Source organism: Pagrus pagrus (assembly GCF_965226575.1).
Source record: "Pagrus pagrus genome assembly, chromosome: 22".
In the NCBI taxonomy this organism is placed as follows: Eukaryota; Metazoa; Chordata; class Actinopteri; order Spariformes; family Sparidae; genus Pagrus; species Pagrus pagrus.
Window position 1 is genome coordinate 18566626 of NC_140204.1, and position 104875 is coordinate 18671500.

General features: G+C 41.4%; 12 protein-coding genes, 1 long non-coding RNA gene and 1 pseudogene across 14 annotated transcripts; all 14 read left to right on the forward strand.

The window, feature by feature from the left end:
• Positions 1-8811: 8811 nt before the first annotated feature.
• Positions 8812-16221, forward strand: LOC311251287 (annotated as a pseudogene). The gene is made up of 2 exons: positions 8812-9147; positions 15928-16221. The product of its transcript is annotated as an uncharacterized misc_RNA (transcript).
• LOC311251929 lies at positions 9575-10738 on the forward strand. Its single transcript, XR_014621469.1, has 3 exons — positions 9575-9656; positions 10042-10079; positions 10647-10738. It is a non-coding gene; the product is annotated as an uncharacterized lncRNA (long non-coding RNA).
• A 3038-nt stretch (positions 16222-19259) lies between the features above and the next one.
• On the forward strand, positions 19260-25960 carry LOC311251288 (uncharacterized protein; the record flags this gene model as incomplete). Its single annotated transcript, XM_084343663.1, has 3 exons — positions 19260-19875; positions 19979-20104; positions 25839-25960. The coding sequence occupies 3 exons, from the start codon at positions 19260-19262 to the stop codon at positions 25958-25960; spliced, it is 864 nt and encodes a 287-aa protein (XP_084199789.1).
• Positions 25961-27990: 2030 nt separating this feature from the next.
• LOC311251290 (uncharacterized protein) lies at positions 27991-30062 on the forward strand (the record flags this gene model as incomplete). Its single annotated transcript, XM_084343665.1, has 5 exons — positions 27991-28024; positions 28787-29500; positions 29593-29718; positions 29796-29839; positions 29943-30062. 5 exons carry the CDS (start codon positions 27991-27993, stop codon positions 30060-30062), a joined length of 1038 nt encoding a protein of 345 aa, XP_084199791.1.
• A 13240-nt stretch (positions 30063-43302) lies between these two features.
• On the forward strand, positions 43303-45061 carry LOC311251291 (uncharacterized protein; the record flags this gene model as incomplete). Its single annotated transcript, XM_084343666.1, has 5 exons — positions 43303-43357; positions 43491-44204; positions 44585-44713; positions 44800-44840; positions 44942-45061. 5 exons carry the CDS (start codon positions 43303-43305, stop codon positions 45059-45061), a joined length of 1059 nt encoding a protein of 352 aa, XP_084199792.1.
• Positions 45062-49940: 4879 nt separating this feature from the next.
• Positions 49941-55999, forward strand: LOC311251513 (polymeric immunoglobulin receptor-like; the record flags this gene model as incomplete). The annotated part of the gene is made up of 3 exons (XM_084343972.1): positions 49941-49999; positions 50117-50809; positions 55866-55999. The coding sequence occupies exons 1-3, from the start codon at positions 49945-49947 to the stop codon at positions 55997-55999; spliced, it is 882 nt and encodes a 293-aa protein (XP_084200098.1). The 5' UTR covers positions 49941-49944.
• LOC311251781 (uncharacterized protein) lies at positions 54853-55761 on the forward strand (the record flags this gene model as incomplete). The annotated part of the gene is made up of 2 exons (XM_084344424.1): positions 54853-54910; positions 55052-55761. 2 exons carry the CDS (start codon positions 54853-54855, stop codon positions 55759-55761), a joined length of 768 nt encoding a protein of 255 aa, XP_084200550.1.
• Positions 56000-61384: 5385 nt separating the features above from the next.
• LOC311251292 (uncharacterized protein) lies at positions 61385-62533 on the forward strand (the record flags this gene model as incomplete). Its single annotated transcript, XM_084343667.1, has 3 exons — positions 61385-61442; positions 61584-62276; positions 62400-62533. 3 exons carry the CDS (start codon positions 61385-61387, stop codon positions 62531-62533), a joined length of 885 nt encoding a protein of 294 aa, XP_084199793.1.
• Positions 62534-67345: 4812 nt separating this feature from the next.
• LOC311251293 (uncharacterized protein) lies at positions 67346-68245 on the forward strand (the record flags this gene model as incomplete). The annotated part of the gene is made up of 2 exons (XM_084343668.1): positions 67346-67403; positions 67545-68245. The coding sequence occupies 2 exons, from the start codon at positions 67346-67348 to the stop codon at positions 68243-68245; spliced, it is 759 nt and encodes a 252-aa protein (XP_084199794.1).
• Positions 68246-72433: 4188 nt separating this feature from the next.
• On the forward strand, positions 72434-75284 carry LOC311251294 (uncharacterized protein; the record flags this gene model as incomplete). The annotated part of the gene is made up of 4 exons (XM_084343669.1): positions 72434-72491; positions 72575-73225; positions 73349-73474; positions 75262-75284. 4 exons carry the CDS (start codon positions 72434-72436, stop codon positions 75282-75284), a joined length of 858 nt encoding a protein of 285 aa, XP_084199795.1.
• A 3210-nt stretch (positions 75285-78494) lies between these two features.
• LOC311251295 (uncharacterized protein) lies at positions 78495-79568 on the forward strand (the record flags this gene model as incomplete). The annotated part of the gene is made up of 3 exons (XM_084343670.1): positions 78495-78552; positions 78645-79337; positions 79444-79568. 3 exons carry the CDS (start codon positions 78495-78497, stop codon positions 79566-79568), a joined length of 876 nt encoding a protein of 291 aa, XP_084199796.1.
• Positions 79569-83040: 3472 nt separating this feature from the next.
• LOC311251296 (uncharacterized protein) lies at positions 83041-84175 on the forward strand (the record flags this gene model as incomplete). Its single annotated transcript, XM_084343671.1, has 3 exons — positions 83041-83098; positions 83240-83932; positions 84039-84175. The coding sequence occupies 3 exons, from the start codon at positions 83041-83043 to the stop codon at positions 84173-84175; spliced, it is 888 nt and encodes a 295-aa protein (XP_084199797.1).
• A 4895-nt stretch (positions 84176-89070) lies between these two features.
• On the forward strand, positions 89071-90546 carry LOC311251297 (uncharacterized protein; the record flags this gene model as incomplete). Its single annotated transcript, XM_084343672.1, has 4 exons — positions 89071-89128; positions 89270-89962; positions 90086-90211; positions 90455-90546. 4 exons carry the CDS (start codon positions 89071-89073, stop codon positions 90544-90546), a joined length of 969 nt encoding a protein of 322 aa, XP_084199798.1.
• Positions 90547-93440: 2894 nt separating this feature from the next.
• On the forward strand, positions 93441-94967 carry LOC311251298 (uncharacterized protein; the record flags this gene model as incomplete). Its single annotated transcript, XM_084343673.1, has 4 exons — positions 93441-93498; positions 93638-94330; positions 94453-94517; positions 94848-94967. 4 exons carry the CDS (start codon positions 93441-93443, stop codon positions 94965-94967), a joined length of 936 nt encoding a protein of 311 aa, XP_084199799.1.
• Positions 94968-104875: the final 9908 nt, after the last annotated feature.

Below are 104875 nucleotides of genomic sequence, written 5' to 3' on the forward strand. Positions count from 1 at the left end.
TGGTGACGCTTGTCCTTCTTTCACAACACATTCCAGCCACAACAGTTTGAAGTGTGAACTTGAACCAGTCAGACATTTCAGATGCTTTAAATTGTGTGCATTTAACACTAATAAAGATTACAAGGCTCCTTTATTTATACAGAAGATGATTCTGTAATTTCCTCATAATCATTGTCGCAAATTCTATCTGTCTTTTGTACAAACTAAACTAAACTAGATAAAACACATTAACTGTGTGTACAATTTTCTAAATAAGTCCCGATTACATGTTCTCTTAAAAAAAAACTAAACTAATAAACTAACTAAAAAAGAATCTTTCCAAATGGTGTTTTGATTGATTCTGTTGTTTTGAATTGTTTCTCAAAGACCAAAAATAACACTGCAGGGGGCACTGGTCATGTGATCATTGAGAGTCATTTCTGATTGGCCAATCAAAAACAATCTTGTCTATGAAAAGAACGAACAGACATTCCCTCCAGACATAGCCACGGAAATTTCAACAACATGACACCTTCGATGTTTGCTTTGTATGTGACATGTCTGCTCTTGGGGACGATGGGTAAGTTCTATCTTTTTAATCGCATTTTTTTAATAGAGTGGTTTTTGATATGTTCTGTTCTGTGTGTTACAGTATGGTATAAAATTAACTGTGCATTTGTTTGTTCTCCATTTTCTCCTCAGCTGATATGACTGCTCTAACACTACCATCACCTTTGCGTTTCATATCAGTTAGCATTGGTGAACCTGTGACTTTGGAATGTTCCTATGAAGGTGGCTTAGTAGTGATGTTTTACTGGTATAAACAAACCCCTGGACAGAAACCACAGCTGGTGTCTAAATTCTATAAGCATGAGACAAATGCCACTCTGTTTGGTGAATTTGAGAACGATCCACGCTTGAAACTGGACAGTGCCCCTGATAAAAATCACCTGAGGATCTCATATGTGCAAAGTTCAGATGCAGGTACTTATTACTGCATAGGTGGCTCTTCATTTGTGTATGACTTTATAGTGGGCATTGTTATCCACATAAAGAGCCCAGGTTTGAACGTCCCAGCTTGGGTCCATCAGTCAGCTCCTGAGATCATCCAGCCAGGAGGCTCTGTGACTCTGAACTGTACAGTACACACTGGGACCTGTGATGGAGAACACAGTGTTTACTGGTTCAAACACTCTCAAGAATCTCATCCAGGACTCATTTACACCCATGGAGGCAGGAATGATCAGTGTGAGAGGAAAGACAACACACAAACACACACCTGTGTCTACAACTTGCCAATGAAGAGCCTGAATCTTTCTCATGCTGGGACCTACTACTGTGCTGTTGCCTTATGTGGACACGTCGTGTTTGGAAACGGGACCAAGCTGGACTTTGAGGGTAAGCAACATGCCGCCAAAGCCTGTTTCATTTACGTACATATATTTGAATTTGATGAAAAATTCTGCCATGTCTCCCAATGTTCATCTGCAGATAAAGAAGACTCTCCTGTCTCGTTGTATATCTTGAGCGGCGCTTTGGCATTCACCAGCATCCTGGTTGTTTTACTGGCTTATACAACATACAAAATGTACAAGAGAAACAGCATGGGTAGGCTAAAATGTCATTCCATGAATTTGAAAATGCAGCGTTTCCTGCAATGTTGCAATAAAAGCTTTTAAATGACTTAATAACGGGGGCTTTTATTGTAAAGAAGTCATAGGAAATGTGGGGATCAGGACAAGCGTGTCATTGGTTTAAGACACACCTTCAAGCTGGAAGCCCAGTTGAAGTTATTTCAAAAATACATAGTTAGCTACTGTCAGACACACACCATGGAAATATATATGGTATATAGTACACAGTACAGATAACTCTAAAATCATTGTATGATGGTACAGCTGATAAAACAAAATAATACATTTTGTTGTATCAGCTGCAAACATCATCAGTACTGTAAATCTATATATTTCTAATCATAAAAGGGAGGATTAAGCCAGTCAAGACCAATATTTCCTACTTGGAGCTGAGAAATGACTGCAGTATCTTTATTAAATTGTAAGAGTTCTCATATTTACACTCATATATAACTTGCTGATGTTACGCAGTAGTTTCCTGGCTTTTCCTATGGTCCCTTGTGTGTTTGAGTAGAAGACAAACCCTAAAATCAGATTAACAGTCAAAATTATCCATTTAAATCAAAAGGAGTAGTCTTCTCATGAAAAGTATAGTGAATGTTAAAGAGGCCTTTTGTGTTTTTTTTCACAACCAGACCCTAAAGCAAGATCCTCGTCTGCCTCGGTTCCAAGTGCAGAGGTGAGTATCATCTGTTGCTGGTTTAGATTTTTACCTTTATTTCTGTTATTTTTTTAAATTATATTTAGCTTCAAAAACCACAACAGGAGAGTTAACACCTTTCTCACAGTCTCAGCAAAATAAATTTACATTTTTCAATTCACAAAGGAAGTGACTTTTGCAGTTTGTGATTTGCATTAGACTAAACAGATGACAGCACATGTCTATATCAGTCAGGAGACATGTACTAGGCATTTAACCCTTTTATATTCTATTCCCAGGGTTACCAAGACGTAGACAACCTCCATTATGCTGCCGTAAGGACGAACAAGGCCAACAGATCAGCGAGACAGAAAGACGACAGCTGTGTGTACTCCAGTGTGAGGCCGTAGAATTGGACTGTTTCATTTGTACTCAAGAAGTCATTTCACCTCCCGATACTGAATGTAAAGATGTACCTTGCAGTGCACCAATTAAACACATTCCCCCAGCTACAGCTAGGCCAGGTTTCTTTGATGTGATTGAGGTGCCATGTTTCCACTCCTACACACTGGTAGTCAACAACGCACAAACACACAACCACACATAACTGATGGCAGAGGTGACTGTGGACATAAAAATAAAGTTTGCAGCCGATGGTAAAAGCTTCCTGTTTCCCCTTCACACAACTCGTGTTATTTGGTTGTTGTTTGTGGGCTACAATTGGTCCGGCATTGCAAACCTTAAGCATATTTGATATGGACACGACACATTCGAACCGTGGTTGCATGCACAGCCTTCTCACAGCAGGGTGATGCAGAGACCCACCAACATCTGATGTTGCATGCAGCACAAGCTAATCTCTCCGATAGTGAGCGCCCACCCCAAGTGTATAAGCAACACATGTCCGTCTTCGTGGGTTGTTTACTGTAAATGCATGATTGCATACCTTAAACCAAGAGGTGTGAGGATCTTTTTTTAGCCTCAGTGTGGTCGTCGGCCAAAGGTTAGCGCTCACTATACTTTGGTCATGTATTTTTTGACGCCCCTTCGCTCTTTTTGTCTTCATGGTTTCAAACAGGAAGTCTGCAGTGTTTTCATGCATAGCAGCCACACAGCATAACTGTAATGCCCGGACTATTTTACCAAGAACTCATTTGACCAATCAAACTTATGTATTCATTTGCAAATATTCAGCAATGCTTTATACCAAATATTATGATCAAAGTATGGTCAAAGTAATGAAAGCTATAATAGAGCTGAGTCATCCCAAACTGCTAAAATAATAACTAGTTATTCTAGAACATTTGTGCATATGCACTCAATTATTTCAATGCTTTGTGAAAATCATATAAAGGGCAGTGTCAGAAACCCTCAGGACCAGCCATCCTTGGGGAGTAATGAGCTCACATTGTTGTTAGCCCAAACATCTCACGTCCACCCATAGTAGTGTAGTATGTCTGTCTGACAGACAGTTGTGCTAGTGCACAGGTTTTGCATTGAATGTTCTATCAAACAAGCAGTGGCCATGATATTTGTGTTTTTGTAAGGAGTGTGGCAATTTTATGCACAAATTACTGCAAAATTAGCCACATGTGGGTTTATCACCATGTTAGTGTTGTTACTTGAACATCATGATTAATGTCATTCCAGGGCTGTCAATGCAACTGACCAATCATTGTGATGTCATAGCTTTTTGTTTCATGTTGGTGTTGTTCCTGGAATATTCCAACAATCAATCAATCAATCAATCAGTCAATTAATCTTTATTTGTATAGCGCTTCTCATACATACATTTTCATCATAATTGAATAATATCATCATAATTCAAGTCCACATCTGGAGCATGCATTTATGGAGGAACTAGAAGAAGAATCGATCTGAGAGATCTGGGGTTTGTGACCTGGCGGGAACAGGGGTTGTACTTATTTGTTTTTGTTGTAGTTGTTGCCGTTCGTTTAGGTTTAGGCAACAAAATCCTTAGTTAGGTTTAGGCAACAAAAATCCTTGGCTAGCTTGAGGCAACAAAATACTTGGTTAGGTTTAGGCAACGAAAATAAATAGCTAGGTTTAAGCAAAAAAATACTTGGCTAGGCTTAGGCAACAAAAATAAATAGCTAGGTTTAAGCAACAAAATAACTTGGCTAGGCTTAGGCAACAAAAATAAATAGCTAGGCTTAGGCAACAAAAATAAATAGCTAGGCTTAGGCAACAAAAATCCTTGGCTAGCTTGAGGCAACAAAAATACTAAGGTTTAGGCAACAAAAGTCTTTGGTTAGATTTAAGCAACAAAAATACTTACAGTAGGTACTACTTCAAAGTGGCCATTTCACTCGCGGGGAGCGAGATTCACGCAACGCGTGAAATGTCAGTGACAACTGTAGCCACTAGGTGGAAGCATAGTACTGAATTGCAGCTCAAACGATTTTGGGACAATTCCACATTTGACCACAATGTAGCTGCAATGGAGAGTGGCGCTGTTTTAGGCTACAGGTAGAGTGAATGGAGAGGTAAACCGTATCAGATTGATTCAGACTGATTGTTTCACAGCGGTGGGACACCTCAGTTATCTGGGTGACCTTGGATAATCACTTGTGCTTTCTTTGTTTTACAGTAGAGCTAAAATATGGACATTAGTTGTTTTTTAAGGAACATTTGTTTACTGGTAAAATTGCCGACCTGAATTATTGTCCCAGTCCGCCCCCGTGAGCCTATATCACGGCCTGACTGGATGTTGCTTAAATATAAGAATAGCCTATAATAATATCTGATACCCTAAAGACATCTGAGGTTGTAATTTCGCTTGCTCGCTTGCTGCAGCCACGGCTAATAAGCGGAGGCAGAAACAATTACGCACAGCCTACAGAAGTTTCTACGTCCATATAAGCATTTAAAAAAATGATTCTTATCAGTTCCATAATTCAGAGATTGCACCCCACAGGTGCAATTAGGCTATGCATGTATCGTGTGTGTGTGGGGGCGGGGTGTGGGTGCGGGTGTGTGTGGATGTGTTGACGGCCGCGTAGTGCTTTCTACCGATCCAGCACGGATCCACCAGGGAGGGATTGTGGAGGGTGCCATCCATGGCATGGCGCAGGAGAATCGGTGTCACAGCTGCCACACTCCGTGACACTGATGCCTTGCTGAGGCCAGTGCCATCCCCCACCACCTCCAGGAAGCTCCCCACTGCGTAAAAACACAGCGCAGCCAGGAGCTGCACCTCCGGGCTGAGGGCAAAATTACAGCGGGTTGCTCTCTGGATGTGTGGAGACACCGAGTGATCAGCCGTTGGATCTCCGCACGGGGCAGCCGGTACTTTGCCTGGACAGCCCGGTCTGACAGCACGTCCAGTGGGGAGAAGTGCTGACGCACGTATGCATGTATGTAAACCGTCTAGCTTCGCGCACGGCGATGCTGTTGGTTCGCAGCGAGAATGTGCTGTATTGCAGCCATGGTTTCTCACACGCGCGGACTTTGGCAACGCATTTATATAGAGTAGCAGGTGAAGCCTCTCTGGATGAGGTTCAGCTGAGTTTAGTTACGTCTGTTCCCTTGATATCTGTGAAATGCCACAGGGTTGTTGTATTTTTATGTGTAGTACTATAAACTCATATGCAGATGTGGGTGAAAAACTTAAACGTGTAATTCAATAAAAAGTTGTTGTTTTTTTCTTCTTCTATTAACCTATGTTTCTTGCGCCAGTGGCCCGCAGCCATGAGCGCATTTCAACATTGAGCATTGTTTTATTATTTCGAAAAGTGGAGGATGTAAATTTCCCTGACGCGGCTTGATCACTGAGCATTTGGTCGCTAAGAAGGCTGTTAAGAGTGGGTCAGCTCGATCTTACATTTCCTTCTTAGTGAAAGATCTTCTTAAGCTAAGAGCGACTCTGGGAAACACATCCTTCTTTCACAGCGTTCTTAAGAGCGAACCTGGGAAACGCGGCTATTGGCAGGGCCAGACACAGCTTAATGAGCTTCTCCACCTCCGAATGCAGGATGGACACATCCTGGATGGTGCTTTCTTCTTGTCCCCTACACACATTCCTCAGTATGGGGGAATGCAAATGTTAAGGCATCTGGAACAAGTTCGCTTAACTGGAAAGACCACATCCATCCCCCACACTTTTGAAAAGCTTGCTACGCCAGCGCCCCCACCCCCACCCCCACCCCCGCGTGCTGAGGACAGCAAAGAGGTCTGCAACAAATATATTGATCACTTGGCCAAGGGATCTCCTCCTGCAGGGAGACTGCTTCAGGGACTCACTCCGCTTTAAATAACCTTCTGTATATCCGACTACTGTGAAGCTGCTGATTATGTATTTTAATAAAGCTAGAGAAAACTGTCTGACATGACGTGGCGTCGTTCTTCTTTCTATAAGCCCGTTGTAGAAAATATAAGGAATAGAAAGCACAAATATTTGTGTTAAATTCTGACACCACAACTGAAAGAAAGAAAGCAGCCGGTGAATCAGATCAATAGAACGTTTTTTATTTTTCTGGTTATCATCTATTGATATTCGGTACGCTACAGTTGTGGTGTCAGAATTTAATGTATTTTATGTACACAAGCAGGAAAGCTGGTGCCGCGGCCCGGCGGAGGATTAATGCTCATTTGCTCATTTATTTGCTCAAACTTGGAGCCATATGTGATCATAATGATGATGAGAAAAGAAAACACATTAACTAAAGGTACTGCCTATACTGAGATTCGAACTCATACTAGCAGAAGATTCTGCTTACTGAGGGAGCTGCTTTTCTCTTTATACATTTTTTCGTTGAGTAAAAATCCTCTCTGAATTATGGAACTGATAAGAATCATTTCTTAAATGCTTGTATGGATGTTAAACTTCTGTAGGCTGTGCGTAATTGTTTCTGCCTCCGCTTATTAGCCGTGGCTGCAGCGAGCGAGCAAGCGAAATCACAACCTCAGATGTCTTTAGGGTCTTTGACGTGTGCACAAAAAAAGACCACAGTTAAACATAAAAGCAAAACGAAAACAGATAAACATAAAATGTGAATATCACCGATAAATACAAAATACGAAGAATAAGACCTTAAAAGACATTTAAAAGGCTTCATAATGAGTTGTTGATGATGTTGATGGCGGATGAGATGAATGATTTTTTTCACTAAGTTTGTCCTTGCTAGAGGGACCCTGTAGCGACAGGCTGAAGGAAGGAGTTGGAGTGAGGTGTGGAGTGGGTGAGGTATTATTAGCTACATTCTTGTATTTAAGCAACAACGAACAGAAACATAAATCAGGCAACTCTGTCCATTCCCGTTCATGGTCACTGCTCCCTGCTGCTGCATGTTGTTGTCCTCCTGCTCACAGATGCCACCTGGTGGTTGTTTGGGCACATTGCCGCTTCTCATGAAAACACAATTGATCCTCCACTAAAAAGGTGCGTGATTCTCGCGTGATTCACGCGTGAACTCGGCCACAACGAAGTAGTACCTACTGTAGCTAGGCTAAGGCAACAAAAATACTTAGCCAGCTTTATGCAACAAAATCCTTAGTTAGGTTTAGGCAACAAAAATACTTGGCTAGGTTTAGACAACAGAAATCCTTGGTTAGGTTTCGGCAACTAAAATGCTTAGCTATGTTTAAGCAAATTAAATACTTGATGAGATTTACGCAACAGAAATATTTGGCTAGGTTTTGAACAACAAATATATTTGGTTAGGTTAAGGTAACAAAACCACTTAGCTAGGTTCAGGCAACAAAAGTACTTTGTTTAGTTTTAGGAAATCATGGTTTTAGTTAAAAAAAATACCTGATCATAACTTTAAACATGTGTTTGATAGGATAATTTCTTCCATGTTGGTATTTTTAGGGTTGGGGTAAGGGGTTAAGGGTGGCCTTTTCCCCCAAGTCGCAATGCTATGACATTAAAAACGTGAATGGTCAGTTTTAATGACGGTCCCTTAAACACTGTTAATTATGATGATCCAGAACCAACACCAACACAGCAATATCAAAACATGCAAAATGGTCCAGCAGTAACTGCAACATGGCATTGGTTATTTCTCTCAGTCTATAAACAAGTGTTGCAGCCACCTGTTGTACAACACAATGTCCCTTTGATAACTACAGTTAGCAATCACAAATGCTGCTCTGTAACACTGATGATTTATAAAAAGAGACCTGTTTGAACTCATTGGTCTCTGTCAATGCACTGCATTCAAAGCAGCACTGATCATGTGTTCATTGTTTCCAAATCAGCTGGTGTTCCTGTTAGCCAATCAAAAAGAGAGTCCTCTCTCTAAAAAGTGGAAAACGTACTGAGATGCGATTCATTCAACACAGAATTTGAACACGATGAACACCATGTGGTTTGCTTTGTATCTGACTTATCTGTTCATGGGAAGAATAGGTAAGTTTTCTGTGTAACTTGTATTTTTATTATGATTGCAGATTTCACAGATAGACATTATGATAATTGAATTAAATGTGCTCTTTCTGGATCTCTTTTCAGCTCCAGCTACTGTTCTGAAAACGTCTACATATGTGGGTCAAGACAGTGGTTTTGTGTCAGCTAATCTTGGTGACAGCGTGACCATGCGATGCTTCTATAAGGGTGATGCAGTGATGTTTTACTGGTATAAGCAAACTCTGGGGCAGAAGCCACATCTCCTCTCTACCTTCTATAAACATGACGAAAGTGGCATCTTTCAGAATGAATTCAAGAACAATTCTCGTTTCACCCTGGACGCAGGAAATGGCAATAATCACTTGTCAATCTCGGATTTGCGCGTTTCAGACTCAGCTACTTAATATTGCACAGGTTGCTACGCATATGACTTTGAATTTGTAGAGGGCATTACTGTCAGTGTGAAGGGTTCAGGTTTGAACATCCCAGCTTTGGTTTATCAGTCATCATCTGAGATCATCCAGCCAGGAGGCTCTGTGGACTGTACAGTACACACTGGAACCTGTGATGGAGAACACAGTGTTTACTGGTTCAAACACTCTCAAGAATCTCATCCAGGACTCATTTACACCCATGGAGGCAGGAATGATCAGTGTGAGAGGAAAGACAACACACAGACACACACCTGTGTCTACAACTTGCCAATGAAGAGCCTGAATCTTTCTCATGCTGGGACCTACTACTGTGCTGTTGCCTCATGTGGACACATACTGTTTGGGGAGGAGAAAAAGTTGGATTCAGAGCGTAAGTAACATGATAGAAGATGTTTCATGTGGATATTAGTTATGTTGAATTCCTCCTTAATATTCTACAGCTCTGTCATGTCTCCTATCATCTGCTTTTGCAGGAAAGGTGGTCTCTCCTGTCTCTGTGTATTCCCTGACCGGAGCTTTGACATTCAACACCATCCTGGTTGTTTTACTGGCATATGCAGCATATACACTGAACAAAAGAAACAGATGCGGATGTACAGGTAAGTCAACTTTCATTTTTTACCTTTCTTAGTGTATATTTATGTTCTTAATATTGGAGGCGCAGCCATTCGAAGTTGATACGAATAGAAAAGTCAACCAACTTCAGATTTTCTGATACCAATTTGTGATAACTGAGTCGTTCAACACGACTATTAACTTAAGGGGCCATATGATGGATATTCTGTTGAATAGTGCTGGTGTTACAGTATGAGGTGGTTTTAGTATGGATCTTTATGGATTGATCTTATCCTGATGCACTATTGCGGGGTAGTTCCATCATATCAGTAGTACGTAACACATAAAATCAAGATGTTAAAGTAATCAGTCTACTCACCGCAAGCATATTGAATTTTATAGGCTTTTATTTTTTTCTTTCTTAACCAGACTCAAGATCTTCACCTTCCTTGAGTCCAAATGCAGTGGTAAGTATTTTTGAAGTATTGCACCAATAAATCAATGTATATAACAGCATGATAACAACTTACAAAATACTATGAAAAAAAAAAAAAATTGCAGTATATAGTTCAGAATAACTGTATCAAATCGGATTAATTAGCACAGGTGTTGCACCTATGCAAATTAATCCGATTTGGTACAGTTACTCTGAACTATATACTGCACACAGTAGCTGTGGATGTTTTTTTAACACTACAGGAACTAACCAACCCATAACCTAATCGTTAACAGTTCACCCCAAAATGAAATTCCATCGGCATGATCTTTGGTCCAAGGTTTCCATCAGAATATCTTTGATACAAGTCACTGAAATATCATATGTGGGTATGTCAGTATGAGTTAAATGCTATAGGTTGTTCGTTCCCACATTATATCGTAAATGGCTAATTTGTGAAGCACAAAGGTAATCCTTGAGCTGTTATATCAATGTGATCAATTGTACAGGTGCTGCTGTCGGTGTGTACAATACATGTATGTGTCAGACAAGTGTAACTGTATGGTGATTAATTGTTAAAATTATATTTTATTAACAGAATTATCAAGATTCAGACAACCTCCATTACGCTGCTCTGAGGGAATTCAGGGCCAAGAGGTCACCAAAACAGAGGGACGACGCACAAAGTGAATGTGTGTACTCCGGTGTTAGGCAGTAGGAGCTGGAAATATTGCATTTGGACTTGTGTAAAAAGAATGTGTCTACTAATCTATGTAAAGCAATTTCTTATTAAAACATGAGCACTGCTGTCAGATTTCACCTCAGTATACTGAATGTAAAGTTTTGCCCTGCAATAAACTTGTAAAACATTGCTTTCACCGACCAAGCTTTCCTGATACAGTATGATGTGTGTTCTCACATGTGCCATTTTTCTACCCCCCACTATAACTGTTGTTGACAACGTACAAACACAACCACACACGAAGCATCTCTGTGGTGTCTGTGGGCTCAGGTACTTGAGAGAGCCTTCAGTGGAACATTATTATTGAAGCAAATTCAGTCTATTAGTGCTGCACTGCTGAAAGGATGTAATACATTACTTTATTTTACAAAGCAAAAACCTTCATCATTGAGAGTGTGTACAAAAAGGGCATCAGAGGCCTTCAAACGTGTTATGGATGTGACTCAGCAGGGCCGGTCTTCCCATAGCAGGGTGACAACAAGACCCGCCAACACGTACTGTAATATCTGAAAACAAGTTTTGAACATGGTGGGAACGAGCTGGTCAGATAATGAGTGTACACGTTAATGCCTTTCCAGGGTGTCTTTACATTGTCCTTGATCTTTTGAAACCTCTGTGTGTTTGGCTGTCAAAGATGAGCTCTCAGTGTACTTGGTCGTATACTTCTCTAGGACCCTTTGCTCTCTATTGTCTCTGTGGTTTCAAACAGGAAGCCTCTGCTGTGTTTTCATGCACGGCAGTCACAGTATGAGTCCAATCGTCAGACTATTTTAGTAGATTATATCTACAAATCAGTGTTCAAAAGCTAAAACAGGGTTTAATAAACATTAGTAATCTACATCTAACATCTATGTAACATTAACGTATACACAGTCAATAATTAGATTGTTTTTTGCATCATTCTGAATGCTGTGTGACTGTATTGTGGGTGGTGCTTCGAGTCTTAACTGCTCATCATATACTCCCACAGACATCTCAGGGTTTCAGCCTGACAGACCATACCAATCAAACGGTGGCCACTGTGTGTGTGCTCGTGAGAACAGCTGAAACAATACACATCCTCATGTAATGTCACAAGCAGCATTAGCTTTTGGCTGCAAGAACCACTGCTAAGATGATACTAGTTATAGCCATGCTAGTGGCATGGTTCAATGGGTGGTAATATTGTTAAGTCTCCTGATCAACCACCCTCATGCTTTCTCTAATATCTCAACAACTACAGCAGACAGCCATTGTCCCCAGAGGATGACTCATACCGACACTCCCCTGACTTCTCCTATGGCGCTACCATGAGTTTGGCAGTCTTGGATGCATGCTTCGTGTCTTGATAACTATTACATGGAGTTCCTCGATAGATTGGTACAACATTTGGTGCAGACATTCGTGGTCCCCAGAGGCAGAATCCTACTGACTTCGATGATCCCCTGACACTTTATCTAGTGCCACCATGAGGTGTCCATTTGTGGTTGTCTGTGAAATGTCCCAACATCTATTGGACAGCTATGGCTGTAAACTATTATTCCAGTTTTATAACGTTTGCTTAGGCTTCAACACAAACCTACACATATTTACTCTAAGACGGTTATGCTCAGGTGTGCTTATGGTGCAAGATACCATGTTTAACTAGGTTAGAGGTTGTGATGCTTCATCAATGAAATGGTGTGGGTTTATTAAACATATTTGACTGGGACGTGGAGAATATTATGATGGGTTATATTTGTTTCATGTAAGAATGGTAGTAAAGTTGTATAATTGTGTAAAATGGAAGGTACTTGAGGTTACTCAGTACTCTAATAACTTTGTTAGTTAAAGGATAACTACCGTTTTTTACAACCTGGACCTTATTTCTAGCATAAAATACAATGCTTTACTCACCCAGATAACTTTGGTGTCATTTGAAGTTGTTCGGACGAAATTAGATCCAGTGGAGCGCCGCGTATATCCATATAATGCGAGTGATCCGGGCACCGAAGCGCAGCCTCTATGAGCATTATCTGCCATGAAACTAGTTCATTTCACCAATATTTTGTTACGATATGCTAGTGCTATTCCCCTCTGAGTCCGGGCTCGTCTATTGTCAACATCCGGGGTCTGTAGGTTGATCTACTACCTCTGACCTGGAAGATGTCATCTCTGAGCTGTGTGTGCACCCGCGACAGCCAGCTTGTTTACCTGTAGCTGCTACTGCTAGTTTGACCCCGGATGTTGATAACAGACGAGCCCGGACTCAGAGGGGAATAGCACGAGCGTATCGTAACAAAATATGGTGAAATGAACTAGTTTCGTGGCAGATAATGCGTTATATAGAGGCTGTGTGTCGGTGCCCCGTCACTCGCATTATATGGATATAGCGGTGCTACACTGGATCTAATTTCGTCCTAACGACTTCAAATGACACCAAAGTTATCTGGGTGAGTAAATGATCGTATTTTATGCTAAAAATAAGGTCCAGGTTGTAAAAAACGAGTTATCCTTTAATCCTTTTGTACTCTGGTTCAAGTAGTTCTTTTGATGACTACTTTTACTTCTTCTCAAGTAACTGTTAATGAACAGTAACAGTACTTTTACTTGAGTACATTTTTCTGCTACTCTACCCACCTCTGCCAACAAGCATTCACCTTTAATATCACTCCTGTGGGTAATGTGGTGTGCAAAGCTTGAACACAGTTAGACTGACATCTTGTCTTGCCAAACGTGTTTGAAATGCAGACAACTTTGTTGAATAAAGAGAGAGAAATGGTTCCCTTTGTAGAACAGGTGATTTGTTGGGAGCAGAACAAGGAGCAGGGTGTATGTTACAGTGCATCAACATGTTGTGAAGTAAAGGTGGAGGAGAAGAGGGATGTGCGGACACTATACTAACCAAAGCCTGGTAACCAAAAACTTCCACTTGGCTCTACTAAGTATTCACTTCACTTAGTCCTCCATAACCTTTCCATTTTAGAGAGATAATCAAGCAAGTTATAGCATCAGAATATAACAAGTAGAAGAGCCAAAGTAGACAATGAAGGGGGCAACACGTGTTCACTGTTTCCAATATAGAACACTCAGTGTCACTTCTTGTTAGCCAATCAAACAGTCTCCTCTCTAAGAATAGAGAACGTATGGAGGATCTCTATATTCAACAAGATGTTTTGATGAAGATGACATCGCTGAAGTTTGCTTTATATCAGACTTGTCTTTGCTTGTGGAGAAAAGGCAAGTTTGGCCTTCTGTGGATCTATTTGTACTCTTAAGTGTAAAGTCATTCCTGTTACAATGTCGAAGATTGACAATAAACTTCTATCAATGCATTCATTTGGCTCTTTTCTTCCTCTCTTCTCTACTTTTCAGCTCAGACAACTGATCTTATATTGTCCTCATTTATGAATCAGGACAGTGGTTTTGTCCCACGAAATGTGTGAGACAACATGACATTACGATGCTTCTATGAAGCTGACATTGCAAAAATGTTTTTCTGATACAAGCAGACTCTGGGACAGAAACCAAGCCTAACAAGCCCATAGACACTCAGACAGTGAAGAGCGAGGGTGAGTGACCCAGACCGGGAGAGACTGAAGACGTTGGCGTGTATCCTTGCAGAAGCACAGCTCAGACACCACCGAAAACACATGACCAAAACTACTGTTTGAGAACGCAACCAACAAAGCCAACTAATCAGAGGTGGGGTGGGGCGGGTCTTGAGAGAACACTAGTGGGATCCATAATAACGCGTACTGTACAGTAAACTGGCTGTTTGGGGCAGATACTGTTAACATTGCACGAGTAAAGCAAATAAACACAAAGGTTCCTGTCGTCAAACTCGCTTCACTGTTGAAGTATAAACCATTAAACAACTCTAAACCATTAGACAAATGTTCAAAGATGAGGTAATGTTTTAAAGTTTTGTTTACCTTAAATTTAGTCCCGTTCACTGACTTCCCTATCCCAGAAGTAGCAGCCGCGACCTAATGAAACACATCGTTACCTTGAGTGAACTTGTGAAACATTTGGGATAATGTTAGTACACAGCTCAAAATATTGCATGACAAGGGTCGTGTCGTCATTTTAATGCAGAATTAGTAAATTAAAATTTCATATACACATATAACTTTTAACACGCATGATGTAATGTAATGTGTGTCACAGCCACAACTGTTTGAAGTGTAAACTTGAACCAGTCAGACATTCCAGATGCTTTACATTTTGTGCATTCAACACTAATAAATATTACAGGGCTTCTTTATCTACACAGAAGATGATTCAGTATTTTTCACATAATCATTGTAGCAAATTCTATCTGTCTTGTGTACAAACTTAACTAAAGTAGATGAAACACATTTTCTTTGTGAACAATTTTTTAAATAAGTCTGATTTAAAAATCTTTCCAAATGGTGTTTTGATTGATTCTGTTGTTTTGAATTGTTTCTCAAAGACCAAAAATAACACTGCAGGGGGCACTGGTCATGTGATCATTGAGAGTCATTTCTGATTGGCCAATCAAAAACAATCTTGTCTATGAAAAGAACGAACACACATTCCCTCCAGACATAGCCACGGCAATTTCAACAACATGACACCTGCGATGTTTGCTTTGTATGTGACATGTCTGCTTTTGTGGACGATGGGTAAGTTCTATATTTTTAACTGCATATTAACTGTGATGTTTTTTGATATGTTCTGTTCTGTGTGTTACAGTATGGTATAAAGTTAACTGTGTATTTGTTTGTTCTCCATTTCCTCCTCAGCTGATATGACTGCTCTAACACTATCATCATCTTTGCATTTCATATCAGTTAGCATTGGTGAACCTGTGACTTTGGAATGTTCCTATGAAGATATTCCAGTAGTGATGTTGTACTGGTATAAACAAACCCCTGGACAGAAACCACAGCTGGTGTCTAAATTATATAAGCATGAGAAAAATGCCACTCTGTTTGGTGAATTTGAGAACGATCCACGCTTGAAACTGGAAAGTGCCCCTGATAAAAATCACCTGAGGATCTCATATGTGCAAAGTTCAGATGCAGGTACTTATTACTGCATGGGTGGCTCTTCATTTGTGTATGACTTTATAGTGGGCATTGTTATCCACATAAAGAGCCCAGGTTTGAACGTCCCAGCTTGGGTCCATCAGTCAGCATCTGGGATCATCCAGCCAGGAGGCTCTGTGACTCTGAACTGTACAGTACACACTGGGACCTGTGATGGAGAACACAGTGTTTACTGGTTCAAACACTCTCAAGAATCTCATCCAGGACTCATTTACACCCATGGAGGCAGGAATGATCAGTGTGAGAGGAAAGACAACACACAAACACACACCTGTGTCTACAACTTGCCAATGAAGAGCCTGAATCTTTCTCATGCTGGGACCTACTACTGTGCTGTTGCCTCATGTGGACACATACTGTTTGGAGACGGGACCAAGCTGGACTTTGAGGGTGAGTAACTTTCATCAGGCTGTCATTTATTTTTACGAATATTACTTCCTATTTAACCTCAGATGAACACTACTGAAAGCTCTGTGATGTCTCCTGCTGTCTGGATCTACAGATGATGAAGACTCTCTTGACTTGGTGTATTTCTTGACTGGCACATCAGCATTCTCCACGGCTCTGTGTGTTTTAATGGCTTTCTTAGTGTGCATGACGAACAGGAGACACAGCTGCCTTTGTACAGGTAATTGATCATGTTTTCATCTATCTCATGTGTATTTTCTGAACATGATATTATGGTTACATTATCTTTTTGCTTCACAGAGTCTCGGGGAAGATTTTCATCTCCCTCAACGACAACTGATGAGGTATTTCCTATTGAGACAACTGAATATGTTACCGTTCAAATACACTAAATGTTTTGTGAATGTTATTCCTGATATTGTTTTTTTTCTCTCTTTTTCATCACCAGGGTTACCAAAATGAAGATGATGACTACGACAATGTTTCAAGGGAGAACAAAGTCAACAGACGGAGACGACAGAGAGACGACACCTGGAGTGAATGTGTGTACCTCAGCCTACATAACGCCACTTTTACGGGTACACAAGGTGAACAGATCAACAAGACAGGACGACACCCAAAGTGAATGTGTGTACTCCAGTACATTGTAAAGTATATTGCATTGATACTTTGTTTCTGTGTAACAAGATTGTGTCTACCATTCTATGCAAAGTAATTCCTTCTAAAACATGAGCACTGCTGTCAGATCTCAGCTCATGTTGTATGTAAAGTCTTGCCCTGCAATAAACTTGTAGAACTTTGCTTTCAGCAACCAAGATGTATTTGTACAGTATGACCTATGTGCTGCTATTCAACTCTCACTTAACTGTTGTTTACAACGTACAAACACAACCACACACAAGCCATCTGTGGTGTCTGTGGGCTCTGATACGTGAGGGAGTGTTCACAGTGGAAAATTACCATTAAAACAAAATCAGCGACCATGTTGGAGGACCTGCAGAGAAACTGTACGTGTTTCAGTGCTGCACTGCTGAAAAGATGCAACATGTCACTTTATAATACAAAGCAAAAACCTTCATCGTTGAGCGTGTTCATGATCATCTAAAAGCACAGGTCATGACAGGCCACACCCGCCTATTGATTACGTCCACTGACTGGTTGACGCTCAGTCGCAATGATGTCTCATTTCCTGGTCACACATGAGTTGATGTGATGATAGAGCACATTTTGAACTTGTTCAAAAAATGTTTCCTTGTTCCGGGTGTAATTTGTCTCTCAGTGTTTCTCTCTTCACTCGCTTGGAGCTAGAGGTGGGACTTTCTTCTTTCTATGTTAATGAGCTTGAGGGAGTGCACAAGAGAATGTGAGAAAGCCAAATTTTACAGAAAGAAAGTTGTTACTTCAACAGCAAATAAAGATCAAATATAACTCTCAGCAACAACACTATAACTAACATAAACACATCTAAAGTGCTTTCCACAGACTATACATTCTGAATTGTGAGAGCAAAGCTTTGACAACATCAAGCATGGTTGATGCTGATGTGACTCAGTAGGGCCGAGCTTCTCACAGCAGGGTGGTAACAAGACCCGCCCACACGTAATATCCGAATATCTGCATGGTGCTCATTGTACGCCACAGCCCAGAGGTGTTAGGTACTTTTTTGGCCTCTGTGTGCTCGGCAGTCAAAGGTGTCTCTCAATAGCTCTCAGCGTACGTGGCCATGTTTCTGCAGGACCCTTTGGTCTCTTTGTCTCTGTGGTTTCAAATAGGAAGTCTCTGCAGTGTTTTCGTGCACAGCAGTCACACAGTACAAGCCCAACACGCAGGCTATTTTAGTGGATTATATCAATAAATCAGAGTGTAAAGACTAAAACAGGGTTTAATAAAATAATGACTAGAACACATAAGAACAATGTGACATTAATGTATATAATCATGTCATTGTTTTTTGTTAGTGTAACTGTTTTGCTGAAACCCCTCAAGAACAGCCTTGCTGAGGGAGTGGCCATTAGCTGTTAGTCTGAACTGCTTATCATGTCCTTTCATGGAAGTCTTTGTTTCAGCCTGACTGATCAAACCAAACCAACCAAACAATGGCCACAGTATGTGTGCCATGAGCATCGCCAGCTACTTGCTGCAACAACAATAACCACTGCAAAGAGAATACTTATTTTGGCCATGCTAGCAGCATGGTTCTAGGGAGGGCAATGTCAGTTTTTTATCACTAATCCAGAACTTTGATCCAGACTCAAATATCTCAACAACTACTTGACAGGTTGTGTTGCAAAAACACTCATCTACCTCAGGCTGAAGTGTAATCATCCATGTTGGTATTTTTCCTTTTCCCACAGAGTCGCAATGCGATGACAATAACAACACGAATGGTCACTTTCAATGATGGTCCCTGAAACACAGTTAATAATGCTAATCCACAGCCAATACCAACACAGCAAAATGGTCCAGCAGTAAGTGCAACATGGAATTGGTTATTTCTCCCAGTTAATCTATAAAAATATGTTGCAGGCACCTGTTGTACAACACAATGTCCCTTTGATAACTACAGTTAGCAATCACAAATGCCACTCTTTAACCCTGATTTATAAAAAGAGACCTGTCTGAACTCATTGGTCTCTGTCAATGCACTGCATTCAAAGCAGCACTGATCATGTGTTCATTGTTTCCAAATCAGCTGATGTTCCTGTTAGCCAATCAAAAAGAGAGTCCTCTCTCTAAAAAGTGGAAAACGTACTGAGATGCGATTCATTCAACACAGAATTTGAACACGATGAACACCATGTGGTTTGCTTTGTATCTGACTTATCTGTTCTTGGGAAGAATAGGTAAGTTTTCTGTGTAACTTGTATTTTTATTATGATTGCAGATTTCACAGATAGACATTATGATAATTGAATTAAATGTGCTCTTTCTGGATCTCTTTTCAGCTCTGGCTACTGTTGTGAAAACGTCTACATATGTGGGTCAAGACAGTGGTTTTGTGTCAGCTAATCTTGGTGACAGCGTGACCATGCGATGCTTCTATAAGGGTGATGCAGTGATGTTTTACTGGTATAAGCAAACTCTGGGGCAGAAGCCACATCTCCTCTCTACCTTCTATAAACTTGACAAAAGTGGCATCTTTCAGAACGAATTCAAGAACAATTCTCGTTTCACCCTGGACACAGGAAAGTGGAAAAATCACTTGACAATCTCGGATTTGCGCATTTCAGACTCAGCTACTTACTACTGCACAGGTTGCTATGCATATGACTTTGAATTTGTAGAGGGCATTACTGTCAGTGTGAAGGGTTCAGGTTTGAACATCCCAGCTTTGGTTTATCAGTCATCATCTGAGATCATCCAGCCAGGAGGCTCTGTGGACTGTACAGTACACACTGGGACCTGTGATGGAGAACACAGTGTTTACTGGTTCAAACACTCTCAAGAATCTCATCCAGGACTCATTTACACCCATGGAGGCAGGAATGATCAGTGTGAGAGAAAAAACAACACACAGACACACACCTGTGTCTACAACTTGCCAATGAAGAGCCTGAATCTTTCTCATGCTGGGACCTACTACTGTGCTGTTGCCTCATGTGGACACATACTGTTTGGGGAGGAGAAAAAGTTGGATTCAGAGCGTAAGTAACATGATAGAAGATGTTTCGTGTGGATATTAGTTATGTTGAATTCCTCCTTAATATTCTACGGCTCTGTCATGTCTCCTATCATCTGCTTTTGCAGGAAAGGTGGTCTCTCCTGTCTTGGTGTATTCCCTGACCGGAGCTTTGACATTCAACACCGTCCTGGTTGTTATACTGGCATATGCAGCATATACACTGAACAACAGAAACAGATGCGGATGTACAGGTAAGCCAAATTTCATTTTTTACCTTTCTTAGTGTATATTTATGTTCTTAATCCTGAAGGCGCAGCCATTCGAAGTTGATATGAATAGAAAAATCAACCAACTTCAGATTTTCTGACACCAATTTGACAAAAACTGAGTTGTTAACTTAAGGGGCCATATGATGGATATTCTGTTGAATAGTGCTGGTGTTACAGTACGAGGTGGTTTTAGTATGGCTCTTTATGGATTGATCTAATCCTGACACGCTATTGCGGGGAAGTCATCATATCAGCAGAACGTAACACATAAAATCAAGACGTTAAAGTAATCAGTCTACTCACCACAAGCATATTGAATCTTATAGGCTTTTACTTTTTTTCTTTCTTATCCAGACTCAAGATCTTCAGCTTCCTTGAGTCCAAATGCAGCGGTAAGTATTTTTGAAGTATAGCACCAATAAATCAATGTATATAACAGCATGATAACGACCTATAGGGGATGAAAAAAAAGTAAAACCTGTGCAAATTAATCCATACAATGGTACAGTTACTCTGAACTATATACTGCACACAGTAGCTGTAGATGTTTTTTTAACACTGCAGGAACTAACCAACCCATAACCTAATTGTTAACAGTTCACCCCAAAATGAAATCCCATCGGCATGATCTTTGGTCAAAGGTTCCCATCAGAATATCTTTGATACAAGTCACTGAAATATCATATGTGGGTATGTCAGTATGAGCTAAATGTTATAGGTTGTTCGTTCCCACAGTATATAGTAAATGGCTAATTTGTAAAGCACAAAGGTAATCCTTGAGCTGTTATATCAATGTGATCAATTGTACAGGTGCTGCTGTCGGTGTGTACAACACATTTATGTGTCAGACAAGTGATGTGTATTTATACATTGACTAAATGTAAAAATTATATCCTATTAACAGAGTTATCAAGATTCAGACAACCTCCATTACGCTGCTCTGAGGGAATTCAGGGCCAAGAGGTCACCAAGACAGAGGGACGACGCACAAAGTGAATGTGTGTACTCCGGTGTTAGGCAGTAGGAGCTGGAAATATTGCATTTGGACTTGTGTAAAAAGAATGTGTCTACTAATCTATGTAAAGCAATTTCTTATTAAAACATGAGCACTGCTGTCAGATTTCACCTCAGTATACTGAATGTAAAGTTTTGCCCTGCAATAAACTTGTAAAACATTGCTTTCACCAACCAAGCTTTCCTGATACAGTATGATGTGTGTTCTCACATGCGCCATTTTTCTACCCCCCACTTTAACTGTTGTTGACAACGTACAAACACAACCACACACGACGCATCTCTGTGGTGTCTGTTGGCTCAGGTACTTGAGGGAGCCTTCAGTGGAACATTATTATTGAAGCAAATTCAGTCTATTAGTGCTGCACTGCTGAAAGGATGTAATACATACTTTATTTTACAAAGCAGAAACCTTCATCATTGAGTCTGTACAAAAAGGGCATCAGAGGCCTTCAAACGTCAAGCGTGATTGTTACGGCTGTGACTCAGCAGGGCCGGCCTTCTCATAGCAGGGTGACAACAAGACCCGCCAACACGTAATATCTGAAAACAAGTTTTAAACATGGTGGGAACGAGCTGGTCAGATAATGAGTGTACATGTTAATGCCTTTCCAGGGTGTCTTTACATTGTCCTTGATCTTTTGAAACCTCTGTGTGTTTGGCTGTCAAAGATGAGCTCTCAGTGTACTTGGTCGTATACTTCTCTAGGACCCTTTGCTCTCTATTGTCTCTGTGGTTTCAAACAGGAAGCCTCTGCTGTGTTTTCATGCACAGCAGTCACACAGTATGAGTCCAATCGTCAGACTATTTTAGTAGATTATATCTACAAATCAGTGTTCAAAAGCTAAAACAGGGTTTGTAACATTAATGTATACACAGTCAATAATTAGATTGTTTTTTGCATCATTTCGAATGTTGTGTGACTGTGTTGTGGGTGGTGCTTCGAGTCTTAAAGCTCTGGTCTACGATCTGAGAAAGGTTTGAAAAAAGCATCACCCCCCACACACCCCCCTCCCCTCTGTGCTCCTTAACCCCTCCCCTCCGAGCTCGTATCGCTCTCCCCTCGGAGTCCCGCGACACACCCCCTCCGGCTGCAAGCTTTTTTTTTCTCTTCAACGAACTTTATACCTCCCGCAACAAGCTTTTTTTTTTTTTTTTCTCTTCAACGAACTTTATACGTCCCGCAACAAGCACCAAGAGCAACAAGCCGGCAGAAACCAAATACAGCCCAGCTTTGAATGCGGAGTAACGATGTCGGATTCACAGATAAAGTTATTACAATGCACGTTGAAACTCACGTAAATCTTGTAAGTCATTACAATGTCCACAGCTAAGCTCCACAGCCAAGCTAGCGTAACGTCATTAGCATGCTACAGCTACGTTACCTTACAGCTACGTAATCAGTTACAACAGCTAAATTAGCCACTTCTAAAAGTTACTGAGGGCCAAGAGACTAACAGATGCTGCCGTCAGCTTTCATCACAACGATCGCTTCCACATTGTGGCTGAAAAACAAACCCGTTTGAGTCTCAGAGCAACTGTGTGTGTCCCAGCTGCTGTCTGAGTAGCACCAGACCGCAGCTAGGACACACACAGCTGCTCCGAGACTCACACAGACCGCGACACAAACGTGTCCGTAAACCGTAATCTCTTGTTTGTGACAGATAAGACACACAAATACACACATCGTAACGCGTTTATGATAATCCATCATATTGATTTAGCAAAGGCTTCGTTGAAAACAAACGGACAAGACCGGGAGGAGGGTTAGCAAAACAGCTGAGCAGTGACCGGGCGAGAGGTTGTTATGGAGAAATAAATCCGGACAAATAAGATAAAAATCCGGAAATAAATCCGAAACCCCTCCGCTTCGCTTTGGGATTTCATCCATCCCTTCATTCATCTTACTTGCTGCTTCATTTAGCTGCCACGAGCAAATAAATAGGCTGATTTGGTGTAATCATGTTAGCAATGTTAGCTTGTTGTTAGCTTACAATGCTAGCATAGAGGCTAACGTCTCCGTCGAACAAGTAAACAAGTGTTGACAACACTGCGGAGACAGACACCGTCTAATAACACAGAAACAAACTAACGGCAGCTTTCACAGTCATAAGCAGCATCGGCATGAAAGTTATCTGTGTCACAACAACCACAATAGAGATGAAGATTACCTGCTCAACAGAAACGCCGCTGTATCAGCACCGGGTCCATATCTTCACGGACCTTTCGCCACCGTTCAAACGATGACCCGATGTTTATTCGGTTTGAGCCCTCTTTGTTTCACATGTCCGGTTTGTGTCTTTTCAGTGACAGACTTTCTTTCTTTGACTCTTTGTGGTGGGGCAAGCAGAGGCAGCTGAACTGCTCAGGGCAAAACAAACCTCTTGTCCGCTTGTAGTTTCAAATGCGGAAGTGGGTCGGGACCAGACGTGAGCAGGAGCAGGAGAGTGAGCGAGGATTGGATCGGAAAATTGATTCAATAGGAGCCATCCGGGCCGGATGGTTCCTATTGGTCAATTTCTTTTCAGTTTTACAGACACGAGAGAGAATGGATTTTTTTGGTTCCTTTTACTCTTCACATTGTGTGGGTGGTACTATTGGGTCATAACCACCATCTAAATGATGTTAATAATAACAACAAATCTTTCAAATCGTAGACCATAGCTTTAACTGCTCATCATATACTCCCACAGACATCTCGGGGTTTCAGCCTGACAGACCATACCAATCAAAAGGTGGCCACTGTGTGTGTGCTCCAGAGAACAGCTGAAACAATACACATCCTCATGTAATGTCACAAGCAGCATTAGCTTTTGGCTGCAACAACCACTGCAAAGATGATACTATTTATAGCCGTGCTAGTGGCATGGTTCAAAGGGTGGTAATGTTGTTTGGTGTGCTGATGCACTACTTTGATCCAGACTCAAACATCTCAACATCTACTGGACAGGTTAAGATTGAATTTAAGATTCAACAGCCATGGTCCAGAGAGGATGATTCCTACTAACTCTCCCCTGACTTCTGCTATGGCGTTACCATTGGGTTGACATTTTTGGAAGCGTGCTCCATGTCTTAACAACTATAACATGGAATTCCTCCATGGATTGGCACACAATTTGGTGCAGACATTCGTGGTCCCCAGAGGCAGAAACCTACTGACTTCGATGATCCCCTGACACTTGACTCAGTAGGGCCGAGCTTCTCACAGCAGGGTGGTAACAAGACCCGCCTACATATATCCAAATATCCGCATTGTGCTCATTGCACGCCACAGCCCAGAGGTGTTAGGTACTTTTTTGGCCTCTGTGTGCTCGGCAGTCAAAGGTGTCTCTCAATAGCTCTCAGCGTACGTGGCCATGTTTCTGCAGGACCCTTTGGTCTCTTTGTCTCTGTGGTTTCAAATAGGAAGTCTCTGCAGTGTTTTTGTGCACAGCAGTCACACAGTACAAGAGTCTAAAGACTAAAACAGGCTTTAATAAAATAATGACTAGACATAAGAACAATGTGACATTAATGTATATAATTATGTCATTGTTTTTTGTTATTGTAACTGTTTTGCCAAGACCCCTCAAGAACAGCCTTGCTGAGGGAGTGGCCATTAGCTGTTAGTCTGAACTGCTTATCATGTCCTTTCATAGAAGTCTTTGTTTCAGCCTGATTGATCAAACCAAACCAGCCAAACAGTGGCCAAAGTTTGTGCACATGGAAGAAGCAGTTGAAACAATATACCTATGTCATGAGCATTGCCAGCTACTTGCTGCAACAACAATAACCACTGCAAACACTGGGTGTGGTGGTTCTCCCCCAACACATTTTTAAAAGAGTGGGTGTGTTTGCTTGTATTCTCGTTCCTTATATGACAGTGCTTTTTTCCTGATAAACTGGCATTAGATAATTAAGGGTACATTTGTAAGTTCATCCAGGTAACATATTTGAAGATAATAAAAAGATAAAATTACAGAAATGCATTTGATGACCTGTTTATAGGCTAATAACTTTGTAGCACGGGCCCCTGATACTATATATATATATATATATGTAGTTTTTTTTGGCTAAAAATACATACTGCAAGACCCACCTTACTCTTACCTCTGATTGATTGGCTTTGGTAATGTCTGATTTCAGCAGTGTATTCAGCCTCTCTCCTGGTCGTCCACTGCTCCTGTGGAGGTCACTCATCCTCTGGAGCCACTCTCAAGAGTGTCTCTGCTCTCGTTCGGAAGAGCGGTCAAGCAGGCTGCTGCCGGGCTGCCCTGCAGACACCTGAGATAATGCAGCTGCGACGGCCAGTCAGGGTTTACTGGAGCAACCACAGCTCACAGTCCACTGCATCAGCTACATCACTGTGTGTTTGTTCTATACAACTGCGAGAAAAACTCAAGCACGACCAATTAATACCAGATAGCCTCTGAACATAGTTAGGCAACAGCATGCTAGATAGTCAATTCTTGTCTCTTCCGAGTCTGATTAACCAGTATATTTAAATTGTGGCCCACAGAGCTCCCTCCCTTTCGCTGGTTGTACAGCGGACTAATAGGTCACCCAGGTGGCATGGACGCAGGAGGACAGCCAAGAATAGGCAATTGGCCATGGGTGTGGGTCCCACCGATCGCCCTCCCTCTTGTCAAGCGGACAACCAGGGCTACATAAGCATATGCATAACTGTCGTAGCTGCAGTGTCTCTGTGTGGTGGAGCGAACAGGCCAGGTGGCAGAGTACGGGCATGGCAGCCTGGTGGCGGCCCGCCTGTTGGCTCTTCCTAGTGAGCGAAGAGGCACTCTGAAGAGCAGCTCCGGAGCAGCAGAGGACCAGGCAAGAGGCTGAAGAGGTTGGTGTGTTTACCTGTAAAATTACAGCTTATAAACTGCTGAAACAGACATTGCCAGAGCTACTGCATGAGTTAACAGTTCGAGTCAAGCACAAAGAATACAACTGACAAAGCTAACCCATCAGAGGCAGAGAAGGGTGGGTGTCGAGAGAACATGAGTGGATTCCATAATAATGTGTGTGTGCACTATGTGTCAATCTATCTGGGTGCAAGGTAGCAGTAAAAACGTGGTATGGAGTTTCATTGATTTGGGGAATTTTTCCAATAAGAAAGTGGAATGGATTTGATAATAAAGCACAGACACAGTGCTCTGAAATAAGTACTACATGAATAAACTGTTGCATTGTAAACATGGTAATAGCGTGTGTGTGTGTGTGTGTGTGTGTGTGTGTGGGTGGGTGGGTGGGGGGCTCCAACAGAGCAGCTCCAACAATAGAAACTATGAGATGAAACAATGGCCTACAACAACACACCATCATCTTCTTCCTGTCAGCATTGTTTCCTCCTTTCTTTCAATGTGATGTCAATGCCAACGGTTTCGGTAACATATTTAGACCTGTCTGCTTTCACATCTGGAGGTAACTTAAAAACAGCGGGGATAGGTTTTTGGATTTCCATTTTTGTTCTTTTTGTTCATTTTTTTTTGCTTTCATCTGGGTGATGCCATCTAATATGTGCTAGTATGTTCCTCTTCTTCGGTTGCTTTTTCTAAAATGGCGCTCAGAAAACAACTTTTAGGTGCATTACAGCAACCTACTGGACTGGATCAGGGGTTCAAACGGCTAGGGTGACGGCTAGGAACAAATACATGTAGCCTGCCGCTACAACCCAAAGTAGACACTATACTAAACAAATCCGGTAACTTCCAAAACTAACAAACTACAGTGGAGCCTGACTTCTTCTCAGTTCACTCTGGCCAAACACTTTACCTTACCCTTACCCTTGATTTTGTTGCCTCTACTAATGTTTCAGTACCCTGTAGTTTATTAAGCCCTCATTATTCGTTTGAATTCAGAGAGATACTCCATATTTTTAAAGGTTCCATATTATACTGTTTTTCATCAATTCCACACAGCTGTCAGAGGTCCAACAACACTGTATTCGAAATGTATTGCCCCAAACCCATCAGTGGTCCTGAATATCAGTTGCTCTACTGAGCTCTGCTGAGAGCAGGCTGATTCTGATTCTTCAACTTTTATGCTAATGAGCTCCGTCCTAACACGCGCCCCTCTCAGGGAGAAGATGCCGTTCACGCTAGCAGTAGCATGTGCTACAGTAATGTTTACGGTGGATGTATCACTATGGCTCGCCGAGATGCTGTCGTTCAACCACACCAGTTTTGACCCAGAATCGAACCCAAAAGGAGAGGCTCCGAAAAATACAGACTCTGCGGCTGCAGCAGGACTCCCCAACACAACCACCTCGGCTCTCATCCCCCGCTGTCCTGCAACAGGTAACATCTAAAAACAGCTAGCGAAAGCTGTGTTTGTCTCCAACACAGTCTCCAAACTCTTGGACACTGTCCACATAGTCTCTGTCTCCAGTCTGCACATGTTTCCAGCCTTTTTACTGTGACAACCAAGCTCCCTCGTAATATTATTAACATTAAACTCGCTTCAAACGCCGTTGCATAGCGGACCGAAGCGGAGCTAACTAGTTAGCCAGTTTCAGGCTGACTTCACCATACTCATAGGCAGCTGTAAATACTATCAAAACGTGGCGACTCTTACCTGTGGCTCGGGGACCCAGTTGCTGGGTCCCGTATGGTTGAGACTGATCCTTTTAGGAGGGTCAGTGTCGAGGCAAAGCCGGCTTTGTACTGACCCTCGTTACTGAAGCAGTCCGATGTGAAGTGGTTAGCACACACAGACTCACAAGAACTGTAGCCGGCACGTTGTTGTTAAAAATGAAACGCAACCACTGTCTCTTCTGTAGCTGGGACAGAGTATAGGCACTTATGTTGATTTTTACAAACAAAAACAGAGCACTTCTTGTTGCGCTTCGACATGGTGCTTTTGATAGCGTAATGGCGGATCTCCGAGACGGTAGCGCTGTACCTGGTGGGTGGACACTGTGGGTGGGATTATCCAAATTGCCGGTCATCGACGTCGACGACCAGTCGAAATTTGACTCGCTCAACTGGAAATTGCATTTCTGATTTACCGTCAGAAATCTGTATCTCACTCAAAAAAGCACGGATGGTCTTTTTCAAAGTTTGTATGCGTGTGGCAGCACCATAGACCCAAAATAATACCCCAAATCCCAGAAAAAGTGAGTTTTTCATAATATGGGACCTTTAAAGTCACTCCCTTTAGGTCTTCAACACCAATCAGAGAGATGTCTGATGATACATCTCATGCCTTTTTGAACAGGTTTGATTCTGAAAGCCCTCTGTAAATACCTGTTAAGTGATTTTAAACATCAGGTTTATGGGTCATATTGTGGTTCTAGCACCTCTCTCCTAGTCTCTAGACTTAAGAACTAAAGTAGAAAATGAAGTAGAACATGTCTTCACTGTTTCCAAAATAGGTCATTCAGTGTCACGTCTTGTGAGCCAATCAAACACAGTCCTCTCTCTTTAAGAGGAGAGAACATATGGAGGATCTCTACATTCATCAGGAAATTTTGATCACGATGACATCTCTGAAGTTTGCTTTATATCTGACTTGTCTTTGCGTGTGGAGAACAGGTGAGTTTGGTATTTTGTGGATCTATTTGTATCCTTAATGATGTCAAGTCATTCTTGATACAATTTCTAATCTTCATGATTCATTTTGTCATTGCGTTCATTTTGCTCTTTTCTTTGTCTTTTTTCTGTTCAGCTCTGACAAATGATCCTAAATTGTCCTCGTCTCTGCATCCAAATCAAGAGGGTGGATTTTTATCACGAAATGTTGGAGACAGTGTGACTTTACGGTGTTTCTATAAGGCGGACATTGCAGCATACTTTTTCTGGTATAAGCAGACTCTGGGACAGAAACCACAGCTCATCTCTACCTTCTATAAACACCACAGAGAGGGCACTTTTATTGATGAATTAAAAAACAATTCACGCTTCACGTTGGAAAGTGGAAATGGTAAAAATCACTTGAAGATCTCAGATTTACACATATCAGACTCAGCTACGTATTACTGTGTAGGTTGCTATGCATTCCAGCTGGAATTTGGGAATGGCGTTACCGTCAGTGTGAAGGGTTCAGGTATGAACATCCCAGCTTGGGTCCATCAGTCGGCATCTGAGATCATCCAGCCAGGAGGCTCTGTGACTCTGAACTGTACAGTACACACTGGGACCTGTGATGGAGAACACAGTGTTTACTGGTTCAAACACTCTCAAGAATCTCATCCAGGACTCATTTACACCCATGGAGGCAGGAATGATCAGTGTGAGAGGAAAGACAACACACAAACACACACCTGTGTCTACAACTTGCCAATGAAGAGCCTGAATCTTTCTCATGCTGGGACCTACTACTGTGCTGTTGCCTCATGTGGACACATACTGTTTGGAGACGGGACCAAGCTGGACTTTGAGGGTGAGTAACTGTCTATCAGACTAACTTCATATTTAACCTCAGATGATCATGACTGAAAGCTCTGTAATGTCTCCTGCTGTCTGGATCTACAGATGATGAAGACTCTCTTGACTTGGTGTATTTCTTGACCGGCACGTCAGCATTCTCCACCACTCTGTGTGTTTTAATGGCTTTCTTAGTGTGCATGACAAACAAGAGACACAGCTGCCTTTGTACAGGTAAACGATCATGTTTTCATCTATAGTGTGTATTTTCTGAACATGACATTATGGTTACATTTTCTTTTTCCTTCCAGAGTCTCGAGGAAGATCTTCATCTCCCTCAACAACAACTGATGAGGTATTTCCTATTGAGACAACTGAACATGTTACCGTTCAAATACACTAACTGTTTTGTGGATGTTATTCCTGATATTGTTTTTTTCTCTCTTTTTCATCACCAGAGTTACCAAAATGAAGATAATGACTACGACAATGTTTCAAGGGAGAACAAAGTCAATAGACGGAGACGACAGAGAGACGACACCTGGAGTGAATGTGTGTACCTCAGTGTAAAGCAGTAGAGCTGTTTCATCTTTGTCTTTGTGCAGCAGAACATGACTTCATACTGACTCTTTTAAAAAGTATAATCTGGATTTTGTCTACATGATTTCACCTAAATATGATGACTGTAAAGTGTTGCTTTCTAATAAACCCAATAAATGAGCTTTTACAAAGACAATAGATGAAAAGTGCAATGACTTCAACTGTCTCTGTGCCACATGGCTGCAATAGACCTAAACATATGACATTTTTTTCACTCCGTGGTTTATCAGTTGCAAATGTTATCAGCAACAAAATTTACATCTTCAGATTTTCTGTCTTCATTTTGTGGTAAACTGAGCCACTGGACACAATTATTAGTTAACCGGTTTCCCATTGATATGCATGTATTTTTTAAGTGCTGTTATATCATTGTAATCAATGCATTGTGCAGGCGTTGCTGTAAGAATGATATTTTATTAGCAGGACTGCTTAGATTCAGCCTACATAACGCCACTTTTAGGGGACACAAGGTCAGTAGATCAACAAGACAGGACGACACCCAAAGTGAATGTGTGTACTCCAGTACATTGTAAAGTATATTGCATTTATACTTTGTTTCTGTGTAACAAGATTGTGTCTACCATTCTATGCAAAGTAATTCCTTCTAAAACATGAGCACTGCTGTCAGATCTCAGCTCATGTTGTATGTAAAGTTTTGCCCTGCAATAAACTTGTAGAACATTGCTTTCAATAACCAAGATTTCTTTGTACAGTATGACCTATGTGCTGCTATTCAACTCTCACTTAACTGTTGTTTACAACGTACAAACACAACCACACACAAGCCATCTGTGGTGTCTGTGGGCTCTGATACGTGAGGGAGTGTTCACAGTGGAAAATTACCATTAAAACAAAATCAGCGTCCATGTTGGAGGACCTGCAGAGAAACTGTACGTGTTTCAGTGCTGCACTGCTGAAAAGATGCAACATGTCACTTTATAATACAAAGCAAAAACCTTCATCGTTGACAGGTTCATGATCATCTAAAAGCACAGGTCATGACAGGCCACACCCGCCTATTGATTACTCCCACTGACTGGTTGACGCTCAGTCGCAATGATGTCTCATTTCCTGGTCACACATGAGTTGATGTGATGATAGAGCACATTTTGAACTTGTTCAAAAAATGTTTCCTGGTTCAGGGTGTAATTTGTCTCTCATAGTGTTTCTCTCTTCATTCGCTTGGAGCTAGAGGTGGAACCTTCTTTATATAAATGACCTTGAGGTAGTAAGAGAATGTGAGAAAGCCAATTTTTACAGAAAGTGAAAAAGTTGTTACTTCAACAGCAAAAAAAGAGCAAATATAACTCTCAGCAACAACACTATAACTAACATAAACACATCTCAAGTGCTTTCCACAGACTATACATTCTGAATTGTGAGAGCAAAGCTTTGACAACATCAAGCATGGTTGATGCTGATGTGACTCAGTAGGGCCGAGCTTCTCACAGCAGGGTGGTAACAAGACCCACCCACACGTAATATCCAAATATCTGCATGGTGCTCATTGTACGCCACAGCCCAGAGGTGTTAGGTACTTTTTTGGCCTATGTGTGCTCGGCAGTCAAAGGTGTCTCTCAATAGCTCTCAGCGTACTCGGTCATGTTTCTGCAGGACCCTTTGGTCTCTTTGTCTCTGTGGTTTCAAATAGGAAGTCTTTGCAGTGTTTTCATGCACAGCAGTCACACAGTACAAGCCCAACACGCAGGCTATTTTAGTGGATTATATCAATAAATCAGAGTGTAAAGACTAAAACAGGGTTTAATAAAATAATGACTAGAACACATAAGAACAATGTGACATTAATGTATATAATCATGTCATTGTTTTTTGTTAGTGTAACTGTTTTGCCGAAACCCCTCAAGAACAGCGTTGCTGAGGGAGTGGCCATTAGCTGTTAGTCTGAACTGCTTATCATGTCCTTTCATGGAAGTCTTTGTTTCAGCCTGACTGATCAAACCAAAACAAACAAACAGTGGCCACAGTATGTGCGCCTGGGAGAAGCAGTTGAAACAATATACCTACCCAGGTAATGTCATGAGCATCGCCAGCTACTTGCTGCAACAACAATAACCACTGCAAAGAGAATACTTATTTTGGCCATGCTAGCAGCATGGTTCTAGGGAGGGCAATGTCAGTTTTTTAATTGCTAATCCAGAACTTTGATCCAGACTCAAATATCTCAACAACTACTTGACAGGTTATTTTGCACAAACACTCATCTACCTCAGGCTGAAGTGTAATCATCCATGTTGGTATTTTTCTTTTTCCCTCCAAGTCGCAATGCGATGACAATAAAAACACGAATGGTCACTTTCAATGATGGTCCCTGAAACACAGTTAATAATGCTAATCCACAGCCAACACCAACAAAGCAAAATGGTCCAGCAGTAGGTGCAACATGGAATCGGTTAGTTCTCCGAGTTAGTCTATAAAAATATGTTGCAGGCACCTGTTGTACAACACAATGTCCCTTTGATAACTACAGTTAGCAATCACAAATGCCGCTCTTTAACCCTGATATATAAAAAGAGACCTGTCTGAACTCATTGGTCTCTGTCAATGCACTGCATTCAAAGCAGCACTGATCATGTGTTCATTGTTTCCAAATCAGCTGATGTTCCTGTTAGCCAATCAAAAAGAGAGTCCTCTCTCTAAAAAGTGGAAAACGTACTGAGATGCGATTCATTCAACACATAATTTGAACACGATGAACACCATGTGGTTTGCTTTGTATCTGACTTATCTGTTCTTGGGAAGAATAGGTAAGTTTTCTTGTGTAACTTGGATTTTTATTATGATTGCAGATTTAACAGATAGACATTATGGTAATTGAATTAAATGTGCTCTTTCTGGATCTCTTTTCAGCTCCGGCTACTGTTGTGAAAACGTCTACATATGTGGGTCAAGACAGTGGTTTTGTGTCAGCTAATCTTGGTGACAGCGTGACCATGCGATGCTTCTATAAAGGTGATGCAGTGATGTTTTACTGGTATAAGCAAACTCTGGGGCAGAAGCCACATCTCCTCTCTACCTTCTATAAACGTGACAAAAGTGGCATCTTTCAGAACGAATTCAAGAACAATTCTCGTTTCGCCCTGGACACAGGAAAGTGGAAAAATCACTTGACAATCTCGGATTTGCGCATTTCAGACTCAGCTACTTACTATTGCACAGGTTGCTACGCATATGACTTTGAATTTGTAGAGGGCATTACTGTCAGTGTGAAGGGTTCAGGTTTGAACATCCCAGCTTTGGTTTATCAGTCATCATCTGAGATCATCCAGCCAGGAGGCTCTGTGGACTGTACAGTACACACTGGGACCTGTGATGGAGAACACAGTGTTTACTGGTTCAAACACTCTCAAGAATCTCATCCAGGAGTCATTTACACCCATGGAGGCAGGAATGATCAGTGTGAGAGGAAAGACAACACACAGACACACACCTGTGTCTACAACTTGCCAATGAAGAGCCTGAATCTTTCTCATGCTGGGACCTACTACTGTGCTGTTGCCTCATGTGGACACATACTGTTTGGGGAGGAGAAAAAGTTGGATTCAGAGCGTAAGTAACATGATAGAAGATGTTTCATGTGGATATTAGTTATGTTGAATGCCTCCTTAATATTCTACAGCTCTGTCATGTCTCCTATCATCTGCTTTTGCAGGAAAGGTGGTCTCTCCTGTCTTGGTGTATTCCCTGACCGGAGCTTTGACATTCAACACCGTCCTGGTTGTTTTACTGGCATATGCAGCATATACACTGAACAAAAGAAACAGATGCGGATGTACAGGTAAGCCAACTTTCATTTTTTTACTTTTCATAGTGTATATTTATGTTCTTAATACTGGAGGTGCAGCCATTCGAAGGTGATACGAATAGAAAAGTCAACCAACTTCATTTTTTCTGAAACCAATTTGTGGAAAACTGAGTTGTTAACTTAAGGGGCCATATGATGGATATTCTGTTGAATAGTGCTGGTGTTACAGTACGAGGTGGTTTTAGTATGGCTCTTTATGGATTGATCTAATCCTGACACGCTATTGCAGTAGCACGTAACACATAAAATCGAGACGTTAAAGTAATCAGTCTACTCACTGCCAGCATATTGAATCTTATAGGCTTTTATTTTTTTCTTTCTTAACCAGACTCAAGATCTTCAGCTTCCTTGAGTCCAAATGCAGCGGTAAGTATTTTTGAAGTATAGCACCAATAAATCAATGTATATCACAGCATGATAACGACCTATAGGGGATGAGAAAAAGCAAAACCTGTGCAAATTAATCCTTACAATGGTACAGTTACTCTGAACTATATGCTGCACTCAGTAGCTGTGGATGTTTTTTTAACACTACAGGAACTAACCAACCCATAACCTAATCATTAACAGTTCAAACCAAAATGAAATTCCATCAGCATGATCTTTGGTCCAAGGTTCCCATCAGAACATCTTTGATACAAGTCACTTAAATATCATATGTGGGTATGTCAGTATGAGTTAAATGTTATAGGTTGTTCGTTCCCACAGTATATAGTAAATGGCTAATTTGTAAAGCACAAAGGTAATCCTTGAGCTGTTATATCAATGTGATCAATTGTACAGATGTTGCTGTCGGTGTGTACAATACATGTATGTGTCAGACAGGTGATGTGTATTTATACATTGACTAAATGAAAAAATGACATTTTATTAACAGAATTATCAAGATTCAGACAACCTCCATTACGCCGCTCTCAGGGAATTCAGGGCCAAGAGGTCACCAAGACAGAGGGACGACGCACAAAGTGAATGTGTGTACTCCGGTGTTAGGCAGTAGGAGCTGGAAATATTGCATTTGGTGTAAAAGAATGTGTCTACTAATCTATGTAAAGTAATTTCTTATTAAAACATGAGCACTGCTGTCAGATTTTACCTCAGTATACTGAATGTAAAGTTTTGCCCTGCAATAAACTTGTAAAACATTGCTTTCACCGACCAAGCTTTCCTGATACAGTATGATGTGTGTTCTCACATGTGCCATTTTTCTACCCCCCACTATAACTGTTGTTGACAACGTACTAACACAACCACACACGAAGCATCTCTGTGGTGTCTGTGGGCTCAGGTACTTGAGAGAGCCTTCAGTGGAACATTATTATTGAAGCAAATTCAGTCTATTAGTGCTGCACTGCTGAAAGGATGTAATACATTACTTTATTTTACAAAGCAAAACCCTTCATCATTGAGAGTGTGTACAAAAAGGGCATCAGAGGCCTTCAAACGTCAAACGTGATTGTTACGGCTGTGACTCAGCAGGGCCGGCCTTCTCTTAGCAGGGTGACTGACAACAAGACCCGCCAACACGTAATATCTGAAAACAAGTTTTAAACATGGTGGGAACGAGCTGGTCAGATAATGAGTGTACACGTTAATGCCTTTCCCGGGTGTCTTTACATTGTCCTTGATCTTTTGAAACCTCTGTGTGTTTGGCTGTCAAAGATGAGCTCTCAGTGTACTTGGTCGTATACTTCTCTAGGACCCTTTGCTCTCTATTGTCTCTGTGGTTTCAAACAGGAAGCCTCTGCAGTGTTTTCATGCACGGCAGTCACAGTATGAGTCCAATCGTCAGACTATTTTAGTAGATTATATCTACAAATCAGTGTTCAAAAGCTAAAACAGGGTTTAATAAACATTAGTAATCTACATCTAACATCTATGTAACATTAATGTATACACAGTCAATAATTAGATTGTTTTTTGCATCATTTCGAATGCTGTGTGACTGTATTGTGGGTGGTGCTTTGAGTCTGAACTGCTCTTCATATACTCCCACAGACATCTCAGGGTTTCAGCCTGACAGACCATACCAATCAAACTGTGGCCACTGTGTGTGTGCTCCAGAGAACAGCTGAAACAATACACATCCTCATGTAATGTCACAAGCAGCATTAGCTTTTAGCTGCAACAACCACTGCAAAGATGATACTATTTATAGCCATGCTAGTGGCACGGTTCAAGGGGTGGACATGTTGTTTGGTCTGCTGATGCACTACTTTGATCCAGACTCAAACATCTCAACATCTACTGGACAGGTTAAGATTGAATTTAAGATTGAACAGCCATGGTCCAGAGAGGATGATTCCTACTAACTCTCCCCTGACTTCTCCTATGGCGTTACCATTGGGTTGACATTTTTGGAAGCATGCTCCATGTGTCAACAACTATAACATGGAATTCCTCCATGGATTGGCACACAATTTGGTGCAGACATTCGTGGTCCCCAGAGGCAGAAACCTACTGACTTCGATGATCCCCTGACACTTTATCTAGTGCCACCATGAGGTGCCCATTTGTGGTTGTCAGAGAAATGTCTCAACAGCTATTGGACAGCTATGGCTGAAGACTCTTACTGTATTTATAATGTCAGCTTAGGCTTCAACACGTATTTACATGAGTAAAAGTACTGTTACTGTTACTGCTACTCTACCCACCTCTGCCAACAAGCATTCACCTTTAACATCACTCCTGTGGGTAATGTGGTGTGCAAAGCTTGAACACAGTTAGACTGACATCTTGCCTTGCCAAACGTGTTTGAACTTTGAAATGCAGACAACTTTGTTGAATAAAGAGAGAGAAATGGTCCCCCTTGCGGAACAGGTGATTTGTTGGGAGCAGAACAAGGAGCAGGGTGTATGTTACAGTGCATCAATATGCTGTGAAGTAAAGGTGGAGGAGACGAGGGATGTGCGGACACTATACTAACCAAAGCCTGGTAACCAGAAACTTCCACTTGGCTCTACTAAGGTTCTACTTCCCTATAGTTTACTTAGTCCTCCATAACCTTCCCATTTTAGAGAGATAATCAAGCAAGTTATAGCATCAGAATATAACAAGTAGAAGAGCCAAAGTAGACAATGAAGGGGGCAACACGTGTTCACTGTTTCCAAAATTGGACATTCAGTGTCACTTCTTGTTAGCCAATCAAACAGTCTCCTCTCTAAGAATAGAGAACGTATGGAAGATCTCTACATTCAACAAGATGTTTTGATGAAGATGACATCGCTGAAGTTTGCTTTATATCAGACTTGTCTTTGCTTGTGGAGAAAAGGCAAGGTTGGCCTTCTGTGGATCTATTTGTACTCTTAAGTGTAGAGTCATTCCTGTTACAATGTCGAAGCTTGACAATAAACTTCTATCATTGCATTCATTTGGCTCTTTTCTTCCTCTCTTCTCTACTTTTCAGCTCAGACAACTGATCTTATATTGTCCTCATTTATGAATCAGCACAGTGGTTTTGTCCCACGAAGTGTGTGAGACAACATGACATTACGATGCTTCTATGAAGCTGACATTGCAAAAATGTCTTTTTCTGACACAAGCAGACTCTGGGACAGAAACCAAGCCTAACAAGCCCATAGACACTCAGACAGTGAAGAGCGAGGATGAGTGACCCAGACTAAGGGAGACTGAAGACGTTGGCGTGTATCCTTGCAACCAAGAGGTCACCAAGACAGAGTGACGACACACAAAGTGAATGTGTGTACTCCGGTGTTAAAAGAATGTGTCTACTAATCTATGTAAAGCAATTTCTTATTAAAACATGAGCACTGCTGTCAGATTTCACCTCATGTTGTATGTAAAGTCTTGCCCTGCAATAAACTTGTAGAACTTTCCTTTCAGCAACCAATGTTTCTTTGTACAGTATGACCTATGCTGCTATTCAACTCTCACTTAACTGTTGTTTACAACGTACAAACACAACCACACACAAGCCATCTGTGGTGTCTGTGGGCTCTGACACGTGAGGGAGTGTTCACAGTGGAAAATTACCATTAAAACAAAATCAGCGACCATGTTGGAGGACCTGCAGAGAAACTGTACGTGTTTCAGTGCTGCACTGCTGAAAAGATGTAACACTTCACTTTATAATACAAAGCAAAAACCTTCATCGTTGAGCGTGTTCATGATCATCTAAAAGCACAGGTCATGACAGGCCACACCCGCCTATTGATTACTCCCACTGACTGGTTGACGCTCAGTCGCAATGATGTCTCATTTCCTGGTCACACATGAGTTGATGTGATGGTAGAGCACATTTTGAACTTGTTCAAAAAAAGTTTCCTGGTTCCGGGTGTAATTTGTCTCTCAGTGTTTCTCTCTTCACTCGCTTGGAGCTAGAGGTGGGACTTTCTTCTTTCTATGTTAATGAGCTTGAGGGAGTGCACAAGAGAATGTGAGAAAGCCAAACTTTACAGAAAGTGAGAAAGTTGTTACTTCAACAGCAAATAAAGATCAAATATAACTCTCAGCAACAACACTATAACTAACATAAACACATCTCAAGTGCTTTCCACACTATACATTCTGAATTGTGAGAGCAAAGCTTTGACAACATCAAGCATGGTTGATGCGGATGTGACTCAGTAGGGCCGAGCTTCTCACAGCAGGGTGGTAACAAGACCCGCCTACATATATCCAAATATCCGCATTGTGCTCATTGTACGCCACAGCCCAAAGGTGTTAGGTACTTTTTTGGCCTCTGTGTGCTCGGCAGTCAAAGATGTCTCTCAATAGCTCTCAGCGTACTCGGTCATGTTTCTGCAGGACCCTTTGGTCTCTTTGTCTCTGTGGTTTCAAATAGGAAGTCTCTGCAGTGTTTTCATGCACAGCAGTCACACAGTACAAGCCCAACACGCAGGCTATTTTAGTGGGTTATATGTTATGTTATTTCTTTTATTTGAACAGGGACAGTGCACAATAAAACATTAACCATGCGTATAACAAGGAGAGATGCATTGCACCGGGTTTTAGCAAGTTGCTATTTTCCACCCGTAGTCCCTGGGCAGGTAGATGGAACATCCAATAAATTAAAAACAGTTGCTAAATTTACAAAAAGATGAATACACACATTCCCATAACACTAAAATAAAAACAATTCAAAACAAATTACCCCCCTCCCGCCAACTTTTATAAACAAATATACCCCCCCATCAAATACACACACACACACACAAAGACACACACACACACACACACACGCTCACAAATGTCTACAATCAATCAATATGATTTATCAATAAATCAGAGCCTAAAGACTTAAACAGGCTTTAATAAAATAATGACTAGAACACATAAGAACAATGTGACATTAAAGCTATGGTCTACGATTTGAAAGATTTGTTATTATTATTAACATCATTTAGATGGTGGTTATGACCCAATAGTACCACCCACACAATGTGAAGAGTAAAAGGAACCAAAAAAATCCATTCTCTCTAGTGTCTGTAAAACTGAAAAGAAATTGACCAATAGGAACCATCCGGCCCGGATGGCTCCTATTGGATCAATTTTCCGATCCAATCCTCGCTCACTCTCCTGCTCCTGCTCACGTCTGGTCCCGACCCACTTGAAACTACAAGCGACAAGAGGTTTGTTTTGCCCTGAGCAGTTCAGCTGCCTCTGCTCGCCCCACCGACAAAGAGTCGAAGAAAGAAAGTCTGTCACTGAAAAGACACAAAGCGAGATGTGAAACAAAGAGGGCTCAAACCGATTAAACATCGGGTCATCGTTTGAACGGTGGCGAAAGGTCCGTGAAGATATGGACCCGGTGCTGATACAGCGGCGTTTCTGTTGAGCAGGTAACCTTTGTCTCTATTGTGGATGTTGTGACACAGATAAGTTTCATGCCGATGCTGCTGTTAGTTTGTTTCTGTGTTATTAGACGGTGTCTGTCTCTGCAGTGTTGTCAACACTTGTTTACTTGTTCGACGGAGACGTTAGCCTCTATGCTAGCATTGTAAGCTAACAACAAGCTAACATTGCTAACATGTTTACACCAAATCAGCCTATTTATTTGCTCGTGGCAGCTAAATGAAGCAGCAAGTAAGATGAATGAAGGGATGGATGAAATCCCACCGCGAAGCGGAGGGGTTTCGGATTTATTTCCGGATTTTTATCTTATTTGTCCGGATTTATTTCTCCATAACAACCTCTCGCCCGGTCACTACTCAGCTGTTTTGCTAACCCTCCTCCCGGTCTTGTCCGTTTGTTTTCAAGGAAGCCTTTGCTAAATCAATATGATGGATTATCATATAGGCGTTACGATGTGTGTATTTGTGTGTCTTATCTGTCATAAACAAGAGATTGCGGTTTACGGGCACGTTTGTGTCGCGGTCTGTGTGAGTCTCGGAGCAGCTGTGTGTGTCCTAGCTGCTGTCTGAGTAGCACCGAACAGCAGCTGGGACACACACAGCTACTCCGAGACTCACACAGGTTTGTTTTTCAGCCACAATGTGGAAGCGATCGTTGTGATGAAAGCTGGCGGCAGCATCTGTTAGTCTCTTGGCCCTCAATAACTTTTAGAAGTGGCTAACTTAGCTGTTGTAGCTGATTACGTAGCTGTAAGGTAACGTAGCTGTAGCATGCTAATGACGTTACGCTAGCTTGGCTGTGGAGCTTAGCTGTGGACATTGTAATGACTTACAAGATTTACGTGAGTTTCAACGTGCATTGTAATAACTTTGCCTGTGAATCCGACATCGTTACTCCGCATTCAAAGCTGGGCTGTATTTGGTTTCTGCCGGCTTGTTGCTCTTGGTGCTTGTTGCGGGACGTATAAAGTTCGTTGAAGAGAAAAAAAAAAAACAACCTTGTTGCGGGAGGTATAAAGTTCGTTGAAGAGAGAGAAGAAAAAAAAAACCTTGTTGCAGGAGGTATAAAGTTCGTTGAAGAGAAAAAAAAAAGCTTGTAGCGGAGGGGGTGTGTCGCGGGACTCCGAGGGGAGAGCGATACGAGCTCGGAGGGGAGGGGTTAAGGAGCACAGAGGGGAGGGGGGTGTGTGTGGGGGGGATGCTTTTTTCAAACCTTTCTCAGATCGTAGACCAGAGCTTTAATGTATATGTAACTGTTTTGCCGAAACCCCTCAAGAACAGCCTTGAAGTCTTTGTTTCAGCCTGACTGATCAAACCAAACCAGCCAAACAGTGGCCACAGTATGTGCACATGGAAGAAGCAGTTGAAACAATATACCTACTCAGGTAATGTCATGAGCATCGCCAGCTACTTGCTGCAACAACAATAACCACTGCAAATACTTGCTAGCAGCATGCTTCTAGGGAGGGCAATGTCAGTTGGTCTGCTAATCCAGAACTTTGATCCAGACTCAATCATCTCAACAACTACTTGACAGGTTATTTTGCACAAACACTCATCTACCTCAGGCTGAAGTGTAATTAGCCTGCTAACATGCTAATTTAAGATATGTTAGCATGTGGGTTGGCACCATTGTCCCCATGGGCGTAGGAAGCATTTAAAAATGTGGGTGGGCCAATCTAATGAGGGTGTTGGGGTTCTCCCCCCGCACATTTTTAAAAGAGTAGGTGTGTTTTCATGTATTCTGGTTCCTTATGACAGTGCTTTTTTCCGGATAAAATGGCATTAGATAATTAAGGGTACATTTGTTAGTTCATCCAGGTAACATATTTGAAGATAATAAAAAGATAAAATTACAGAAATGCATTTGATGACCTGTTTAAAGGCTAATAGCTTTGTAGCGCAGGCCCCTGATACTATATATATATATATGTAGTTTTTTATGGCTAATAATACATTCTGCAAGACCCACTTTACTCTTACCTCTGATTGGTTGGCTTTGGTAATGTCTGATTTCAGCAGTGTATTCAGCCTCTCTCCTGGTCGTCCACTGCTCCTGTGGAGGTAACTCATCCTCCGGAGCTCCGGAGCAGCAGAGGACCAGGCAAGAGACTGAAGAGGTTGGTGTGTTTACCTGTAAAATTACAGCTTATAAACTGCTGAAACAGACATTGCCAGAGCTATTGCATGAGTTAACAGTTTGAGTCAAGCACAAAGAATGCAACCGACAAAGCTAACCCATCAGAGGCAGAGAAGGGTGGGTGTTGTGAGAACATGAGTGAATTCCATAATAACGTGTGTGTGCGCTATGTGTCAATCTATCTGGGTGCAAGGTAGCAGTAAAAACGTGGTATGGAGTTTCATTGATTTCGGGAAATTTTCCAATAAGAAAGTGGAATGTATCTGATATTAAAGCACAGACACAATGCTCTGAAATAAGTACTAAGTGAATAAACTGTTGCATTGTAAACATGGTAAAAGTGTGTGTGTGTGTGTGTGTGTGTGTGTGTGTGGGTGGGGGGCTCCAACAGAGCAGCTCCAACAATAGAAACTATGAGATGAAACAATGGCCTACAACAGCACACTATCATCTTTTTCCTGTCAGCATTGTTTCCTCCTTTCTTCAAACTAAGTTTGAGCAAATTTCAATGTGATGTCAATGCCAACGGTTTCGGTAACATATTTAGACCTGTCTGCTTTCACATCTGGAGGCTACTTAAAAACAGCGGGGATAGGTTTTTGGATTTCCATTTTTGTTCTTTTTGTTTATTTTTTTTGCTTTCATCTGGGTGATGCCATCTAATGTGTGTTAGTATGTTCGTCTTCTTCGGTTGCTTTTTCTAAAATGGCGGTTAGAAAACAACTTTTAGGTGCATTACCGCCACCTACTGGACTGGATCAGTGGTTCGAACTCTAACCCGCTAACATATGCTCCCACCATAGTGTGAAAGTCAGACGTATTCTTCGTTCGTTGCACACCGAACCGTGACGTCGGTATGGTGACGGCTTGAAACAAATACTTTTAGCCTACCGCTACAACCCAAGTAGACACTATACTAAACGAATCCTGTTCATTTCCAAAACTAACAAAACTACAGTGGAGCCTGACTTCTTCTCAGTTCACTCTGGCCAAACACTTTACCTTACCCTTGGCTAAATGGTTTTGTTGCCTCTACTAATGTTTCAGTACCCTGTAGTTTATTAAGCCCTCATTAATCGTTTGATTTCAGAGAGATTTTCCATATTTTTAAAGTCACTCACTTTCGGTCTTCAACACCAATCAGAGAGATGTCTGATGATACATCTCATGCCTTTTTGAACAGGTTTGATTCTGAAAGCCCTCTGTAAATACCTGTTAAGTGATTTTAAACATCAGATTTATGGGTCATATTGTGGTTCTAGCACCTCTCTCCAAGTGTCTAGACTTAAGAACTAAAGTAGAAAATGAAGTAGAACATGTCTTCACTGTTTCCAAAATAGGTCATTCAGTGTCACTTCTTGTGAGCCAATCAAACACAGTCCTCTCTCTTTAAGAGGAGAGAACATATGGAGGATCTCTACATTCATCAGGAAATTTTGATCACGATGACATCTCTGAAGTTTGCTTTATATCTGACTTGTCTTTGCGTGTGGAGAACAGGTGAGTTTGGTATTTTGTGGATCTATTTGTATCCTTAATGATGTAAAGTCATTCTTGATACAATTTCTAATCTTCATGATTCATTTTGTCATTGAATTCATTTTGCTCTTTTCTTTATCTTTTTTCTGTTCAGCTCTGACAAATGATCCTAAATTGTCCTCGTCTCTGCATCCAAATCAAGAGGGTGGATTTTTATCACGAAATGTTGGAGACAGTGTGACTTTACGGTGTTTCTATAAGGCGGACATTGCAGCATACTTTTTCTGGTATAAGCAGACTCTGGGACAGAAACCACAGCTCATCTCTACCTTCTATAAACACCACAGAGAGGGCACTTTTATTGATGAATTAAAAAACAATTCACGCTTCACATTGGAAAGTGGAAATGGTAAAAATCACTTGAAGATCACAGATTTACACATATCAGACACAGCTACGTATTACTGTGTAGGTTGCTATGCATACCAGCTGGAATTTGGGGATGGCGTTACCGTCAGTGTGAAGGGTTCAGGTTTTAACATCCCAGCCTCGGTCCACCAGTCGGCATCTGAGAACATCAAGCCAGGAGGCTCTGTGACTCTGAACTGTACAGTACACACTGGGACCTGTGATGGAGAACACAGTGTTTACTGGTTCAAACACTCTCAAGAATCTCATCCAGGACTCATTTACACCCATGGAGGCAGGAATGATCAGTGTGAGAGGAAAAACAACACACAAACACACACCTGTGTCTACAACTTGCCAATGAAGAGCCTGAATCTTTCTCATGCTGGGACCTACTACTGTGCTGTTGCCTCATGTGGACACATACTGTTTGGAAATGGGACAAAGCTGGACTTTGAAGGTAAGTAGTGCAAAATTCTAGCAAAGAATTATGACTGCTTTGTCATCAAATTGTGAAAATTATGGCTTGACTAATAATGGATTTTTTAAGGCAATACCGATATATTTGGGGATTTAAAAAATATAATCATAATACATAAAGAAATAATCGTGATATGTATCCTTTTGATTTGTTTTTTGACCAAGATACATACACAGCAGGACATTTTACAATGTAAAAGTGCTCTCTCGAGGACAAACTCATTAATAGAGTCATTATTTCGAGATTACCTCAATCCTAGCAATAAAGAAGGAGCAGCTGACTTTTCCGCATGGCTGATTTAGCTTGGTTTAGCTCCACCAAAAGTTCTGTAATGTCTCCTGATGTTTGGCTGTCTGCAGATGAGAAGACATCTCCTGACTCCCTCGTGTACTACTTGAGTGGAGCTTTGGCATTCACCACCATCCTGGTTGTTTCACTGGCTTTCTCAGTGTTCAAGATAAAGAAGAGAAACAGCTGCCAGTGTACAGGTAACTGGTTCTGTTTTTATCTAGCTCCTCATATTCATTAAAAAAGGCTTTTAAATAAACCTATTTCTCTCTCTGTTTCACAACAGAATCTCAAAGAGTTTCGGCTTCTAACACACCAAATGGAGAGGTGAATATTATCTATTTACTGTAAAAGCCAGCTTACGTCTGACGTTTTTACCATCAGAGCCATTGGTTGTTTTGTGGACTTCAATATATTTCTTGTGACAGGGTAACCAAGATGCAGAAAACCTCCATTATGCTGCTTTAAGTGTCAAGCTGCCCAACAGATCAAGAAGACAGAGGAACAACACCAACAATGAATGTGTGTACTCCAGTGTGAAGCTCTAGAACTTGATATTTTTCAGCTGTATTTTTGTGCACAGTCTAATTTTGTCAACATCTCTGAAAGGTGCAATATGTAAGCATTGTCCACATGTCGAATTCGTACTCCAGGTACGTACAAACAGGGGGCAGCATACCACCAGAGTAACTGCTAACTGTAGCTGCGGTTAGTTAGTTAGCTTGTTTGCTCTATAAGCCGTGCAACTAGCGCTCCTATTAGCTGACTCTGGGGGAAGTGTTTTTACTATTGGCCTATCACCTCTTGAGGTACAAAGTTGCTTGGTGGTAGCTGGTTGGCATGCTTACCTAAAGAGATATCTTTGCAATACAATACATTGATCATCTTGACATATGGTCAGAACTGTTAATTCACCACATTCTGTTCATAATTTGAGTTATTTTTTTGAATGTTTTAGGCTAAAATTCTTACATATCGTACCTTTAAAGTGAAGTCGTTTTTTTTTTGCATAAAAACAGCTTGGTCAATATGTACATACACATACAGTATAGTGAATGTAAAGTGAATGTAAATTGTTTTCAACCAAATGCACGATAGAGAATATGCATTGTATGTCATTGATAATCATTTTAATACATAATGTTAGTTTTTTAAAATTGTGTGTGCTAGTGTGTGTGTCTGTGTGTGTGTGCTATATATAAATATAAAAAAATGTACAGTAGCATTGTCATGTCAGAAAGGGCAGGGAAGGTTGTGGCATTAACACTGTAGTTAAACGGTGGCTACAGTGGGTTTGAAGTCATTAAAGACATCACCATTCTCCTCTACCGGCAATAACCCACTTACCACAATTGGATCAGATCACAACCGGGGTAACCACTGGACTGAAGAAAGCACTGCAGACATCTAGATTTCACCTAAAGAAGCACCAAACCTCCACATTAGGTTGGTTTTCCAGTGAACACACTTTGAAATGTTGGCAGGTGCGAAGCCTGTGAGGGATCATGCATGGCATGCACTAGCTTCTCGATGACAAAGTCAAATGAAATGGCTGAGGACTCTGTGTCTATCAGAGGGGGCACATGGCTGTCCTCACTCTCTTCAAGCTAACAAAGCTAGCAGTGGCAGGGACTTAAGTGCACGGGGAATTGAGCATTCAACAGGAGGAGTGAAAAACCCTTAAAAATCTTGATCTGTTTTCAACACGTCCTCATTCCTAACGACTGAAAAGGTTGATTGCCAATGACTCCCGAAATAACATATACGACTGTGACCCAACTACCAGTGAATAGGTCACAGTGTGGTTAGGTTCAGGTACCAAAACAACCTGGTGAGGTTTAGGAAAAGATCATGTTTTGGTTAAATAAGTTATGAACGTGATGTAAGTTTACGTAAGTCAGTGTTGACTTTGGTTACAAACAGTAAAGTCTTGGTATGTTTGACTTATTAGTCCATGTCATCCTCATCCCTATGCAGACTTTGTCACTCTACACTTCATCACCTGACTTCCTCCTTTGCTCTCATCACAATTACTATGGGAACTAGAGATTGCCACCTAACAATACACTAAACTTCCACAGGCAATCCATTGTTAATGTAAAACAGTGTTTTTAAATAGAAAACAACCAGTTAGCTTACACAATGTATTTCTTGACTGTCGGTGGCAGGTTGCAGTGACTGAGCAGCACCAAAGATATCCTCTTGCTGTGTTTGTCTTTGTGGTGTCTTTGAGCACTAACAGTGCAAATGACCCAGTTGACTCTTGGAGGAGGTATGGCTGACTAGCTTGCTGGCTAATATGACAAAACATGTAACTAAGACAGTTTAGAGGCTGTTGGAAGACATTGCATCATTCATGAAGATTAGCTGTTTCTCCGCATACAGCATTTATGCTAAGCTAGTCTATAGTGTTTCAGGTTTTTACATACAGAGATTGAAACAGACTTTAATCGCCCCATCTAGATAACTACGAATAAGGCAGCAAACACGAACATTTCCAAAAAAAAAGTCTGAGAAATGTTTTACTCATCACTTTGACTGAGAAAACATAGGAGATGCAGGTGCAGCTACATTTTGCTGCAGAATAGGCCAACTGATCAGGTCTGTGTGCAGTATGTTGTTGGAATAATAGTGTCAAACAGGGCAGAGTTTGCTTCCTAAGCTGAAGGAAGGCAGATAGCATATTGAATTTAGTTGCCATGTTTAACGATATTTTTTCCTGCAGTGAACACAAAGATGAAGCAGTCATTTCAATGAGACCCGTTGATCTTTAAGACACTTTACTGTGTCTCTTCTTCACTGCAGCAGCCTCTGTGGTTTTGAGCAGGATGCGGAGGTGTTCTTACCGGGCAGTCAGACTGCAAACAACCCTGTGTTAGTACACAGGCACTGTGTTTGTGTGTGGGTGTTGTTTAAGGTATAGCTAAAACAGTGAAACAATCCAGGAAGTCCAGTTGGAGTAACAGATTCATGCTTTTGACGGGGCAATATGTAAGATATGGTCAGAATTTAAGTTTAAAGTATTAAACAGGAAACAACATTGTTATGTCAAAGACATCTTTGTACTGTGTTGCAGAGATGTCTAAGCAGATATTTTACACCGTTCCAGAAAAATACAACCATACACAATCTCAATTCAAGTTTCTGTCTTTCACCAGACTCATACTATCTGAACTGCCTTGTTAACTCGTTGTTCAACACACTTCATCAAACTCACCATAAACAAAATAAAACTAGCCAAAAGTCTTGGTTTGTCGTTTCACAATCACCTCTTGTTTGATCAAAATAAATCCTTCAATCACTAAGATGTGGAAATACTCCAGCTCCATGCACCATTTTCAATCACCCAATGTCAGACTGTCTTTGGACTTCTGTCTCTTTATGCCTCTACTGTCGTGTTTAATTGTCCGTGGAAACACAGTCCTGGTCAGAGCAGCTGTAAATCACCTCCGTGTCCAAATCCACCACCCTGTCTTCAAACTGATGGTATCAGAGGCTGTGTTCAGTCCCAGTCTGGTGTCTGGTGGCTGGCTGAGCTGAGCCCCATTGACCACAGTGACTCCTCCAGTCATCAGCGGTTGAGGTGCGGGCAGACTTCCATCAGCTAATAAGGCAACTTAGCTACACAGCCACCTGAGCTTCTTGCTGATGGCAACTAGTCACAACAGCCAAGGATAGCTACAGCAAAGCATAAGTCTAGCATAGTAAGCAGGAGGCCATTATGCTGCCCTGTATAGTCTTCGAGCTACCTTCGAATTCTGGCCATTTCTTACAAATGATATCTTTAAAGACTAATAAATTGTTTTTATATAAGCTAAACTTGGGTTATGGAGCAACAGGGTAAGAACAAGATAAGGCCTCTCCACAGAGTCGTTGCAGTTTTAAAGGAGTACTTAATGTATGTTGGAGACATGAGCAAAGCAGGAAGTAAGGCAGCATTGTTTAAGTTACAAGTCCACATGGGGAGGATGTCGGGGTGGATGGACGGCTCACTAAACTTTGAACTTCAACACAGGAAACCACTGTTCGCTTCACCCATTTCCAACTGAGAGTCATGTTTTTTTTAGAGCGTGTCCTCAATTGTTTCCGAGCCTTAACCACATGGTTATACACTGCCCGGCCAAAACAAAAAGTCATACACAATAATATTTTGTTGGGTCGCCTGTTGATACACAGCACACCAACCTTGTTATATTTATCTTTTATTAAAAAAACAAAACATTTCATGCCCTAAATGTTTTTCAGTTTTTCTCCATGATACCGACCTTGGTATTCAGTATTAATATTTTTCAAGGTATTGTATCAAAGTTAGAAACTCCAGCATCATGACAACACTAATACCTTTACATGTACACCACTTTACCTCTGGTTGGTAGAGAACTAACAGGGTGTGGGCCCTGACACTTATCAGGTCTTAGAGGGCTGTGAAGAGCAGGATGAACATTAGCATACTTTAAGATAGCTGTAGGATAGCTTTCATGTCATACAGCAGCAGTTTTGCATTGCAAAATGTTTCATTTTGGCACTGCAACAGCTATAAATCTTCAATCTATCATCTATCTTTCCATCATTCTCCACACTGAGACTTTTGAATCTAAACCCCCCCATGCTTTTGCTTAGTATCTCTGTCAGCAGCTACTGTGGTTTGCAGCAGGATGTAGAGGTTTTGCACTGTCACATGAATACTCCTTACGCCAAAGACCATGAAAACATCCAAAGAAAGAAAAGTTCTTAAGAAGTCACATTTAAGCCTCACAGAAAAGCCTGAGAACTACATACAACAACAAAAACAAAGGATAGAAAATGCTGGTTGCATCAGGCATTTTGGAACATAACAGCATCAGATTACAAAGTGCTCAAACAAGCAGATACAAGCTGACGTGTAAAAATAAAAAGACCATCATTAAAGTTAATAGCAAAAAATGCATTCCAAGCTCTTGGCTCCAAAACCTTACATTTCCACGAACTCTACCATTAGTGGTATCTAGCTATAAGGGCTGTACCTGAATCAGGATGTTCAGAGTCGGCACTTCAGTGAGATCCATTGACTCGGTTTCCATTTTTATGAATACTCAACAATGTTGTTACTGAGGCTTACAGGTAGATAAATTATTGTACCTGCATGTTGCTGTATCTGTTGGACATAGTGATGGTCAGTCCAATTAGACTGTGCTATACTAATTGATATAGCGTTTATTCCTTTATTTTCCCCTAATTTTACATAAGAAACCACTATGTGAGCCATTATTTTCTTATGTCTCCCCCCATGTGAATCTTCTTAAGTACTAAACTTGACGAGAGGTGGCAGTGAACATCTTCATGTTTCCAAAGTGGGCCATAGTGTCACATGGGCTGGCCAATCAAACGCAGTCTTGTCTCCTAAGAGTGGAAAAAGTATTGAGACTCTCTCATTCAACACAAGGATTCGAACATGATGACATCTCCGCTTGTCTTCTTTCTGACATGTTTGTTTTGGGGGAAAGTGGGTGAGTTGTGTTTTTATGGCTCCAGTATTTTTGTATGTCACTCACACTAATGTGTCTATGCTGAATTCAATCAGAGAAAGTAAATGTGCATTTCTTTTGTCTCTCATTTCATTTCAGCTCAGACAACAGCTCTAAATTTGTCCCCAACTATTCATCAAGACGGAGGTTTTGTATCAGTTGAAACTGGGGACAGCTTGACTTTGCCATGTTTCTATGGAGATACTTTTCCTGCAAGGCTTTACTGGTATAAACAAACTCTGGGACAGAAACTACAGCTCATCTCTTCATTCTACAAGTTTGAAAAAAATGGCACTTTTCATGGTGAATTCAAGAATAATCCACGCTTCACACTGGATACAAGAGATGGTAAAAATCATTTGAAGATCTCAGATCTGCGTATTTCAGACTCAGCTGCTTACAACTGCATGAGGGGCTATTTATCCGCCGTAGAAATATTAGAGAGCACAGCTGTCAGTGTGACGGGTTCAGCTTGGGTCCATCAGTCAGCTCCTGAGATCATCCAGCCAGGAGGCTCTGTGACTCTGAACTGTACAGTACACACTGGGACCTGTGATGGAGAACACAGTGTTTACTGGTTCAAACACTCTCAAGAATCTCATCCAGGACTCATTTACACCCATGGAGGCAGGAATGATCAGTGTGAGAGGAAAGACAACACACAAACACACACCTGTGTCTACAACTTGCCAATGAAGAGCCTGAATCTTTCTCGTGCTGGGACCTACTACTGTGCTGTTGCCTCATGTGGACACATACTGTTTGGAGACGGGACCAAGCTGGACTTCCAAGGTAAGAAACTTTCTAGAAAAGATTGTCCAATTAGTTATATAGTCATTCTTATTACCCCATAAAACTTAACATGGAAACAGAAAACATGCCAAGGCTCTGTGTCTGATGTCTGTCTCTCTGCAAACAGTGGACTCTCCTGTCTTGGTGTATTTGTTGAGTGGAGCTTTGACACTCACCACCATCCTGGTAGTTTTACTGGCTCTCTCAGTGTTCAAGATGAAGAAGAGAAACAGTTATCAGTCTACAGGTAACTTGTACTGTTTGTGTCTGACAGTTTGTTTCCACTAAATATAACTTTTGAATGAAACAGTTTTATTTGTGTTTCACAGAGTCTCCAGCAAGATTATCAGCTCCCTCCACAACAAATGCAGAGGTGAAATTTATTTTAACGATCCATTAATTACCACCAAAATACCTTTTAACTGCACAACAGAATTCAGAATTTGATCCTAATCGACTTCCACATATTTCATCACCAGGGTCACGGAGACGCAGACAACCTCCATTATGCTGCTTTAAGTGTCAAGCTGCCCAACAGATCAAGAAGACAGAGGAACAACACCAACAATGAATGTGTGTACTCCAGTGTGAAGCTGTAGAACTGGACCTGTTTCAGCAAATACTCCTTTGTTTGTTTGTGTTGGCGCACAGGACATCTCCTGGTGAGGACAATTTGACCTGCAGTACCTACGCCTCACTGTCCTGTTATTACTGCTTCAATCATACATTTCAGTTCAACTTTTACTTCCCGCAAATTCATGTAATATGGAAAAAGAAAATGTGCAGTCTAATTGGTCAACTCACAATACATTGCTTTCTGGTAGAACATGCCACAGCCGTCAGGACACCTACTCATGTTACAATATCTGCTTGTTCTGGCTGACATTTCTATGTTGCTTGATGAAAAACAACATTGTATTGCACTGTAGATCTGTCCAGTACTTTTGAACCTGTTGATCATAATGCTTATTAAATATTCTGCTTTCTATTGGTCTTGATTAATCTCTTTTCCACCTGGATCAGATCATATTTTAAGTAAATTTCAGATGGTGTCAAACCAAGTTCCCAGATGGTTAGTGTGAAGGAATTTTCCTTCTTAGCTGATGACCTTCTGTTCTGTGTCTCTGATAAGACTGAAGTGAAAGGGGAATTGCCGTTTTTTACAACCTGGACCTTATTTCTAGCATAAAATACGATCAATTACTAACCCAGATAACTTTGGTGTCATTTGGAGTCGTTCGGACGAAATTAGATTGAGTGGAGCGCCGCGTATATCCATATAATGCGAGTGATTGGGGCACCGAAGCGCAGCCTTAATATAACGCATTATCTGCCGCGAAACTAGTTCATTTCACCAATATTTTGTTATGATACGCTAGTGCTATTCCTCTCTGAGTCCGGGTTTGCCTGTTCTCAACATCCGGGGTCTGTAGGTTGCTTCCACTTGAGTATTCAGGTCCATTTTCTGCGCAACTAGCCAGAGCTTGAGTAAGTCCAGGTTGCGGAGAGGAAGCCTGTGGAAGCTGAACTTCGTCCAAATGGTCATTTTGTTTGGACAATTTGGAAATACGCAGTAACAAAACATAGCAGTGCCAAATTGCAGCTAAACGAGCCGACCACCGCAGAGTGGCTGTGCTATGGCTGCGCGTGGCACTCAGAGATGACATCATCCAGGTCAGAGGTTAGTAGGTCAACCTACAGACAGGCAACCCCGGACTCAGAGGGGAATAGCACTAGCGTTTCATAACAAAATATTTGTGAAATGAACTAGTTTCAGGGCAGATTATGCGTTATATAGAAGCTGCGCTTCGGTGCCCCAATCACTCGCATTATATGGATATACGCGGCGCTCCACTGGATCTAATTTCGTCCAAACGACTCCAGACGACTCCAAATGACACCAAAGTTATCTGGGTGAGTAAATGACCGTATTTTATGCTAGAAATAAGGTCCAGGTTGTAAAAAACGGCAATTCCCCTTTAACAAGCCCTGTTTCTGACTGTTATGCAGCAACTGTCTCTCACTAAAGAAGTCCAATCTCAGGTTAGACTGATTGTTCTGTCTCAGTACAGAATGCATGTGTGTCAACCCAAAAAGATATATAGTACAGCATACAGTTTGACCCAGGTCACTCTTCAGTAAACACTGACATCCAGCAATATGTTAAATAGACTACTGTTCAGAATGGTAGTGGTTGACACTGTACTGATCGCTATTATTCTCTTTGGTCAAGCCTGTCAATAAAAGCTGCCTCTTAAGACATCGGGTCTCCTGGCATCTTCTTCATAACCACAAGTCCACCAGCTCTACAGAATTTCCATCAGTTAGTAAAGGATCCAGTCAGGACCAACATAAGAGCCCCTGCTGCTACTGTAAATAAATGAAACCTGAAAATTGCACAGTACATCTTTTTGCTGGCATCATGTATGAGCAAGACGTATTTTAGCCACCTAAAAGAAGGTTCACCTAAAAAAATAGATATCTGTTTAAGTGCAGGCTATGTTTTGAACATTTTTGGTGCTTTACATTGTTGTCAGACAGCCGTGTTATACAGTCCGCAGCAGGCACAGCTACACTTGAGTGTGTAGGAATACATCCGTTGTACAGTTGAGGAAATGTAGAGCCAAAGGACAGGGTTGTCTGAATGCGATGTAAAGTACCAAAAATGTTCAAAATATAGCATACACTGAAATGGATATATATATTTTAGATGTGCCTTCTTTTAGGTGGCTAAAATACGTCTTGCTGTTCGTGCCGTTTAGCAGCACAATGCTCTGCTTCTCCACACAGAGGGAGAGCAGACTCTCATCTACTGCAGGTAACACACTGTATAGGGAGAGGTACCTCATACAACCCCTTATCAAACACCCGAACTATCACTTTAAGTAATGAGGCATTTAATGTGATAGCCATTTGATCTATAAAACATGTTCTGAAGGAAAAAAAAAGAAAAATTCAAGCTGGGTTCAAGAAACAGAGCTAGTTTCACTTTCAAATCTGAAAAAAAAAAAAAACAGTATACAGTCCATTACTTGAGTGGACAGCCGAGGTACATTGACTGCTGCCCAAGTATATTTTGTGGATCATCTTAGCATTTTTAACATTTATCTGTTTTTATCCGTCCAGGAGAATGACACCATCCATGATCGATTAACTTACAGACAATCTGCCCCTGCTCTACCCCTCCCTTCTACAGCATTCACACATGCTCTGCAGAGAAACAGACAGAGATGTTCTCTGATATCACATCCTTCCTATAAAAGTACTGTTTGTGATGCGGCCCCTATTTAAAGTAGGTCTGCTTATGCTGTTGTTTAGTGCAAGCTTGAGTGAACCTGGTTCTCGCATTGTCATTCTGTACCACGTTGGTTTCAATAGTTTTGATAGGCTATATCATTAATGACAAGCTTCCTCAACATGGGCTCACCTGCTGTTGTGAAAATGTAACTGTGTGTGTGCATTAAGGAGGACAACTAAAGCAACACTATGTAGGCAAAGTCTGAGAGTGATTCTGAAAAAGATCTGAAAAAGGTTGATATCTGAAAGGAGTGACTTATTTGGATTGTATTGTGGTATTATACTTTTAATATATATACATATATGTTACAAAACATCTGTTAAATGCAGCACAGAATGCAGTGTTGGTTACAACTTGAAATAATGTTTCTTTTTAATCATGAGATGGTATCAACTCTGGATGATCTGCTCAAAGTCACGTCCTTCATTACTGTTTGACATAATGGCATCTGGTCCATTGCTGAACGTGGAGCAGGACTCTTATTGTGTATTGGTGCGAGTGTTTATATTTGATACAGGTCAAATATGTTTTCAGTGATTTTAAATCCAATTTCAGTGTGAAGTTTTCCATTTATCTGTGATGTGCGACTCTAACCAACGTGACACTTGTGACAGTGAACATGTGACCATGTTTCCTACATAGCTCATACATAGTCATTTCAGGCTGGCCAATCAAACACAGTCTTCTCTCTAAAGGGTGGAGAAGATGTCGAGATTTTTTCATTCAACACAAGGATTGGAACAGGATGACATCTCTGAGGCTTGTCTTCTTCCATCTGACATGTTTGTTCTTGGGGATAACGGGTGAGTTGAGTTTGTTGATTCAAGTATTCATTTTTTAATGTATGGTTACTCCTCATACTAATGTGTCTGATGTAATGATTATTCTGAACTCTTTCACAAAGAAGTAACTGTGTGTTTGTTTTGTCTCTCATTTCATTTCAGCTCAGACAACTGCTCTGAAGTCGTCCTCGTCTGTTCATCCAGACGGAGGTTTTTTATCACTAAAAACTGGGGACAGCTTCACTTTGCCATGTTTCTATGGAGCTGATGTTGTTGCTAGGTTTTACTGGTACAAACAACCTCTGGGACAGAAACCACAGCTCATCTCTTCATTCTACAGGATTGAAAAAAATGGCACTTTTCATGGTGAATTCAAGAACAATCCACGCTTCACACTGGATACAAGAGATGGTAAAAATCACTTGAAGATCTCAGATCTGCGTCTTTCAGACTCAGCTGCTTACAACTGCATGAGTAGTTTTGCAAGCATTTTAGAAATTTCAGAGAGTATTACTGTCAGTGTAACAGGTTCAGCTTGGGTCCATCAGTCAGCTCCTGAGATCATCCAGCCAGGAGGCTCTGTGACTCTGAACTGTACAGTACACACTGGGACCTGTGATGGAGAACACAGTGTTTACTGGTTCAAACACTCTCAAGAATCTCATCCAGGACTCATTTACACCCATGGAGGCAGGAATGATCAGTGTGAGAGGAAAGACAACACACGAACACACACCTGTGTCTACAACTTGCCAATGAAGAGCCTGAATCTTTCTCATGCTGGGACCTACTACTGTGCTGTTGCCTCATGTGGACACATACTGTTTGGAGACGGGACCAAGCTGGACTTTGAGGGTGAGTTTTCTTTCTAGAAAAGATTGTCCCATTGTTAAAGAGTCATTCTTATTTCCCCATGAAACTTAACATGGAAACAGAAAACATGCTAAGGCTCTGTGTCTGATGTCTGTCTCTGCAGACAGAGTGGACTCTCCTGTCTTGGTGTATTTGTTGAGTGGAGCTTTGACATTCACCACCATCCTGGTAGTTTTACTGGCTCTCTCAGTGTTCAAGATGAAGAAGAGGAACAGTTATCAGTCTACAGGTAACTGATACTGTTTGTGTCTGACAGCTTGTTTCCACTAAATATAACTTTTAAATGAAACAGTTTTATTTGTGTTTCACAGAGTCTCCAGCAAGATTATCAGCTCCCTCCACAACAAATGCAGAGGTGAAATTTATCTTAACGATCCATTAAATTACAATCAAATACCTTTTAATTGTACAACAGAATTTAGAATTTGATTGATATCCTAATCCACTTCCCCATATTTTATCACCAGGATCACGGAGACGCAGACAACCTCCATTATGCTGCTTTAAGTGTCAAGCTGCCCAACAGATCAAGAAAACAGAGGAACAACACCAACAATGAATGTGTGTACTCCAGTGTGAAGCTCTAGAACTGGACCTGTTTCAGCAAATACTCCTTTGTTTGCTTGTGTTGGCGCAACAGTAGCATGGGAAAGTCTCCTGGTGTGGTCAATTTGACCTGCAGTACCTACGCCTCACTGTCCTGTTATTACTGCTTCACTTGTACATTTCAGTTCAACTTTTACTTCCCCCAAATCATGTAATATGGAAAAAGAAAATGTGCAGTCTAATTGGTCAACTCACAATAAATTGCTTTCTGTTAGAACATGTTTTCCTTCAACCACAGCCGTCAGGACACCTACTCATGTTACAATATCTGCTTGTTCTGGCTGACATTTCTATGTTGCTTGATGAAAAAACAACATTGTATTGCACTGTAGATCTGTCCAGTACTTTTGAACCTGTTGATCATAATGTTTATTAAATATTCTGCTTTCTATTGGTCTTGATTAATCTCCTTTCCACCCGGTTCAGATCATATTTTAAGTAAATTTCAGATGGTGTCAAACCAAGTTCCCAGATGGTTAGTGTGAAGACATTTTCCTTCTTAGCTGATGACCCTCTGTTCTGTGTCTCTTATTAGACTGAAGTTAACAAGCCCCGTTTTCTGACTGTTATACAGCAACTGTCTCTCACTAAAGAAGTCCAATCTCAGGTTAGACTGATTGTTCTGTCTCAGTACATAATGCATGTGTGTCAACCCAAAAAGATATATAGTACAGCATACAGTTTGACCCAGTTCACTCTTAAGTAAACACTGACATCCAGCTATAAGTTAAATAGACTACTGTTCAGAATGCTAGTGGTTGACACTGTACTGATCGCTATTATTCTCCTTGGTCAAGCCTGTCAATAAAAGCTTCCTCTTAAGACATCGGGTCTCCTGGCATCTTCTTCATAACCACAAGTCCACCAGCTCTACAGAACTTCCATCAGTTAGTAAAGGATCCAGTGAGGACCAACATAAAAGCCCCTGCTGCTACTGTAAATAAATGAAACCTGAAAATTGCACTGTCCATCTTTTTGCTGGCATCATGTATGAGCAAGACGCATTTTAGCCACCTAAAAGAAGGTACTCCTAAAAAAAATAGATATCTGTTTAAGTGCACGCTATGTTTTGAACATTTTTGTTGCTGTACATTGTTGTCAGACAGCCATGTTATACAGTCCGCAGCAGGCACAGCTACACTTGAGCGTAGGAATACAGATGTTGTACAGTTGAGGAAATGTAGAGCCAAAGGAACGGGTTGTCTGAAAGCAATGTAAAGCACCAATAATGTTCAAAATGTAACATACACTAAATGGATATATATATTTTAGATGTGCCTTCTTTTAGGTGGCTAAAATATGTCTTGCTGTCGGTGCTGTTTAGCAGCACAATGCTCTGCTTCTCCACACAGAGGGAAGCAGACGGTCATCTCCTGCAGGTAACACACTGTATAGGGAGAGGTACCTCATACCTGTACATCCCCACATCAGAAGACACAAACTATCACCTTAAGTAATGAGGCATTTAATGTGATAGCCATTTGATGTACAAAAAGTCTTCTAAAAGTAAAAAAAAAAAAAAAAAAATTCAAGCTGGGTTCAAGAAACAGCTAGTTTCACTTTCAAATCAGAAAAAAACAAAAAACAAAAACAGTATACTTTACTTTACTTGAGTGGACAGCCGAGGTATATTGCCTGCCGCCCAAGTAGGGAGAGTGGGGTAAGTAGTGCCAATTTTTACTTAAAGTGCCTTTAAAGAAAGGGGATGGCTCCAACTAAAATATGTGCATATAGTTCAGGATGTTGTGCATCCCTGGTAGTGCTGGGCGGTTTCATGGTATATGACGGTATTTTTTTTTTTTCATGCATGATCAGGTTTTCACAGCATTTTCTACTGATTGAGAGAGGAATTACTGCAGTAGATTGACTTAGGATGGTCTTTTTTACTGTCATGATAAGTGAATATTGTAGAATAATTCCACACTAGTAGTAATACATGTTTGCATGGCCCCAGAAAATGATGCTGTTTACAAAGAAGAGCCACTCATGATTCTAATGAAGTGAGGAATCAGAGTGCAAAGACAATTGCAGTCAAAATACAGAACTGTCACTATGCAAATTTCACAAATATCTTTTATAAAACCAATACAAAAAGTAGTGCAACTTGCAATAATTATACTTTTGCTTCAAGTTCAAGCCCATGTACATTACACAGTATTCAAGTAAATCTAAAAAGGAAATATAAAATGTGACTTTTTTTTTTCAACTTTATTTATAAAAAGGGGTTTACAATTCAGATATGACTTATTGAAATATACGCATGTTATAATGAACGAACATATAACAACCGTGACTTAGTGAAGAGGCCGTGACGTGATGGTACACATCATGATGATGACGACGTGTATGTTTTTCTCTTAATTACATAATCGGCATCAGTAAACGGGACACTGTCTGACTCTTTCACTCGCGGGGAGGGAGGCTGTTTATGGTGGAAAGTTCACTGAAGTCTCGGTTGGGAGGGCTGACCATCTCTGTGATTTTTTTCAGCGCGACAAAAAGTTGGTGAGTTAGTTTTTTGCCGGGGACAGACGCTGTTTCTCGGGCAGAAATAGTCGGTCGGACAGACACTTCTCCGCGAATAACTGCGGTATTTTTTTCCTCATATAAGTTGCCAAAGACACGACCAGTTACTATGTTACCATTAGACCGACACACCCTCGCTTCGTGCCGCCAGCTTATCCATTCACACTGGTTCGGTTCGCCAATACTGCGCCTCTGATACTACCGGACGTGGCACCGTTTTTTTTACCAGCTCCTCCTTCTGCGCCGTCTCTGTGCTTGCAGCCATTTTCACTCTGAGGCAGGTGCGATGACGTCACTGACGGTAGGACGGTACTGCGCAAATCTCTACCGTGGGCCAAATTTTCTACCGTCTACCTCAAATACCGCGTATACCGCGCAGCCCTAATCCCTGGGAACAATCACATTGGATCTTAAATAAACTGTTTGAGAAATATAGCTTTAGAAAAAAAAAGTGGTTTCGTGGCACAACTTGCCCCCGGTGTGGGGTAAGTTGTGCCATTGATAATTGAAGTAGAACAGATCATTTTAATCTCACAAACGATAATGCTATATAAAAGCAAGACAAATTCAATACAAAATGACTTAATTAACGTTTATTTAAAGTTTAACAACATCAAAGGCCACTTTTCTATAACAAGGCCGATACCATCACATGAACACCTAATTGACTCTTACTCTTCACAGATCCAGCCTACTAGGGCTACAACTTAACATCCCACTTGTCAATGCTGCAGGGAAATATGAACTTCCAAGTTTTGTGGTGTGGGTGGTTTACTTGAAGATAGTTTACCCTGTCTAACCCTGTCTGTCTTCTGCTTGTATTTGCGTGGCATGATGGATTTTGGTCTAAAATTAAGAATGTCACATAGTTTTAGTGATCAAATAAACAATAACAATAACAAACACAATAACAATAACAGTAACAAATAACAATAAACAATTTCCCCTTGGGGATTAATGAAGTATTCTAATTCTGATTCAAATGTAAGAATACAATTTACAATAACAATAAAAATACAATAAAGTAACATATAGTAAAATATCATATAAAATGCATCCCCCAGCTGTTTTGAGCTAGCATTATGTTGACTGTATAGACTCATGGTGTAGCTTACTAAAGCACTAAAACATGTGTCAACTGTTTTCAAAGTTGTCTATAATTGTTCAAACACAGCAATCAAAAAACCTTGATCATAGAAATTTTACTTTGGAGGGCAAAAAATTGTTTTTTGAACTTAAATGTGCTTACCTCTCAAGCCGTGTGTCTCCCTTCTTTGCAGGATGAGCGAAATGGACTCCTCTTCAAAAATATGTGGTCACATGATCAACTTCTTCTGTGGTTTTCTAGATAACTGGGGTGGCACTACTTTCCCCTTGGCACAAATTACCCCACTCTCCCCTATATTTGGTAAAACCTTGTTAGCATTTTTAACCTTTATTTGTTTTTATCCGTCCAGGAGAATGACACCATCCATGATCGATTAACTTACGGACAATCTCCCCCTGCTCTACCCCTTCCCTCTACAGCAACCCCTATTTAAAGTACGTCTGCTTACTGTATGCTGTTGTTTCATACAAACTTGAGTGCACTTGGTTCATTGTGTACCATGTTGGTTTCAATACTTTTTATATCATGAATGACAAGCTTCCTCAACATGCGTCACCTGCTGTTGTGAAAATGTAACTGTGTGTGTGCATTAAGGAGGACAACTAAAGCAACACTATGTAGGCAAAGTCTGAGAGTGATTCTGAAAAAGACTGATTTTTGAATGTCATTCTCAAGTTATCAAATGTCGATCTGATTGATCTCGATGAGACTTTAAATGAGGCTTAGTTTACTTCTTACAGAAAATGTGCTAATGTTAGCATGCTAACACACTCAACCAAGGTGGTGAGCATTTTCTTTACAGGATACCTGCTAAACACCATGCTCACAATGACAATGCTAGCATGCTGATGTTAGCTTGATGTTCACTGAATGTTCATTGTGGTTTTCAGCAGGCTGTAAAGGTGTTAGCATTCTCACAGATCCACCTAAAGACCCTTAAACATTCAAATACTGCAGAGTTCTTACCAGCACCTTATTTTATGGCTTAGAGTACAGTGAGAATAGCTCACAGTCAAACAGTTACAAGAGAGAGAAAACTTTTAAAAGTCAAAATGTTCTTGTGTATTGATATTGATATTGGTGATATTGTTTTTGTGCGACTGACTTTTGCCAGTCTATTAGTCCTATTCTCTATTGGTGCAAGTGTTTATATTTGATACAGGTCATATATTTTTTCAGTGATTTTAAATCCAATTTCAGGGTGAAGTTTTCCATTTATCTGTGACGTGCGACTCTAACCAACGTGACACTTGTGGCAGTGAACATGTTTCCTACATAGCTCATACATAGTCATTTCAGGCTGGCCAATCAAACACAGTCTTCTCTCTAAAGGGCGGAGAAGGTGCTGAGATTCAGTCATTCAACACAAGGATTGGAACAGGATGACATCTCTGAGGCTTGTCTTCTTCCATCTGACATGTTTGTTCTTTGGGATAACGGGTGAGTTGAGTTTGTTGATTCAAGTATTCATTTTGGAATGTATGGTTACTCCTCATACTAATGTGTCTGATGTAATGATTATTCTGAACTCTTTCACAAAGAAGTAACTGTGTGTTTGTTTTGTCTCTCATTTCATTTCAGCTCAGACAACTGCTCTGAAGTCGTCCTCGTCTGTTCATCCAGACGGAGGTTTTTTATCACTAAAAACTGGGGACAGCTTCACTTTGCCATGTTTCTGTAAAGCTGATGTTGCTGCAAGGCTTTACTGGTACAAACAACCTCTGGGACAGAAACCACAGCTCATCTCTTCATTCTACAAGTTTGATAAAAATGGCACTTTTCATGGTGAATTCAAGAACAATCCACGCTTCACACTGGATACAAGAGATGGTAAAAATCACTTGAAGATCTCAGATCTGCGTATTTCAGACTCAGCTGCTTACAACTGCATAAGTTGTTTTTCAAACACGTTAGAAATTTCAGAGAGTATTACTGTCAGTGTGACGGGTTCAGCTTGGGTCCATCAGTCAGCTCCTGAGATCATCCAGCCAGGAGGCTCTGTGACTCTGAACTGTACAGTACACACTGGGACCTGTGATGGAGAACACAGTGTTTACTGGTTCAAACACTCTCAGGAATCTCATCCAGGACTCATTTACACCCATGGAGGCAGGAATGATCAGTGTGAGAGGAAAGACAACACACAAACACACACCTGTGTCTACAACTTGCCAATGAAGAGCCTGAATCTTTCTCATGCTGGGACCTACTACTGTGCTGTTGCCTCATGTGGACACATACTGTTTGGAGACGGGATCAAGCTGGACTTCCAAGGTAAGAAACTTTCTAGAAAAGATTGTCCCATTTGTTAAATAGTCATTCTTATTTCCCCATAAAACTCAACATGGAAACAGAAAACATGCCAAGGCTCTGTGTCTGATGTCTGTCTCTCTGCAGACAAAGTGGACTCTCCTGTCTTGGTGTATTTGTTGAGTGGAGCTTTGACATTCACCACCATCCTGGTAGTTTTACTGGCTCTCTCAGTGTTCAAGATGAAGAAGAGAAGCAGTTATCAGTCTACAGGTAACTGATAATATCTGTATCTGACAGCTTTTATTTCACATATATAACTTTTGAATGAAACAGCTTTATTTGTGTTTCACAGAGTCTCCAGCAAGATTATCAGCTCCCTCCACAACAAATGCAGAGGTGAAATTTATCCTAACGATCCATTAATTACCATCAAAATACCTTTTAATTGTACAACAGAATTTAGAATTTGATTAATATCCTAATCCACTTCCACATATTGTATCACCAGGGTCACGGAGACGCAGACAACCTCCATTATGCTGCTTTAAGTGTTAAGCTGCCCAACAGATCAAGAAGACAGAGGAACAACACCAACAATGAATGTGTGTACTCCAGTGTGAAGCTGTAGAACTGGACCTGTTTCAGCAAATACTCCTTTGTGTGCTTGTGTTGGCGCACAGGACATCTCCTGGTGAGGACAATTTGACCTGCAGTACCTACGCCTCACTGTCCTGTTATTACTGCTTCAATTGTACATCATAGTTCAACTTTTACTTCCCGCAAATTCATGTAAAATGAAAAAAGAAAATGTGCAGTCTCATTGGTCAACTCACAATACATTGCTTTCTGGTAGAACATGTTTTCCTTCAACCACAGCCGTCAGGACACCTACTCATGTTACAATATCTGCTTGTTCTGGCTGACATTTCTATGTTGCTTGATGAAAAAACAACATTGTATTGCACTGTAGATCTGTCCAGTACTTTTGAAGCTGTTGATCATAATGTTTATTAAATATTCTGCTTTCTATCGGTCCTGATTAATCTCCTTTCCACCCGGTTCAGATCATATTTTAAGTAAATTTCAGATGGTGTCAAACCAAGTTCCCAGATGGTTAGTGTGAAGGAATTTTCCTTCTTAGCTGATGACCTTCTGTTCTGTGTCTCTGATAAGACTGAAGTTAACAAGCCCGGTTTCTGACTGTTATGCAGCACCTGTCTCTCACTAAAGAAGTCCAATCTCAGGTTAGACTGATTGTTCTGTCTCAGCACATAATGCATGTGTGTCGACCCAAAAAGATATATAGTACAGCATACAGTTTGACCCAGTTCACGCTTAAGTAAACACTGACATCCAACGATAGGTTAAATAGACTACTGTTCAGAATGGTAGTGGTTGACACACTGTACTGATCACTATTATTCTCCTTGGTCAAGCCTGTCAATAAAAGCTGCCTCTTAAACCCCTCGATTTCACCAGATACTTGTCCAGTCCGCTTCCGCTCCGTCACGGCAGCAGAGCTGATAGGCTTCACTCTATATCTATGTGTTAACTTCCACTGGGTCCGCTGTGCTGCGTATCTGCTCCGGAGCAGGTACAGGAGCACCACGCAGCAATTCCACCGAATTCAGCATGGAGCAGACAGGAAGTCAGACACCGATACAACAACATAACATCCGGTTAATTTTCAAAATAAAACACTCTGTGTTGACGCCAGCACAAAAACCTCAAAAAAGAGACAAAAACAAGCTCTTCTTCTAATTCTTCAGTTGGGAACACTTCGTGTTGTTGTGTTTATAACACATACCTATAACTGCGGACCCGCGTGATTATGAAATTATCGAGGGAACTCCCCGGTCTCGTAATTTCAGCTGTTCGGCTGTTCTGTACCGTGCCGGACTCAAAACGCAGCCGGTGGGGGTTGCCAGACGACAGATGACCGAGCAAAACCATACTGGAGCCGGATTGCAATGAGCATGCATCCAGTGGAATCTTTGGGTAAGACATCGGGTCTCCTGGCATCTTCTTCATAACCACAAGTCCACCAGCTCGTGGAGACGTATTTTGTTGTACTTTGAGACATATTTTAGCCACCTAAAAGAAGGTACACCTAAAAAAGTAGATATCCGTGTAAGTGCACGCTATGTTTTGAACATTTTTGGTGCTTTACATTGTTTCTCAGACAGCCGTGTTATACAGTCCACAGCAGGCATAGCTATACCTGTGTGTAGGAATACAACAGAGCCGCTAAATGGACATAGGGAAAAAAAAACTTAAACGTTTCCCGTGAGCATGAGATACTTTTCTCGTGAGCACGAGAAAGTCACTATTTATTCATTGAAGTGTAGTTACGGTGAACTCGGACTGCATCATGATTAGGACTCACAATGAGGATATGGAGTGTAACGATTCTGTGAGAGCTGTCACTGACTTTATTTACAGGCGTTCATAAATCATACAGTCCATATTCGCAGGTGGTGAGGATGATCCAGATATAATGACTGGAGAAGGCAGAGTGTGAGTCGGAGACTGCGCTGTCTCCAGTGTGCTCTGCACGCTATCTCCAGTGCGCGGTGTGCGCCTGACAGCACAGTGTGTACACTGCAGCGATTTCACACAAACCACATGAAAACTAAGATCGCATTTAGTGAAACATGAACCGGAGGCTATTCAGTCTTTAATGCTTTTTGATTTAATCTTGGATTTCTACCATCGATTATGATTACTGGATCAGTTGGTTACCAAATAGTCCGGCCCTCTCCGCTGCACTCCAGGACAGGGAATGTGATGATGGCACAGCACTCAATGGGGAAATATTGATTTTAGATTTGTGTTGGCTGATATTTTTACAACTGAAAGGTGTTTATGGAATAATTATTACACTTTACTATAAGCTCAAATACATAAGTACAACGACGCGAGTAACACTGCTGGTTTGAATGTTTATGAAAATGCTCACAAAAATTTTTTCGTGAGCATTTTCATAAACCTTGTATTTGTAATAGCCTCGTATTTGAGCTTATAGTCAAGTGTAATAATTATTCCATAAACACCTTTCAGTTGTAAAAAATATCAGCCAACACAAACCTTAAATCAATATTTCCCCATTGAGCGCTGTGCCATCATCACATTCCCTGTCCTGGAGTGCAGCGGAGAGGGCCGGACTCTTTGGTAACTAACTGGAAGAATTATTACACTTCACTATAAGCTCAAATACGAGGCTATTACAAATTCAAGGTTTATGAAAAAGCCATATATTTTTTAGATGTGCCTTCTTTTAGGTGGCTAAAATATGTCTTGCTGTCACGCACCCTGCTTCTACACACAGAGGGAGGTCATCTACTGCAGGTAACACACTGTACAGGGAGAGGTACCTCATACAAGCCCACATCAAAACACCCGAACTATCACTTGAAGTAATGAGGCATTTAATGTGATAGCCGTTTGATCTATGAAACATTTTCTAAAGACCTAGTAAAAAAAAAAGGAACATTCAAGCTGGGTTCAAGACACAGAGCTAGTTTCACTTTCAAATCTGAAAAAAAAAAAAACAGTATACAATCCTTTACTTGAGTGGACAGCCGAGGTATATTGCCTGATGCCCAAGTATATTTGGTGGATCATCATAGCATTTTTAACATTTATTTGTTTTTATCCGTCCAGGAGAATGACACCATCCATGATCGATTTACCTCCGGAAGATCTGCCCTTGCTCTACCCTTCCCTTCTACAGCATTCACACATGTTCTGCAGAGAAACAAACAGAGATGTTCTCTGATATCACATCCTTCCTACAAAAGTACTGATTGTGATACGGCCCCTATTTACTGTAGGCCTGCTTATGCTGTTGTTTAGTACAAACTTGAGTGCACCTGGTTCATTCTGTACCACGTTGGTTTCAATAGTTTTGATAGGCTATATCATTAATGACAAGCTGCCTCAACATGGACTCACCTGCTGTTGTGAAAATGTAACTGTGTGTGTGCATTAAGGAGGACAACTAAAGCAACACTATGTAGGCAAAGTCTGAGAGTGATTCTGAAAAAGACTGATTTTTGAATGTCATTCTCAAGTCATCAAATGCTGATCTGATTGATCTCGATGAGACTTTAAATGAGGCTTAGTTTACTTCTTACAGAAAATGTGCTAATGTTAGCATGCTAACACACTAAATCAAGGTGGTGAGCATTTTCTTTACAGGATATCTGCTAAACACCATGCTCACAATGGCAATGCTAGCATGCTGATGTTAGCTTGATGTTCACTGAATGTTCATTGTGGTTTTCAGCAGGCTGTAAAGGTGTTAGCATTCTCACACAGATCCACCTAAAGACCCTTAAACATTCAAATACTGCACAGTTCTTACCAGCACTTATTTTATGGCTTAGAGAACAGTGAGAATAGCTCACAGTCAAACAGTAACAAGAGAGAGAAAACTTTTAAAAGTCAAAATGTTCATGTGTACATATGATTGCTTTTGTGCTGCTGCCTGTCTATTTCTATACATGAAAGGGAAATAGACTTTGGTTTATGGCACTTAAAGCATCAGAAACAGAGTCCTGTTGACTCATGCAAAGATCGATCCTCTGAAAGAAGCGATTTATTTGGTTTATATTGTGGTACTAAACTTTTAATGTATATACATATATGTTACAAAACATCTGTTAAATGCAGCACAGAATGCAGTGTTGGTTAAAACCTGAAATAATATTTTGTTTTAATCACGAGATGGTATCAACTCTGGATGATCTGCTCCAAATCATGTCCTTCATTTCTGGTTGACATAATGGCATCTGGTCCATTGCTGAACGTGGAGCAGGACTCTTATTGTGTATTGGTGCGAGTGTTTATATTTGATACAGGTCAAATATTTTTTCAGTGATTTTTAATCCAATTTCAGGTTGAAGTTTTCCATTTATCTGTGATGTGCGACTCCAACCAACGTGACACTTGTGGCAGTGAACATGTGACCATGTTTCCTATATAGCTCATACAGAGTTATTTCAGGCTGGCCAATCAAACACAGTCTTCTCTCTAAAGGGTGGAGAAGGTGTCGAGATTTTTTCATTCAACACAAGGATTCGAACACGATGACATCTCTGAGGCTTGTCTTCTTCCATCTGACATGTTTGTTCTTGAGGATAACGGGTGAGTTGAGTTTGATGATTCAAGTATTCATTTTGTAATGTATGGTTACTCCTCATACTAATGTGTCTGATGTAATGATTATTCTGAACTCTTTCACAAAGAAGTAGCTGTGTGTTTGTTTTGTCTCTCATTTCATTTCAGCTCAGACAACTGCTCTGAAGTCGTCCTCGTCTGTTCATCCAGACGGAGGTTTTTTATCACTAAAAACTGGGGACAGCTTGACTTTGCCATGTTTCTATGGAGCTGATGTTGTTGCGAGGTTTTACTGGTACAAACAACCTCTGGGACAGAAACCACAGCTCATCTCTTCATTCTACAGGATTGATAAAAATGGCACTTTTCATGGTGAATTCAAGAACAATCCACGCTTCACACTGGATACAAGAGATGGTAAAAATCACTTGAAGATCTCAGATCTGCGTATTTCAGACTCAGCTGCTTACAACTGCATAAGTTGTTTTGCAAGCATTTTAGAAATTTCAGAGAGTATTACTGTCAGTGTGACGGGTTCAGCTTGGGTCCATCAGTCAGCTCCTGAGATCATGCAGCCAGGAGGCTCTGTGACTCTGAACTGTACAGTACACACTGGGACCTGTGATGGAGAACACAGTGTTTACTGGTTCAAACACTCTCAAGAATCTTATCCAGGACTCATTTACACCCATGGAGGCAGGAATGATCAGTGTGAGAGGAAAGACAACACACAAACACACACCTGTGTCTACAACTTGCCAATGAAGAGCCTGAATCTTTCTCATGCTGGGACCTACTACTGTGCTGTTGCCTCATGTGGACACATACTGTTTGGAGACGGGACCAAGCTGGACTTTGAGGGTGAGTAACTGTTGGCCCATCTCATAATTACTCATTGTTACTTCTTAAATAAACTCACAATAAAAACAGAAAAAATACAAAAAACACTCTGTTTGGTTCTACACAGATGATGTTTCCTTGGTGTATTTCTGGAGGGGAGTTTCGGCATTCACCACCATCCTGGCTGTTTTACTGGCTTTCTCAGTGTGCATGATGAACAAGGGAAACCACCGCCAAACTTCAGGTAACTAACACTGTGTGTGTGTGACAGCTTGTATTTAATGAACATGACTTTGAATAAAAAGCTTTTTCTGTTTCACCGCAGAGTCTCGATCAGGATGTTCAGCTCCCTCCAAAGAAAATCCAGAGGTGAATAAAAACTGTTGATTCATTCAGACCCTTTTGTATTGAATAATACATGTCTTCTGTCAAGAAAGTAACTTTAAGTATTATATATTTTGTTACCAGGGTTACCAAAATGAGGACAACCTCTGTTGCGCTGCTTCAAGTGTCAACCTGACGAAGAGACCAAGAAGACAGAGGGATCAGACCTGGAGCCAGTGTGTGTACCACAGTGTAAAGCAGTAGAGCTGGACTCATTACGTTTGTACTTTTGAGTAAGAAAGGATTTTCTTATTGACTATTTTTTACGTAGATTTAGATTAAAGTTTGAACTAAATATACTTTTAAAACTTCTCTGTGGCCTGCAGCTCTCATTGAACTGCTCTAAACTTTGCTCATCTGTATATTTAGGATACTTTCTTGTGTAACTTTGTTATTGTGCATATAAACCATGTATCTGAAATTGTCACGTTATTATGAATGAATGTGACTTAACCAGTATAATCAGTAGCTCGGATATAACGTCACTGTAGAAGCCAAGTGTAAACTTTCATGATATAGACTGTCTCATACTCTCTGTGTTTATTGGTTGATGGTTTTTAACCAAATAAAAAAAAAAAAGTATTTTTTGTGTGTTTTTTATGTTGTTACTGATCAAATAAATATAATAAAAGATTTGGAGTACATTGAGTTTGAAAAATGATTTGTATCCTTGTTTGATCAAGAAGTAACTCAGACTTCTTCCAACATAGTACGGCAGCATGATCTTTCTCAAACATCGATCGTGACAGTGTCTGTGCACAGATATAGTAGAGGCTGGAACATTATCATTATTTATCATTATCATCATTATTTATTGGATCTTGAGACAGTATGTGTGCATTCATGTTCACTCCGTGGCAGCACTTCTCTGGCTTCATCGTTTTGAGTGACAGTTTATCAGAAAAGTATGTGATTGTCCAACCAACCCTCATTTGTGTGGCTGTGTTGGTGCACAGGACGTCTCCTGGTGAGGACAATTTGACCTGCGGTACCTACGCCTCACTGTCCTGTCATTACTGCTTCACTCGTACATTTCAATTCAACTTTTACCTCTGGCAAATTCATGTAACATGGAAAAAAAGACGTTATGCTCCTGATGATGATATTTTATTGAATACACTGCTTTCTGTAGGTCTTGATTATTCTCCTTCCCACCTGGTTCGGATCATATTTTATTTTCAGATGGTTTCAAACTAAGTTCCAATAAGTTAAATGAAGGATCCAGTAAGGACCAACATTAGAGCCCCTGCTGCTTTTTGCAATGACCATCTCTATGCTGACATCTTGTGCGGCATCTGCTCTACAGCAAATGAGGCCTTCACCTGATTACCATCTGCTTTTGACAACATCCAGAGCTATTTTATTCATTTAAAGCTTGTTTTGACTCCAAAAAAGACACAAATAGAAATTATGTATTTGAGATGAGAATGGAGCATTGATGTTCCTCTTCTGATCCAGACTCTAAATGGAAATCTGATAGGCATTTGGTTTGAAAGCAGTCTGATGTGCAAAGCCTGTCTTAAAGACCTAGTTCAAAAATTAAAAATTCAACTTGGACTCCAGATGTAGAGCTAGTTTCAGTTTAAACCCAAAAAATCAAAAACAGTATGCCATCCACAACATCACCTACACTGACTTATGGAGGTCCTCCTTGTTGACAGTGCTGCTGACACTATGAGATGTCATCTACTACAGTGCCATTCAATTCATTACTCAGGACGGCTCTCCCACTGTTTCCCACACACAGACTTTACTTTGGCGGGCCCGGCTAGGTATATTAATGGCCGCTCTTTGGCGACCCATCTCAGCATTTCTTACTTGTATTTTTACTTGAGTAATCATCCGAGAGAATGATGCCATCTGCGATCAATGAACTTATGGATGAACTGCCCTTCTTCTACCCCTCCTTTCTACAGCATTCACACAGAGAGATGTTCTCTGACATCACATCCCTCCTATAAAAGCACTGATTGTCATGTGACCTCTCCTATTACTGTAGGCCTGCTCATGCCGTTGTTTCGTACAAGCTTGAGTGCACCTGGTTGTTTTTGAGATGTCATTCGATACCACGTTGGTTTCTATATGCGACATAATAAAGAGAAATCTTCCTCCACATGCAGCTCAGCTGCTCTTGTGAGAACAGAATCACAGGGGAAAAACTAAATGTGAGGTGTGTTTTTTGTCGGCCATTCTGTTGGAAGTTAATCGCATCTCCTTTCCTAGTTGAGTCGGGACAAAGTACACAACTATGACACCAGATTACATAATAGGTTATAGGTCATAGGTTGTGATTGATTGATTGATTGATTGATTGATTGATTGATTGACTTGAGAAATGTGGATCTTGTACTGTACACCTTACTTGTGGAATTCATTCCAAAATAAACTGAAGTTAGAAACTGAGAGACTGTAAAGTTTCAGTTTTTTATGTTTTAAATGACAAACATAGCTGTTTCAATAAGTGTGTCAACATGTGTGTGTTTCTGACAAAGGCTCACTGTCCCCAGTCGAGAAAAATCTTATCTGTGGATCAGTGGTTAAAGTTAGTTTGTGTAAACATTTGGTGGTGAGGGTGAATCTCCAGGAAATTAATTTAAAGTTTCCAGATGTGACAGATGTGAATCAACACGTGCCTCACTGACAACATAACACCGCGTCTTGACATAAAGCAACGCGAGCGAGCGAGGAAAAGTGATTAGAATGTGTACTTTTCAATCAGCCTCTCCTGACGAGCCGCGAGCGATATCGCTCCGTCCAGCGATGTCGCTCAACCCCGAAAAAATCGCTCGCTCTGTCTCTATCTGGACGACATTTTGCGGCGGTGTCCCGCCCCTTAACACTTCTTATTGGTTGAAAAGTACACAACAAAATCGTCACGCTTCAAATCAGGACACCTTCGCGCGAGTTTTCGTCACCGTTTCGCTCGCTCGCTGTATGTCAGGACGCGGTGTAATGGTAGTTTTCAACTGTTAGCATGCAAACACATTAAACTAAGGTGGTGAGCAGTTTTTTTAATAGGATACCTGCTAAACACCAGCATGTTAGCATTGTCATCATGAGCATGTTAGCATGCTGATGTTAGCACGTAGCTCAAAGCACAGCCTCAAATAGCTGCGAGCATGTCTGTAGACTCTTGACCTTGTTTCACTGAATATCGGTCAGTGCAGTGTTCATTGTGGTTTTCAGCAGGCTGTAAAGGTGTTAGCATTCTCACACAGATCCACCTAAAGACCCTTAAACATTCAAATACTGCACAGTTCTTACCAGCACTTATTTTATGACTTTGACTGTGAGCTAATTTCACTGTACTCTAACAGTAACAAGAGAGAGAAAACTTTTAAAAGTCAAAATGTTCATGTGTAGATATGATTGCTTTTGTGCTGCTGCCTGTCTATTTCTATACATGAAAGGGAAATAGACTTTGGTTAATGGCAATTAAAGCATCAGAAACAGAGTCCTGTTGACTCATGCAAAGTTCGATCCTCTGAAAGAAGCGATTTATTTGGTTTGTATTGTGGTTTTATACTTTTAATATATATATATATGTATATATATATATATATATATATATATATATGTTACAAAACATCTGTTAAATGCAGCACAGAATGCCGTGTTGGCTACAACTTGAAATAACGTTTCTTTTTAACGTTTTTTCTTTTCTGTGACGTGCAACTCTAACCAACGTGACACTTGTGGCAGTGAACATGTGACCATGTTTCCTATATAGCTCATACATAGTCATTTCAGGCTGGCCAATCAAACACAGTCTTCTCTCTAAAGGGCGGAGAAGGTGTTGAGATTCTGTCATTCAACAAAAGGATTGGAACAGGATGACATCTCTGAGGCTTGTCTTCTTCCATCTGACATGTTTGTTCTTGGGGATAACGGGTGAGTTGAGTTTGTTGATTCAAGTATTCATTTTTTAATGTATGGTTACTCCTCATACTAATGTGTCTCGTCTGTTCATCCAGACGGAGGTTTTTTATCAGTAAAAACTGGGGACAGCTTGACTTTGCCATGTTTCTATGAAGCTGATGTTGCTTCAAGGCTTTACTGGTATAAACAACCTCTGGGACAGAAACTACAGCTCATCGCTACCTTGTTCAGGTTTGATAAAGATGGAACTTTTCACGGTGAATTCAAGAACAATCCACGCTTCACACTGGATACAAGAGATGGTAAATTTGACTTGAAGATCTCAGATCTGCATCTTTCAGACTCAGCTGCTTACAACTGCATGAATAGTTTTTTAAACACGTTAGAAATTTCAGAGAGTATTACTGTCAGTGTGACGGGTTCAGCTTGGGTCCATCAGTCAGCTCCTGAGATCATCCAGCCAGGAGGCTCTGTGACTCTGAACTGTACAGTACACACTGGGACCTGTGATGGAGAACACAGTGTTTACTGGTTCAAACACTCTCAAGAATCTCATCCAGGACTCATTTACACCCATGGAGGCAGGAATGATCAGTGTGAGAGGAAAGACAACACACAAACACACACCTGTGTCTACAACTTGCCAATGAAGAGCCTGAATCTTTCTCATGCTGGGACCTACTACTGTGCTGTTGCCTCATGTGGACACATACTGTTTGGAGACGGGACCAAGCTGGACTTTGAGGGTGAGTAACTTTCTAGAAAAGATTGTCCCATTTGTTAAATAGTCATTCTTATTCCCCCATAAAACTTAACATGAAAACAGAAAACATGCTAAGGCTCTGTGTCTGATGTCTGTCTCTCTGCAGACAAAGTGGACCCTCCTGTCTTGGTGTATTTGTTGAGTGGAGCTTTGACATTCACCACCATCCTGGTAGTTTTACTGGCTCTCTCAGTGTTCAAGATGAAGAAGAGAAACAGTTCTCAGTCTACAGGTAACTGATAATATCTGTATCTGACAGCTTTTATTTTACATATATAACTTTTGAATGAAACAGCTTTATTTGTGTTTCACAGAGTCTCCAGCAAGATTATCAGCTCCCTCCACAACAAATGCAGAGGTGAAATTTATCTTAACAATCCATTAATTACCACCAAAATACCTTTTAATTGTACAACAGAATTTAGAAGTTGATTGATACCGTAATCCAGTAATGCATATTTTATCACCAGGGTCACGGAGACGCAGACAACCTCCATTATGCTGCTTTAAGTGTCAAGCTGCCCAACAGATCAAGAAGACAGAGGAACAACACCAACAATGAATGTGTGTACTCCAGTGTGAATCTGTAGAACTGGACCTGTTTCATTACTACTGTCTCAATATTAATGGATTTGCTATCGTCCTTGTGGTCTGCAGTCAAAAGATGCGGTCCAGTATTCCTAGAAATTATATATTGTAAGAAGCAACAGTTTTAAAAGTGTTGTCACTGGATGTTATGTTATCTGGATTCATGGAATCAGAAGATAAGCTTCAAACAAGCCAAATCATGGATGTGCTTTTACATCAGTAGTAATTAAATAAAGCTAAAATATTTACTGGATCTTGAGATGATACATTTGCATTCATGTTCACTCCCTGGCAGCACTTCTTCTGGCTTCATTGTTTTTGAGTGTGACAGTTTAGCAGAAAAGCATGTGATCAACCAACGCTCATTTGTGTGGCTGTGTTAGCGCACAGGAAGTCTCATGGTGAGGACAATTTGACCTGCAGTACCTACGCCTCCCTGTCTTGTTATTACTGCTTCACTTGTACATTTCAATTCAACTTTTACCTCTGGTAAATTCATGTAACATGGAAAAAAAAATGTGATGTTGATAATACACTGCTTTCTATTGGTTTGATTATTCTCCTTCCCACCTGGTTCAGATCATATTTTAATTACATTTTCGATGGTTTCAAACCAATTTCCAAGATGGTTAGTAAAGGATCCAGTAAGGACCAACATGAGAGCCCCTGCTGCTACTGTAAATAAATGAAACCTGAAAATTGCAATGACCATCGTTTTGCTGACATCATGTATGCTATCTGCTCTACCGAAAATCTGGCCCTCACCAGATTAAAGTCTGCTTTTGATTACACTCAGAACTCTTTTATTAATTTAAAACTTTTTTTTTCATTTCAAAATGTTTTTATTGATTTTTTGGCAAAATGTGGAAACATGAACAGATCAACGCAGACAAACAAAAAACAAGACAGAAAAGATGACAATTTAGCACTGCTGTGTAAATGCTGTACATTAACCAATGTCCTGCTCATCCCATATGCATTGTACTTTGCACAATAATTTTTTGTACTTGTAATAACAACAGGATAAACAAATGAAGGCAGAGTAGGCAGTGCGACCCGCCGGAAAGAGACTCAAAAGGATAGGGAAGGGGAAAGGGTAGAGATGTAGGAAACAACTAATTTAAAGTGGTTGCATCAAATTCATTTGTATAGCAGTCTAGAAAGGGGTGCCATGTGTTTTTGAATTTTTCCAAAGAACCCTGGACTGTGCACCTGATTTTCTCTAGCTTGAGGAATGTCATTACCTCACGAATCCAGCGCGAGTGGGATGGGGGAGTGGCAGATTTCCAGTTCAAAAGAATAAGCCTGCGGGCTAGTAATGTTGAGAATGCTATTAGGTCGGATTGATGTCTGGATATCCCACTGGTGCCAGGGGCAACTCCAAAAGTTGCGATAACAGGGTCTGAGTTAACCTTTCTTTTGCATATGTAGGAGAATGTGTTAAAGATCTCTGACCAAGTCCAAAACATGTGGCCTAAAGTGGCTGGGGCCTGATGGCATCTGATACAACTTGGGTCTATACCAGGATTCATCTGGGCTTATTTGGACCTGCAGAGATGTAGTCGGTTCAGTACTTTGAACTGTAACAATCCGTGTCTAACAGATTGAGGATGTATGGATTCTTTGGATCGCTTTTTGCCAGATTTCCTCAGAGAGCTCCGTGTCCAAGTCCCCCTCCCAATGTTCCTTCAGGTGTAGCACTCCATTTTTTGAATAATATTGTATACTTTAGACACAGAGCCCGTTTGATGAGGCTCAATTTTTTAGACACTCATCGAGCGTGCTTATGCGTGGTTCAGATGGGAAAGATGGAAAGTGTTTACGAGTAAAGTTGCGTATTTATAAGTATTTGAAAAAATGCGAATTTGGTACTCTGTACTGTTTTACAAAATCATCGAAGGAATTGAATATCCCATTTGTGAAAAGGTCCCCCACACTGCGTATTCCCTTTTCAAACTAGATTTGGAAGGTCGAATCGATCAAAGAAGGTTAAAAGAGAGGATTTGCAGTAAAGGCCAGAGACCTCAAAGCCTGCGTTTGGCCAAAGTGCTTATGGAATTGGCTCCATATCAAAGGGTGTCTTTGACGACTGGGTTATCTGTATGAACCCCTGCAGCCAGTGGTGGAGGGCCACACAACATAGATGCTAGGAAGGCTGGCACACAGGATTGCTGTTCCATAAGGGCCCAGAGAGGGCCTTCCCACCTCACAAAATAATCATACCATATAGTCAATTTCTTAATGTTGGCTGCCCAGAAATAATATAAAAAGTTTGGCAATGCAAGACCCCTGTTTGCCTTGCATCTCTCCAAAACAGTTTTGCGTACGCGGGGTATAGATTTATTCAAAATGAATGTGCTTATTTATTTATCTAGTTCTTTAAAGAATGATTGTGGCAAAAAAAATGGGAACTGTCTTAAATAAGTATAAAAATGTAGGTAGAATAATCATCTGTTTTGAGTTGATGCGCCCAGCTAAAGACAATGGGAGAGTTGACCAGCGCCTCCTAGCTTGGTCCATAATTGGTTAGAAATTATGTATATACAGCTCTCCGTAACGGTGTGTTACTTTGACTCCCAAATATGTTAAGGGGCCAGTTATGACTCTGAATGGGTATGAGTTAAAGGACATTGTGAGTGCTTTCTTGTTAATTGGGAATAATAAACTCTTTGCCTGATCGATTTTGTAGCCTGAGGTCACGCCAAATTGTGATATAGTGTCCATGCACTCTTGGATTGAAACCTTAGGATCAGATTTGAACAACAAGAGGTCATCCGCATATAATGAAACTGTGTGAACCTGTCTGCCTCTGTTAATACCGACTATTTCATTGTTTTGCCTCAGAGCTATAGCTAGTGGTTCAATGGAAAGATCGAAAAGGAGAGGGGACAGTGGACACCCCTGTCTTGTGCCCCTTTTGAAGGGTAAAATAATTTGAATGTGTAATGTTTGTCCTCACTGATGCTTGTGGTGAAGTGTATATTGTTTGAATCCAAGAAATGAAGGTCGGTCCAAATCCAAATTTCCCTAGCGATTTAAAAAGGTGATATTCAATCCGGTCAAAGGCCTTGTGTGCATCCAGCGCAATTACCATTTCTGGGGATTGGGATGAGTGTTTGGAATAGAGTACATTAAAGAGGCGGCGCAAGTTGTGAAATGACTGTCTGCCCTTTATAAAACCCATTTGATCAGGATGTATGATGGTCGGCACTATAGATTCTAATCTGAGGGCAAGGATTTTTGTAAGTATTTTATAGTCACGTGAGTAAGCTGACTGGACGATATGATTCACATTTGGTTGGGTCCTTATCTTTCTTTGGCAATACAGAAATTGTGGCTTGAGTCATGGATGTGTGGAGTTTCCTTTGAATAAGTGCCTCTGCATAAACAGAGCACAATAGGGGAACCAATATGGTTGCAAAAGTCTGCAAAACTCCATTGGGTATCCATCAGGACCTGGTGCCTTCCTATTTTTCATTAATTTGATCGCCTGGCTAATTTCGTTCATAGCTATTGGCTCTTCCAAGCTAGCTTTGTCCTCATCACTTACTGTACAGTGGGCAAGTCCAAATTCTCAACAAACCCATTATTCTGGGGGCCATCTGAAGTATATAGGGAAGAATAAAAATGCTTAAACTGGTCATTAATGTCTTTTGGGTCATTTTTAACAGTGCCATCCATAGCTTGTATTTCTGTTATAAAGTTGGCAGCAGAGTATTGTCGCAACTGTTGAGAAAGCAGTCTACCTGCACGTTCCCCATGCTTGTAGTGACTTTGTCTTGATTTTTAAAACTTCTCCTCTTCTTGCTTAGATGTTAATAGATCAAATTCGGTCTGCAGTGCAGTTCTCTTCTTACAGAGGTCCGCAGATGGGGAGGCAGAGTGTTGCAGGCCTATATTGTGAATGAGCTGAGTTAGTTCAGTGAGACATTTTGATTTGCTCCTGTTAATATGGGATGTGTATTCTATTATCAGACCCTGAAGGTATACTTTTAAAGTTTCCCATAATGTGAATATCTTTAGTGTCCGGTAGCTGATTTGTTTCTAGGAGAAAATCAATCTGTGTTGATAAGAAGCCTAGAAAATCTTTATCTGACAGAAGCACTGGGTTAAATCTCCAATTGCGGCGTGCGGTTGGATTAACCTGAAGCAAGAGTTCCATATAACAATACTTTCATAGCTACCTGATCGTGGAAGCATTTTCTTATCCAAAAGAAAATAATCTATTCTGGAGTATGTCTGATGTACTGCAGAGAAAAAAGAATACTGCTTCAAGGTTGGATTTTTAAATCTCCATGGATCCACCATCCCACTGGACTTGCAGAAGGCCCTTATAATGTGGTAGGGATGGGTACCGAAACCCAGTATTAAACCGGCCTGAGAGCAAGAGCAACAACTCTTTTGCATGTGAGGGCGGAAACAAGAGTAGTCTTTCAAAACATATAGTGGAAAGTACTTCACATACAGACAAATGAAGTTTTCCAATTATTATCTCTGAACGTGCGACTCTAACCAACGTGACACTTGTGGCAGTGAACATGTGACCATGTTTCCTACATAGCTCAAACAGAGTTATTTCAGGCTGGCCAATCAAACACAGTCTTCTCTCTATAGGGCGGGGAAGGTGTTGAGATTCTGTCATTCAACATAAGGATTCGAACAGGATGACATCTCTGAGGCTTGTCTCCTTCCATCTGACTTGTTTGTTTCTGGGGCAAATAAGTGAGTTGTATTTTTATGGCTCCAGTATTGTTGTATGATATTCTATCAGAGAAAGTAAATGTGTGTTTGTTTTGTCTCTCATTTCATTTCAGCTCAGACAACAGCTCTAAATTTGTCCCCAACTATTCATCAAGACGGAGGTTTCATATCAGTTGAAACTGGGGACAGCTTGACTTTGCCATGTTTCTATGGCGATTCATTTCCTGTAAGGCTTTACTGGTATAAACAAACTCTGGGACAGAAACTGCAGCTCATCTCTTCATTCTACAAGTTTGATAAAAATGGAACTTTTCATGGTGAATTCAAGAACAATCCACGCTTCACACTGGATACAAGAGATGGTAAAAATCACTTGAAGATCTCAGATCTGCATTTTTCAGACTCAGCTGCTTACAACTGCATGAGGGGCTATTTATCCACCGTAGAAATATTAGAGAGCACAGCTGTCAGTGTGACGGGTTCAGCTTGGGTCCATCAGTCAGCTCCTGAGATCATCCAGCCAGGAGGCTCTGTGACTCTGAACTGTACAGTACACACTGGGACCTGTGATGGAGAACACAGTGTTTACTGGTTCAAACACTCTCAAGAATCTCATCCAGGACTCATTTACACCCATGGAGGCAGGAATGATCAGTGTGAGAGGAAAGACAACACACAAACACACACCTGTGTCTACAACTTGCCAATGAAGAGCCTGAATCTTTCTCATGCTGGGACCTACTACTGTGCTGTTGCCTCATGTGGACACATACTGTTTGGAGACGGGACCAAGCTGGACTTTGAAGGTGAGTAACTGTTAGTCCATCTCATAATTACTCATTGTTACTTCTTAAATAAACTTAGAATAAAAACAGAAAAAATACGAAAAACACTCCGTTTGGTTCTATACAGATGATGTTGCCCTGGTGTATTTCTGGAGGGGAGCTTGGGCATTCACCACCATCCTGGCTGTTTTACTGGCTTTCTCAGTGTGCATGATGAACAAGGGAAACCACCGCCATACTTCAGGTAACTAACACTGTCTGTGTGTGACAGCTTGTATTTAATGAACATGACTTTGAATAAAAAGCTTTTTCTGTTTCACCGCAGAGTCTCGATCAGGATGTTCAGCTCCCTCCAAAGAAAATCCAGAGGTGAATAAAAAATGTTGATTCATTCAGACCCTATTTTATTGAACAATACATGTCTTCTGTCAAGAAAGTAACTTTAAGTATTATATATTTTGTTACCAGGGTTACCAAAATGAGGACAACCTCTGGTACACTGCTTCAAGTGTCAACCTGACGAAGAGACCAAGAAGACAGAGCGATCAGACCTGGAGCGAGTGTGTGTACCACAGAGTAAAGCAGTAGAGCTGGACTCATTACGTTTGTACTTTTGAGTAAGAAAGGATTTTCTTATTGACTGTTTTAAGGTGTAATGTAGATTTAGATTAAAGTTGGAACTAAATGTGTTGTTAAAACTTCTCTGTGGCCTGCAGCTCTCATGAAATTACTCTCTGCTCTGCTCATCTATAATGTCGCTGTAGAAGCCAAGCATAAACTTTCATGATATAGACTGTCTCATACTCTCTGTGTTTATTGGTTGATGGTTTTTGACCAAATTAAAAAAAAAAAAGTATTTTTTGTGTGTTTTTATGTTGTTGCTGATCAAATAAATATAATAAAAGATTTGGACTACACTGAGTTTGAAAAATGATTTGTGTGCTTGTTTGATCCAGAAGCAACTCAGACTTCGTCCAACATGTGTCGGTAGCGTGATCATTTTCAAACATCGATCGTGACAGTGTCTGTGCACAGATATAGTAGAGACTGGAACATTATCATTATTTATCATTATCATCATTATTTATTGGATCTTGAGACAATATGTGTGCATTCATGTTCACTCCGTGGCAGCACTTCTCTGGCTTCATCGTTTTGAGTGACAGTTTATCAGAAAAGCATGTGATTGTCCAACCAACCCTCATTTGTGTGGCTGTGTTGGTGCACAGGACGTCTCCTGGTGAGGACAATTTGACCTGCGGTACCTACGCCTCACTGTCCTGTTATTACTGCTTCACTTGTACATTTCAATTCAACTTTTACCTCTGGCAAATTCATGTAACATGGAAAAAAAGACGTTGTGCTCCTGATGATGATATTTTATTGAATACACTGCTTTCTGTTAGTCTTGATTATTCTCCTTCCCACCTGGTTCAGATCATATTTTATTTTCAGATGGTTTCAAACCAAGTACCAATATGTTAAATAAAGGATCCAGTAAGGACCAACATTAGATCCCCTGCTGCTTTTTGCAATGACCATCTCTATGCTGACATCTTGTGCGGCATCTGCTCTACAGCAAATGAGGCCTTCACCTGATTACCATCTGCTTTTAACAACATCCAGAACTCTTTTATTCATTTAAAGCTTGTTTTGACTCCAAAAAAGACACAAATATAAATTATGTATTTGAGATGAGTATGGAGCATTGATGTTCCTCCTCTGACTTATGGAGGTCATCCTTGTTGACAGTGCTACTGACACTATGAGATGTCATCTACTACACTGCCATTCAATTCATTACTCAGGACGGCTCTCCCACTGTTTCCCACACATAGACTTTATTAGGGCAGGCCCGCCTAGGTATATTAATGGCCGTTATTTGGCGACCCATCTCAGCATTTCTTACTTGTATTTTTACTTGAGTATCTGTCCGAGAGAATGATGCCATCTGCGATCAATGAACTTATGGATAAACTGCCCTTCTTCTCCCCCTCCTTTCTACAGCATTCACACAGAGAGATGTTCTCTGACATCACATCCCTCCTATAAAAGCACTGATTGTCATGTGACCTCTCCTATTAACTGTAGGCCTGCTCATGCCGTTGTTTGGTACAAGCTTGAGTGCACCTGGTTGTTGTTGCGATGTCATTCGGTACCACGTTGGTTTCTATATGCGACATAATAAAGAGAAATCTTCCTCCACATGCAGCTCAGCTGCTCTTGTGAGAACAGAATCACAGGGGAAAAACTAAATGTGAGGTGTGTTTTATGTCAGCCATTCTGTTGGAAGTTAATCGCATCTCCTTTCCTAGTTGAGTCGGGACAAAGTACACAACTATGACACCAGATTACATAATAGGTTATAGGTCATAGGTTGTGATTGATTGATTGATTGACTTGAGAAATGTGGATCTTGTACTGTACACCTTACTTGTGGAATTCATTCCAAAATAAACTGAAGTTAGAAACTGAGAGACTGTTGAGTTTCACTTTTTTATGTTACAAATGACAAACATAGCTGTTTCAATAAGTGTGTCAACATGTGTGTGTTTCTGACAAAGGCTCACTGTCCCCAGTTGAGAAAAATCTTATCTGTGTATCAGTGGTTAAAGTTAGTTTGTGTAAACATTTGGTGGTGAGGGTGAATCTCCAGGAAATGAATGTAAAGTTTCCAGATGTGACTTGAATCAACACGTGCCTCACTGACAACATAATGGTAATTTTCAACTGTTAGCATGCAAACACACTAAACTAAGGTGGTGAGCAGTTTTTTTTACAGGAGACCTGCTAAACACCAGCATGTTAGCATGCTGATGTTAGCACGTAGCTCAAAGCACAGCCTCAAATAGCTGCGAGCATGTCTGTAGACTCTTGACCTTGTTTCACTGAATATCGGTCAGTGCAGTGTTCATTGTGGTTTTCAGCAGGCTGTAAAGGTGTTAGCATTCTCACACAGATCCACCTAAAGACCCTTAAACATTCAAATACTGCAGTTCTTACCAGCACTTATTTATGACTTAGAGTACAGTGAGAATAGCTCACAGTCAAACAGTAACAAGAGAGAGAAAACTTTTAAAAGTCAAAATGTTCATGTGCATCGATATTATTATTATTATTATTATTATTATTGTTGCTTTTGTGTGACTGGCTTTGCCTGTCTATTACTGTACATGAAAGGTAAATGGACTTTTGATTATGGTAATCAAAGCATCAGAAACCTCCTGAGTCCTGTTGACTCTTGCAAAGTTAGATACTGTGAAAGGAAGTATTTCATTTTTTTGTATCATGGTTCGACACTTTTAACCAGCACAGAATGCAGTGTTGGTTAAAACCTGAAATAATATTTCTTTTTAATCATGAGATGGTATCAACTCTGGATGATCTGCTCAAAGTCATGTCCTTCATTTCTGTTTGACATAATGGCATCTGGTCCGTTGCTGAACGTGGAGCAGGACTCTTATTGTGTATTGGTGCAAGTGTTTATATTTGATACAGGTCATATTTTTTCAGTGATTTTAAATCCAATTTCAGGGTGAAGTTTTCCATTTATCTGTGACGCGCGACTCTAACCAACGTGACACTTGTGGCAGTGAACATGTGACCATGTTTCCTACATAGCTCATTCATAGTCATTTCAGGCTGGCCAATCAAACACAGTCTTCTCTCTAAAGGGCGGAGAAGGTGTCGAGATTTTTTCATTCAACACAAGGATTGGAACAGGATGACATCTCTGAGGCTTGTCTTCTTCCATCTGACATGTTTGTTCTTGGGGATAACGGGTGAGTTGAGTTTGATGATTCAAGTATTCATTTTGTAATGTATGGTTACTCCTCATACTAATGTGTCTGATGTAATGATTATTCTGAACCCTTTCACAAAGAAGTAACTGTGTGTTTGTTTTGTCTCTCATTTCATTTCAGCTCAGACAACTGCTCTGAAGTCGTCCTCGTCTGTTCATCCAGACGGAGGTTTTTTATCAGTAAAAACTGGGGACAGCTTGACTTTGCCATGTTTCTGTAAAGCTGATGTTGCTGCAAGGCTTTACTGGTACAAACAACCTCTGGGACAGAAACCACAGCTCATCTCTTCATTCTTCAGGTTTGATAACAGTGGCACTTTTCATGGTGAATTCAAGAACAATCCACGCTTCACACTGGATACAAGAGATGGTAAAAATGACTTGAAGATCTCAGATCTGCGTATTTCAGACTCAGCTGCTTACAACTGCATGAGTAGTTTTGCAAGCATTTTAGAAATTTCAGAGAGTATTACTGTCAGTGTGACGGGTTCAGCTTGGGTCCATCAGTCAGCTCCTGAGATCATCCAGCCAGGAGGCTCTGTGACTCTGAACTGTACAGTACACACTGGGACCTGTGATGGAGAACACAGTGTTTACTGGTTCAAACACTCTCAAGAATCTCATCCAGGACTCATTTACACCCATGGAGGCAGGAATGATCAGTGTGAGAGGAAAGACAACACACAAACACACACCTGTGTCTACAACTTGCCAATGAAGAGCCTGAATCTTTCTCATGCTGGGACCTACTACTGTGCTGTTGCCTCATGTGGACACATACTGTTTGGAGACGGGACCAAGCTGGACTTTGAGGGTGAGTAACTGTTGGTCCATCTCATAATTACTCATTGTTACTTTTTAAATAAACTCAGAATAAAAACAGAAATAATACGAAAAACACTCTGTTTGGTTCTATACAGATAAACCTGTACATGATGTTGCCTTGGTGTATTTCTGGAGGGGAGTTTCGGCATTCTTCAGCATCCTGGCTGTTTTACTGGCTTTCTCAGTGTGCATGATGAACAAGGGAAACCACCGCCATACTTCAGGTAACTAACACTGTCTGTGTGTGACAGCTTGTATTTAATAAAACATGACTTTGAATAAAAAGCTTTTTCTGTTTCACCGCAGAGTCTCGATCAGGATGTTCAGCTCCCTCCAAAGAAAATCCAGAGGTGAATAAAAACTGTTGATTCATTCAGACCCTTTTTTATTGAACTATTGAACTGTAATTAAATAAACTAAAGCAGTAACACCTACATGACCACACCAAAAATGGACTGAAACAACCACCACACAAGAAGGCGTCACTGTAGTCAGTACTACACACAAATGTTGCCAGCTTGCACTTAAGCTGCAACCACAAGTGACCCAACAAAAGTGGAGCACAGCCACCACAAAAGGTCACAAACCACCAGCTACTGCACAAAGGTTTAACCACGGCCACACATCACAACGTGACTAAAGTAACCAAAACAAAAGCCGCCATCTCACAAAAAAAACAAGTTGCTGTGCAAAGTATAGAACGAAGGAAAAAAAACTGCCAAGACACCCAAACTTTACCTGCCTACCAAGATGAATAACTCACCTAACTAGTCTTCAGTGGCTTGCCGAGCTCGAGGCATCTTTAAACTCAGTGCATCACCGAAGAGCAGGAATCTAGTCAACTGCGATACACTGAAGCGTGCCCCCACTCAGGATTACCACCAAAAATAAAAAAGGCAAAATAATAAAGTGGCAATTCTTGAATTTGCCCAGCAGCTATCTAGTCAGGGTGCTCAGTCAAAAACACAACTCGGCATGCAGCAACAATGACAGAATATTTAACAAACAAGATGACCACTACACTTAACTAAAGGCTACTAATACAGAGAAGAAAAAAAAACTGAACCACACTAACCTCACCTCATGGGCATTCATATCCCGGACAAGCCCCCAGTTGTTACCACCAGGGCCTAGGGGAGACCCTGGCCCAACATGAAAATGAGACTCCCCTCTTCCCATCACCCAAGCACCACCAGCAGCGAAGCACTTTTAAAGGTTTTATTTAAAAAAAACACATTTAGCACACAAACAAACATGCTGGTAGTCTGGTTGAGAGAGGAGAGCCCACAGGAACTGGGAAGAGCCGGCCTTTAAACTCCTGGCTTCGAGGCGGGAACCAATCAGCTCCATGGACAACCTTCAATCACTCAAACACACCTGCAACCAATCACACACACACTCACGTAACAGAGGGTTATTTAAGGAGAGAGACAAAACATATACGACCTCTGGGGTCGTAACAACATGTCTTCTGTCAAGAAAGTAACTTTAAGTATTATATATTCTGTTACCAGGGTTACCAAAGTGAGGACAACCTCTGTTACACTGCTTCGAGTGTCAACCTGACAAAGAGACCAAGAAGACAGAGCGATCAGACCTGGAGTGAGTGTGTGTACCACAGTGTAAAGCAGTAGAGCTGGACTCATTACGTTTGTACTTTTGAGTAAGAAAGGATTTTCTTATTGACTGTTTTAAGGTGTAATGTAGATTTAGATTAAAGTTGGAACTAAATGTGTTGTTAAAACTTCTCTGTGGCCTGCAGCCCTCATGAAATTACTCTCTGCTCTGCTCATCTGTATATTTGGGATACTTTCTTGTGTAACTTTGTTATTGTGCATATAAACCATGTATCTGACATTATCATGTTATTATGAATGAATGTGACTTAACCAGTATAATCAGTAGCTCGGATATAACGTCTCTGTAGAAGCCAAGCGTAAGCTTTCATGATATAGACTGTCTCATACTCTCTGTGTTTATTGGTTGATGGTTTTTAACCAAATTAAAAAAAATAATGTATTTTTTTTGTATGACTTTTTATGTTGTTACTGATCAAATAAATATAATAAAAGATTTGGAGTACATTGAGTTTGAAAAATGAATTGTATCGTTGTTCGATCCAGAAATAACTCAGACTTCCTCCAACATAGTACGGCAGCATGATCTTTCTCAAACATCGATCGTGACAGTGTCTGTGCACAGATATAGTAGAGGCTGGAACATTATCATTATTTATCATTATCATCATTATATATTGGACCTTGAGACAGTATGTGTGCATTCATGTTCACTCCGTGGCAGCACTTCTCTGGCTTCATCGTTTTGAGTGACAGTTTATCAGAAAAGCATGTGATTGTCCAACCAACCCTCATTTGTGTGGCTGTGTTGGTGCACAGGACGTCTCCTGGTGAGGACAATTTGGCCTGCGGTACCTACGCCTCACTGTCCTGTCATTACTGCTTCACTCGTACATTTCAATTCAACTTTCGTCTCTGGCAAATTCATGTAACATGGAAAAAAAGACGTTGTGCTCCTGATGATGATATTTTATTAAATACACTGCTTTTTGTAGGTCTTGATTATTCTCCTTCCCACCTGGTTCACATCATATTTTATTTTCAGGTGGTTTCAAACCAAGTACCAATATGTTAAATAAAGGATCCAGTAAGGACCAACATTAGAGCCCCTGCTGCTTTTTGCAATGACCATCTCTATGCTGACATCTTGCGCGGCATCTGCTCTACAGCAAATGAGGCCTTCACCTGATTACCATCTGCTTTTAACAACATCCAGAACTCTTTTATTCATTTAAAGCTTGTTTTGAGTCCAGAAAGACACAAATATAAATTATGTATTTGAGATGAGTATGGAGCATTGATGTTCCTCCTCTGATCCAGACTCTAAACGGAAATCTGATAGGCATTTGGTTTGAAAGCAGTTTGATCTGCAAAGCCTGTCTTAAAGACCTAGTTCAAAATTTAAAAATTCAAGTTGGACTCCAGATGTAGAGCTAGTTTCAGTTTAAACCAAAAAAAAACAAAAACAGTATGCCATCCACAACATCACCTACACTGACTTATGGAGGTCCTCCTTGTTGACAGTGCTGCTGACACTATGAGATGTCATCTACTACACTGCCATTCAATTCATTACTCAAGACGGCTCTCCCACTGTTTCCCACACATAGACTTTACTTGGGCGACCCGCCTAGGTATATTAATGGCTATTTGGCGACCCAGCTCAGCATTTCTTACTTGTATTTTTACTTGAGTATCTGTCCGAGAGAATGATGCCATCTGCGATCAATGAAGTTATGGATAAACTGCCCTGCCTCTACCCCTCCTTTCTACAGCATTCACACATGCTCTGTGGAGAAACACAGAGAGAGAGTTCTCTGTTCTCTGACATCACATCCCTCCTATAAAAGCACTGATTGTCATGTGACCTCTCCTATTAACTGTAGGCCTGCTCATGCCGTTGTTTCGTACAAGCTTGAGTGCACCTGGTTGTTGTGATGTCATTCGATACCACGTTGGTTTCTATATGCGACATACAGTAATAAAGAGAAATCTTCCTCCACATGCAGCTCAGCTGCTCTTGTGAGAACAGAATCACAGGGGAAAAACTAAATGTGAGGTGTGTTTTTTGTCGGCCATTCTGTTGGAAGTTAATCGCATCTCCTTTCCTAGTTGAGTCGGGACAAAGTACACAACTATGACACCAGATTACATAATAGGTTATAGGTCATAGGTTGTGAGTGACTGATTGATCGATTGATCGATTGATTGATTGATTGATTGATTGATTGATTGACTTGAGAAATGTGGATCTTGTACTGTACACCTTACTTGTGGAATTCATTCCAAACTAAACTGAAGTTAGAAACTGAGAGACTGTTGAGTTTCACTTTTTTATGTTTTAAATGACAAACATAGCTGTTTCAATAAGTGTGTCAACATGTGTGTGTTTCTGACAAAGGCTCACTGTCCCCAGTTGAGAAAAATCTTATCTGTGGATCAGTGGTTAAAGTTAGTTTGTGTAAACATTTGGTGGTGTGGGTGAATCTCCAGGAAATTAATGTAAAGTTTCCAGATGTGACTTGAATCAACACGTGCCTCACTGACAACATAATGGTAATGTTCAACTGTTAGCATGCAAACACACTAAACTAAGGTGGTGAGCAGTTTTTTTACAGGATACCTGCTAAACACCAGCATGTTAGCATGCTGATGTTAGCACGTAGCTCAAAGCACAGCCTCAAATAGCTGCGAGCATGTCTGTAGACTCTTGACCTTGTTTCACTGAATATCGGTCAGTGCAGTGTTCATTGTGGTTTTCAGCAGGCTGTAAAGGTGTTAGCATTCTCACACAGATCCACCTAAAGACCCTTAAACATTCAAATACTGCAGTTCTTACCAGCACTTATTTTATGGCTTAGAGTACAGTGAGAATAGCTCACAGTCAAACAGTAACAAGAGAGAGAAAACGTATTATTATTGTTATTATTATTATTATTATTATTATTATTATTATTGCTTTTGTGCGACTGGCTTTGCCTGTCTATTACTGCACATGAAAGGTAAATGGACTTTTGATTAAATCAAAGCATCAGAAACCTCCTGAGTCCTGTTGACTCTTGCAAAGTTAGATACTGTGAAAGGAAGTATTTCATTTTTTTGTATCATGGTTCGACACTTTTAACCAGCACAGAATGCAGTGTTGGTTAAAACCTGAAATAATATTTTGTTTTAATCATGAGATGGTATCAACTCTGGATGATCTGCTCCAAATCATGTCCTTCATTTCTGGTTGACATAATGGCATCTGGTCCATTGCTGAACGTGGAGCAGGACTCTTATTGTGTATTGGTGCGAGTGTTTATATTTGATACAGGTCATACATGTATATTTCTTCAGTGATTTTAAATCCAATTTCAGGTTGAAGTTTTCCATTTATCTGTGATGTGCGACTCTAACCAACGTGACACTTGTGGCAGTGAACATGTGACCATGTTTCCTATATAGCTCATACATAGTTATTTCAGGCTGGCCAATCAAACACAGTCTTCTCTCTTAAGAGTGGAGAAGGTGTTGAGATTCAGTCATTCAACACAAGGATTCGAACACGATGACATCTCTGAGGCTTGTCTTCTTCCATCTGACATGTTTGTTCTTGGGGATAACGGGTGATTTGAGTTTGTTGATTCAAGTATTCATTTTTTAATGTATGGTTACTCCTCATACTAATGTGTCTGATGTAATGATTTTTCTGAACTCTTTCACAAAGAAGTAACTGTGTGTTTGTTTTGTCTCTCATTTCATTTCAGCTCAGACAACTGCTCTGAAGTCGTCCTCGTCTGTTCATCCAGACGGAGGTTTTTTATCACTAAAAACTGGGGACAGCTTCACTTTGCCATGTTTCTATAAAGCTGATGTTGCTGCAAGGCTTTACTGGTACAAACAACCTCTGGGACAGAAACTACAGCTCATCGCTACCTTGTTCAAGTTTGACAAAAATGGCACTTTTCATGGTGAATTCAAGAACAATCCACGCTTCACACTGGATACAAAAGATGGTAAAAATCACTTAAAGATCTCAAATCTGCATCTTTCAGACTCAGCTGCTTACAACTGCATGAGTAGTTTTTTAAACACGTTAGAAATTTCAGAGAGTATTACTGTCAGTGTGACGGGTTCAGCTTGGGTCCATCAGTCAGCTCCTGAGATCATCCAGCCAGGAGGCTCTGTGACTCTGAACTGTACAGTACACACTGGGACCTGTGATGGAGAACACAGTGTTTACTGGTTCAAACACTCTCAAGAATCTCATCCAGGACTCATTTACACCCATGGAGGCAGGAATGATCAGTGTGAGAGGAAAGACAACACACAAACACACACCTGTGTCTACAACTTGCCAATGACGAGCCTGAATCTTTCTCATGCTGGGACCTACTACTGTGCTGTTGCCTCATGTGGACACATACTGTTTGGAGACGGGACCAAGCTGGACTTTGAGGGTGAGTAACTTTCTAGAAAAGATTGTCCCATTTGTTAAATAGTCATTCTTGCTCCTCCATCAAAGTTAGTCTGAAAACCAAAAACATGCTAAGGCTCTGTGTCTGATGTCTGTCTCTCTGCAGACAGAGTGGACCCTCCTGTCTTGGTGTATTTGTTGAGTGGAGCTTTGACATTCACCACCATCCTGGTAGTTTTACTGGCTCTCTCAGTGTTCAAGATGAAGAAGAGAAACAGTTATCAGTCTACAGGTAACTTGTACTGTTTGTGTCTGACAGCTTGTTTCCACTAAATATTTTGAAACTTTTGAATGAAACAGCTTTATTTGTGTTTCACAGAGTCTCAAGCACGATTATCAGCTCCCTCCACAACAAATGCAGAGGTGAAATTTATCCTAACGATCCATTAATTACCATCAAAATACCTTTTTATTGTACAACAGAATTTAGAATTTGATCGATACCCTAATCCACTTCTACATATTTTGTCACCAGGGTCACGGAGACGCAGACAACCTCCATTATGCTGCTTTAAGTGTCAAGCTGCCCGACAGATCAAGAAGACAGAGGAACAACACCAACAATGAATGTGTGTACTCCAGTGTGAGGCATTAAAACTGGACATGTTTCATTTCTACTTTTTGAGTATAATTGGACTTTACGATCAATGCCAACAATTAGTACCAATGTGCCCTTTATGGAGCGAGGTGGAAAGACTGGTGGAGTTGGACGGGTGGATGGCTGCGTATAGTACACCAGACTGCATCTCCTCAAAGACCTGTGGGTAACATTGGCCCTTCTTTAACCTTTAAAACAAGCTTTTTATAACCTTTACCAAGTAAATGAGTTACCTAACCTAACGTTAGTTGTTTTTTGTCTAACATCATTCATAACATAATTTTTCATGCAAAGATATAGAGGAAACAGGAACAGTATCACAAAGGTGATGACGCTTGTGACCTCAACACCTATTGGCCTGTATCCCAGCTGTTCTGTCTGTCTAAGTTTGCAGTCTCATTGGTCAACTCACCACACAGTCCTTTGTGGTAGAAAATGCTTCAAAATCCTTCAATCACAGAGGTCAGGACACCTGCTCATAATACAATAACTGCTTGTTCTGGATGACAATTTTAGCTTGTTTGATGGAAAAACAACTTTGTGCTGCACTGCAGGTCTGTTCAATGCTTTTGATGCTGTTGATTATGATTTTGTATTAAATAAAAAAATGCTTCCTATTGGTCTTGATGATTCTGCTTACACCTGGTTCACATCTCATTTTAACAGATCACTGCTGCTGACACTACAAAATGTCATTAACTACAGTGTCATTTGATTCATGACTTATGATGACTGTGGCAGTGTTTCCCACACATATATTTTACTTGGGTGGTTGCCCGGGTACATTAAAGGCCACCCAAGTATATTTGGCGGCCCATTTTTCAAATGTTCTACATTTATTTGTTTTATCCATCTGATTGAAGGCCTGCCAAGTTTGATTAATTAATCAATCAATCTTTGTTTGTATAGCACCAATTCACAACAAAAGTCATCTAATGACACTTTCCAAATTGAGCAGGTCTAAACCGTACTCCTTGATCAATTTATTTACAGAGACCCAACATTTCCCCCATGAGCGAGCACTTGGCGACAGTGGTGAGAAAAAAACTGCCTTTTAACAGGCAGAAACCTCAGAGCAGAACCGGACTCAATGGTGGGCGGCCATCTGCTCCGATTGGTTGGGTTGAGAGAGAGTGAGACAGAGACAGAGGACGAGAGAGAGGGAGGGATGGGGGGAAGCAGGATTAACTTGTGGATAATCTGCTCTCGCTCTACACTTCCTGCCTGCTGATGTTCACACATGCTCTGCAGAGAAACACAGAGAGAGATATTCTCTGGTAACACCTCCCTCCTGTAAACACTGATTGTAACGCAACCTCTACTATTTAATACAGGCCTACATATCCCGTTGTTTTGTTCAAGCTTGAGTGCACCCAGTTGTTGCCATGTCATTCCGTAACACGTTGGTTTCGATAGGCTACATAATCAACAACAAGCTTCCACCACATGGGGCTCACGCACTGTTACGAAACCAGAATTGGGGTAAGAAGATCCAAGGTTTGCTTTACAGGTGACAGTAGAAAACAAACTGCTGACGAAGAAAGTGAACAGAGTAGACACATACTGGGAGAGACTAACAGGAAGGCGAGGCAAGCCAGTGTGTTATAATTAAAGTATGCAAACAAACTTTGAAAGCAATTATAAAAAAGACAATTGATTTTTGAGTCTTACTCTCAGGTCGTCAAACACTAACACCCCTCTCAACCCCACCTGCTGACACAGGTACACATGCGTCCAAACACTGTATCACATCTCCATCCCCAGCTGAGTGAGGGCAAAGTAAACAACCATGACACCAGATTATATAATAGCTTAGCTTAACCATTCCTCATACATTACCAACTGTTGTAGTGCTATACAAATAAAAAATGATTGATTGATTGATTGATTGATTGATTGACTGAAATAAACTGAAGTTAGAGACTGAGGTTCTGTATGTAATGTAATTCAATCTCAGGTCTCCCTTACTGTTTATTTGCTAATATTATATCATGCTAACACACTAAACTAAGGTTCTGAGCATTTTTAACCATATAACTGAAAAAACACCAACATGTTAGCACTGTCATCGTCAGCAAGTTATTGTGTTAGCATATAGCATCAAAGAGCTGCTAGCACGGCTGTAGACTCTTGGTCTTGTTGCGTTGTATGTGTCAGTGCAGTGTTCACTGTGGTTTTCAGCAGGTTTTCTAACCAACACCTGATGTTATGATGACGACTGTTAGAATAGCTCACAGTGGAACAGTAACAAGGGAGAGAAAACTTTTCTTGGGGTGTTTTAAAAGTCAGAAGTCTGTTTGTTCATGTAGATATTAAATGCATTTGTGCGACTGGTTTTTCCATTACATTACATGAAAGGTAAATGGACTTTTGATTATGGCCTGCTGATTCGTGCAAAGTTAGATACTGTGACAGAAGCAATTTAATTGGTTTTTATCATAGTTTTATACTTTTAATATATATATTGTAAAAACTTATAGTTATATTTTTAATATCAATATAATGTATCAACTCTGCATGATCTGCTCAAAATCATGTCCTTCGTTACTGTTTGACATAATGACATCTGGTCCGTTGCTGAACGTGGAGCAGGAGTCTTATTGTGTATTGGTGTGAGTGTTTATATTTGATTCAGGTCATATATTTTTTCAGTGATTTTAAATACAATTGCAGGGTGAAGTTTTCCATTTATCTGTGATGTGCGACTCTAACCAACATGACACTTGTGGCAGTGAACATGTGACCATGTTTCCTACATAGCTCATACATAGTCATTTCAGGCTGGCCAATCAAACACAGTCTTCTCTCTTAAGAGTGGAGAAGGTGTTGAGATTCTGTCATTCAACACAAGGATTCGAACACGATGACATCTCTGAGGCTTGTCTTCTTCCATCTGACATGTTTGTTCTTGGGGATAACGGGTGAGTTGAGTTTGTTGATTCAAGTATTCATTATTGAATGTATGGTTACTCCTCATACTAATGTGTCTGATGTAATGATTATTCTGAACTCTTTCACAAAGAAATAACTGTGTTTGTTTTGTCTCTCATTTCATTTCAGCTCAGACAACTGCTCTGAAGTCGTCCTCGTCTGTTCATCCAGACGGAGGTTTTTTATCAGTAAAAACTGGGGACAGCTTGACTTTGCCATGTTTCTATAAAGCTGGTGTTGTTGCAAGGCTTTACTGGTTTAAACAAGCTCTAGGACAGAAACTACAGCTCATCACTTCCTTCTACAAGTTTGATAAAAATGGAACTTTTAATGGTGAATTCAAGAACAATCCACGCTTCACACTGGATACAAGAGATGATAAAAATCACTTAAAGATCTCAAATCTGCGTATTTCAGACTCAGCTGCTTACTACTGCATGAGCAGTTTTTTAAACACGTTAGAAATTTCAGAGAGTATTACTGTCAGTGTAACAGGTTCAGCTTGGGTCCATCAGTCAGCTCCTGAGATCATCCAGCCAGGAGGCTCTGTGACTCTGAACTGTACAGTGCACACTGGGACCTGTGATGGAGAACACAGTGTTTACTGGTTCAAACACTCTCAAGAATCTCATCCAGGACTCATTTACACCCATGGAGGCAGGAATGATCAGTGTGAGAGGAAAGACAACACACAAACACACACCTGTGTCTACAACTTGCCAATGAAGAGCCTGAATCTTTCTCATGCTGGGACCTACTACTGTGCTGTTGCCTCATGTGGACACATACTGTTTGGAGACGGGACCAAGCTGGACTTTGAAGGTAAGTAACTTTCTAGAAAAGATTGTCCCATTGTTAAAGAGTCATTCTTGCTCTTCCATCAAAGTTAGTCTGAAAACCAAAAACATGTAAAGGCTCTGTTTCTGATGTCTGTCTCTCTGCAGACAAAGTGGACTCCCCTGTCTTGGTGTATTTGTTGAGTGGAGCTTTGACATTCACCACCATCCTGGTAGTTTTACTGGCTCTCTCAGTGTTCAAGATGAAGAAGACAAACAGTTATCAGTCTACAGGTAACTGGTACTGTTTGTATCTGACAGCTTGTTTCTACTAAATATACCTTTTGAATGAAACAGCTTTATTTGTGTTTCAGTGTCTCAAGCAAGATTATCGGCTCCCTCCACAACAAATGCAGAGGTGAAATTTATCCTAACGATCCATTAATTACAATCAATCAATCAATCAATCACACCCTTTTAATTGCACAACAACAAAATGTTATGTGGATATTTTTCATAATTTGATCGATACCCTAATCCACTTCTACATATTTTGTCACCAGGGTCACGGAGTCGCAGACAACCTCCATTATGCTGCTTTAAGTGTCAAGCTGCCCAACAGATCAAGAAGACAGAGGAACAACACCAACAATGAATGTGTGTACTCCAGTGTGAATCTCTAGAACTGGACCTGTTTCATTACTACTGTTTCAGTAAAATTGGATTTTACGATCAATGCCAACAATTAGTATCAGTGTGCCCTATATGGAGCGAGGTGGAAAGACTGGTGGAGTTGGATGGGTGGATGGCTGTGTATAGTACACCAGACTGTATCTCCTCAAAGACCTGTGGGTAACATTGGCCCTTCTTTAACCTTTAAAACAAGTTTTTTGTAACCTTTACCAAGTAAATGAGTTACCTATCCCTATGCCTGGTGTAACTATAGTTAGTTGTTTTTTGTCTAACATCATTCATAACATAGTTGTTCATGCACAAAAATAGAGGAAACAGGAACAGTATCACAAAGGTGATGACGCTTGTGACCTCAACACCTATTGGCCTGTATCCAAGCTGTTCTGTTTGTCTAAGTGTGCAGTCTCATTGGTCAACTCACCACACAGTCCTTTGTGGTAGAAAATGCTTCAAAATCCTTCAATCACAGAGGTCAGGACACCTGCTCATAATACAATAACTGCTTGTTCTGGATGACAATTTTAACTTGTTTGATGGAAAAACAACTTTGTGCTGCACTGCAGGTCTGTTCAATGCTTTTGATGCTGTTGATTATGATTTTGTATTAAATAAAAAAATGCTTCCTATTGGTCTTGATGATTCTGCTTACACCTGGTTCACCTGGTTTTTAATATTGATGCTGTTGCCTCATTAGAGGCCAGGGTGTCAAAATCAGCTTTTTTCATGAGCAGTTCCTTAAAAAGATTTGCATTTGGTAAGTCTATGCATTTTTTTGTAGTTCTGATATAGCTCTGGAGAGACAAGTACTCCTTTCAGCAGTAATCTCTCTCTGGTAAGCAGAGTAAGATATTACTTTTCCCTGCAGATAGGCTTTGCATGTCTCCCAAACTGTTGCCGCAGACAAAGCTGGGTCGACATTAGTGGAAATGAAGGTCTGTACGACTGCTGATAGTGTTAACAAAATTGGGGTCATGCAGTAATAGCGAATTAAAGCGCCAGGGGGACCGCGACAGGGATCTAACAGGAAGGCGTATGTCAACTATGACTGTTGCATGGTCTGATATTACTACGGGGTTATAGGAGCATGAGCTGACAGAGGAGAGTAATTTGCTGTCAATTAGAAAAAAATCAATTCGTGAGAAAGTACCATGGACAGGAGAAAATACTGCGTGTTTCTCCATGAACAGTTGAATGACTTTTGATGACTTAAATTGGACACACGACGAACGGTCAAGTGAGGGATCAAGACAACAGTTAAAGTCACCACCGAGGATGAGCTGCAGGAATCTAAGTCAGGGAGAGAGAAAAAGAAGTTTTTGAAAAAATCCTCATTGTCCCAATTTGGACCATACACATTTGCCAAAGTCAGTTTATTGCCACAAATCTTCCCTGAGATGATAATAAAGCGCCCGTTGGGGTCTGATATAACCTCAGACACTGAGAGCAGAACTGATTTGTGGACAAGAATTGCAACCCCACGAGCCTTACTTGAGAAGGAGTGGTAAAGCTGGCCTACCCACCCTCTACAGAGTTTAAGGTAATCTGATGGCTTGAGATGGGTTTCTTGTAAGAAGGCAATTTTAGTGTTTAGCTGTTTCAAATGGTTAAGCACTGTGTTACACTTTGCAGGAGAGTTCAGCCCTTTGACATTAAACAAGTAAACCTTAAGGCTCCCCTTGGTGTTGTCAGGAGGCTAGAACTTAACATAGAATGCTATATGGGGGGCTGGGTAGGTGTTGTACCAGTACTCCTCTGTCCCTGTCCTGTTAATAAATAAATAGATAAACGCTAGGGAAGTTGGGAAATGACTGCTTTGTGAAGCAAAACAAACAGATGTCTTACATAAAGACTGCATAAAGAAAATATATGGCCGAGGTTCATCTTTCCTCTTTATTTTGATGGTGTCAACTGCACATCCACAGATGAACAGTGTATTAATTGTAGCTTTAGTTTTTACTCACTAATTATAGGGATACGTGACATTAATTATATTACTTACTTAGATGACTGAGCAGGGTCCCGTTAACTCAATTCTAGCATACTTGTAGGCATTTCACACAGACTTAGATGGACAAATATTGAAATGACGTGCAAAACAGCTGATAATAACAAGCGAGTAACGTTAGCATACCGTTACAACAGCTGTTTAGCTACAACAGCTAGCAACTTTACCTGCAAACAAAATAGCATTGTTGGCATTGGCTATGTTCTGAAGTTAACAGCTAACTACGTTCCTGGCAGGTCAACACATTTAAACAGTGTTTGGTTGGAGACGTTTGGTGGATAAGGTGAACAACAAAAAAGTTGGACTTACTTGATGACGACTGCAGTCCAGCGGCTCAGTCTCCGTCTCAGACACGGTGTGTTTACTTTGAAAATCCCGGTGATTATCTCTCTCAGTTGTGGGAAAGTGGCGGAAATATCACTGTATAACAGTTATGAATTATCTAAATTATTTAGGCTATTTGTTGTTAGGTTGTATTTATTTCATTTCGCTCTCCTTAAACTGACAGCTCCGGCCAACACGCTTCAAAAGGCTCAACTTTTACTTTGAAGGCTGTTTCCGACACTCAACTTCCTTTTTCAATGTTCATTGTACAAGTTGGATAAAGGAACAAGCCGCATTACACGTCTTACGAAATGAAATAGGAAATACCCCCCAAAATGGGATGTTTCATTATACAACGTAAACAATGGAGATTCATTATACTTCATGCATGGACCAAAAACTTTTCTTGGGGTGTTTTAAAAGTCAGAAGTCTGTTTGTTCATGTAGATATTAATTGCTTTTGTGCGACTGGTTTTTCCATTCCATTACATGAAAGGTAAATGGACTTTTGATTATGGCCTCCTGATTCGTGCAAAGTTAGATACTGTGAAAGAAGCAATTTAATTGTTTTTTATCATAGTTTTATACTTTTAATATATATTATATATATATATCGGTCGGGTGGAGGGGATGGTTCCTGGCACTACCATTCTGGTAACCCTTCCCCTATGTGGGCAGGGGGGAGGCCATGGCTGTGGATCCCCTGCCCATCAACCCATCAACCCATCAATCAGTCAATCATATCTATTACATCCGGTTTGGATGTTCACCTGCTGGCTTTCATCAACATCCCTTGTTCTTTAAGTTTTTAGTATGTGTTTATTTGAACTTGTATTATAAGTATTTTAAACTATTTATTGCACTCTCCCCACTTTCTTTCTTTCTCTTTTCTTTCTTGGATATGTGTGCCATTGTTACTATTGTAATGTATGTATTGTGTATGTATGTATTGCAAGTACAAAGCAGCTGTTACGACGGCACTTGCCCAAGGCAAATTTCCCTTGCGGGACAAATAAAGTTCATTTGATTTGATTTGATATTGTAAAGACTTATAGTAATATTTTTAATATAAATATAAGTGTAGTGGTATGAGGCATCACTGCGCCCTTAGCTTTGCTGCACCATCGCCTCTCTGGCTTATTAGCCAATAGTGGCTCATACAGAGGGGATAAAAGTAGGCCGTGTCCACCCTCCTGACCTCTCGCTTCCTGCCTCTTCGGCCCGCCCACTTCCGGGTCGTTGGACTCGCCGATAGCAGCTGAGCACAGATCCGGCGTCTCCACCGCGGTTGTGGCGATTATCTGCGTTTGTTCGCCGCTGTCAACTAGAGCATTGTCGGCTGGTTGTGGGCTGCATGGTGGCTGTCTTCCCCTGCTGGGCATGTTTTCTTCGCACCTCTCCCTCCTTGGATGGGACGCCAATACACCCGGACAGATAACCGGAGTTATGGATGCTAACGCTAATTAAGCTAAGTAAGCGCAGCTGCGCAATCACTGCTACTGGGCCACTGCTACGCTGCTACGCTGCTACTGCTGCTTCGCCGCTGAACTGTCACTGTACTGTTGCTGCTGGTGCTTTGCTGCCATTGCTTTGCTGCCATTGTTTTGCTGCCGCTGCTTGGCTGTCGCTGCTCCGACGGCTTAGTTTGGTCGGCCGCCTTCGGTCAGCCTGCTTCCTGCTACTGGCTCCACATACTGCTGCTACCTGTGGTGCTGGTGTGTGTGTGTGTGTGTTTGTGTGTTTTAGTGTTTTAAAGGCACTCTGCTGAGGTTTGGTGATGTTTATTTGTTTATCTTCTGTTCAATGGTTGAATTCCTTTTGGTAATTTCTTAAGTAGTTTGGGTGGTTTTCTTTGGGGTAATTAATTTATTTAATTAAGTTTATCTTTGGGAGTTTCTTGTATTTTCGTTTGGGGAGGGAATTTCCCAAGAAATGTTTGAACTCCCCTGTTTGTGTTAAGATTGATTTAATTATTATAAGTTGATCTCTGGCCAGAGACTCTTGATTTCTGTTGTGTGATTGATTTGCAATTAATTCAATTCAACACTTCATTTATCTATTTATCATTTATATTTTGTTGGCACACGTTATGCAATAGTTTGGTTTTTCATAATTGTGGGCCCTCCTAATTGTGTTTTTCCTCTTCCCCTAGTGCTGAAGGCCGGTGTTGGTGGTGGTGGTGGTTCCCCTGCGTGGTGGTGATCCCTTGTGTGCTGTGTGCTGTGATCCCTGTTCAAGATTTTCTTTGTTGCACGTCACATTTTTGCTGTATGAGTGGGGTGCTCTCCTTTTTCTTTTGGATGTCACTCCCCTGATAAACCCCTCTTCCAGCCGGTAAGCCTCAGCCTGTACCCCCCTTTAAGTTGGGCTCTTTTCTTTCTTTTCTTTTCTTTTACAGTGCCAAACCATGTCTATTTAATAAATAATAAAATTTTGTATCAAATAATTGAACCACGTCTCCTGCTCTCCCTGAATGAACCAATCTGTGTCCTTTTATAATAGAGTAGTTTACCTTTAGTACGGGTCCTTGGGCCCTAACCCAAGGTGGCGTTGTCGGTATTAAGTACATTACGTAGTAAACACCCTCGTGTTGCCACACTTGGCGTTGTCGGCAGGATCAATTCACTTGAGGCGGAGACGTGTGTTCCTTATCTAGGTGTATATATATTTTGTTTTTTTCATTCCCTTGATTTCAGTTGGATGAGCAGAGTGTATGGTGTGAGCGAATGTGTGTGAGTTAAAGGCGAAGCAGCAGTGAGTCTCTTCTTTGTAAGTATAATATTGGTGTCCGTAGTTTAAATCTCAGCAGCAGAAAACATGGAGGGAGAGATGCAGGAGTTGAGGGACCTAGTAGCTCAGTTGAGGGCGGACAATGAGAGGTTACAGAGGGAGCAGGCGGAAGTTTTGCCTGGTCCTAGTTCTGTACCTCCCATTGCCCGCGAACCTCCTTCAGCACCACCCCCTTCTAGCGCCTCTGTGACAGAGCGACTTATCTTAGTACCTAGAGACAGGAAGTGTCCTGTGTTTAGGGGTAGATCAGGCCTAGGGCTAGAAGAGTGGGTTGAGGAAGCTCAGGCGTGCATGAGGGCCCGTCACCTGTCCACAGCTGACCAAGCCTTTTTCCTTTTTGACCACTTGGAGGGAGAGGCGCGTGAGGAGATAAAATATCGTTCGACCGCAGAAAGAAGCGACCCGGCCAAGATTATTACTGTATTGAGAGAGCTATACGGTTGTACCGACTCCTATGTTGCCTTGCAGGAGGCGTTCTTCTCAAGGCGACAGCAGGAAGGGGAGACGCTCCAAGAGTTCTCCCTTGCTCTGATGAGCTTGATGGCTTCCATAAAACAACAGGCTCCGAGCGACATGCCAAACACCGAGTTTTTGATGCGCGACCAGTTTGTCGAATATGTCACCGATGGTTCCCTCCGACGAGAGCTAAAACAGTTAGTGCGCAGACAGCCTGCAGCCTCCCTCCTGGAGGTAAGGGCAGAGGCCATCAGGTGGGAGCGGGAGGGGCTACCAGGGGGAGCGCGCGGCCGTAGCCACTCAGTCCCCTCAGTCATGGGTTTGCAGTACGGTGTTCAGGGTGTTCCCCCAGCGGTTAGCTCAAGTTCAACTTCTGAATTGCTGGAAGTGAAGGAGATGTTGAAGCTTCAACAGGAGCAGTTAAACAGACTCACCGAATCTCTTTCTCAGCTGCAGAATAACTCTCAGCGTAATCACCCTCCTCCCTATGGTCCATTAATCTGCAGGCGGTGTCATCAACCTGGCCATTTTGCCAGGGAGTGCGGGGGGGCGCGTGGCCCTCCTCATCCCCGGTCCCTTGCGCCTGCTCCCTCCCGGCCGAGTAGGCAGCAAGGCCCCGCGCAGCATCTGGGAAACTAGCACCCACCGAACTGTGGAGCCAAAGTTCGGGGGGGGCAACCACCGGCTCATTAGACATTTCAGGCACTGAGGGGGGAGCTAAGCTAATTTCTGCTTGTCCGCACGTGGACGTAGTCATGGGGGGAGTGAAAATTCCTTGTTTAGTGGACACAGGATCAATGGTTTCCACTATTTCGGAAAGCTTCTTCCGACAGCACTTTCAGGCTGGGGTGCAGGGGAAGCTCCAACCTTGCCAGTGGCTGCAACTTCAAGCCGCCAATGGCTTGCCCATCCCATATCTCGGGTACTTGGAGCTTGAAGTAACACTCTGCGATAGATCGTTGCCAGGGTGTGGGTTACTGGTGGTCAAGGACCCCCCGGTGGGTGGATCACCTTACTCCCCTGGCATTTTGGGGATGAACATCCTACGCAGGTGCTACAGCACGCTTTTTGGGCAACATGGCAAAGCCTTGTTTGATTTGCCCACGGTCATAGGGGCACCACAATCGGTGGTACAGGCGCTGCAGAAATGCCACCGAACCTACTTGGATCCCCCTCTCAAGGTCACCGGCAGAGTCAAAGTTCTTGGCAAGAAGGCTTGTCGGATTTCTGGTGGCACAATGCAAATCGTTTCAGCCACATGTTCAGCCCAGTATTCTGGGACTACTGTACTCTTTGAGCCTTTGGAGAAGGGCCTCCCTGCCGGACTGCTGGCCTCTCCAGCACTGGTTAGAGTCGAGGGTGGCACCGCCTACATCCCAGTCGTCAACGTGGGATCCTCTGATGTGCTGCTGTACCCACGAACAGTCGTCGGTGCTTTGAGTGAGGTTCATGTAGTGAGTCTGCCCTCTGGGGTGAAGGAGGTCCCGTCTTACTTGGCCACAGTGGCATCACAAGCCGCGACTCCGACGCTTCAGGACCAAATAGGTGCGGTGGATCTGTCCGCCTTGCCCATTGACGAACAGAATGAGGCGCGTCTTCTTCTCTGGAAATATGCTTCCATCTTTTCATCCTATGAGGGTGATTTAGGCTGTACTAGTCTAATTTCCCATGAAATTCCCCTTTTGGATGACGCACCAATTCGCCAGCGCTATCGCCGCATACCACCATCAGACTATGAAGTGGTCAAGGAGCATATCAATCAGTTGCTTGAGACGCAGGTTATCAGGGAGAGCTGCAGCCCATTCGCCTCGCCAATTGTTTTGGTCAAGAAGAAGGATGGTAGCCTACGCCTATGCGTAGACTACAGACAACTCAATAGCCGGACCAGGAAAGATGCTTTTCCGCTTCCTCGTATCGAGGAGTCGCTGGACGCGCTTACTGGTGCCCGCTGGTTTTCCACCATGGATTTAGCCAGCGGGTACAACCAGGTTCCGGTCGCCGAAGTTGACCGCCCCAAGACGGCATTCTGCACTCCTTTCGGCCTTTTCGAGTGGAACAGAATGCCATTCGGGTTATGTAACGCACCTAGTACGTTCCAGCGGCTAATGCAGCGCATTTTCGGGGACCAGCAATGTCGGACTCTGCTGTTATACCTCGACGACATTGTGGTCTTCTCGTCCACCTTCCAACAACATCTGGAAAGACTGGAAGTGGTTTTGCAGCGGCTACAGCGAGAGGGTTTGAAGGCCAAATTGTCTAAATGCTCCTTTTTTCAGCAAGAAGTGCATTATCTGGGGCATGTCATCTCAGCCCAGGGCGTGTCAACTGACCCCGGCAAAGTGGAGGTGGTAGCCAGCTGGCAGCCCCCGACCACTATCTTGGAGCTGCGATCCTTCCTCGGGTTCGCAAGTTATTATCGCCGCTTTGTGGAGGGTTTCGCCAAGCTGGCTGCCCCTCTCCATCGCCTTGTTGCTGAGCTTGAGAGGTCAAAGGCCAAGCGGTCTGAACCCCGTGTTTCAGAAAGGTGGTTGATAGAGCATCAGCAGAGTTTCGACGCCCTAAAATCTAACCTTACCACCGCCCCCGTGCTTGCGTACGCCGATTTCTCCCTTCCCTTCATCTTGGAGGTCGACGCAAGTCACGGAGGCCTGGGCGCTGTACTCGCACAAGAGCAGGGAGGGAAAGTGCGGCCCATAGCATTTGCCAGCCGAAGCCTGAGACCACCAGAGCGTAACCCAGTCAACTACAGCTCCATGAAGCTGGAGTTTTTGGCATTAAAATGGGCTATGACGGAGAAATTCCGTGAGTACTTGTTGGGCCACAAGTGCGTTGTATTCACGGATAACAATCCTCTTAGCCATTTGTCCTCAGCTAAACTTGGAGCCTTGGAACAGCGTTGGGCAGCACAGTTGGCATCGTTCGACTTCGAAATTCGGTATCGGCCTGGCAAGAACAACACTAACGCAGATGCGTTGTCCCGTTTGCATCCACCAATGGACGCCGACTTGGGGGTATTAGTGTCTGGTACTCCACTTCCACACCCTCTAAAAGAGGCCCTTCAGGCCCAACGGCCTCCAGCGTGTCAGTCGGCTGTCTGGGCCTTGCCACAGTATCCGCCAGCTGACATTGGTGCACTTCAGCAAGCCGACCCAGTGATCCTTGAAGTGTTGGCTTTTTGGCGGCGGAAGCAATATCCGGGTCGTGAAGAACGCCAGCAACTGTCTCAGCGCTCTTTGGTTCTGCTCAAGCAGTGGGGCAGACTGGTTGAGCAGGCCGGAGTTGTTTATAGAAAAGTCTTGCGCCCAGATGGGGGGGAAACGGTTCTGCAGGTACTCCTGCCTGTTGCATTGCAGAAGACGGTTCTTACGGAGGTGCATCAAAACCATGGCCACCAAGGTGTCGAGAGGACTTTGGAGTTGCTGCGACAACGGTGTTATTGGCCAGGGATGTCTGAGGACGTGAGAGATTGGTGTCGGGCCTGTGAACGGTGCTTAGTGGCCAAGGATGGTGGGCCACCTGCCCGTAGCTTTATGGGACATCTGTTGGCTTCGGAGCCAAATGAGATCTTGGCGATGGATTATACCATGCTGGAGCCAACCCAAAATGGGTTGGAGAACGTCCTCGTCCTCACCGATGTGTTTAGTAAATACACCCTTGCTATCCCTACCCGTGACCAACGGGCCTCTACTGTTGCTCATGTCCTTGTCACTGAATGGTTTTCAAAGTTTGGCGTCCCAGTACGGATGCATTCCGATCAGGGCCGAAACTTTGAAAGCACCCTCGTCCGGCAGCTATGTTGTTTGTACGGCATTGAAAAATCCCGTACTACACCGTACCACCCAGCGGGTAACGGTCAGTGCGAGCGTTTTAACCGCACCCTGCACGACTTGCTGCGCACTCTACCAACATCACGAAAACGTGACTGGCACTCTTGTTTGCCACAGTTGTTGTACGCATACAACACCACCCCACACCAATCTACAGGAGAATCGCCCTTTTTCCTCATGTTTGGCCGTGAGGCCAGACTTCCAGTCGATTTCTTGCTGGGGCGAGTGAAGGACCCCATTAGTGGCTCGGTTAACGACTGGGTCCAGGAACATCAGACCCGGCTTCATCTGGCTTTCGAGGGTGTCCGCGACCGGCTGAAGGACGCGGCCCAGCGCCGGAAAGAACGCCACGATCAGACGGTGCGGTCAGAGCATTTGGCGGAAGGCCAATTAGTGTTGTTGCGGGAATTTGGTTGGAAAGGCCGACACAAGATTCAGGATAAGTGGAACCAGGTGGTACATCAGGTGGTTAAAGCTCCCTCTGGAGATGGTTCGG